The 135,640-nt window shown below is 55.2% G+C and overlaps 6 protein-coding genes across 15 annotated transcripts; 3 read left to right on the top strand and 3 right to left on the bottom strand.

The window, feature by feature from the left end:
* Positions 1-81: 81 nt before the first annotated feature.
* CTNNBL1 (catenin beta like 1) lies at positions 82-43,722 on the top strand. Of its 2 annotated transcripts, none has more exons than XM_030502571.1 (16): positions 82-208; positions 7,163-7,351; positions 9,245-9,351; positions 9,629-9,768; positions 13,050-13,147; positions 15,161-15,302; positions 16,023-16,114; positions 17,943-18,015; positions 18,290-18,348; positions 18,804-18,952; positions 23,398-23,579; positions 31,923-32,020; positions 33,044-33,124; positions 38,522-38,659; positions 39,152-39,224; positions 43,500-43,722. In XM_030502571.1, exons 1-16 carry the CDS (start codon positions 179-181, stop codon positions 43,586-43,588), a joined length of 1,740 nt encoding a protein of 579 aa, XP_030358431.1. In that variant the 5' UTR covers positions 82-178; the 3' UTR covers positions 43,589-43,722. The 2 variants fall into 2 exon arrangements, with proteins under 2 accessions (XP_030358431.1, XP_030358433.1); XM_030502573.1 differs by having other exon boundaries at positions 83-208; positions 15,161-15,254.
* A 6,367-nt stretch (positions 43,723-50,089) lies between these two features.
* Positions 50,090-62,060, top strand: VSTM2L (V-set and transmembrane domain containing 2 like). Of its 4 annotated transcripts, none has more exons than XM_030502570.1 (4): positions 50,090-50,384; positions 57,747-57,916; positions 58,836-58,886; positions 60,722-62,060. In XM_030502570.1, exons 1-4 carry the CDS (start codon positions 50,276-50,278, stop codon positions 61,022-61,024), a joined length of 633 nt encoding a protein of 210 aa, XP_030358430.1. In that variant the 5' UTR covers positions 50,090-50,275; the 3' UTR covers positions 61,025-62,060. The 4 variants fall into 4 exon arrangements, with proteins under 4 accessions (XP_030358430.1, XP_030358429.1, XP_030358428.1 ...); XM_030502569.1 differs by having other exon boundaries at positions 58,833-58,886; XM_030502568.1 differs by having other exon boundaries at positions 50,118-50,384; positions 57,726-57,916.
* Positions 62,061-64,657: 2,597 nt separating this feature from the next.
* TTI1 (TELO2 interacting protein 1) lies at positions 64,658-79,744 on the bottom strand. Of its 2 annotated transcripts, none has more exons than XM_030503530.1 (7): positions 77,342-79,679; positions 76,682-76,867; positions 75,748-75,896; positions 74,828-74,968; positions 73,203-73,407; positions 72,388-72,475; positions 64,658-66,026 (listed from the first exon to the last, which is right to left on the bottom strand). In XM_030503530.1, the coding sequence occupies exons 1-7, from the start codon at positions 79,629-79,631 to the stop codon at positions 65,810-65,812; spliced, it is 3,276 nt and encodes a 1,091-aa protein (XP_030359390.1). In that variant the 5' UTR covers positions 79,632-79,679; the 3' UTR covers positions 64,658-65,809. The 2 variants fall into 2 exon arrangements, with proteins under 2 accessions (XP_030359390.1, XP_030359389.1); XM_030503529.1 differs by lacking the exon at positions 64,658-66,026 and adding an exon at positions 67,006-68,305 and having other exon boundaries at positions 77,342-79,744.
* A 110-nt stretch (positions 79,745-79,854) lies between these two features.
* RPRD1B (regulation of nuclear pre-mRNA domain containing 1B) lies at positions 79,855-98,013 on the top strand. Of its 2 annotated transcripts, none has more exons than XM_030503533.1 (7): positions 79,855-80,121; positions 81,295-81,424; positions 82,487-82,620; positions 84,573-84,685; positions 86,319-86,445; positions 87,002-87,177; positions 94,135-94,876. In XM_030503533.1, exons 1-7 carry the CDS (start codon positions 79,971-79,973, stop codon positions 94,165-94,167), a joined length of 864 nt encoding a protein of 287 aa, XP_030359393.1. In that variant the 5' UTR covers positions 79,855-79,970; the 3' UTR covers positions 94,168-94,876. The 2 variants fall into 2 exon arrangements, with proteins under 2 accessions (XP_030359393.1, XP_030359392.1); XM_030503532.1 differs by lacking the exon at positions 94,135-94,876 and adding an exon at positions 95,553-98,013 and having other exon boundaries at positions 79,858-80,121.
* A 2,094-nt stretch (positions 98,014-100,107) lies between these two features.
* TGM2 (transglutaminase 2) lies at positions 100,108-111,709 on the bottom strand. Its single transcript, XM_030503531.1, has 13 exons — positions 111,456-111,709; positions 109,492-109,671; positions 107,253-107,495; positions 106,059-106,177; positions 105,314-105,442; positions 104,645-104,825; positions 103,609-103,744; positions 103,401-103,504; positions 103,061-103,300; positions 102,667-102,939; positions 101,475-101,635; positions 101,137-101,273; positions 100,108-100,850 (listed from the first exon to the last, which is right to left on the bottom strand). The coding sequence occupies exons 1-13, from the start codon at positions 111,463-111,465 to the stop codon at positions 100,694-100,696; spliced, it is 2,070 nt and encodes a 689-aa protein (XP_030359391.1). The 5' UTR covers positions 111,466-111,709; the 3' UTR covers positions 100,108-100,693.
* A 7,716-nt stretch (positions 111,710-119,425) lies between these two features.
* Positions 119,426-132,146, bottom strand: KIAA1755 (KIAA1755 ortholog). 4 transcript variants are annotated; one of them, XM_030503527.1, is made up of 16 exons: positions 131,756-131,891; positions 128,589-131,030; positions 128,316-128,513; positions 127,202-127,939; positions 126,706-126,826; positions 126,443-126,607; positions 125,782-125,905; positions 125,319-125,412; positions 124,760-124,846; positions 124,027-124,143; positions 123,579-123,677; positions 123,229-123,377; positions 122,259-122,397; positions 121,887-122,009; positions 120,928-121,119; positions 119,426-120,847 (listed from the first exon to the last, which is right to left on the bottom strand). In XM_030503527.1, exons 2-16 carry the CDS (start codon positions 128,628-128,630, stop codon positions 119,906-119,908), a joined length of 3,330 nt encoding a protein of 1,109 aa, XP_030359387.1. In that variant the 5' UTR covers positions 128,631-131,030; positions 131,756-131,891; the 3' UTR covers positions 119,426-119,905. The 4 variants fall into 4 exon arrangements, with proteins under 4 accessions (XP_030359387.1, XP_030359384.1, XP_030359386.1 ...); XM_030503524.1 differs by having other exon boundaries at positions 126,706-127,939; XM_030503526.1 differs by lacking the exon at positions 128,589-131,030 and having other exon boundaries at positions 126,706-127,939; positions 131,756-132,146.
* Between the last annotated feature and the right edge of the window lie 3,494 nt (positions 132,147-135,640).

Raw genomic sequence — 135,640 nt, 5'->3', positions numbered from 1 at the left:
GCCCTCGACCGGCTACAAGTACCCCCGGCTGCTTTGCGGCAGTGTGGCGTTTCTTGCTTTTCGCTTTCCGGCAGAGTGGCGCGCTCTCGGCCCGCCTGCGCTCCCTGCCTTACGGCGCGGTGTCGCGCGGCCCCGGTTGTTGGCGACAGTTCGGCGGTGGCGGGGCCCTGCCGGTGCCATGGACGTGGGGGAGCTGCTCAGCTACCAGGTGAGCGGCGCCGGGCGCGCGGTGCCGGTGGCGGTGCAGGCCCGGCCCCGCCGCAGCTCGGCGCGGGCCGCCGTGCGGAGCTGGCCCCGCCGCTCCCGGCGCGGTGCCGCCGCGGTCCGTGCCCCGCCTGGGGCCCGAGCAGCCCTGCTGGGAGCCGGTTGCCGGGGCTCCGGAGGGCCGCGGCCGCGCTGCTGACGGGTTCTCCCGGCCGGGCGCGGTTCGGTGCCGCCGCCGGGCCCCGTCCCCGGGTGGAGCCCGTGCCGGGCCCCGGCCCTGTGCTCCCGCTCTTCCTTCCCCTCTTTCGTGACAAAACCCGTTCGACTCTCACCGGAGCTCTCTGGGAAAGTTTTCCGTCTTGGAAAAGTTTCCTATTATCCCGGGAGCGTTGCTCTGCCCGCGGGGTGCGAGCGCTGCTTGGTCAGAGCTTGGCTTATAACGTGGGTGGCGTGTTCGCTGTCCCGGGAGCGGGTTCCCGTTCCCCTGTGGCCCGGGGCCGGTGCCGCTGTTCCGTGTGTGGCAGCGTTGGCTGGTACCTCAGTGCCTGGCGTTACCCGAGCGCCGGCGCTCTGTGACTGGATCTAAGTCTTAATTCCAGACATAGGACTCCTTATGGAATCCCTCCCCACGTGCCCCCGGTGTGCGGTGTTCTGTGGGGGCACCGTGCGTGTTTGGAGGTGAAAGGAGCATCCTGCGCAGCACGTGTCTGTGTGCCCGCAGGGTGTCACTGCGAGGCGCAGGGAGGGAGGGGAGCTCCGAGGTTGCCTTTGGGTCTGGGGGATTTCTCACCGTCTTTTCGCAGTGGTATTGAGGTGATCCAGAGCAGGGCTGTGAGAGCTCCACCAGATTCCTCCTTGCTTCAGCCCCGGGATGTGCTGTGCCACGGATCTGCTCTCCTCATGTTTCTCTATCCGCTGTTTCTTCTCTGATTTTCAGTATTAAATCAGAGTGATCGTTTCTCATGTTCCTTTAATTCTTTACTCTCTGCCTCAGTGATGGTGAGTGGTGCTGCCCTTCCCTTGGTGATGCAGTTTATACCTAAGGGATGGAAGGAAAACCTGTGTGGACAGGAGGGAATGGCTTTAAGCTCAAAGCGGTGAGATTGAGGTGAGCTCTGAGGCAGAAGCTCTTCCCTGTGAGGGTGCTGAGGCGCTGGTACAGGATGCCCAGAGAAGCTGTGGCTGCCCCATCCCTGGCAGTGTTCAAGGCCAGGTTGGACACAGGGGCTTGGAGCAACCTGCTCTAGTGGAAGGTGTCCCTGCCCGTGGCAGGGGTTGGAGCTGGAGGAGCTTTAAGGTCCCTTCAGTCCAAACCATTTTGGGATTCTATGATTATTTAACCAGGTTCTAGTTTGGGTCTTTGTTGGTTTTTCCCCTGCTTTGAAAACATGAAACCTGGGATTCCCTCTGCTCCAGTGGAAAGTCTGGATCTGCCTCACTTTGATTGCTTTGATTTTGTGCAGCTTTCTATCAGCTCAGCTCTCTGCAGTGATGGGGGTGACTGCGTGGGACTCTGTGGGGCTGAGGTGAAGAAATGCTGCTTAGCTGCTGGGCATTTAAACCTGAATTTCATTTCTTGCTGCTGAAATCATTCTTATCTGCAGGGAAAAAACATTGTGCAGCTTTCAGCCAACTACTGAGATGGTTCCTGAAGGGTTTTTCCTGGCTCTGGGCTCTCACGTGAACACAGAAGGTTCTTATGTCAGTCAATGGGGTTATGCTCAGGGTGAGTGCTGGAGTTCAGTGTCTCCGAGTTCAGACCTCCCAAATTGTGTGACACGGTGAATACAGGTGAGGGGAGCGGAGGAGCAGGAGGTGGATAAACAGCTCTGGTTCTGAGAAATGGGATTCCCTTCTGCGAGGGCTGAAAGACGGAAACAGGAGTTGGAAGGAGCAGGTTTTGCTGCCTCCAACCCATCAGGTGTCCACCACGGCTCCAAGTCGGGCAGAGCAGAGCCTTTCTGTGTTGTTCTTAGAAATGCACACTCTTGTCCACCAGGTGAATCAAATTCAGAATAGTTCCGTGGTGCCTGTGCCACAGAGAGGATTCCAACCCGTGTGTGCTGAATGTGAATGAAGTGAGCTCCATGTTGTTCCTGGCTGATGGGCTGCTGCTTCTGCGAGGAGGAGGGCTCAGGGGCTGGTGAGGAGGAGGATGGCGTGAGGAGGAGGATGGCTGCTGTCTGGTGCCTTGGGCACAAGCTGGCCCCTTTCCCGCCCTGGGCTGGTTCAGGATCTCCTTCGCTGTTGCTGCAGGGGTGGCACTGGCTGCTGGGGGCGGGTGTTGTGCTCCTCAGCCCTCTGATTTTAATCTCTTGCTGCAGATGAATCTGTCTCCTCAGCTTCCCTCAGCACAACCCACAATAATTGCTTTTCTCTTGCAGTGTTTTGAATTTCTCTCCTCTAAATGCCTGATTTGTGCCCTTGCTTAATCAAGATGATGTTCTCCCTCGCTGCCAAACTTGGCGTGGAAGATTTCGGGCACTGTGCCACCGACTCAGCACCATGTGTGGGGAAAAGAAACCTCTTGCAACAAAAAATACAATTAAACAGCACCTGGCAGTTTATACAAGCTCAGGAATCCATAAACTTTATGTGTTGCTGCAAAACAGTTGCAGATGGTCTGAGCTGATGGTTAAATATCGCTGCTGTTCCACCCGGCTCCTGTGTCTGGTCTCCCATTACAGGGGGTAATGGAGGGGACAGAGCCAACCCCGGCTCTTCCCAGAGATCCCTTCCAGTTGGGAGGAATAAGGGAGATTGCTTTAACTCCCATTCAGTGCAGCTCTCGCTGCTGTGACTGATCATTACAAACTGCTCATTTTTTAATGCACTATTAGTAAACTCAGATAACAGAAGCAGCAGCAGCTAAGGGGTGAGGTCTGACTGGGGCCATCTCCTCACTGTGGGAGTGGGCTGAGCGTTGTTTGCAGTGGGATGAGTCCCTGTGGATCAGCGGAGGCACAATGATTGCTGCTGTAGGTAATTCACTGTAAATCTGCACTGGAATGGGTGCCCTGGTGCAGGGGCCGCTCAGCTGAGCGGGTTGTTGACTCTCCAGCCTTGTTATCCCGGTGCCTCCCATCCTGCTTGTGGGTTCAAACATGGAGCTGTCACCGGCCCTGTGCTGTGGAGCTTGCGTGCGCAGGCTGGCGCGCTGGTGGCTGCAGCTGAGCAGTTTACTTTTTGCTGTGTTATCCCTGGCCACCAAAGCAGGCCAGGGAAGGTCCCTGCCCCGCAGGGTCCCGGTGGCTGCGCTCTGTGGGGAGAGGATGTGGGTTCTTTCTCTCTGAAAGTAATAATCCATATCCATGGAGGTACAGGGCATGACTTGCATTTCGGTTGCCTCAGCTTGTGTGAGCTTGAGCTCTTGGGACTTGCTAAGATTTCTGGATTTTCCTGGTACCAGTTCCCCATTTTTAACACTTGGATCCTGGGCCATCCAGAAGTGTTGTGTTTCAGGAAGAAAAAACAGCCAAAGTAAGATCAGTCAGAGCTTGGTTCATCACAAATGCTGGACACAAAATGAAGAAGTTGGTGAAGGTGCCCCTGGAGAGCAGGGCTTGCTCTGAGGGGTCCTGCCCTGGCGGCTCCTGTGGCGCTGGCTCGGGGCGGGCTGCGGCCGCAGCAGGAGCTGCATCACTTAGGAAGATTTATTTCAGATTTCATTAACAATTTCTGAGCTCACAGTAACAAGGTTACGTACAAAGCGGATGTCTCAGTAATGTGAAACTCCATTACTGAGGCTCCTCTAAACCTGCCTGGTACTCGGAGAAGGCTGGAAGCAATTGGGGGCCTAAACAATGTTCTCGGATCTGATGGAGTGCTTAATCCTGGTATTAATGTGCCGTCAGTGCTCTGAGGGAGACCAGGGCCCTGGGCAGAGCCTGTCCTGTGTTCGGGATGTGGTTGCTCTGACCTTTGGGTGCTGGCGTTCCAGGGGCCAGACCCAGGGGCTGTGACCGGTGGGTGCTTCCAGGGCAGGTCTGTGCCCACCCAGGGTCCATCCTTACCACAAAGCACATACAGCTGGGACTGGGAGAGAAACAAAGATAATTCCCCTTCACCAGTCACCAGCTTCTGTTTACTTGTATTTTATAAATGTCAGCTTTTTTAAGCTCCTTTGTATTTGCTGCTTTTTGTGTGGTGATATCAGTGTTAGATTTAAATGAAAATGTCTTTGGAATAAATTACTGTGGCTGCTCTGCACTCAGTGGAATGGAATTAAGCTTAACTAACAAAACAATTCCACACTGCTCTTCTTGTGCATTTGCTAATGAATCCCAGCTCCTCACCAAATGCAGCTTAGCACAGCTGAGTAAAAACCCCACATTTTATTTATCAATGATGAACTTTTTCTTCCCTACCAGAAAGCAAGACTTGTGTATGAAGCTGTGACACTGTTTAAATGAATGTGTTCACACAGCATCCCTGTGAGGGTGCTGAGACGCTGGCACAGGGTGCCCAGAGAAGCTGTGGCTGCCCCATCCCTGGCAGTGTTCAAGGCCAGGTTGGACACAGGGGCTTGGAGCAACCTGCTCTAGTGGAAGGTGTCCCTGCCCATGGCAGGGGGTTGGAACTGGATGAGCTTTAAGGTTCCTTCCAACCCAAACCATTCCATGATTCTGTGGTTCTATGGACATGCACTGGTGTCAGCACAGCAGTGGATGTGCTTAACTCTTGTTGGTTGGCGACAGTCCTTGAGCAAATGCAAACCTCAGAGGAGAGTCGATGGGCAGAGGCTGATGCTCACTTGAGCCAGCAGCCTCTGCCCATGGGAGCCGGGCTGGCATCAGGTGCTTCCCTCCAGCTTCGGTTCCTTGATTTCAGTAGTGCTGGAGAACTGCAATGTTCTGAGTGAGGTTTTGCATAACATCAATAACAGAAGGAAAAACCTTAATGCCCACTTAATGTGTTTGCTGGGAATTCAATTACTGCCTATTGCCGCTCTGTTGCAGCATTACTAATTGCACACGGGGCAGCTCCATAATTTATCATAATGATTCCTGGGACGTGTGACAGAAGATTCCTCCCCCCAACAATGCATAAATACAAAAAGGATAAAGCAGTTGAGACTGAGGCAGGGTGCAAATGCTGCTGCTGAGGATGTGCTCGGAGGAAATGGGTTGGTGTCATGATGGAGTTTTAATTTAGATTTGTTTGGGTCATGTAGCCCCTGCCCATGGTCCCTCACTGCATCTGACACCCCCTGGTCCCTCAGTACAGCCATGTCTCACTGAGGGGTTTGTTTCTTTTTTAATGCTTAGAAGTGAGCATAAGGAGTGAGATTCTGCCCCCCCTGAACACAGCAGCCAGGGCAGATCTCGTGGGGCCTCTTGCTGGAGGGTTCAGGACTCCCTGTTTCTGTAGCTGTGTGTGTGATGCTGGTCTGTCACGGGTGGGTTGGGATGAGCTGGCTGTTAGTGACGGGGACCTTTGTGTCACTAAGAGCACTAAGGATCATGTGTCTACCACAGGTTTTTCCTTAGATGCTTCCTGTAGAAGAGCACCTTTTCTCTTCCTTTTTTGGGTTGCTGATTGCTTGGGGATGGTTTGAACTACTGGTTGTTGACAATGACACATTTGTTTCTAAATGAATCTGTGTGAAATTAGACTTTAATGTACCTAGAAGAGAAGTAATAGGAATCTGCTTCAAAAAAAGCCCAACAACCCCCAACCCCCCCACCCTCAACCCCTCCTGGCAAATGAATTTTCATTTCAAAGAATCTCTGGGTATGCTTCTACTTCACGGCTATTGAATTATGAGCTGAGTAACTGCTTTAAAAGTGCATGGGAGCACTTTAGAGGAGTTTAAAGTCAGGAATGTTCTGTCCCTAATGGAAGTGGAAATGGCAGAGAGGATGTAGGGATGAAAGAGATGGATAACGGGTCTAGGAACAGGTCTAGCTGGGGGCCAGCACCGAGAGCTTCCATTTGTGCTAATCGGGAGCAGAAACTTGATTCTGCATCTCCTTGAAGTGGTGATAACTTGGTAACCCTGAAAACAACCTGATGGTGGCCAGGCTGGTCCAGCTGGCTTCTGGGTAGAATGGGCACTTTGGGGGGCTTCTGGGTAGAACAAGCGCTTTGGTGCTCTTTGGGTGGAGTCTTTGGATTGGGTTTGGTTTTGTTGTTTTTACATCTCTCCCAAAGCAGGGTTTCCTGGGAGCAGAGCTTTCATTTGCTGGCTTTTCCTTTCCATGGAGGTAAAAATAGCTGCTCAGTGCTCCCTGGGCTGTACAGAGGAGCAGCCGGAGCTGGCCTGCAGCACACATGTTGGGATCGGGACTGCAGCAGGAATGCCTCATGAGCAGTGATGGGAAGTCAAAGTATTTTTTTATTGTCATGGTTCTTAACGCACAGACTGCTTTCAAATAGGAAAGAGCTAAGCTTTGTTTTCTTGTAGGTGTAGAGCGTGGGGTGTGCTGTTCCAGCCTGGCTGTCCTTCAGAAAAATAAGAGATGTCAAATTTAATATCCTTGTAGTGCTCGAGGGGAGAGTTTCTCCTTCTATTGCAAATGCTTCCATCCCTTTTTGCCTAAATTAAACCACAGGATCAGGGTTAATGGACTTTTTCCTTGTCCCTGGCAAATTACCTTTAATTTTGACAATTATGTAGAAATTGTGGAACAAAATCATGGGTCAGTGGCTTGGGCTGGACTCCTGCCTCAGAAGCTGTAGCCCTTGCCTGCAGAGATGTTTTTCTGGGAATGGTGTTCATAGATCAAACAAGGTAGGATGTTGACACAGCTTTTGGCAGAGGCATTCATCTGCCCATGTGATGTTCCACTTCACTAAATTAATTTCCTTTCCTATTTTCAGAGCTGTTGAGCGCTGTGTAAGCAAATGTTTGAAGCAACTTGTAAGAATTTCCTCAGCGTGTCTTGTAAGACCGGAGTTCTGCCCTGCAAGGGTTGCAAAGGACTTGTACTCATTCCTCTTCTTTCCCTGGCTGCAGCCTAACAGAGGGACAAAAAGGCCCCGTGATGAAGAGGAAGAGGAAATCAAAGCCCGTCGGAAGCAGGCGAGCGCGCGGGAGCACAGTCGTCACCGGGAAGAGGAGTCGGCTGTGCTGGAGGAAACTGATGATGAGAAGAAGAAACTCCTTCAGATAATTGAGAGGGATGGTGAGGAGGAAGAGGAGGAGGTAAATCGCCAGTGTCCTGTGGGAAAGGGGAGGCGGGGGAAAGGAGCAAACACTAAATCACTTCTCTGATTTCCGTTTCTTGGCATGCAGATGATGAGACCAACTGGTGATTTCCACATGCCTCGTGCAGCATGAGGTTATGGTTTTACTTCCCTGCCCCACAGGGTGTTCATTAATTCCAGACAGGGCTTCTCACAGATATCCTCTGAGGGCTTAAGGGGGGGCAAGAGGGAGGGGGAAGGGAAAGCTTTCAAGCCTAATCTCTGCTTTAGGCTGGAATCACCTTCTAAAATGTACTTTTAGGAAGCAGTTCGTGTTCTATCCCATTTCCTCACTGCTGTTCATCAGTGCCCCAGCCATGCAGCGCCTCCCCTCTCCCCTCTCTGGAGCTCTGCAGCAGCAAATAACCAAACATTCTGCTGTACAGGAAAGATCTTGGGTCAGGGGCGTGGCAGCTGTCAAGGGTAAATGATTTCAAGCCTTGGAGACAGAAATCCAATGCAGCATTGGCCTTTCTGCCAAGGGCCAGGGAAAAGATCACTTTATAAATGTGACACGTGGGTTGGTATAAATCTAGAAGATATTTGCTTCCTGCTGCTGGTTTGATAAAAACCCAAGTGATATTCACCACTGCAGGATCATGTAGGTTTGTAAAGTATCATTGTTCTCTGTACACAGCGTTGCTGGCATTCCTCTCTGAAAGGCTCCCTGTTTTTTTGATGTCGAGCTATTGCCATGGCAGTGGTTGCTGATAGCGAAGGATAACGCAAGGATTTCTGTATGTGTGAGCTCCTGTGAGATGAATGGGCTCAGACAAGGTCCTCTTGACTGGCTGGAGCCTCATGGATTCCTGCAGTGCACAAGTCCCTTGTCTTTGTCAAGCAGAGTTCACTCATCCAGACATCTTAAGGGCTGACGTCCAAGGTTCTTTTAGACCCAAAGTCTCTCATTTATTGTCTTACATGCAGTTGATGTAAGCGCCATCAAAATGCGCTTTGTACCAGGAAATCTGCTGGAAGGAAGCTAATCTGTGGGACGCTGCAATACTGAATGCAAATTAAATGAAGATACAAATAGAGGAGAGGGGAGAGGTTCCGCAAGAAATCTGTATCAGCAATGTTTTAATAAAAGTGCACTAAAATGATGAAACGGGGAAGATAACCGCAGTGTGTTTGAGGTGTCGGGGAGGGAGCTGGAGTTCTGTCACTGCTGTGCAGTAAATGTGTGTTGCCAACTGAGAAACACCTCAGAAGCACTTAAAAAAATAAAAAAGTACTAGAGTAAAATATTGATTTATTTTTTTTTTTTCTTCTGAAAATAGCAGTGAAAGCTTATCCAAGTGAGGAAAATACAAAGAACATAAACTGGGGGTGGTTAAATGTAGAGCTGAGAAAGGAAACAGCACAATGGGCTTCTGGAAAGAAACTGTCCATGGGCATGAACTGCTGGGGCAGCTTTACTCTGGTACATCAGAAGCAAAAAGCCTCGATAAGTGCTGATGGTGCTGGTAATAATGGGTGTAGAAGAGCAGTGAGAGGAAGATGAGCCACTGCAGGGCTGGTTTGGGGTTTTTCATTGATGCTCAGGGTCAGAAAGGGTCAAGAGCAGTTCTGGTTCTTTTCCAAGATCCTTCCATCGTAAATCCCAGATTTATAACAACCTTACAGGGTTTTGCTCTCAGGAGCTTGCTTAGGTCCGAGCTGGAGTAAATCCACAACTAACAGTAACGGTGGGGGGTTTTGTCAGGTTTCCGCCCTGACACTGCGGGGTGGCCGCTTGCTCCTGAAGGGTCTGGGCACAGCCACAGTCTCACCACATCACTGTGCTCTTGGTTTTGCTGGGTAATTGTTCCAGCCATCCCAAGCTGTTTCATGCCCTCTCTGGTTTGGTTAGGAGGAACCTCTGGATGAAAGTTCAGTGAAGAAGATGATTCTCACCTTCGAGAAGAGATCTTACAAAAACCAGGAGCTGCGGATCAAGTTTCCTGACAATCCAGAGAAGTAAGATTGGGCTCAGTCCCTACTGCCCTTTTCCCTTTGATTTTAGGTTTCAGCCCTGAATCAATTTCTTGACTATACAGACGTTTTCAGTTACACAAGGCTCATGTAACAGCAGTTGTCACCATGTACTTCTAAATTGTATTTGAAACTAAATTTGTTGACATGTCTTACCTGGCATCTCCCAGAGGGTGCTGGGGTCTGCTTTGAGGGGGGCTGTGCACTTAACACACCTCATGCACCTTTTCCCTTGTTATTAATCATGTTTGTGTCTCCCCAGGTTCATGGAGTCCGAGCTGGATTTAAATGACATCATCCAGGAGATGCACGTGATTGCCACGATGCCAGACCTGTATCACCTGCTGGTGGAGCTCAACGCGGTGCAGTCCCTCCTGGGGCTGCTGGGCCACGACAACACAGATATCCTTTGGTTGCTAAAGCAGCTCTCGTGAGAGAGGCTTTCTGCAGGCTTTGCTATGATCTTCTATATCCTGCTCTCACAGGCTCCCGTGTTTTTCCCTTCTCTCCCACCACACTGAATTTATGTCTCTTTTTGTCCAGGTGAAAGCCTTCTCCAAGTAATATTGATTCTGCATTTTTTCAGTGCTGTTATTCTTCTTTCTTGTTTTATGACCCTTTCATCCAGGCGTGAGTGGCTGTGTTAGGGTGTGAGCAGATGAGAGCACAGGAAGAGCTGAGGTGTGGGTTTAGCAGCTCCTTGAACTGTGAGCAACCTTTGTCTGGAACAGCCCAGGTGAGAACAGAACCAGTTTATCCCATTCTCCCGAGGGCTGAGCTGTCACACCATCAGCTGTTTGCTGTGGGCTTCCTCACCGCAGTGCTAAGCCTTGGCTTGTAGGTGTGGTAAATTCTTCATGTGCCCACACCTTCGCTTTGGTGTGCCCAGAGGTTGGGGTTCGAGTGGCCCCTCCAGTTACGTAAGTACCGGAGATGTTTCCGTGCTCAGTTAGTTCTGGTGTTGCTGAACTAATCCCTGTGTGCCCATCCCTTCTGCCTCTGACCATCTGAGGACATTTTGGAGAGAGTTTTGCCTACACTGTTAGAGACTTCAGTAGCTTTGAACAAAAACAGTGTCATGTTTTGGGTATTCTGGTGCCTTGATGCTCAGCCTATAGATTGAACTACGCTTGGCTTACCGCTGGGCAGCCTTCAGGAGCAGAGCCCAGCCTGTATTGCTTGTGATGTATCCTGCAGTAGATGAAGCTGGAAGATTGTGACAAGATTTGGAAGATGGTGTGTCTGTGTCCTGACAGACACAGTGAAGGCCAGCAGAAAGGTTCTGCATGTAGACATGGGACTACAGCAGCTTTTCTTCTTCCTTTTTTATTGATTCATGACCTTAGCAAAGTGATTTATTCTTTATTTTTCTTTGTGTGAAGAAGTAGATAACACTTACCAGCTCTTCTGAGGTGTTTTGAAACGGGCAATGTTAAAAGGACCGTTGGTGCTAAATGTTGTGGTCTGATGCACAGATCTTGGTTTTCTTTTTTAGCCCTTTTCCTTAGTGCCTTGTACTAAGCATCCATCATTCATTCTTTAAGTGGGGGCAGTGATCAGAAGCTAGAACCAAAACATGAATATTTTATTGCATATCGTTTTATATTAGAAAGAGTGCTTATGTGTTTGGGTGTTGTGACTGGTATCTACCTGAGCCTTGGTGTGGTGAATGCTGGTCCCTGCAAAACACTAACCACCACAGCTTCCCTTATCTGTGGTCCGGAATGGGAGTCACTCTCAAGTAAGCATTTGTTAAGGATTCAGTGCTGTCCTGTGGGAAGCTCCCACGTGCATGACCAGCTTCATGGCTGCCAGCATTTCAGATGTACTTTTTGCCAGGCACTGCAGGGTTTTGTGTCTGTGTGTGGTGGGAAAGCTTACCCTGAATTTCTCATTCACAGGGAAGAGAGGAACTCTGGAATAGCAGAGCTGATCCATGGCTGGGGTGCACGGGAATGGAGCTTGCTGTGTCCTATCAGCCATGGAAAGCCATGTCCTTGGGTCACTGCTGCTGTCAAAGACTTGTCACGGTTTCCACTGTGAACTCTTTTTAATTGGTTTGTAGCTTGCCTGTCAGTCAGTGCAGGGGTGGAAATCTGGGCTCTGAATTGCAATTCTGGGAAAAGTGTATTTCTTGTTATAAAACTGCTGAAGTGTTTTCAGATCCGTTGGAAGCGGGACACACGCTGTAGCCATGCCTCTCCCGTGTGCCACTGCTTGTGGTTGGGGTACAAACACTGCGGGTGAAGCATCTAGACAAAACTCAGTGGATTCAGCTCAAGTTTTCTAACCACTTTTTGTTAAAACAAATAGAAAAGGATTTTAAAAATGAGTTCTTCAGGGAGAGAACTAAACAAATGGCTCTTCAGATGTGATTTAAATGTAGTGGCTTGAGGGTCTAACGCGAGGAGACAAAAGCAATGTCCAGGGGGAGCAAATAATCTGCTGAATGATTCATGCAGTTTTGTACAGCACAAGTGAATGAAAGATGATCGCCAGCAAGATTCAGTCATGAAAGACAGGAAAGCTTCAAGTGAGGTTTTGCTTTTCTATCTTCTAAATTTTATAGGACAACAGATACTCTCACTGCAAGCCTTCACAGAAGCTCCCTTCCAGAAGCAGGGTGAGCTCCTCTGCCTGTGAGCTCTTTGCTGAGCTCCCTCGGAAGAGGCTCTGTTGTCCATCCAGGCATGTCCTGCCCGTCAAGAAAATGCCCGGATAGCTTTGGCTTGGTTAAGGAGGGGATAAAAAAACAGTGGTGGTCTTGCTTATGCACATCTTCTGCAGCACCTAGACACAGGTTACTTGGGGCTGGGACAGGCAGCTCTCTGTGAATCTTTCCTGAGATCTGGTAAGTCATGACAGAGACCTTGCTAAGAAAAGATGTATGAAAATGCTTCTCCTACTGCTGCTCGTGTCTGAACAAATGCACAAGCAGGGTGACCAGGAGGCCGGATCCTTGGCCTGGGCCCTCTAAAGACATTCATCACTGAGCTGTGATGAGGATGTGCCGAAAGCTGTGTCTCTGGCTCTGCCCCAGCGGGGCTCGGGCAGGATTGATCAGCGTGTCTGAGAGCACAAGGAAGGTGGGTCTCATGAGGTGCAGAGTGTCTCATACAGCAGAGCTGTGTTATGCAGCCCAGAGTTAATGAGTGGGAATGGGGCTGGCAGGAGCTGTGCTGTTCCATGAGCTTCATGGGGAGAGGAATGTGCCGTCCCCATCGGGCTGGGCAGGGGGATCGCCCCGCTTCTGCAGCTGCTGTGTTGAGTGCATCCTACCAGGTTAGTGGGGAGATTGCTGAGAGCAGGACACCCAAATCAGGTTATCGAACTTGTTTCTCTGCTTATATTCAGTCTCGACAATGCAGGATAGTCCCTTGTTACACCAGTGCTAGCAGTTTTGGTCTGAAAAAATCAGTATCATCAAGAAAGAGTAACGTTGCCTGATGCAGTGAGCAGTCACATTTGGCTTTATCATCTAATTGTTGGGATTCCCTGGCTTCGGTGCTTTCAAGGACTGTGCTGATGCAGTCTCTGTGCTCTTGGCTCTCATGTTCCTGTGCCCACTGCTGCAGTATTACCACTTGTTTTGGATTATGTTGGGAGCATGCTGGACCAAGAGCAATCTGCCTTGGATATTAAATGTGTCTGCTTCTCTGTCAGTTGTCCTTAACGCCTGGCACATGTTTCCATAGCAGTGGTAGACTTGCTTCAAGAGCTGACAGACATTGATACTCTCCATGAGAGTGAAGAAGGAGCTGAAGTCCTCATAGATGCTCTGGTAAGTTGTGAACTCCAGGAATTTCAATGCTTGACATCTGCTGGAGCACTCCTTTTTGGAAGGAACATGCTCGTATTGCAAAACCTGCGTAGGCTGGAGATTGTTTCCTGCGGGGAGGGAGCATGAAGTGATGTTTGTGACTTGGACTGTGTCCTGCTGAGCTTCATTTGCATTTTTCTTCCTTTTTGTGGGAAAGGGGTGACTTGTTCACCCGTGAAAAGCTGAAGTTTGTGGCAGGGCTCTGATGCTTATCTGAAGTGCAGTGGGGCCACTGTGAGCTTTCAGCCTGGCCTCTTGCACAGGAGTCAGTTGTCTTCTACCCAGGAACTCTTGTTTCAAACCCCAAATCTGTGCTTGAGCTGGAACATCTTATTATAGGGAGGGTGTGTGGTTTTCCTACCAAGAAGTACAAATTTTCATGTAACAGGGCTAATGCATTTTGCAGGTGGAGGAGAGCTCAGAGGCCATGATCCTTTTTGGTGTAGAGATTAGACAATCCCATAAAACTACCTTTGTGCAGCAGAGGCTGCATGGCTCAGTCTCCAGCCTGCTTAACCCTCTGGAGTGCCTCTTGGCCTCTGTGGTGAAGGACTTCCCCTTTTCCTGGCGTCTGGGCTGGATGCAGGAGGAGGATGCCCTCTGGAGAAGTGGTGCCCACCAAAACCTGAGATTTGTGGGTCCTGCCTTTGGGCAGCTCCTGCTGGCGAGGGCTGCATGTCTGAGTCACTGTGGCTGTGTCTTGTTCTGTAACTATCATGTTGAAATTGGAAGAGTGGGAATTAGGGGTTTTCCTTTGTTTGCTTTGTTTGGCTGCTCTGTTCTACAATCCTTCGTGTCCAGTCACTGTAGTGTTACCTCCAGAGGTTAATGATGGTGGCCCCGAGCTGTGTTCCTCCAGCTGCCCTCTGGGCTGTTGTAATTACTCTCCTTCGTGGGAAGATTGCTGGATGATGAGATGGAGAGGGGCTGCTGGAGAAGATGTTTTCTGTAAAATGTGCAAAGAGGTAGTAAATCAAGTGAAGTTCCTTCTTTGTTTTCCTTGTCAGTGATAGTAGCCAAGTTCTAGAGGCTTTATTGTCCTCTTTGAAAGAAACAGGCCAGGCGAAATGTTGGAGAAATGTTTAGATATCTGCTTTTGAGATGACTTTTGCTTTCTTTAAAGGAAGTAGGTGTAATGCTGTAGGGATCTGGGAAGATTGCTGCACTCCCTTCCACACCAGCTGATACTTGTACTTCTTCCATGTGTTCACTGGGCCCAAGGCTAGTAGTTAGAATGGGAAATGTTATTTTGTTTAACTCTCCCAAGCTCATATCTGCAATGCAAAGTTAGCCAAAGCCAGGGTGGACTCTGCCTGACTGCAGCTTTAAAAGCACACTTACTTCTCGTGCTGGCTCCCTGGGGAGGAGGCTCCACCTGCAGATGTGGGTTCCTGCTCCTGCTGTTGATCTCCGCGTTTTGTTGGCTTGTTTGGAACATACACCTTGCTTGGATCTAAGTGCAAGGGAGGCTTCACTGGTGACCATTCGGCTTCTGGATTTGAGGCTGTGTGTGTGAGCATTGGTCCTTCAGGTTTTTGTACCCCTTAAGGTGGAATATAGAACAGAAATACAGGCAAACCGGTGGAAATGGAGCTGCTCAGAGAGCTGCCAGCCTGCCCGTGGCGCCTCCCACTCGGCATTGGGAGGGATTATGAATCAATCAGGCTGCTTCAGGAAATAAGACTGTGACAAGGTGCATGTTTTCCTCCAGATGTTTTTCTGTTTAATCTGAAACACAAAAGTTGTTTAATTAATTAGGGCAAACACAGCAGCAGATCTACTCAGTGATTCCTTTGTTTCCTCTGAGATTTTAGAGCAAGACTGTTAATTCCTTCTGCTTGTGCCTGGCAGGATGCTTCAGTACAGCTTATTGATTTTTACTGTTAACACCCCCTTTCCCCCCCCATTCTTTCTGCTTCATCTTCCTCTTTTTTTCAGTCATCTCTTATCTGTTTCTCTTTCCCTGGTGTTTAGGTGGAGGGCCAGGTTGTGGCCTTGTTGGTCCAGAATTTGGAGCGCCTGGATGAAAGTGTGAAGGAGGAAGCTGATGGTGTCCACAACACACTGGGTAAGTGGCTGTTGCCTGTCACTTCTTTCTCTATTTTGTACAAAGGGGGTGGGCTATCCCTCCCCTTCCTTCCCTCCCTCCTTCCCCTTTGAATTGCCCAACACTACCATTGAGGACCCAGTGCAGCTTTTCAAGCACAGCTGCAGCTCATGGCAAATCCTTGCCCCCTGTGCCAGTGTTTGGTGCCTGGCTGCGAGTAAGGGGCTGCATGGCTGAAGCTGCATCAGGAGAGCTCCACGGCCCCTGTATTTACTGTGAGTTCTACTCACTCTGTTACAAGAGCTGTTTATGTCTTAGCAATATATTTAACTTCCAGGTAGTAAAACATTTGCATTTCCTATAAGTACATCATTACCTCTCCCCAGTCTCAGCACAGCACAGTAACTGCTTTGCAGTGTGTGACTGTTATTAGCATTTAGACCATAATTTGGGATTGTCATCTCCCGAGGACTGGAAGAATGAGAGCGACTGGAAACATGAGGTTTGGAAGTTTTACTGCTGTGTTACTGTTAGTTTTGTTCTGAGCAGTGAGAATTGCTGCTGGGGTGAAGGGAAGTGTCTTGGGCTTCTTCCAGCAGGAGCTGGTGTCACACTGAGGATGGGCTGTGTGGGCAGTGTGAAAACAGAGGGTATTGTACACCTGAGCCTAAGTCTCACTCAACACAAAGGTGGTTTGTGAATAAGATGTAACTGTGAGGAGAGCAGCGCAGCCCCGGCAAAGCAGTGTTGGTGCAGTTGGGAACCTGTGTTCTGTGTCCTTCTTCTCAGCCATCGTTGAGAACATGGCAGAGTTCCGGCCGGAGATGTGCACGGAGGCCGCGCAGCAGGGCCTCATGCAGTGGCTGCTCAAGAGGCTGAAGGTGAGTTTCTCTTCCTCTGTTGTTTGGGATATAGCCCAGTAAAAACCGACTGGCTGCTGGTCTGGAAGCTGCTGTGATCCAGACAGTGCTTGGCAGAACATGAAAGGCCCAAGACTGTTTCTTGTGGGCTCTTCTGCTTGTGTAGGTTATCTCTGTGGTAAGTTCTAACACTTGTCAGTACCGTGAATTCAAACCTCGCCTCAAACTGGGACATGTCCCTTTTGACTTACTATGAACCAGCAAAACTGAAGGAGTTGGCTCTGTGTGTAAGTACCACCACATTCCTAGCTCAAGCACCGGTAGTGCCAGAACTGCCAGCGCCCACCTTCCTTCTCCAGACCAGTTAGTATGAGCTTATAACACCGTGTAAAATAAGCCAGTTTCGTGTGTGTGTGTTGCAGAAGCCAAGCTAAGGACAGTAAGGCAAAATTTGGGGTTTGTCCTTTGTGGTTTAGTTTAAATGGACATGACTGTGTCTTGTCTTCATGTCTTACAGCAGAAGGTGTCTTTTTTCTGTTGGTTTGATTCCTGTATGGTGGATTTCTGGTCTGTGGCTGAGATTTGTAGGGATATAAAAGCTAACAACCAGTGAGCAGGGGACTAATACAGAACACTTTATGCCTTTCCTTTGTATGTTTCTAACACTTCTTTAGGTTTCAAGTGGTGTCTTTGTTTAACTGCTGGTGGTGGCTTTTTCTTTCAACTGCTCTAATTGCCTTTTGAATTCAAAATTACTTTTCAATACATTTGCATCCTGTGGCAGTGAGCTGCAAGGTTTAACTCTGTCCTGTGTGAAGAGATGCCTAAACATTCCCTGGAAAATGTTGCAGGAAAGGAATGAACAGTTCAGCTCTCTCTCAGAGCTAGTGAGGGAAACTTAGCAAACATTCTGACCTTTCCTAACTCTGTTAGTAAGGTCTTGGCACTTCTATACTTACATGTCTTTATGATTAAAAGGCCTCTGAGTCACAGAAATACTCCGTCAGCTTTGTAAGTGTGCAGATACCCCTCTGTGCACCTCATGTACTTGCTAGCAGAAGTAACCTATAATTTCTCACTACAGGTAGTAGCATATTTGTATTCCTTTTGCTTAAAACCCTAAAAGTGAAGTTAATTTTAGTCCAGGCAGGTCTGCGCTGCTGCCTGCCTCGTGATTGTGCTGGCAGCTGAAAGACTGAGGAACTATGGACAGCAGAATAACCACAGCTTGGATTCTCCAGTGTGATGCCACCAAAAATGGATGTTTAGGGTGTTCAGGATGTGGTGCTGAAGGTGTCTTTTGCTTCAAATTCGGCAATTTGGTTTCATTATGATTTTTATTAACATATTTGAGTTATGGAGGGAACATATGAAATAGGAGTGCTGTGACCATGCAGGCTAAACCCACCTCGTGTTCAGTGGCTGGGACATTGTGCCCCTTGTCTGGAACTCTGCAGTTTCTATTTTGTGTCACTGTGAGGTATGGTCTGAATTCCAGGTTTTGGTGACAGTGCAGCCTTTCAGAATAGGGGTGAGCCCCAGTGTTCATATAACCTCATGGTTATACTGTGCCTGCAGGGTTTGAGCCAACTTGGTCAAACCTACTCATGTAGGACAGAGGGAGGCATCAGAGCTGCTGTTCCTACCTGTGTGTGTGAGCACACACAGGCACCCCGTCACCCCCGGCCTGGAGGCAGTTACTGCTGCTTTGTCACAGGCATACTGCAAAATTCTCACTGTATTTGGTTGAAGTGCTGCTCAGGCACTTGGTGACTTGATTAATGTGTTCTTGAAATCAGTGAAGCGGTGCTGTGCCCTGATGGGTCTCTTCTTCCTCCTTCACCAACAGGCGAAGATGCCTTTTGATGCCAACAAGCTGTACTGCAGCGAGGTGCTGGCTATTCTGCTCCAGAATAACGATGGTGAGATGTGCCCTGATATCAGTATCCTGGTAGGGTGGGAGCCAGGCTTCTCTCCAACCACAGCAGCACTCCTCTGCCTCTGGCATCCTCTGCTGAGCTCCTCCTGTGCTGTGCTCTCCTGCAGCCTCATGCATCCTCTCCTTCTCTGCGGCTTTTGTACTCTGTCAGGCCGTATCGATTTTGCTCGCTGATGTATCAGTGTTAGATGGCTGTAAAATCTGACAGTTAGCTTCATTTTTCTCTCTCTTTTCCCCTTCCCCCCACCTCCGTCTAGACAACAGAGAATTGCTTGGGGAGCTGGACGGGATCGATGTGCTGCTTCAGCAATTATCTGTGAGTAATTCACACACGTCCTCTCTGCGTCGGAGGCTCCTGGGCTGGGTGGGAGGAGATGGAGCAGGCTCTGGGTGTAGCACTGCCCTGGCAGGCAGGAGATGCTGAAGCACTGCTGTGCTTTCTATTTACTGGTGACATCGTCTGTGAGTGACTTGCCCAGGGGTTCTCTGGTAATGAGCTTATCCATGTGCTTCTGTGAACTGCCAGTGGTGAATTTGCCTTTCCCTTTGAAGGCCTGTGTGGTCTTTAAGTCACACATTGGTCAGTATGGGGTCAGGGCAGTAGAAGGGCAGCAGAGTTACAAGAGGGAATGCATTGATGATGGGTACAATTGCTGGCTTGGGCACATCGGATGCTGAGGTCTTGTGATAGAAGATGTTCATGTGCTCTACAATGGTGTGCACCACACTGGGCCCTCCATTTGAGGTAATTCTTCTTTCTTTGTCATGCAGGTGTTTAAACGACACAACCCTGGTACAGCCGAAGAACAGGAAATGATGGAGAACCTCTTTGACTCCCTTTGCTCCTGCCTAATGCTCAGCTCCAACCGGGATCGCTTCCTGAAGGGCGAGGGTCTACAGCTGATGAACCTGATGCTGAGGTACCCACATAACTGTGGTTTTCTTGCCTGCCTTTGATGTACCAACACGTGTTCTGGCTAGATAGTTGTGGTTTTCTGTCTGTCTTTCCAGCATGTAAGTCGGACCTTCTCAGACATAAGCTCCACTTTGTCTTTAGCCCTGTTTCCTAAGAACAGGGGTTGCTACAAAGCCTCAGGAAAATAACTGTGCAGATCCGTGGGGTAGACACCCAGATGGAAGAATGCCATGGGTCAGGCCACTAATCCCCTGAGGATTTAAGACCCTTGTGAGGGAGAACCTTTGGATGTCTCTAGGGAAAATGTTTTTCCTTTTGTTGCCAGTTCAAGCTTTGCTGTGCTGTGTGTCCTCCGAGTTGGTGAATTTTTGTGGGTATTGATACAAAACCTGGTTTTGTGAAGTGGGCACAAGTATTTTTCTCTTGTGTGTGTTCTGTCACACTCTGAGTCACCAGGGCTTCTCCTCAAACCTTGCCCCATTCTGCCTGGTGTCCTCTGTGCTGTCTGGCTTCCTCCAGACCGTGGGGCTGGTTGGCAGATGCCACCATGAGGTGCTGTGTTCCTGCAGCTCGTGGCTGGCTCACGTGCAGCAGCAGGGAACCGAATAAAGACCAAAATGTGGATTATTCAAACAGGAACACTGGGTTTTTGTGAGGCTAATTAAAGAAAAGCTCCAAAACTAAGACCGAGAGGGAAGACTCCCCCTGCTTGAGTGCTAAGCTGCTAAGCCAGCCTTGCAGAACTAATGACTTGGAGTTCTTTGCCATGTGGGTGGGACCAGCATTTGGTTTTTAATGGCTTTTTCCCCATTTTTGGGCTCTGCTGTTTACTACTCTCTGCACCAGGATTCCAGCTGGAAAATTAGGACAAGAGGAAAATTTCTCCCTGGATGCATTTCTCCCTACCAGTAGTTGCAAAGGGGTTAGGAGGGACAAAGCATGACTGAACTGCCAGCAGCAGCTTGTCTAGTGAAGGAGTGTCCAAGACCTCAATCTTGGGATGCTTTGGGACCTATGGATGGGGTTGGTAAAGTGACAATGGAGGAAAAAAAAGTAACATGGAATATTTTCTAGAAGCTTCTCTCGCTGCTGCCCATACACATGGGCTATACTGACAGCTGATGGTTTTGTTTATTTTAACTCTTCTGCTTGCCTGACCTAGATTAGAAGAGCTGGAGCTCTTGCTGTTTGAGCAAACAGCGCTTTGGTGAGGACACAGCATGTTTCTGGAGCTTTCAAACCACCAAACAAAGCCAAGTGCCTGAGAACTGACTCTGCAAGGGTTTGCTGTGTGTTTGCTTGTGGGGTTTTTACATATTTTAATATCCAGAAGAAATTAGACGGCTACTAATTCTGTTAAGCAGTGTTATCATTGGAGTGTTCTTGGTGGATGCTTAGAAGCTCCTTCAGGTGCTCAGGTTTTCTTGGGCAGTTCTGCTTTGGTAACGGCAGGCTGGTGTCGTACCTGGGGAGTGAGCTGTGGTAGTTGTCGTCTGGAGCTGCACGGGAGTATCGTGCTCCTGTGTCGTCTTGATCCCTCCTGATAACCAAGGCAGACGAGCAGTGCCACGCTGCTGTGATTGACCACCTCACCCACAAACAAGGCACAATTATTTTTCTCTCCTGTCGGTGTCCTCTGAAGGCTGGGGGCAGAGATCTGTTATGTTTTGGTGTTACTTTGAAGGTGGTTAATCATTGTACCGTGGTCTGTGCAGATGAAAGGACAAATAAGCAAAGTTGAAAGTTTATTGACGTGATGGGAGATGGATAAACTGTGTGAGAATAAAGATATCAGGCTGGGATCTCCGTTACTGTCTTCAGGAACACAGCATTCTGTATCTCGTGCTGCCCAATCCATCTGCCCAGCTTGTTCTGTTAATAATGGTCCTGCCCACAGGCCTGCAGGGAAGTTGAGCATCTTCCAGCTGAGCGGGTAGCAGGCTTGAGAGGCTCCTGTGGGCAGTAATGGAAACAGGGCTGTTTGCTGCTATGCTGAGCCTTAGAATGTGTGGCCAACAGCACAAGGGGATGTTGCGTTGTGAGAGCTTCTACTGGTTTATGAGGAGATGGTGGTAACACCTGAAAATGAGCCCAGTGTGGGTGATAGGCTTCACGTGCATGTCCATAGCAAGCAGTGTCCTGACTCGGGGTGCTGGGGGGGACTTGGGGACGGAGAGCAGAGCTTCACCAAGCAGGCACATGGAAGAGACACCAGATTGAGCAGGGATGGAGCGTGTGACAGCAGAAATGAAGTGGGAGGTTTTGGAGGAGGGGGAGAGCATGGGTGTATATCATTATTTGAGCTGCCTCTCTGCAGCAATGGAGACTGGTGTATTTTATGGAGTGTCTTTATAAAACATGAGATGGTTTATCAAGGTGGGAGCCACCAGTGGAAAGTTTATAAATGTCACATGGAATAAAATTCAATTTAATTTTTTTAGGTCAGGAAGCACTTTTTAGATCAAGAGCCCCTCAGCCTTGGTAACCTAACTGCAGTTTACCTTACAGAGCCAAAAGAGAAGCCCAGGCCTGTAGTGTCAGTTCCTCGCACGCTGACAGGAAGTTTATTGCTTTTGCTGTTAAATTGTGTTAAGGTTTGGAGGAGAAGCAGCTGCTTGGTTCCCAGGGGATGTGTCGGGAAGATTCTCTCTTGCACAGGGAAAACGACGTGTGGCTTTCCCAGTTAGTAACTGAGGGCACGAGAGTGTGCACAGGGATGGACGTGGCGGGGGGAGCTCATGGCCGTGTACGCCACTCGGGCAGCACGGTTTGGCTCTGGCTGCTCAGTGGCTTTTCTTGACCCTGGAAAAGCATTTGCTCTGTGCAGCAAAGCCAGGGTGAGGACAGGCAGCTCCATCCAGCTCCCCAGAGCTCAGCTCCAGCTATTTCAGGGTATGGGTTTTTTTGACATTAAAATCCTTTTATGTTTTCTTGTCCTGCTGTTCCTAATGACCCTGTGGAAACTTAGACTGTCTCTTTACTAAATCTTCTGGTTAATTAAACGGAACCATTTTATGCAGCGCTTTTCCAGGAAATCTAATATTTTAGAAAGTGGGAGATGGTGTTATGCTAATGTGGAAAGCCCAAATAATGTTCTTGCCTCTTCTTTTTGAAATAATAAATGCACCAACAGAGTTCTCTTAGATGTAAGGGTATTAAAAGGAGGAAAATAATGGTTAGCAAATAAAGTTGTAACTTGGGGTTTCCTGTGAAGACTGGGGTCACTCCCTGTCGGGTGACACTCACCCGTACTTGCCTTTGAATGAGTGTGCAGCTAAAAGCTATGTCCATAAGCACAGATGAGACCAAGACAAACTGCTTGCCCTCTGGCAGAATAAATATTTCAAATAAAATCAACTCGAGACAGTCCAGTCAAGCAGCTATTGATCTCTAAAAGCCTGAACTTAAACCAATGAATATTCCAGAGATCAGCTCTGTGCAACCTTCCTAAATGCTGATCAATATGCACCTCCTTCCCCTGAAAACATTTCTCATATTGTCTGGCCTCAGAAGTACTTTATTTTTAGCTCTCTGTAGAGGGTAGGAGTGGTGCTGAGCTCCCTCCTGCACCACCCTGGGGTTGAACTGGCTGCTGCGCCGGCTCCCAGCCGCACACAGCGCTTTCGGCCGCGCTCAGTGCCGGCGGGAGCCCCGCGGCTGTGCTGGGCACGGCAGCTCCCCTCTAGGCAGGGTGTTAATACATGGCTTTTCAGTTTGTGTGTTGTGAGGGGTACGTGAAGGGAAGCGGCTGCTTTTCAGTTCGCATTGCACAGGATGTTTTAGTTTGTCCCCTGGATGAATTATGTATTCCTCAGTTTCTGGTTTAAGAGGTACAGGACATCTTGAGATCATTTCCAGACCAGCCAAGTTGCATCAGCATTCTGAACCTGCATTAGACCAGAATAGCCCAGAATCTATCTTCATCCCTCCACACGTGATTTCTGGAGACGGGGTTTTCTTCATTACAGCTGACCACCAAGCTCTGCTTACCAGGCTTACTCCTTTATTGAATTGAGTTATTGCTAGATCTAAATCCTGATCTTCTTGGTGTGTCAGTATGTGCCTTGTGTACCCAACCCAACTCCACTGCTGCTTTGTGCTGCTGTTTGCAGGGTGGTGAGGAAATAACTTCTTCCCTAGCCAGGAAATAAATAAGAAAATAAAACCATAGCGGTGAAGTATAGAAAATGAAATAAAAATAAAATAGAAAATAAAAATAAATAAAAGACATTAAAAAAGAAATAACCAAGAGAATATCCTCAACCACACTTCTGAGAAGAGTATTTGTCAATATAATGGTTTGACGTGAAGAAAATCTTGTGTAGAGCTTGTGCTTGGACTCTTTGTACTTCCCTTGTCATACCCATTTCCCTTTCCATGCTGTCTCATTAACATAGTGTGATCCAAAGCTCCTCATGTCCCTGAAAAGTTCAACCTGCCTCTTTTCAGAGAGAAGAAGATCTCCCGCAGCAGTGCCCTGAAGGTGCTGGACCATGCCATGATCGGACCGGAGGGCACCGACAACTGTCACAAGTTCGTTGACATTCTGGGCCTGAGAACCATCTTTCCTCTCTTCATGAAGTCACCCAAAAAGATAAAGAAAGTTGGAACAACTGAAAAAGAACATGAAGGTGGGTGTGCTTCAGATTCTCCTTATTGCTGTGGTGGAGGTGGATGGATGGTGAGTGTCTGATAAGCGCCTCCAGGGAGGGAGCAGCACATCACCACCTCTTCAGGGCTCCTCCTGCTGCTGGGAACATGCTCACCACCTCCTTCTGGTATCAGTACTTCTGGCAATTCCATTTCATGTGCTGGTAATAAGTTATTTTACTCCTGTAGGGTCTGTTGTTTGAAGCTCTGGCTCTGATGCAAAACTCCTTTGAAAAGAGTAATGAGGCAACTACAAATGTCACCTCAAAAGCAGTGTTTTCATGGCTCTGAGCTCTGAAGTGTGACTCAATGAACATCAAGCATTGCAGAAATAAACTGCATGCTTTTGAAGTTGCTGGGGTTTTTTTTCCCTTTTTCTATTTTTTCCCCCTCTCTCCCTGGAAAACTGCTTTAACAGAAATCTGTGGAGTCTTAACCACAGGACCTTGTGCTGAACTGAATCTAGGGTCAGTCCCTCCTCCTGGTAATGTCATGTTTTCCATTTTGTTGATAATCATAGAATCATCATATAATCCCAGACTGGTTTGGGTTGGAAGGGACCTTAAAGCTCATCCAGCTCCAACCCCTGCCACGGGCAGGGACACCTTCCACTAGAGCAGGTTGCTCCAAGCCCCTGTGTCCAACCTGGCCTTGAACACTGCCAGGGATGGGGCAGCCACAGCTTCTCTGGGAAAAGTCTGTGCCAGCGCCTCAGCACCCTCACAGGGAAGAGCTTCTGCCTCAGAGCTCATCTCAATCTCCCCTCTGGCAGGTTAAAGCCATTCCCCTTGTCCTGTCCCTACAGGCCCTTGTCCAAAGCCTCTCTCCAGGTTTCCTGTAGCCCCTTTAGGCACTGGGAGCTGCTCTAAAGTCTCCCCTTAAGGAGCCTTCTCTTCTCCAGGCTGAACAAGCCCAGCCCTCTCAGCCTGGCTCCAGAGCAGAGTTGCTCCAGCCCTTGCAGCATCTTCCTGGCCTCCTCTGGACTTTCCTGAGCATGTGGCTTGGGATAAACTTGATACACTGCCAGTGATGCTGAGGTTTTGTGTCAGTTCTGTAAAGGGTGAATGTTGTCAGAAGCTGAAGAGGCGTCGGGGGTCTCAGTCTTATCTCGTATCCGCCCTTAACTCTTGCAGCAAACCAAGGGAAAATGGAAGGAAACAGCAACAAAACAGGAGCTCTAACCCCATGTGTCCTGCTCTGGTGCTGTGCTTGCAACTCGGGTAGAACCGATGTTCCCCAGAGGCAGGAGGTGTCCCCTCTTGTGGACCTTGCTGCAGAGCATCTGCTTGTTCTGCACCTCCAAAGGACAGGCTGGTGAGGAAAAGGAGGCGCAAATCCAGCAAATGCCTGTTTTTCTTCTGGAAAACTCTGCCCATGGTGAGCTGGTGCCCTTTGTTCAGAGCACCATGGCTAAGAGCTGGTAACGCCATTACCGATGGCCGCGGCGTGGTGAGGCTGCGGCAGCCGTGAAGGCAGGCCTGCTGCCTCCTCTGTCTTGACCATGTGCGCCTCTGGCTCATGTCATTGACTTCAAATTTTCAGTTTGGGAAAGTGGGTTAAAGTCTGTCTCATCTGCTTCGTTTTGAGACTCCAGATGACACCTCGGTGCAGCCTTGGCTCCTGTGAGGATCAGGCAGCAGCCTGGAAAGCTCTGACAGGCCAGATTCTGCCCGAGCCTGTGATAGGGGAAGAGGCAAATCTGCCCTGGGGGAGACCGGCACGATCCGTGCATCCAATCTCTGTGCTGTGCCTCCATCTCGTTAGTATTCAGAAGAAATGGAGGCCATCAAGATGAGGCCAGAAATTGGCTTTATTAAAATAAACTCTCCCTAAAAGGCTGGGGCAGTAAGTCCAATTTTCTTTGTCTTGCATCGCTGGGCAGGTGAGTCCCTGAATTTCTAAGGAGGGGACTTAATTGAGACGTTTCGCAGGTCCCCAGAGCCTGTCGCAGCCGTTGTCCCGACACGTGTCCAGGCAGCACAGTGTGGTTTTACTTTGCTAAATGTTGCCCAGCAATTCCCTGTTTTTGGGGCAGTGCTGTCAGCTCTGGGAGCCACTGACTGGTTGCGAATAGTGCACCAGCTCTGTGGTGCCCGGAATGGTGTGGGCCTGGTGTGTCTGAGTCGATGGCCTCTGTGCTGTGTTATCCTAGGAATGTGCTTCCTTCTGCAGCTCTCCTTTTTATTTGTTTATCAAAAAGGATGCAGCAGTCAGTCTTGTCACTCTTCACTGTAAAAACTTCATCCTGTGTTCCGAGTGATTAAAAAATACACCTTAAAAATTAATTAGCATGATCCTCTCCCGCTAGGAGAGCGTTCACGTACGTGTCCAATGGAGGCGAGATTCCTTTACAGGATTAACTAGGAGAGCTTTGTAGCAGAGGCCTCGGTATTTATTAAAAGCAGTTCTAAGGAGCTGTGCTGTGAACAGATCCACTGTAAGGCTGGCGGGTCACACACCCGGTCACACTGCAGCTATGGGGTCCTTAATGGGGGCTGGTAACCCTGGAGCCTAATTACAGCTCTTAGAGGACAGCCCTGATGAGAGCTTCAGCGCTGGGTGAGGTACAGGATGGCTCTGCCAGAGGTGTTTGAAACTGGGACTGTCCTCCCACTGCCTCTGGGTGTTCTTTACCTGCAGCAGCAGCAGTGCCACTGGTACGGCACCGCTGGGGCTCAGGGGTGCTTTTGCTGTACTTCACTGCAGGGACACTCTTCTCATCCAGTGCTGTGTCCTTAGAGCACAGAATCTTTCCTGTTCTGGGAAGGTGTCTGGTGGTGGTAGGAAAATACTCCCCTTGTCTGTCTTTATGGTAGTGTTGCTTTTAACACAAGAGTCAGTGTATAAAATACTGTTTCTTTTATTGTCTTGAGGGCGGTGTTCCGGATGTGGCAAAATAATAAATACCCTGGTGGAAAAAAACCTCTCTCACTGTGGCTTGGTGAGCTTTATTTATTAAAGAAATTTATAATCCAAATTAAATTTGATAAAAATATCTCTTCTGTAATGCATTTTTCTCTCTTTAAAAGCTCCTGTAAAGGTGTCAGTGCTGGTTAGCTCCATTTTAAACGCTGTCACTGTTTAAAAATTATTTTCCTCTAGGGAGCCTGGGAACAATTTAAACCCAAACTGCACATATTTATGCTTTATATACACTGCGTAATTAGGAAACAAGAGAGGGAAAAATTCTTAACTATCTTTATGGATGATCTGAGCCTGAGCTCAGGCTGGTGGTGTCTGGCTGCGTACGTGTTATCCGCACCTCAATTTTGCCTGACTTTGTACAGATGATGATCTACGTCTGAGGGGGTTGGGTGTGGGAGAAAAAATCTCATTTGAAGCAATTTCCCTTTTCCTGGGGCAATGAAGCAGCTTAAACCAGAAATATTTTCAGTTGATGGCAGAAATAGGTTAGAGTTTTCCCAGGTCTGTGGCGTCCAAATACCTGAGAGTGTCCCAGGTCCCAGCTCTGGAGGGAGCCAGCCCATCACTGTGGTGAGCAGCATGGCTCGGGCACAGCAGCACTGCGGGGCTCTGGAATGGTGTTGGGAGTCCCTGAGGCTCCTCGGTGCTGTGTGGAGCGGGTGAAGGTGGAGAAATAGCCACAGATATCACTGCAGAAACGTCTTAATTCCACCCGATGCTCAGTGTTGGTTTCTGAGACTGGCTGCTCCCAGCAATCCTTCTGGTGAAGGGTTGTGATCCCTCTGGTTGTGACCCATGGGTGTCGAGCCAGAGGCTGAGCACCGTGCACAGGCGTTGTGCAGCACAGTGTGGCTGAAGCTGCTTCTTGTGGCTTATCTGTGTGGTCAGTAACACATGGTTGTGTAACAGTGCTACCTGTAGTGAGCATCGGTAGAAAGGTAGAGGCCAGACTGTGGAGAAGATGTGCTCTTGGCCAGTGTGAGCCTGGGGGCTGCATCAGGCACATGGAATTATGAGATCTGCCCTGTTCAGGTGTCCTGATGGGGACCCTACGGGGACCCTGTGGTCTAGCTGAGCTGGAGGAGCAGAGAGTGTCTTGTCTGTGACCACAGGGAGTGAACAGAAGCCGGGCTCTGGGTGGTTCCTGGTGTAAATGTGGGGTAAGGTTTGAAATGATGGTTCTGTTGTGACCTCTGAATGCAGGGGATGCTGCGTGAGTGTCTGTGCTGAAAGCTGCTGCTGCAGAGCTAAGGATCAGCTCGTCTGCATGTCCACAGGGCTGCAGCTGCTCTTGGAGCTGGAATCTGAAACTCTGGAACAGTGTCAGTGAGCTAAAGATGGAGAAAACACAAATTCTGTGGCATGTGTACTGCAGTAGTCGTGACCTGCTCCATGGGCTGGAGGTTCTCCTGTGCTTCCTCAGGATGGTTATTTCCAGCCTAGTTTTGCCCACTTGGAGAGTCTAATGAAGTATAAAAGGCTGTTTGTCCAATTCATCTTCATTTAGATGCCTTCTCTTGTCTTAGATGTCAGGTTTACTTAGGAATGCTTAATTTGATAACCTGAGAATTAGTTCAGCCAATTTCCAAATGAGAATTCCTATCGCTGTGATTTCTTGTCTGTTCTCCCTCTCACAACAAGGAGACACTCAGCTGTACAGTTCTGTAAAAAACACCAGCAGAAACCCATTTCTTAGTGGACGTGCTCCTGCTCCTGTGTAGCAGATGCTGACAGGCAGCAAAGCCCCTGGAATGAACCTGCTGCAGAACCAGCTCCCCGGACATGGACCAGTGAGAAGGCAGGCACAGAAAAATGGCTTGATGAAGAGTTATCTCTGAACTGGCCTCTCTGCCAGCCACAGGGAAATGTTGTCATTCAGTGCTCTGCTGAAGTGGATACCTGGGGAAGGCATCAGCCTGTTTAAACAGAACTTTATTATGCCAATTTGTTATTTTACCGTCAAGTCTCCAGAACGCGACAGGAATCTGATGGGAGTGAGCCATGATGCTGAGGGCAGAGTTAGATTTGTCTCAATTAGTGCTCTCTGCTGCAGGAACACCATAAAAATAAACTTTCTCAGTCAATAGAAAGAATTCTGTTCTACATTCAGCATGATGGTGGGATCCAGCTCACCAGGAGCATTGTGCATGGCGCTCTTCTGGCCTTTGCAGGTCCTGCTTTACCCATCAGTAACATCAGTGTTTTACTGTTGTCAGTGTTAAGATTTCTCTTGGCAAAATACTGTGATACTTGAGAAGGTTACTCTTTTAGAATGCAGTTATTGATGCATGTAGAATCAGATAAGCTTGTTAGATACTGCACCACTGCAATAGCATGACCCTGGTTCCACCAACACTAGTGAGGAGCAGGAGCAGTCAGTCTGCTGCAGCTTTACAGGCTGCACTGCAAACCCTGTCGGAATGCGCTGCACATGCATCCCAAAGCTGCGTGGAGGAGTGTCCTGGTTTCAGCTCTGACAGCTATTTTTCTCCTTCCTAGTAGCTCGTGCAGCGCTGTGTGTTGGCTTCAGTCTGAGAACAATGCTGGTAGCACACTGATGGTTTAGTTAGTGAGTGAATGGCTGCGTGGTGCTGGGCTATGAGCTGGGCTTGAACCATGACAAGGAGAAACTCCTGAAGTCACCTCTCGGTATTCCTCTCCTGCTGTGGATTTGGGCTGGGAGGGATGCACACCAGGTCCTGGGGCGTTTGGCAGTGTGGTCTTAGTGTGAGCATCCTCCTTCCTGGCTCTGGTCCTTGGGATGTGCTGGGGCTCCATCCATGTTTCCCAGCAAAAACATGAACTGCAGAGTTTTGCGCTTGGGAAGGGGAGAAGTTTGAGAGAACTGGCTTTTCTGTTTCCCCTGGTACTTCCCTGCTCTGCATTTTATCTGGAAAGTTCTTCACAACACAGAAGGCTCCGGAGTGAATTCTGCTGGGTTCACCAGGATATCCTGCTGTCCCCTGTTTCCAGGAGCATGCTGGCCTCCTCTGCCAGGGGAGTGGGCTAGGTCTCCAATTGTGAGGCAGGTCTCCAATGGAATGAAATGTAAAAAAATAAAGTGGGGGTATAATAAAGGCAGAGGAGGGTAATGTTGTGATGTGACAGGACCTCCTGCTGCTGCAGCTGCCAGTGCCAGCCACGGAACAGATTAATCTGTATTCCACCCCGCCGCTGCCGAAGTCAAGATTGATCTAATTAGGATGGTTTAACCGCTGCTGCATTCTGAAGCCTTTGTGCCTCTCTGGAGAGGGAAAATCTCCCGAGAGGGGGGTGAGCCTGGCCCGGGCAGGATGGGGCGGCTGGGCTGTGGCTGGCACAGGGGAGGCTGTGGTGTTCCTGTGGAGAAGGTTGTTCTTGCTGCATCCCAGCTGCTGTTGCTGTGCGGGTCTCCGTGGCGGTGCTGAGCGCGCTGCCGTGGTGGTGGCTGTTCAGAGCACTTGGATCCGCTCCTTCTGGGAAACGGGGCTGGCAGCAGCTCCTGCTTCTGGCCTTGTCACCTCCCTGCAAACGGCGCTTCCTCTGCAGGCGCTGTGGATGCTGACTGCGAGTGGCGGGATCATGAGGGGCTCCCACAGTGTTCAGGGCGGGCAGGGACCCCGAGGCAGCGCCCCAGCTTGTGGCCTGTGTGCCAGCGGAGATCAGAGCTGGGCAGCCACAAGGTTTGCTTTCAAGGACAAGGAACAGCACTGGCTGCTAATCCTGCTGCAAAGAGGATCCGACCCTGAGCAAGTGCTGTGGTGATGGACTTGTGGTTGTTGGGGTTTGTTGGCCAGGAGCTGCCATAGAGCATAACTGGGATTTGGGGGGCAGCATGGAATGCACCAGAGCGTTTCTTTCAGGAAGCTGATAAAAAGGTTTATATAGTTTAGAAATATTTCTGCAAAATATTTTTGAACATTCTGACCAAGCAGCTGAACGTCTCCTGGGGTTCTGGAGTGACGTGTTGAAAGAATAACCTCGTTCTTAAAAAACCTGTGTCAGCTGCTGCAGGCTTCTCAGTAGCTGTAAAGGTTTTACTGATAACATGGATAAGCACCCGCATGTGTGCGCCAAAGCAAGAATGGTGGCTAGAATACATTTCCTAGTGAAATATAATGTAGAAATATTCCAATGAATATTGAAAAAAGGCAATGAAGGTACATCATTGGTGAGAATATTACTGCTAAAATACTGTGTCAACACTTCTAAACGCTTCCAAAAAAAAGAAAGTTGGGGCGGAAAAATAGTGTGAGATGCAGAGCGCTGGCTTCCTCTTAAAGCAGCAGCTGCTGGGGTGGATTTACAAGTAAAAAGTCTCCATTTTGTTGCATCTTTATTTACCTGAAGCAAACAGGATCTTACAAGGACTTTGGAGGCTTTTATAGTGTTTTTAGTGTAGACGCTGTATTTGGTGGTGGGTTCTGTGGTGTGGCCACTCTTGCATCACCGGCAGACCTGGAGCCATCACCCTTCATCACAAGTCCCTGCCCAGACAGGAGCAGCCGCGGCTCTGACATCCCATAAACCTGTTCTCCACCCGCTCCCCCATCTCTTTGGTGCATGAAAAATCGACACCACCTCAGGCAGAAATCTGTTTCTGGAAGGAAGCCCCATTTGTAAGTGGCTAATGGAATGGGGGTGCCTGTGCGCTCTGTGGCTCAGCGCAGATAAATGCATCCAGGGGAGAGGGGACAGGGAGAAGGACAGGGCCAGGCAGCCCGTGCAGCTTCACCTGCCCGTGGAGCCTCCCTGCAGAGGTGTCTTTGCTGCTCGTCCTTTGTACGTGGTGCCATCGATCACGGCTGCTCCTGGCTCCAGGCAGCGCCATGGAAATGCGTGTTAACGTGGCTCGGCGGCAGGAAGATGATGATCCCTTTCCTCCGCATGTTACGTTTTCCTCTCTGAACAGAACCAGTCTCAAGACCCTTCTCCTCTCCCCACCACCATGGGTGAGGAAATGTTTATGGCCATTATTTTTCATGAGTCTTAACCAGCAAGATTATAGTGAGGACATCTTGGGGAAGCTGCAGTTGTGAATCTGTTGAGGTATCTACAGCATAAGTGTAAAGCCCCGCAGCCTGCGGAGCTGAGTGGGGCAGAACATGGGCTTTATGCGAGGTGCTTTTTCCAGGTCACTGGGGATGAGCAGGACTGTGATCAGCGTGGCAGGAGTAAGTGCACAGAACCAGAGGGGACATCCCTGCCTGGGCTTAGGGGGCGAGGAGCTGCCTGTGCTTCTGACAGACACAGCTTCCTGCTCCTGCTCTGCCTCCTCATGCCAGTGATGGGACGGGACCAGGGTTCTGCTTATCAACAGCTACATGCAGGAATGCTAGTAGTAAATCTAATGACATGTTACAGAGAAAGTAAGCTCCCGTTCCTGATCTCAGCATGCAATTTTCATTTTGTATCTCCAGAACATGTCTGCTCCATCCTGGCCTCCCTTCTGCGAAACCTGAGAGGGCAGCAGAGGACACGGTTACTGAATAAATTCACAGAGAATGACAGTGAGAAGGTGAGTGCTCAGTGCGTGTCTGCAGTCTGGGGCTGCCGGGTTGGGAGGATGCTCGATACCAGCGGGATGCCTCTGTGCACTCAGTAAGCTACTGAAAAGCCTCGTGGTACCTGCTGCAGGGACTCACGCTCTCGTTCATGGTGTTATCCACAAGCTGGAGGACTGGAAGTGCCGTTAGCGCTTGGCCTCCCACATCCCAGGGGCCCTTGTTTCCTGGCTCTTGCACACAGCGGTAGCGATGCTCAGTCCCAGGTCTGTGTCTCTGCTGCAGGCTTATGGTGTAACACGTTACATGGTTTCACATCGTACCAGCTCTGAAACCAGGGCAGTGGGGAAGGCGCTGGTTTTTCTGATGAAGCTCTTTTGCAGGGAGTTGAGGGTTTGCTGTAGTACACATGCAGCATTCCTCGTTCCTCTCCTAGAACGTGTCACTTTAGTGGTGTTTACTCTGGGAAATTCTTTCACAATACTTCCATGGTAGTGGATAGATCAAAGAGTTCTGAGACAGAAACTGCAGCTTTTGCAAACCAGTAATCCCAAGGGGTTTGTAAATTCCACCACTGGGGACATACTGGTTCCTTAGTGCTCCTCACTAGTGTGTTTTAAGGGTGTTCTTCATAACCTGTTCTACCGCTTGCAGACTGTTTCCCATTGCAGTTCAGAGGAGAGCAGCAGAGCTGTAACATGCCTGGTATATCCTGTGTAAGCTTGGCTGAAGGAACTGGGAGAACTGGGAGAGCCACAGCACAGGGGGGCGAGCTGGGGCCCTGTGTCTTTGCTGCCTTCTAGCTGGAGCTGGCGAGTGCACACTGTGATAGGGGATTGGGTTGAGCTGCCTGCAGACTCTGTGCTCATCCGACCACACGTGTACCATCCTTCCAGAAGGTGTTCCTTCCTGTGAGTGACAGTCGCCTGTTACTCTGTGGAGACTGCAGCTGGGAGGAAAACGGAACAGCATGAAGGATTAAAGATGATTGTGGTGTTCTTTTTTCTTGCTTAGGTCTCTCTCTTCTGCCCTTGCAGGTTGATAGGCTGATGGAACTGTATTTTAAGTACCTGGATGCAATGCAGGCAGCTGATAAGAAGATTGATGGAGAGAAACACGTATGTATTGCTTAAGTTTTGCCAGCTCATGCCTAACACCTCTGCACAGAACTCGTGGCTCAGCTGGGGTCACTTTTCCAAGCTGTGCCCTCATACCTGTGCTGTTAGCTCAAATTCTTGTTGCCCTGCTCTCCAGCTTCCAGTTAACCTCAGGTAAAACAGGCTAAGAACTTCTCTACAGCAAATACTCTTGGCCTTTTAGAGTGAATTTTACCAGGAGGGCCTAAGTCTGTGCTGCAATTTGCCTTCATTTTTACTTGGCTGTGATCTTCCTTGGTCTGGCAGATGGAGAGTAAGTGAAATGCAGAGAGACAATTACATGCTCATGTGCGAGGCCTCCTACCCTGGTCTTTAGAGTTCTGATCAGCTGCGAGGAAGCGTCTATTTTGATTAGTCAGAGGAGGCTGCAGGCAGAGGCTGGTGAGCTCCCTGTGCTCCCTGCACACCAGCAGTGAGCCATTTGAATGACACGAGCCGTGGTACCACAGAGCACTTTCTTGGAACCAAAGCTGGAACAGGCTCTGTGAGAGAGCGCGAGCTGCTGGAGTCAGGAAGCAGCTTGCAGAGCTGTTAGCGAACTTGGCCAGCTTCCCACAAGATTATCTGTATCAGCACTGAAGAGGGTGTGAGATTGATTAGCACCGACAGAGAGTAATGGCTGCAGCGGTGTCGCGGCACGCGGTGTGCTCGGTGTGCCACGGGCTGCAGCCCTGCCAGGCTCCGACACGCAGCTCGGTGCCCATGGCCAGGCCCCTGCGCCGGCACTGGGAACACTGTGAGGGCATTGGAGCAATGCTGCTGCTGCTCAGAGAGGCACAGGGTGAGTGATGGATGGAGGTGAGCCTGCTGCCAGCATTCCAGCTCCATATGCACAGCTGCAGCTTCACACATGAACAGTGGCCTGAAGGAAAACAGCATTTACCATTCCCTGCTATCCCTCCATGCTCCATTCATCCTCCTCGGAACAGAGCAAGAAATGAGTTGTTCTTTCCATTGCAGTGTTGGTATGTAGGTTCTAAACTCAAAAACCAGAATGGGTTTTCCTGGCTGAAGTCCTGTGGTGTAATGGCAGCTGCAATATGGAGCCCCTCAATGCAACACGCTGAGCCAGTGCATGTGCCCTGTATCCAGAAAGACCCTGAAGCACTCTGCAAACATTAACTCCTGTAGCAGACAGCCAGTACAAAGCAGGGGTGAAGGAAATTTGAGTGTGAAGAAGCTTCTGTAGAAGCTCTTCAGTTAATAATATGAACCCATTCCTGTCTACTGATGCACAGGAGAAGAGAACCCCAAGAACCTCTAGTTTTCCTCCTGTATCCAGAAGGCCACTGTGCTTTGGCCCTACCGCAGGGCTCTGTGGGTTGGAATGGCTGGAGTTCTTCACTCCTCTCAGAGCTAAGAATAGAATTTGGCAGAAACATGTCATATCTGCAATATATTAGGCACAACGGGTATGACAGACAATGCTGAGGTTTGTTTCTGGCTTGGAAAACTCTTGGAATTACCATTCGCTTTGTTCCATAGTGTCCTCAAATGGACAGTGGGACGTGGTCTCCCGAGATCTGAAGTGGCTTGAGCATTTTCCCCAGAAAGTAGTCAAAAGCCATCATTCTGTCCATCAAATCACGACATTGCCTGGCTGTGGCAGGATTTATGGAGCATTTTAATGTTTCTTGTTGTGGCACATGAATCTTTGAAGTGGATGGGATGAACGCTGGGTCCTTTAGAAACTGCTCTGGCACCTGGGGGCTTTTGACCTTCTGCTTACAGTAGAGGACACAGTAGCCCCAAAATCTGGTCATCCTTCTCTCTGCCCCAAAGAAAATGATACCTGATGAGATTTTACAGGTTCAGCTGCACTGACGAGAATGAGATCCCAGTCTGAGGGCAGAGTATCCTGGTGTAAGTCTGGCATTACAGGAAGTGAAAGCTGATTACACAAAGCAGGACTGAGTGTATCACAGCTACTGTTCCATCTCTGGTCGTGCAGCTGGTGTAAGAAGCTCTTGCAGTTCTCCTCCTTCTGTCTTTGCATGGCTTATTCAGTGCTGTGGATTACAGCCGAGCTCTTCAACTTGTGGCAGTGAAGGTGTGGGGCCAGCTGAAAGTGGAAGGGGAGGAATCATTGAAGCCAGGGTTTCTGAGGAGGAACCTGTAATGAAACCACATCCTTGATACGGCCAGTGGAATGGGATGGGGGCCACAAGTCCCTTCTCAGTGGTACCCCCTTGTTTGCTGCTGTGGAATCTATTCATGTGATCAGAGATTATAATTACCCATTACCCTAATTACCATGTGAAACCCAGGAGCAAAGTCCATGTGAGCATTTGTCTCCAACACCGGTGCCTGTCTTAGTGCTTTTCTTAGAGTTTTTAGTTAACAAAACCCGGGAGACATCTCCTCCACCTCTCAAATTCTTTAATTCTTTCTGTAGGAAGCGGTGGGAAATCCTGTGCTTTCAGCTCCCTCTAGAATGAGGGATAATTGCAGGTGGCAGCAATAGCCTCAGTGATCTCTGAAGATGGCAGGAAAAGACAGGAGATGGTTTCATGTTTTTATAGTTCCGCAGAAAATTATGCTCAGCAGGTTTATTCGATAAAATATTCTCAGCAGACACTTTGCGCTGTAATGACTTACAAATTACATGCTAATTGTGCTACAGTTAAGTCATTCCACCCTTGAAAGGGAGAGGTGGAACTCCTAGCAGGAGAGCAGTGTCCACACACTGGGATAACAGAAACGGGAGTTTGTTTGTTTAGGAGGGTTTCAGTTGCTTTAGGAGGATGGAGCTGCCTGGAGCTGTTCTCCCTGCACAGCCCTGGTGTGAAAGCACCTCCTGAGCACGGCTGCACCACTGGCCCCTCCACATAGTACAGATCCAAAGGAGTAAGGGGACAAGAGCTGCGCTTGGTATAAGAGACAAGTTATAATAGTTGTGTACTCAGTGTTTGGAGCCTTCTCCTCTCTGCTCACGTGGGCTGGCCTCACTATCCCATCTGCTGAGGAAGGAAAACCAGGATCCAGGAGCCTTGCTGTGTGTACTGGGGAAGGTGAAGGTGAAGGATAAGGAAGGAGGAAGATGAGGAGAATCTTCTGGGTCCCACTCCAATGACTGTCTGAGCAAATGTGATCTTTTGTACCTCATTGGCAGGTCCATCGTGTCTTTAGGTTTGAGTCTCTACTTGACACCCTGAGGCTTGTCAGTCCTGCCTCATTAGCGCGAGAGGCTCATTTTAGCTTCACAGAAGCCCATCTTATTGCTGTCTTCTCCCATCAGCAAGGGGCATCTCAGTAGATGTTGTTGGCAGATTAGAAATGGCATCTGAGTGCTCATTTGGAGGTTAGAGCCTTGACAGCTTTGCAAGGGAGACAAAGTGGAAAGGTGACTGGTACTGGACTGGAGGCAGATGAGCATTTACAGGGTGGATGTGGCTTTAAAAAAAAAAAGGCTGTGAAAAGGCACCTTAGAACCATGCTTGTCTTCTAATTCATATCTGCTTAATTTACTGGTACAAAATAATCTCGCTTCTCTGTCGAGAGGGGCTGTTAGAGCTGTCGCCTTCCCACTGTAATCAAGACAGCAGTTGCCTGGATCCGGCTCCTGGGATGGCCATGCTCAGATGGGAATACAGAACAGACACGGCCTTTGTTTCCAGCTCTGGAGGGTCAAATCCTGCCTGCGCAGGTTTTCCTGTTCAGGTATTTGGCACTGCTGAGAGGAGTAGCCAACAAGCCTGAGTGCAGAGGAGGGTAAGCGGTAGTTCAGCAGTGTCAGCCTTGTCTTCTGCCTTGAGTGGGGTTTTTGGTCTTTCGGACAACACTCCAGTCTCTGGCTGGCCAGTCTCAATGTTGTTTAGCTTTAGAGACCAGATTTGATCAGACTCCTGCAATCTGACATGGATGTAGGGTGAGGGAAGTTGCTCCTTGCATAAAACTGGATTTTTCTTTTACTGGGAAGAGCTTGCTTGCAAGGTCGTGCCTGTGCCCATGGTTTTGAGAACCGGGAGTAAACTCCAGTTGTGCAGATGCTGGAATCCACAGGATCTGGTGCTGAAGCATCGTGGAGTAGAGCCACAGCAGTTGACTTTACGGAATTGGTAACTAGGCAATGTTTGTTAAACTTCTCCTTTCACTGCAGACTAGATTTCTAGGAGGAAAGAAGTATTTTATTACCTGGGCTTTCCTCTGTGCCTCGCGGGAGGCAGCTGTACTTGTAAGTCACTTCACCAGCTCTCTGCACAGCGAGCATCCATCGCATTCTCTCCAGTGGGAAGTGCCCAGGGTTAGTTTTCCTTCTTGTGCTCAGAAGACTCTACCTTCAGTTAGATGTGAGGACTTGGCTTGACAAAACAGGGAAATTTGGTGGCCTAGACCCGCTCTGGTGCTAGTGACCTTGTGTGTGTTTGCAGGAGCATGCCCGAGGAGCAGCGCCGAGCATGCGGGTACGGCGCTCTCGGGGCTGATGGCTCTAATGAGAAAATATTGCTCTGCTGGAGTGTGCCCACCTGCCAGACGCTGCATAATAAATCACACGGGCTGTAGGCAGGCAGCAGGGGCTGACAAGCTGCTTCCTTTGTTTAAGAACAAAACCAAAACCAAACCCACAAATAGAGAAGGTCGCCTGTGCAGGCAGTGATTCCTCCTGTCGGGTCCATGAGGGTGCGTGGTGGGTCAGCCGGTGGCAGCCCTGGGCAGGGGGAGGCTGCTTCTGCAGGGTTTGAAGGAGATGCTCTGTCTGAAGCAGACTGATGGAATGGCCTCGTGTGTTCTGCCTCTTGGCCTCCGCTTGGGCAAGTCTCACCAGTGACCCACTGAATGAGCAGAGGAGGAACGGACCCTCGGCATTCCTGTGGGGGTCAGTGGTTGAAGCTGGAAGAGCAGGGCTGGGCACGGTGAAGCTGTGCTTGTGCAGAGCTTTCAGACCTGTTTCTCCTTCATCAGTCGATAACGAAGTTGGAAGCCTGATAGGTCTTTGAGTCGCCCGGAGTCACATTCTGCACTGCTTAACAGCACCCTCAGCTGGCCAGTGGAAGAGCAGGTATCTGCTCCAGCATGCCAAGGGACTTGGAAATGAGACCCAGGCAGGTGTGTTCCATAGTCACAGCCTTTGATCCTCCATTTAGAAATGCAATTTGGGTGTTTAAATTAAAATTTTTAATTTTCAGCTGGACACACTTCAGCAGCAGCAGAGGCAAAACCTGGGTCACAACTGGGTGAAGTATCTGTGAATGGAAATGAATTATTAACAGTGCTACTTTGGCAAGAAATGTCTGGAATGTGTTTGGGGAACAAAGCGTTCCTTAAGAAACCACAACTATCTCCAGCATTTTGCCACCCTGCTGGGAGGTGCCTGGGAAGGCAGTGAGCCTCACACCTTTCCTTTGCGCTGCTTCACAGGACATGGTGCGTCGGGGAGAGATAATAGACGATGACATGGAAGATGAATTCTATCTCCGTCGCCTGGATGCTGGTCTCTTTGTTCTACAGCTCATTTGTTACATCATGGCAGAGATCTGTAATGCCAGTGTTCCCCAGGTAAAGTTATAGACAGGGTTGGCACATCATCTGTGTTTCCATCCATGATACTACAAGACTCTAAATCCTTGCAAATACTGCCTCAGTGAATAATCTTCTCTGTAATTCCTTTTTGGGGAGGGAACTTCCTCCTTATTGTACTTGTGCCCACAGCTTCATCAAGTTGTGGCAGTCAGGAGGGCATTAGTGGGTACACTAATTAGAGGCTAATCATTGTCACTGAATTCATACAATACAATGAGTAAGGTCAGTGCAAAATGCTGCAGCTCTGCTGGTGTGACTGCAGGGGGTTTGTGACACTGTTATGTGGGTACTTGTGCCACACACCTTCCTGCATGTGAGTACGTGCTGGGACTGTGGAGTAGGAAGGGCTGAGTTGGGTGTTGTGGTGCTCGGGGTTTCTGCTCTTCCCTCAGAGTGGTACAGGTGGGGTTGTGCATGGGTTTGTGTTGTACTGGAGACCGATTGCTTCTCTTTCCTGTCCCCCGTCAGATTCGTCAGAGAGTCCATCAGATTCTGAACATGAGAGGCAGCTCCATTAAAATTGTTCGACATATCCTAAAGGGTGAGTTGAGATATTCCTGTGCGTGTGTCTCATCCCTGCCAGCACAGCTTGGTCACCACTGTGTGGGATGAGCCTTCACATGTAATTCTCCTTGACTTCATGAGCATCTTCAGGCAGCATCTGAGTAGTGTGCTGAGGTACAGGCAGGGCTGGAATCACCCTGGTAAGAGCTGTGCTTTACCTTGGAGTTAGGCCACTTGCTGTTGTCTGCTGTCATGGAATTGCACATCACCTCGTGCTGCCATCAGCTGCACACTGGCTGGAACTCGCTGCTGATATTAACACTAGAGTCAATACTTAAGGGAAGGGTTCACGCATGCTGAAGAGAAGAATAGTGGAGTCTCATCTTTCATGAACGTGGCCCTGCACTTCACCATCTGCACCATATTAGTATCCGTGGTGTATTTGTCTTGTTCTTAGTGTCAGATTAATATGGATTATAGCATTAAAGTATCCTCTGTAGCTTTAAAATGTAGCTGTTGTGATTTGCAATCCCAGTTTTAAAGTACTGCTTGTTATTTTTAATGCCTGTGTTGAATTAGAACAATGCTGGTTTGAGCTGTGGCTCTCATCTGTAGCCTGCTGTCCTGCAGCAGACACAGCCGGTTGAGCTGCGGAAGGAGAGGACAGGACTCAGACTCTCTCTGGGGATCTGCTTCCCACAGGAGGTGCCTCCTTGTTTAGCAGAGTCTTGGTTTTGGTCCTGGGGGGCCGTGTTGTTTTGATGAGGGGCGAGGAGTCTCTTTCCCTTCTGGAGAGAAGGGAAGCTCAGCAGTGTCCTCAGGGTGCTGTGCTGTGGGTCATGGTGTTTCAGTGTCTCTTTGGCAGTATCAGTGATGTTCTCCTGGGCCGCCTCTTGCCCCTTCCCTCAACACTGGCAGATACAGGCAGCTTTTCTCTTGCAGATCCTGTTGGTATTCTCCCTTCTCATATGCAGGAAAGAAGGGGATCAGAAGGATGGCTGGTATGACAAAATTAAGAGTGATTTTCTGACAGTGAGAGATTACCTGCAGCTATAGGCAATCTCTTTGGCTTTTATCCTTTGCCAACAAGTGCGAGTTAATGCCTGCTGATGAACAGGGGGACTGGATAGGGTGTCTTTTCTGATTTTAATCATGATACTTGACAATTCCTGCTTCCAAACTGTCCATTTCCAACTTGGAGCATGGCACATGTCTGCTTTCAGATCCCCACACTTGACCAGGGCCACGAGTGCCCACAGGGTTTGTCTGCACACCTCGCTGCACCCACACACATCACGCTCATGTCTCTGCCTTGTTGATTTACATGCTAAGCTGAATTGGAGGGCAGCTGCATTAAAATTTCATCTGGTTCCTCCTTTCACAGACAGTGACTTGCATTGTGAGGCTTTTTCAGGGGTTTGATTGTGTCTCACAGGCTGGGGGTTCTCCTGCAGGGTTGGTGCTCAGCAGTAACGTATTCCCTGCTGAAGAGGCCACATGCGGCTTGTTGATAATACTGGTGATGGACACAGCATTTGAGGCTCTGTCTTCAGCTCTCCCCAGCTCTTACGTTTGGCAGTTCTGGAGACTTTTGCCATCACAGTAGTCAATGACCTTAGAAATAGATTTATGGTGGGTCTTTGTGAAATAGTGCCGTGGGGCCCAGCAGATTCCTGAGGACAGGAGCAGCGCTGAGCTCACCCGCAGCCTGAGCTGGTGGCACGGGAGTGTTTCAGTAGTTACATGCCGATGCCCAAGTACGTGTGGTCAGTGTAAGACTTGCCAGCTTTGGCAGAAGTGACGCTGCAGACACGGACCTGCCCCTCCGGAGGGGTCTGCTGGTGGGATGTGGTTGCCTGTTGGAGCGGTGGGTTTGGCTGTGGAGCTGGCAGCGTGTCCAGGGCTGGGGCAGTGGGGACACCCCAAGTCTAACTGCCAGAACTGTACCACTCTATCCCAAAAGGCTGAGAGAAGGCTGACACCTTGGCTGAACCGTTCCAGGCCACCGCAGCTGCTCCCAGGGCAGATCAGGGCTGCTTTATTTTTACTTTTGGTTCAGTGTGTTGCTGCTGTTCAGTTTTTATTTTCTATTTTTGCATACTAATTAGCTGCTTGGTTTTTAGTTTGATTTTTATGGCCTACATATTCTCCATGTTTCTCTGGCAACCTGACAGCTGATGGATCCCTTGGGGTTGCTCAGAATTACTTGTGATGCAAGGGAGGAAGCCAGACTGTTTTCCTGTGGTAGGGTTTTTGAGGGGGGGGAGTGGGCAGGGGACAACTGAAGGCTCCTTAAATGCATTTCTGCAGCCTGACCAGTCCTCCTGCAGCTCCTTTGCCTGGAAGATCAGACGTTACTTGCAACGGGACAGTTAGTTCATCCTTTGGAAGAGAATGATTGAACGGTGTGTGCTTGGCTGGGGGTGTTTTGGAGACTGGTCTTCATGACAGTAAGTGGTGTCTGTGCTCCTTATGGATCCGGAGACAGCCCCTGGTGCCTGCTCCCCTTGGGGAGCTGCTGTCAGAGGTGCAGAGCTCCCTCCCCAGAAGCACCAAGACGTGGTGCCCAGTTAAACATGTGGTTGCAGTGCAGGCAGTGGGCATGTCAGGCAGCCAGGAAGGTGGAATGCCTCCTGAGCAGTACAACCTAAAGCTGCTAGCACAGGTAATCCAAAAGCAAAGGTAGGAATGTCGTGAGCACTGTGCTGAATCTGCCCTGTGGTCCCTCAGTATGTGCAGGCTTTATAGCTTCCAATATCCATTACCAGCTTCAATATTTCCCTATTGATTTTTACTGTTCCGTAACCATTGTATTTTGTCTAATGAAGCAGAAACCAATCTTCAGGTCCTTTCCCGTTGTGCAGCCCCAGCACGTGTCAGCTCTGGTTAACTGTGGGCACGGGGAGCTTACGTTGGGTTGGTTTTTTTGCTGTCTCACTGAAGAGGTGGAATTTTAAATTAAAAAGTAAATAAAACAGCCTTGGTGGGAGATTTATTTTCTTTTTTAAGCCTGGTGCTGGGGTTTATCTGGTCTCAAATCAGCATCAGCAACTGCTGGAGGTACAAGTGCCCCGTGCTGGTGCCCCTGCTCCAGGGCAGCGAGGAGGTTGGGTTCACCTGCAGCAAACCTCAGCTCTCCCCACCTCCTCTGGTTACAGGTACTGTAGTGGTATATAAATATTAAAAGGATTTCTCCCAGAGGCCCTGGCAAAGAACTCCACTTCTTGTATGGGGAGAGGGAGAGTACACGCAGGAGACTCGCACATCAGCCAACTTCTCCCTGTCCTCGCTCTTTTCAGTGCTCTTATAATAAAGGCTTTGATGGACCTCAGGAGCATGTAGTGGTGCTGAACGCATAAATATTAAAAGCAAACTTTCTACAGCAACTTACCATTCAGAGGCTGAATACAAGCTCTCTGTTTAGGAAGAGGGAGAGAATGCAGGAGGCTGGAAAGCGCTGCCCAAGCAGGCGTCTGCTCTGGTTTGCTTAGATTTGCTGAGCTCCAAACCTGCTTTTCAGTTTTCCTTTTTAAACCCTCGTTGAATATGCAGGTTCTGGTGGCAGGAAGGAGGGAGCTGGTATGGGAATGAGCTACTGGTTTTAAATTAGCACCAGGAAGGAGAGCTGGGGAGAAAGTATTTGGTTCTGTGGTGTTTGGCTGTTTGTGTGGATGGGCAGGACCATGATCAGGGTCTGAGGAGAAGGAGTTTGTTTTGTAGTTAGATCTGAGCTGGTGTTTTCTTCCCTATGGGGTAAAAGCACTTGTAGACTGGGGAATTGGTCTCTACTTGACGCAAACCCTCCTTTGAGATGCTCAGACCACAGTTAACTCGGGGTCAGAAACGTTCAGCAGCTCTGTGACAGCCCTGCCCCAGCGATGCAATGTAAAGGGGACCGGGCAAGCCAGCAGTGGCTGGGGCTGGTGGCAGTTCTTGGGCTGCCAGAGGCCGGTGCTGTTATGTCAGTTCAAACAGTCCCAGCTCCGCTGGGATAACGGAGGGGCCGGGAGGAGCATTGGGCCGTGGCCTTCCCGGTGGGTAGAGGCCGGAACAGTGCTGCTGGCGTGTGCCAGGGCTGGTGCTGCTGCTCGGTGCTGGGAGCAGGACGTTCCTGCTGCCGCCTGTTTGCGACAAAAGCTTTGTGAGGGGCAGGAAGTGTTCATTATGTGACACTTTAACCCTGGGGATGGGGAGAAAAGCAGTGGGTTGGCAGTGGGTGCAGATTTGGGCTCTGCTGTGGCTCTGCACGAGAAGCTGCCGTTGCTCATTGGTATCTCACTCAGCCTGTGCCTGTCTGCTCTGTCCCCTGCAGAGTACGCGGAGAACATCGGGGATGGGAAGAACCAGGAGTTTCGAGAGAGTGAGCAGAAGCGGATCCTGGACCTGCTGGAGAGTTTCTGAGGCCTCAGGGATGCGGTGCCTGGTTCTGCCTCTGCTGCCCCCCTCCAGCCTGATTGCACGATCAAAGTGATGTTTCTGTGAAACTGCTTCTAACTGGGATTTGGGAGATATTAAAGATAGTTTGTTTTTGTTAATTCCTGTTTATTACAAGCAGTTTGTACATGGGGATGCAGCTGTGTATCTCGTGGTGGGGCAGCTCGAGGTTTGTCCTTGTCCTCCGAGTCCAACCACGGCGACTGGTGTGAAGCAATAGGACAGTAGATGTGTTAGGGGAGTGGTAAGAGGAAGCCCAGGTAGCTCAGGAGACTGTTTGCAAGTTATTCCAGCCCCATATGCTAATGAAAATGTAGAACCTGCTGTACTGGCATAAACTGGGGGGACTGAGGTGTTGGTACGTGCCCAGATGAGCGGCTCTTCAGCAGCAAAAGGGACCCAGGAGCCAGCCCTGTTGGACATCCCGGGTAATCAAAGGTAAGTTTTTGCATGGGCCAGGCCATGTCCCTGTTCCCGTGGGGATGCTGGAGTGAGTCTGTTGGGTTATACTCGGAGCTAGGAGGCAGGGTGGGTAATCCATGACATGACCAGACTCCACTGACAGCCTTTCGTGGTCAGCTTCAGGTCTTGGTTGTGCTTGTCCTGTAGGAATTGAGTGTTGGGACTCTCAGCCTGGGGCCTGGCTTGTCAGAGCAGCCCTGAGTTCCCGCAGAGGAGGGGAGCCCCTGGGACAGCCTCTCCCCGCACACTGCGGGAGCTGCAGCAGGGCTGAGGGATGGATCGTGGTGGGACAGAGCCACAGCTCCTCCCGCACCGGCAGCGGCTGCACCGGGACAAGAAGTAGCTGAGGATATTTTCCCGCATCCTCCTTTCTTCTGCTCAAGTTAATGAGTGTCATCAGGAGCCCCGGCGGCTCCGGCAAGCTGGGCCCTGCCTCATTTAGAGAGATTTGCATGCTGGCAGCATTCATTTTTTATCTCCAAGAAAAATGCATTGTCAGGGAAGCTTCAAGGCTCCTTCAGCCGCGGCTGCGTCAGCGCTGCTGGCCTGGGCGCTGTCGAACGCTCCTGTTCAGGGGATCAGCAGGGAAGTCGTGGCTTCAGCAGCCAACAAAAAGCTGCAGAAATACGTTTTTGGTGCAGAACTCGTTTGAATTCCTCATTTCTTCTGTTTTCAACCCACTTCTTTAAAGGTGTTTCTTCCTTTCTCAGCTGTGTTCAGTGTTCTACTTGAGCCTGGGAATTGTTCCCTTCCCAGCACAGCCGATGGATTTGTGGTCAAAGCCGGGCTCTGGTTTTCCTCTTGGAAGAGGCACTGTCCTTCCCTGCCTCACGGTACACATGTGCCTCCAGAGCCAGAGGAGACGTTTGTGGGATACAGGAAGGCAAAATGCCGGTGCCTACCTGAGCCCAACCGTCTGTGGCAGATGAGGATGCTCCAGATGTTGCTGGGGAATTAGAGCAGAGCTTGTTACTGCAAGTCAGGCTTTACAAGATGGGTGATGAATTCTTCTCTCCTCCTCTCTCCGAGGGAGGAACCCCTCTGCACAAATTTGGGATCCTCTGCGTAGTGGTCCCAGTGTGCCGGAGGGACTGGAAGCAGCTCCCGGCCCTGTCTGGGATGCACAAAACGGGCCATCTTGTGCACAAGAGCAGGAAAACCCATTTTGTGTCCCAAGGCAGGCTGGGGGCTGCTGGGCTGGTGGCTGCAGTGGGCTCTGGCTGTCCAGGACCCAGCACAGGCGGGGGGTCGGAGCACCCCAGGGCTATCCATTCCCGCAGGTCGGCCTCTTCAGCAGCTTCATCTGCTGAAAAGCATTAAAGCAATTAAAGCTTTGCAGCTCCTGTGCTTGTGCCCAGAGAAATCCCTGCTCAATTTTTGATGAAATGGGGTGAGGAGAGGGAGGTGCACTGAGAGGGGGTGATGATGGTAAATGGTGATCTGGGTTTGGGCTGGTGGAGCTGAGCTGCACGTTCCAAAGCTGATCCCATTGGTTGCAATGCCTGGGGCAGGGAGGTCACTTTGTCCCTCCTTCAGTACCCGGCTCTGCTGCGCTGCTGGGACACTGGATCCTGGGCTGGGCTGGATGCCCACCTGGGGCTGCTGTCGTTAATGAAGATAATGATTCAGTTAATGTGCTGCTGTGGCTCAGCTCATCCCTGCTGCAGCGTTGAGCAGCCCCCAAAAGCCTCAGAGGTGCAAGGATGGGCCATGAGCAGCCAGGCAGGGTGTCACTGCTCTGACTGGAGGAGGATTCAAGGGTTGAGCTAATAAGGGATGGTCCTAATGAAGCGCCTGTGGGTTGGGGGCAGGGGGTTCGGTGCCTGGGTTCGGGCTGATGCCCCTGCTCTGCCCGTGCTCTGCCTGCACCCAGGGGTCCAGGCCAGCAGTGGCTGAGGGTCATTGGGGTGTGCAGGGAGAGCCCAACCTTCACCGCAGCCCTCGCTGGGTTGTGTCTTGTCTTTGATTGTAAACAGATTTGACTAAAGAGGCAAATGAGAAGTTAATTAGAAGGAACATGATTGATGAGCACTGGGTAATGGAGAGATGGGAAACTTGCACTTGAAGAGAAGGCGGGGTGTTCTGCAGCTGGAGCACTGTGCTGTGCCCCTGCACTGCCCCACTGTCCCCTTCCCTTTGCAGCAGGACCTCAGGACACGGCGTCGGGGTCTCTGCTCCAGCAGGGAATCCCAAAGCTGCCCGGGGCTCAGGCTGGATGTGGGCAGTGGCTGCTGCTGAATGGGGAGAGAAGGGTGAGAATCGTGACTGAGGAATATCTTGACATCCCAGCAGAGAGACCCAGGCTGCACTGAATACACAGACACTGTCAAAACTGGGAAACAAACCTTCAGCAGCACAAATAAGTCACCACAACCATTGATTTTTTGGAGGGTTTTTTAATAATTCTTTTCTTCTAAGACCTGGGTTTTGGGGAAGGCTTTTCTCATCTGCAGTGAATAACGTGGGGGGGAAGCGGCAGCTGCTTTGGCGGTTTTGTTTGTTGGGTTTTTTACATTTAATTTTTTTTTTGGTCCTTAAAACAATGGTTTGGAAAGAGGGAAATGTTCCTGGAATGCAGTGGTGCCAGCGCTTGTCTGCAGCCAGAGCCTGCTGGTGGGCTCTGCAGGGCAGGAGGGAGCTGGTGGTCTGAACCAGGCAGAGGTTGTGCTCGGAAGGAAGAATTCTTTCCATGTGATTTCTCCTGAGGTTTATGCTCTGACTGACCCTCCCTGCCCTGGAACCCCCAAAGCCCTGGTGAGGTTCCCGCTGCCTCCCCCCGGGCCGGGACCCCCAGAATCTCCGGAGCTGCTGTGCTCAGTGCCCCAGGGATGCTGTCCCGATCCTGGGGCCCCAGTGCTCTTCCAGCCGGGGTCCCCCCACCCCGACCCCCCCCCCCCGGGCCTCCCTTCTGCTCCATGTATTAAGATGTTTAATCAGTTTGGTGTTCCAGCGGGGTTGGGTTTTGTTTGCTCACATGAGCCCCCGTGTTCCACACCGGGGATCCCGCTGGGCGCTGTCGTCGTGGCTGTGTTGCACCGGGATGAGCTGTGGAGGAGGCAGCCCTAACGCTGGATGTCAGAGCTGTTGTTTTCCTGCAGCACACACAGACCTTTGCGAATAATCTAATAATGCAGGAATGTCAAACTTCAGCAGTGGAAGGAAATCTTTTTATACAGGGATTGTTGAGTCTCTAAACAAGTCTCAGAAATGAGCTCGGTATCGGTGTGGAGGGTGTTTATTCTGCCCATCACAGAGATGAACAGCCCAACCTGCTCTCCCAGGCAGCTGCCGATCTGAGCGCTGGCTCCTGGACACGGGCGCAGCTCCAGGCCCGGCCCCACGGCTCGTGGGGCTGCAGCACCGGCCACCCCCAGGAATGTCAGGGGCACGAACAGCAGGAACCAGAGAGCGAACACCCTGCTGTGTCAGAGCAGGGGCTGATGAGCCCCGGGGTGCCCCCACAACCCCTTCAGGAGCTGGATTTCAAACTAATGCATGAGGCAACCCCCAGCACTTCAGCAGTGGTGGTGTTTGGGTTGTTTTTCCTTTCCTGTATGCCTTAAGCTGGAGCTGCAGCTGTAGCGTGTCTCCACTGTCTGAAGGGAGCATGGGGTTTGGGTTGTGTCAGAATGAACATGGCAGCACTTCGCTGCCAGCAGGAAGGACCAACCCGACCCGGTTTGTGTCTGAAGGTCCCTGTGGGTGCCACCGGGGTCTCTGTGGTGTTGCTGGAAACAGCCACTGGATTCCCCCATCTCTCAGATTCCCACCCTGAGCAGAGCCACTGGCACGAGCCAAATTACACAGCAGACAGAAACCCTGATTCTACCAGAGATAAGGAACATCTCGTCCTCGAGAGCAAGCCCCTGGGCCCCTTGGGCTGGACCAGGAGCCCTGCAGGGGCAGCGAGGGTGCAGATAAGGGACCTCAGGTGCCTGCTGGGTCTGGAGCCACAGGCTCAGCTCTTGGCTTGAGCGCAGCGATTCCCTCCTCTCCCTGCCAGGCGCACGGGGTCCATCAGGGCTGCATGGCCTTTGCAGACAGCAGCTGCTCTGGGCCTTTCCACTGATGAATTAAATTGAAGAGGAAAATGAAACCTTCCGAGTGCACCCGAGCCGCGCGGGCACTTGGATCTTGCCCGTCTGCAAGGCCCCTGCACAGACCCCGTGTCCATTTGTCATCTCGCTGCAGTGGCAGAAAATCAGCTGGAAATGAGACCTAATTCAGGCTCTGCAGCTGGAGGTGTTCCCAGCTCCGAAAGGGATTTATGCTTTTTGCTTCCTCGTGCCATGATTTAAATGTCCCTGATGAGACACTGGAGGATCCTGGCAGGTTCCTGCCTCTGAGGCGCAATCACACAGCCTCAGCGCCTGCCACCCCTCGGGCTGTGGGACCTGGAACACACAGTCCCCCGTGGGTGATGTCCCCAGCTCCAGCTGCCCCTGCGGGCAGGCGCTTCGCAGGGTGGGGGCACTCACAGGTCTGTGGGGCACTGTTTGTAGGTGCTGTTTCAGGGGGGCTCACCCCATCCCCTCGCTGGCCGGTGGCAGAGGATGGGCCTAGGGCCACGCAGCACCGCGAGGCTGGGCTGCCCCGACCGCGGCTCCTGCTTGGCCTCGGCTGCTTTTTCCTGTTTCACTTGGCCCTGTGCATGGAGCCGGTATTTTGGTGTGTGGGTTTTTGCCTCCACTTGTGACTCTGGGCTCAGTTTCCAGCCCAGAGCCGCTCTGGGAGATTTCCCGTGGGAAGCTGGGGCCCTTTGCTGCTGCTCTCCTGCTGTCCCAGCGCGGGACCCTCTGAATCCAACCAGTTGCGACTGTGGGTGCTGTTACATCTGCTTTCTCCTTCCCCCTGCCTTTAACTGTAGAGGGAGTAACGAACTCGGGCAGAGATTGATGCTCTCCTCTGCTCTGGGCTTTATTCTACATGCAGAAACCCTGCAGCAGGTAGAACTTCTTTGGACCCGAAGGTCTGTACTGCAGGTAAGAGGCAGTGCAGCTCCTGCTGCCGGGCACAGCCAGGCTCCTCCTGCTCCCTGTGCTGGAGCCCGGCTGCAGGAAAGGTGAAGACAGACAGTTTGTATTTTCAAGTCCAATTTAAAGGATCTCTTTGCTGCAAGCATCTGTCATCGCATGGCAGAAAACACCTGAAATAATCTGATTTTTACCGTTTATCTGGAGCTCAGACACCCTTCAGGCTGCCACGCGGCACACAGATAACACTGTATGTGTGTGCGAGGGCTGCTCTGTGCTCCCAGCCCCTGTTTACGGTTTTAGACTTCAAAATAGGTGTGAATGGTGCAGGTTGTGGCGCTGCGGTGCCGGTGTCGTGCAGGTCACGGTGCTGTGGTGCCACCAGCCGTGGGTTTGGGAAAGGCCGGCGCTGGCGTGGGGTCTGGCCTCGAGCTTTGTGTGGCTGAAGGGCAATCGGCACCGTGTCCGTGGCATTAAGCAGCTTTAGGGGCAGGAGCCGGTTTGCCGGTCCTGTCCCGGTGGGGTTACACGGACCAGCCCTTTTTCGCCCCCCCACCCGCTCCGGCCGGGCCGCTGCCGGCTTTGAGCCCCCGTGTGCCCCAACTCCGGGGTTCTCATTCCGAGCCGGATCCCGCTGGGACACGAGCCCTGGTACGTGAGGGGGTTTATAACAAATGCACCCGCGGCCGGTGCCGGGGGTAGCCCCGAGAGGGTCCCCCATCGCCCGAGCGCCTTGTTGCCGGGCACCGCACCCGGGACACCGCACCCGGGACACCCCCGGGCACCGGCTCTCCCGGGGCACCGCTCCCCGCAGGCACCGGCGCCGGGCGCTGTCCCGGGTGCTGAAGCCACCCCCGCCGGGACCGGCGGCGACCGGGACCCGGGGAGAGGCGCGGTGCCGGCGGGGGCACCCATCCCGCGGGCGGGCGGTACCGGAGGGGTCCCGGGGGGGTCCCGGGGGGATCTCGCGGCCCGGCCCCGCCCCGCGCAGGTTAAGAATGAACCGTGGGAAAAACTTCGTGGGTGCGCGCGGGGCCGGGATCCCTCCGCCGGGCGGGGGAGGCTCCGGGCTGAGCCGCGGCACCGCCTCGGCGCGCGGCGCCCTCCGCGCGAGGGAAGAGCTCCGCAGCGCGGCGGCGGCGGGACCGCGGCGCAGCCCCGGGGACACGGCTCGGCCCCGCGGCAGCGCCGGCCCCGGGACGGCCGCGCCCGCGGCACGATGGGCGGCCTGGGCCTGGCCCTGGGGATCCTCCACTACCTGGGGCTCTACCTGCAGCTCGGCGCCGCCTCCCGGCACCCCCCGTGGGACGCCCCGGCGGCGGGCAGCGGTGAGCGCGGGCGGCGGGCCGGGACCGGAGCTCGGGTGCCCGGGGTGGGAGAGTGCGGGAGGGGGTGGCTGCGGCCAGAGCGCTCCCGGGGCTCGGTCTCCCAGTGTCGGTTCCCGGCCGTCTCGGGGGGCGGCGGGACGGGCGGCGGGAGGTGGGGGGGTGAACCCCCTGTCCGCGCTGGGCTCCGCCGCCGCCGGCAGCTCCGCGGCGCGGTCCGCGGCGCCAGCGGCTCCAGGAGCGGGAGGTGGCCCGGGCGAGCCGGGGCTGGGCTCCGCCGCTCCCGTCCCCGGGGCCCGGGGGGCGGCCTCTGCCGCCGCCGCTGCGCTGCCGAGCCCGGGGCTTCGCACGGTCCGTCCCCCTGCACACCCCGTGCACACTCCGTGCATCCCCGTGTAAGTGTGCACCCCTGTGCACCCCCCATGCACCGCCGTGTGCTGCCACACGCCTCTGGCAGCAGGAGCGACTCTCTGGTCTCCCGTTCCTGCTCTGCCATCTCCGGTGCTCGGCGGCCCGGCAGGTCGGTGGGTTCGTGGTGCTGCCAAACCCGGCGGGTCCAGCCGGGGTCTGGGAATGGAGGAGCCGATTTCTGGACCCCCGTGTGAAACACTCTCCCAGAGCAGGGTAATTCCCACCCGTGGGGCACTGAGCAGGAGATGGGAGACAGATCCCCCTCGGGAAGAGCACTGATACCCTCCTTGCTCCCTACAGGTGACACGGGTGGGTTTAAATCTGAGTCCCAGCAGTGAGCACAGTTGGCTGGGTGCTCGGTGCCCCCATTGCAGCCATTCCCCTCACATGGCTCCGGGGCTGCGGCCTGTGGTGGAAGCAGCTCCCTGCCCCAAGGAGTCTCCAGGCACGCCAGGCCCTGGTGCCCACGGGGACACAGTGCATGGTCCAGCGGGTACCTGCCTGCCCTGGCAGGGATGCTCTGCTTTGCGCTGCGGGATGAAGGCAGGAGGGTTTCTGGACCTGTCGGCCTGGCATGCTGGAAGGAGATGTGGGCAAAGAGCCTCCATTAGCCGCTGCTGCTCCCCTCAGAAATTCAGCAATAGGCAAATAAATAGTGAAATGGTCGCTGAGAGGGAGCAGGGAGCCAAGGAGAAGAAATATTCTGGGAGGGTGAGTGCACTTCAGAGCCACATTACAGCTTGCTACTACGAGCAGTTCTGCAGCAACTCACTTAATCACAACAGAAACCTTTATTAACGATACTGAAAAGCAGTGAATAAGTGGGTCATGTATAATAAGCCATTTGTGTTCAGTAGGTGAATACCAATTTGATAAAAGCTGTGTGTGCTGAAAACCTGTATAAATCGCTGTTTAGCCGATCAGAGATTGATCATTTCATTACTCGCTGGTGGAGCCGCTCCTCCGTGCGCGGATGACGGGATGGATTCATCCGTGGCCGGTGGGGCCGGTGGGGCCCTGCCAGGCTCTGCCCGCTGCAGGCAGCACCCGGAGCTCGCCGCCATCTCTGCCCGGTGCAGGCGGCTGGAGCAGCCTCTGCACAGCCCGGCGCCGCCATCGCTGTTACCTCTCTCCAGCCCACAGCAGATGCAACGAGGGAAGGGACTGGGAGCCTTGTGCTTCGCAGGCGGCCGAGGCAGCTGCACGCTGCTGCTGGGCAGGCAGGAGCCATGGGCAGCCAGGCTGCTGCCAAGGGACAAAGTCTCGGTCAGAGGAAGCCCTTTCCCTGCTCACATAGTGAAGGGTCTGCCTCGAGTGAGGATGAAGAGAGGATGGAGTGAGGATGGAGCAAGGATGGACCGAGGATGGGCTCCGTCTGCCCTGCTGCCCTGGAAGAGCGCCTGAGCTGCAGGTTCCTTCCTCGCCATCCCTCCCCTGCCCACAGCGCTGCCTCTGCTCTGCTCTCCCCTCCTTTCTCCTCTCTGCTCTCTGCTCAGGCTGGCGCCTTCAATTATTCATGCCCCCCATTGCAGAGCCTCTGCACGCTGGGCTGGTGCCATCGCCTGCGAACCGGCGCTGGCTGGGAAGCTCCGGCCGGCTCCCGGCGCAGGGCAGGGGCCGCCGCTGGCTGAGCAGCTGGAGCAGCAGCGGCTCCGTCCCCGCATCCTTCACGAGCGCCGGTGTTTCACCGGCTCTACGGCTGCGACTGGGGCTGGGGCTGGAGGGAGCCGAGCCCCAGCTCCCCAGGGCGCTGCCCTTCTCCTTCCTTGCACACCCCGATGATTATTCTATCAATTACTTTCATAAACACTTTGCATTCTGCTGGATTTTTTCATGCTTCCTGATGGGAATTCTCCACCCGATGTGTTTTTCCTGCTGCTGTTCGTGCAGTCATTCAACGCAATTACTTCTGACACCTCTCCTCATCAAATGTCTGTGCTTTCTTTTCCCTTGAAGAGGCTGACAGACGATGGGCCAGACACTGGGAATTATTACGTTAGGACAGTGACAGCTAATTTTAATCATAACGTTCCTGGTGAGTGAGGCAGCAAATCAAACACATGGCCGGGGCAGCTGCACGGGGCTGGAGCCACCAGCAGTACTGGGGCAGAGACGGGGATCCGTCACTGGGTTCTGGTTCATGGAGCAGGAAGGACTCGTGTGCCCCGGGATGAGCAGCCCTTCCCAGCCCACCCGACAACGGCTCTGGCTCTGTCCAGGCTCTGCTCCATGGCCATTTCCCTCGGCTGTGGGTTCATCTCCCGCCTGGCTGCTCCCTCCCCAGGGCTCCGGCTGCGGTGGGTGCATGAACAGGCACTGGGCAATTGGCTGGGATTGGCTGTGCCAGATGCATTGATGCCATGCACCGCGTGCTCCAGATGGAGCTGGACCGGGATGATCCCACCAGTGGTGGGGTGGGCAGAGCCGGGCAGGAGGGCGCTGTGCCCGTGAGCACCGGGGGCTGCTGCCTCTGCAGGACAGGTATGGGCACCATGCACAGCGTGGGCAGCGCTGCCAGTGCTGATGGCTCCTGTCCTGGGTGCTGGGCATGAGACTGAGTGCGCTGATCTGCAGTGGAGCAGAGCTTCTGTCTGCCCCATCCCGGTTCCTGCCTGCTGCCAGGTGCCCTGCCCATTGGGAATCATCCCCTGGCAAAAACCAGCACCAGTGTGAGTGGCGGCTGCACATCGCTGCTGGGGTCCTGCCGGGAGATGCTCTAACAGCCCATTTCAGGGTTTTGCTACTTATACTCTCAAATGGCTGCTCTTCCGCGGTGCCCTCGGGAGGGGATTGTCTGAGCACCAGGGAGCTGGAGCTGGGAGTCCCCTCACCCGGGGAGCTCCTGGCAGCCAGGGCCGGGTCTCCCACTGCTGTTCTCCCGCCTGGGCAGCAGGAGGGCCCCAGGAGCGTGGCCATGACGGTGCGCGGATAGAAACACCCGCGGGTTTCAAGGTGAATTCCAGCTCCCCGCAAGGTGAGCTCCAGCCTCACGCAACCGCTGCAGCAGCTCGGGGGGTTTGGTTTCATTTATGCTGCAAATTTGAGCTAATTCTGCTGCTAATGTGACAGTAAATAGGGACAGAGAAATGGCACTCCCGGCCCCAGCGTGCCGGTGCTCGCAGTGCTCAGCCTCACGCTTCTTTTGTGATGGCAGAATTTTCAGAGGGGACCATGGCTCTCGCGGTGCCGGATGGATGCTGGATCCATCCCTGGCTCCAGCCCTGGTCTCATCCCATCCCTGCCTGCTGCTCGCCGCTGGAGCCGCCTGCCTTGCCCTCACCAGTACCACCAGCTGTCACACCACTGTGTTTATGCGCCGGTTTGTGGCCTTGATGTGATTTTGGTGACCCGGGGTCAGCATCCCTGCTCTAGGCTTGTCAGGAGGAGATGCATTCCCAGATGTTAACGTGCAGATGGGAAGAGGAGGGAGGCACAGCAGACACCAGCAACCCTCGTGTCCAGCCAGCAGCTGGGCTTCTCCCGGATCCATCCAGGGGGATGCCTCCTGCACCTTCCTGGGTGACTCCTGCACAGGCAGCCTGTGCCAGGGAGGATGGTGGAGGGTTTGGGTGCTGGTGAGGACTCAGACCTGGTGCTGGTGGGGACTCAGACCTGGTGCTGGTGGGGACCTGCTTGCCCGGACATGGCTGATGACAACGGTTGGAGCCAGGCTCCGTCAGAGCTGCCTTCTGCTGGGGTTGGGGTGCCCCTCGCCCCAGAGCTGCAGTGGCCACATCCAGAGCTGGTTCCTTCCTGTGGTGCCTCACGGCACCCTCCTGCTTCTGGGTGTAGGAGGGGGCTGCCAGAGTGCGAGGCTGAGCCCACAATTAGTCCACTGAGAGTCCTGACTCTCTGAACCGTAATAAACCAGGAATTATGGTTGGAGCTTTGTGGAGGGGAGAATAAACCACATTCGGTCGCAGCCCATGGCACAACAGCAGCAGCTGGAGGGAGGGACAAGAGGTGGCAGAGGCTGATCCGGTGGCACGGTCCTGCACCCGCCTGCCCAGGGCTGCCTCCTCCTCCTCCTCCTCCCCTGGGGCCGGGGGCTCCCCAGCCTCCCCCACCCCAGCCCGGCCTCCCCTCCAGCCCAGCCATGGGTCTGCCAGGGGCTGCTGCTCCATCAGGCAGAGAAAGAGGCATCTGACTGACCAGTGCTGTGATGGTTCAGTGGGGTTAACAACTCAGAGCAGGCGTGAGCACTAACCAGGTGATTAAGAGGCATTTGCAAATGTCCAATCCATATTTAATCACCCTCCAATACCTATTTACACAAACACTAACCCCAGTGCCTGCCCACGTCCCTGTTTAAGTTGCAGTTGTCGCAGTTGGTGCCCTGGGGAGGCTGAGAAAGGCAGCACGGCCCCTTGCAGGGCTGCACCAAAACTGCGGGCAGTGGGCAGTGAGGGTGGGCAGTGAGCAGTGAGCACTGGGCAGTGGGCAGGGTCCTGGCCAGGCTCCCCAGGGCTGCGTGGCCTCATGTGCTCCAGGGGCTGCAGGGGCACAGGGCAGGGGTCTGGTGGGTCATTTCCAGGTACTGGGGTGCTGAACAGCCTGGCACGGTCTGGGGGGGACACCCCTTCCCTGCCGCCCTCCTGCCCGTGCCGTGCGGGGCCGCGGCAATGAATCCTGCCCGCGTGGGGAGGAGCGCGGCAGCCTCTATATCTCCGGTTTATGAGAGCACCAAGCTGTCCCAGCAGGCGTTTTCAATTCCGTTTATCTGTGTTTCCCCATTGAGTTCATTTTATTTCCCCTGATTTTTGTTTCCTGCAAGATTTATTGATCCTGATTTTCCCAGTTTATGACAGGTAGCAGGCCATAAAGCACGTGGCAGCCAGCCCAGCACCGGCCCCCCTCCCACTGCCAGGATGCGGCACCGATGGCAGCGGCGGGGAGGATGGTGCTGGGCAGCTCCAGCACTAAAAGCCCATCCTGGAAGTGGTGCCGGTGGGAGCCGGGTCTGTGCCCAGCCATGGGGCTGCTCATGGCACCACCACATTTCGCTCTCATGGTGGGGACTGTCCTGATGTGGATCCTGGGCTAGTGGTGGCCCCACTGCCCCTGATCCAGGCGTCCCTTAGCACTGGGGTCCTGGAGCCCATCCCTGCAGAGGGACCATGGTGGGAAGCTGGGATGGAGGGAGCGGGCAGTGAGGCGGAAGGGGAGGATGATGAGCTGGGATGTGCAGGAGTGGAGGGGCCGGCCTCACCTTCCCTGCTGCTGTCAGACCGTGTTGTCTGTCTGTCCATCCCTCGTCACTGAGCGCTTTATGCCCTGTCTGTCCCAAGTTCCCAGCGTGTCACTCACAGCTGCTGCGCTGGGGAGGTGGGGAAGGGCCAGGGGGGTCAATGGGGTCCATGGTCCGGGGGTGCTCCTGGGGGGCTCCGGGGCAGCTCCACCAGTGGGACCTGCCCTGCTTTGGCTGCGCTCTGGAGTGGCCAAGCCCTGGGGTTAATTAATACATGCGCTTCGCAATTAAAACCTGAAAGGAAGGAGGCGCCTGATTCAATCAGGCCTTTTCTCTGCTCAGCCGCCAAATCCCATCCGTGGGAGCAGACTTTAATTGTGCTCAGAGTAGTCTGGGCACGGCGGAAGCCCTCCGGCCATTGCCCCTGTCTCTGCTCTGCATGGACCAGGGGCTGGTGCAGGCTTTGCCGGGATACTCTGGCTTTGTCCATTGCTCCTGCTATTGGGAATCCTGCAGAGGAAAAGCCCCATCCCCGGCCATGGCCAGGGAAGGGCAGATGAGTGCTGGCTAATGGCTGGACATGCCGGGAGTCCTTTGCCATGTGCCAAGGAGCAGCCGGCACCAGGCAGTGCTGGACCCTCCTGCTCTTCCCTCAACCCTCGACCACTGGTGCAGTTCCCGGCTGGACTCCCCCCGGCACAGACCCCCCATGGCTGCGGGTGCCGGCTCCCGGGCAAAGGGGCTGCAGGAGCCGTGCTGGGAACCCGCCGCGAGTCCCGGGCTGGTGGAAGCCTCGTGCTGGGTATTTCCCTCAGTTCCCCAGCTAAGATGGATTAAAGGAAAGTGATAAGTATATGGGATTTCCATGCGTCTGGAGGGACGGGGAGACATTAAAGGTATTAACTTTTCCGTCTGAGCTGATAATAATTCTTTTTCAGAGGGGATCAGGGCTTGGTGAGAAGCTGCACGCTGCTTCCCACGGGCCCATGTCCCGGGGGGCTCTGACGGCACCAGAGGTACCTGCACAGTGGCTGTGAACCAGCAGTGCCGGTGGAACGAGGTGGCTGGTGAAGGTGGGAGGGCAGATCCAGCAGGACCCTGTCCCAGCCCCTGCCCCAGTCCCTGCCTACTTCTGTGGCCAAAACAGCATCAGGGACGTGGGGGAGGCTCTGGCAGCCCCAGCCTGGCTGTGCCGGTGTTGGGGGCTCAGCCCCCGTCCCCATGTCATGCCATGGAGAAGCTGCCACAGGTTGTGGCAATGGCATTTGCCGGTGACTCGCGCGCTGCGTCTGTCGTTACAGAGAAACAACAATCCCTCCAGAGGAGATGAAAAGAATTCTAATTACATCTCTGAACAATATTTGTTTTGAGCAAGGAAAGCAAACCATATGGCATGTGGGAGACTGTTTGGGGGCCGCGTTAAACAAGGATTTGTTTTTCATTTATGCTCTGATCTAAGTGGAGATGCGACCATGCCGTATTTGTTTATGACACCTTGGAGGTGCACTGGGTCCCGTGTCACCCTGGGGCAAGGTCCCAGGGGGTGGTGTCGAGGTGGGGGCTCAGGGGCTCTTGCTCTCTCCATTTCCTCCCGCTGCCCCTGGCAAAGGGCCAGGGCCGGGTGCTGGGTCTGTTTGGCCGGGGCAGGGTCAGGGTGGTCCTGGTGACCCTGCTTGCATGGCCGGTGGCATCATCCTTTGCCGTGGTAGTGGCACATCCCCGCAGCCCTCGCTCTGTCCCCGCAGCCCTCGCTCTGTCTCCTGCAGCCCTCTTCACTGAGACCCCCCACGACATGACGGCGCAGGCGGGCGAGGACGTGGAGATGGCGTGTTCCTTCCGCGGCACCGGCTCCCCCTCCTACTCCCTGGAGATACAGTGGTGGTACGTCCGCAACCACAAGGACTGGGCGGACAAACAGACGTGGGATTCCAACCAGGTAATGCCCCTCGTCCTCCCCATCCAGCTGCAGCATTGAGAGGCAGAGCCCTCATGGGACTTCTCTTGCAGCAGCATTTGGGGCTCATGAGGGTCCCTGTCCTGCAGCAGAAGTCCCAGCACTGACCAGACCTGCAGACACTCCAGAGGGGAGCCGGGGTCCTGGGGTGTAGGACCATGTGTGGGGTGCACAGCATCCCACTGCACACAGGATGCTCCAGCACATGGGGCTGGGCTGTCCTGGCTGCCCTTCCCAGTTATCCCACCCCTGGGGACTGACCCGGGCAGAGGCTTTGCCCTGGTGCTTGTGCCTTCTCCCATCTCATCACAACTGCCCTTGCATCCGACCCATCCCCACATCCTCCCCCCCCAGCCCTCCCTTGTTTTCCCCATTTCCGTGTGTATCGGTCTCAGCAAACAGCTGTCTCTTTATTTCTCTTTCTGTTCACACAGAGATAAGGGCCAAATAATGGGAAGGCAGCTTTAGGTATTTTAATGAGCCTCTATTATTGTGTCTTTGGCAGAGCTGCTGCTGGTATTACCATAAATTGAGCAGCAACAGGGGAGCTGCCGCTGGCTCGGGAGCTGCGGGGCGAGGGGTGGTGGGAGCGGGCATTGAGCCCAGCCCAGGTCATGGGGAGCGCCCACTGATGGAGCTGGATGCAGTGGGGACCCATGGGCGAGCACCCCGTGTCATCCAGCCACTGAGGTGCTCCCTCACCTTCCCACGTGCCCTGTGCAGCTCCCACCTGCCCGAGGTGCCCGGGTTTGCTGGGGCTGAGCAGCCCCTTCTCCCTTCTCCCTCCTCCCTCCTCTCCGGGGCAGCCACCCTGGGCTCCGCTGGGCTCCTGCCTCCTCGCAGCCGAGCTGATGATTTCTCTTCCCTCTCTGGTCTCTCTCCCATCCCGCTCTTCCAGCAGCTGAAAGCTTCACCGCAGGAGGAGCCTGGGAAGGACGCGACTAAAATAAGCGTGAGTTGGGATAACGGCTCCTGCAGGGGCTCCGGCCGTGGGATGGGATGGTTCCTGGTGCTCAGCGCTGCACGGAGCTGGGCGGCAGGAGGGTCCCCAGGGTTGGTGTCTCTGTGTGAGGCTGGTACCCCAGACGAGGCGCTGGGGGGCTGGGAGGTGTCAGGGACCCCCGGCACTGGGGGCTGCAGCCTGGAGCGTGAGCTCCGACCAGCTCCTGTCGGCATCTCAGGGACACACTGATGCTGAGGAGAAGAATAATCTAATTTACCCACAGGATTAGCATCCCAAAACCATTTAGGCTCACATGAGCAGAATGAGATGTTAATCAGTTAAATACAGTAAATGCTCCCAGCCCCCCGCTGCCAGGCATGACCCCCCCCGGCCCTCTCCACCTCGGGGGGCTCTGCGTTTGGGGGTGCCACTGAAACAGAGCAGCGTCAGAAAGTGCTTCCCACCCTCCCTGGCCCCGGCAGCCGCTGCTGGCTCTTCGTTCGCCCTTGCAGGGCAGGCAGGGTCCCCACGGCAGGAGAGGCGAGGTGGGTGCTGGGCTCGGCTCAGCTCCACCGTTGTGTCCGGTGCAGCCAATGCGGGTGCAGCGTAACTGGGGGTATCTGAAGCGCTCGGAGTGCGGCAGCTTTGCTGCCTCCTCCAGACCCAGCGAGAGGCTTGAGTGTCAAACCTGCTTTATTCTGTTATTTTCAATGTCCCTGATTATGAAGTGTTTACAAATGGAGGCGACACATGAACACGGGCGAGGCACCATGAGCCCCTCTGATAAACCCTGTGTTACAGCCATGGCAGCAACAGACTGAGAGCAAACGGCAGCGTCAGGCGGTGCGAGACGATGTAAATCACACAGAAACCGCCGCGTCGGGCAGCCTTGGGCCAGGTTTCCTCTGCCAAAACACACTTGGTGCTGGAGGCGCCGGCGCCGGCTCTACCCAGAGCCACCGCGCTGTGCAGGGATGTGGAGAGGGAAGCAGTAGTAGCAAACACAATGGGTCTAGGTTTATTTCCCACCTCCCTTGAATGCTTTAACCCCTGTTTTGGAGCTGAGCGCAGCACGTTGTGGGGCTGAGCTGGGGCTGGACACCACTGCATACATCCTGACTGGTGTGGGGGTCTCTTGGGGCAGCAGGAAGCCACGAGCATTACAACTGGTCATAAACTCATCCCTGCCATAGCCGAGGCGCGGGCTGAGGCTCGGTGACCTGCAGGGCAGTGGCTCCACCAGCAAATTAGGCTTTTCTTTTATTAGTTCTAAATTTCCCAGCCATTAATTTTGGTGCCTCCTGGCTCTGCCGGCACAAAGTGGGTTTCTGAGGCTCCTTCAGTGCTCAGCTCGCTCACACCAGGGCCCATCAGCTCATCTGCCCCCATGCACAGCCCCTGCCCTGTCCTGGGCGCAGCTCGGAGCCTGCCTTGGCCTGTGCCCCGTTTCTAAACACCATAAAATCTTCAGCTAACAAATGCAGCGGCAAGTAGAAAAATGGCCTTTGCCGTCCAGCGTGATTATAGGGAACAGAGCCAGGGGCCTCGGGGTGGGTCATAAATGTGATTTATTGACCCAGCCCAGCAGCAGCCCCGGCTCTGGCGAGTGAGTGAGTCTTAAATTTCATTGGGTGATAAATACTGAGAGCGAATCAATTTGGTAGAAAAGCTAATTACCGGAGTGGATGCGCATCGATCCCCGACCCCGTGCGCCAGGGACAGCGTCACCCTGGGGTCCAGGGTCCCCCACCGTGCCATGTCCCCGTGCGACCCGCTGAGGGGGCACTGGTCTGGGTGTCTGTGTGGCTCCCCACAGCTGCCTGACCCCCGTGTGCCCGCCGCAGGTGGTGAAGGTGGTCGGCAGCAACATCTCCCACAAGCTGCGCCTGTCGCGGGTGAAGCTGGAGGACGAGGGGACGTACGAGTGCCGGGTGATCGACTCCAGCGACGGCAAGGCGCGGCACCACAAGGTGAAGGCGTACCTGCGGGTGGAGGCGCCGGGGGGCACGGGGCACCCGCAGGACACCCAGCCACAGGGCGCCGCGCTGCCGGAGCCCGGCTCGGCACACACGCACCACCACCACCACCACCACAAGGCCGGGAAGGAGCTGAGGAAGCGCTCGGCAGACGCCTCCTGCGCGCTGTAGGCGGGCGGTGCCGGGGGGACACTGCAGCCCCCGCAGCCCCCCCTGCGCCCCGGACTCAGCGGAGCCCTTGGGGGTGCCGCGCCCCTGCCAGAGACTGGCCCCACCGCCCATCTTGCCCATCGACCCCCCCATCCTCCTCCTCTTCCTCCTCCTCCTCCCACCAGCCAGCATTGGGTCGGTCTCTTCCCCAGCCCCATGGTGCAGCAGTGCTGGGACTCGGTGCAGGAGCAGGACCGCGTCCATGCCAGGGGCATCACCAGGGCCGGTGGTGGTCCCCATCCCACTGGTGCCATGCAGCGGGTGCCCTGTTTGCTGCCACCACTGTGCCACCGGCCACATTGTGCCCCAGCTTTGGGTGCCCGGTGGAACCCCTCAGCCCATGGCACCCTCCCCACCCTCCCTTGTGCTTTGCAGAAACCTCCTCCTGTTCCCGTAGGAGCCCCGGTTTAGTTACTCAGTTCAGTCCCACTGCGTGTATATAAGTTCCAGCATCCACCTTACAGACCGTGTGAATCACCTCTCCCTGCCCCTGCCTGCCCCAGAGCTGCCCCAGCACATCAAGGCCTGAGCTCAGCAGAGAAGGACGGCACGACATGCTCCCGGCACGCTCCCGACATGGCTGTGGTGCCATGGGCTGTGCCGCGGCATTGCCCAGCCAGGCAGCTGCCTGCGGCCCCTGTGTGCCAGGGAGCCGTGGCGTGGGAGCTGGCCCTGTTTTCACACATTGCTCCTCTCGGCCCTTTGCATTCCACAGAGGAAGGGGGGGCTTTGGCCACCAGCCCCATCCACCCTCGCTCTGTCCCCGCTGCCTGTGCCGGTGCCACTTGGCCAAGCATCCCTTCCTCCTGTGCCACAGCACTGCACTGACCCAGGTCATGGGCTCTGCGTGGCTGCAAATGGCCCGTGGGCAAATGCCACTGCTGGGGACGGGGCTGTGGGGAGGGACGGGAGGGTCCCGGGTGTCTCCGTCTGGGTGTTGGGTGCTGCTCTCTGCCGCCACCAGACCTGCTGCAGCTAATAAAGCTCTTTAAACGAAGCCTCTGCAGGTCTGCGGTCTCTGTCCCTGGCACACAGAGGGGACGCAGCTTTGGCGCTGTCTTGGCTAAAAGGGGCACAGTTGGGGCTGCCCCTGGGGCTGCTGGGCTGGGGACGATGGGGATGGGGTTGGGATGGGACTGGGATGTGGGTGGGTGTCAGCATCGTCACCTGCAGCTGAGGGCTCAGAGCATTTAAAAGCTGCAGCTGGGGAGCTCTACACCCTGCTCTGCTCTGCCCTGGCTGGGAGTGGGGTGATGCTGCTCCATGGGTGTGGGACACAGCTGGGTCCCAGGTGAGCCAGGGCTGCCCCACACCATGGCCATGGTGTGCTGGGTGCTGTGGGGAGGCCGGGTGGGCTGGCAGGGTCTGGCCCCTCCGTTCTGCTGGGTGCCAGCTCCAATCCCTGCCGGGGCACCCGGAGCAAAGGCCTCGTCTCCAGCCAGGCAGGAGGTTGGGGTCCCTGCAGCAGGGTGCTGGGGGCTGCCCCTGCGTCAGGCTCTGCCCTGGGTGAGCAGCTCCCGGCACTGGCAGCGCTGGCTTGGCCCATCTGCCGGGAGCCCCCCGGCTGCTGCGCAGTTCATTGCTCCCCGGAGCTCGGCAGCGCTCACCTCACCTCTTGCTTTGCTCATATGAAGCCATTTGTCATGTGTTAGAGTAACAAAAGCACAAGCCGCTGCCCGGGGGCTGAGGACGGGCACGGTGCTGCTGGTGACTGCAGCGAGAGCCACCATCTCCCTTGTGCCCGCCGTGGGTCTCACCCGCAGAGCCCGGTCCCGGGGGAGCAAAGGGCACTGGAGCCGGTGCACCCGCAGGTGCTTTGTCAGGAGGAAGGTGTCACAGAGCTGCAGGGCAAGGGGGCTCCTGTTGGCAATTCTGCTTTGCCACAAGCAGCGACAGGCGCGGGGGCTTGTGCTGCGCTTGGCTTCCTCGTCAGGGACCCGCGTCACGGGGGAAGGAGGGGAGCGGGAGGCATCGTCTGCCTTGGAGGGAAAGGAAGAGCCAGAGCTGCTCTGGGGAGGGTGAGAGGCTGCAAATCACCTCCAATGGAGAGTAAACAAATTGCTGTGTGGTGGAGTAATTTGCAAAACCTAGAGGCGAGCTTTAAAAATAACAGGTTTTATTAGAAGAGATTAATTTTGCCGAGTTTATGTGAAATCTTTGGAGTGGGAGTCAAAGGAGAGGGACCTGCTGGATGTGTGTGCAGGACCCAGCACCGCTGTGGCATCACCCGACCCACGGGCTGCGTGTGGGGCTCTCCCCATGCTCCTGGCTGCGTTTGTGTGTGCAGGAGGTGGCTGGACACGGGTTTCTCTGCCCCTGGTCCCCGGGGAAGGTGCTTGGAGCCACTGGCATCCCACTCGCTGCGCCTGGGGAGGGCTGAGCCCCTGTGCAGCCCCTCCAGCTCTGCATCCTCCGCAGTGCTGAGGGTGCTTAATGGAGCTGGGCACCCTCCGCACCCCGGGGTGCTGCCCCAGCTCAGTCCCTGGTCCTGGCACACTGGGTGCTGCTCAGGTGCCTGCCGGGGGAAGGGGGTGCAGGCAGGGCAGCGGAGGAGCCCCCGGCTCGCTTGTGAACGGGCTGAGCTTAATATGCAAGTCACTGCTGGGGAGGAACCAGCCTCATGAAAATGCCATTTCCACGCAGCCACTCTTCTGGCCATTATCCTGCTTCAGACAAAAGCAATTTACTCTGCGTGTAATAAAGCAAGGGTGATAACGAAGCTGAGGAGAGCCGTGACAGGCGGCTGTGACGGCGGCACCGCGTGGGCCGTGGGGAGGGTGTCTGGGAGAACCGTGACACCGGGCGAGGGCACCGGCAGGAACCGGTGCGGGGGCTCCGGGGGGCTCAGTGCAGCCCCTTGTGCTGGGGCCTGGATGGGGGTGGCTTGTCTCAGTGGGGGTGAATCCAGAAGGATTCTGCTTCCCAGAGTGACCAGCTCAAACCACCAGCAGCATCCACAGACCCATGTGTGTGCCTGCAGCCACTGGAGCCTGGCTGCAGGAAAGTGGTTCTTGTTGTGTTGGTACCAGGCTGCAGGAAGATGCTGCAGGTTTCCCATGTCACTGTTTCACTCATGGGCTCTGCCTCTTGGCAGGGAGCCACAAGGAGCCGGTGCCAGGCCTGCACTGCCGGCTGGGGAGGGCAGGGAGTGACTGGAGCAGATGCCATGGGCAGGAGCACCGGGGCCATGGCCGCTGCCATGTGAGTGCTCCAGCCAGTGCCGAGGGCCAGGCAGAGGGTTGGTGTGAGCAGCACGTGCACCTGAGCGGTTCCATCAAGTGCTACAACAATCCCCAAAACCCTGCACCAACCCCGGCGTGCTTTGGAACCCAAAGGCTTCACCTCCTGCCTCTCCTGCCTTCCCATCAGCTCAGCTCTGCAGGGCACCTGTGTGCAAAATCCAGCCCCATGTTAAACAATCAATGCATATATTTACAAAGCATGCAAGGGCAGAAGCTGAACTGCAGCCCTGTCCTAGGTGGTAAAAAACCACTGGCTTGTGCTTCCTGGAGGAGAGGCCCCCTTAGTCCCAACCACTGAGACATGTTTTGGATGCTCACCCGGGATCCCCAGCAATGATGCTCGGAGCCTACGCCATGTAACAATCAGTTTATTGCTTTGGTTTTGCATTTCAGAGCTTGCTCCCACACTCGCGGTCACGGTCTGTCCCTTTGCTCCCCTAGCACAGAACTCCTGTGGGTGCTGCAGCTGCCAGGAGCTGCTCGGGGTGAAGGAGCTGAATCCAGGAGACGTGGTCTGGGAGCAGCCGGTTGCAGATTGTCTCTGGGATGGAGCCTGGAGGACTCGGAGCTGCAGCAGGTTCCAGTGAGCTGTGAGCCCGTGTGTGTTCTGAGGGGCAGCAGCAGATCCCAGTGACGGGCCGTCCCCTCCGCTCGCTGCATTACAAACCATGGCACTGCCGTGGTGCTGCCGTGCTCACACCTACTGTCACCTCCTCATCTGACCACGTGTGCACCCAACCGGGAGGCTGCACAGGGCACAGGTACATACTTCATCCAATTCTCCTTGCGGTTGGTGTTGGAGAGGTCTTGGAAATGCCCCGTGGGAATGGCAGATGATCGGGGCACCAGGAGGAGCCTTAACTCACGGCAAGCTGTCAGCCAGGGCTGGGTTTCACTGATACATCTGGTCACACTCTAATCCTGCTCTGTGGTGGGACTCGCGGAGCACGATGCAGCTGGCTGGTCTCAGCAGCAGCCTTGATGTTCCTCAGAGGACATTGTTCTTGCCAGGAATACTGGTGAGGATTTACTGGAAATGCATTTTAACTTTTTCTGGTACGAAATGGTTTTACGAAGAAAATGGCTTTAATGCACCCAAACTGGATTCTTCCCCTGGGAAGGGTTAAGGCCAGAGATGGGCTTTTGTTTTGTCAGTCATTGTCCAGCTGAGAACAGGAGACAGGATCCCAGTTGTGAGGAGGTCGGAGGGGTGGGGTGGCTGCTGCAGGGGCACTGCCCAAGGATCCAGAGCTGGGAAGTCATTGCTGGAAAATGACTCCCTTTTGGTACTGAAGACCCTGAAGCGGATGTGCTGTGACCCTCGGAGCCCTCCCCAGCACCAGGCCAGGAGGAATCGGGGCAATGTACCCACCTCGCCTCAAATGCTGCTTAAAACAGGCGACCCCTCCTCTGCCCGCACGACCTGGGCTCCAGATCCCGGCCTCTTCCCGGGTGAGCTCCATCCCGGCGGTTCCTCTCCCGCTCCAGCCGCGGCGCAGCTCAGTCACGGAGGGGATTCCTGCGCTGCGCTCTCCCGCTGCCGCAGCCGCTCCAGCAGCAGCAGCACGTTGTCCGTCAGCTCGTGCCGCTGCCTCCCCATCCCTCCCAGCTTCACCGGGCGCAGGCTGACGTGGGGGGGCTCGTACCCGTGCGGGCAGCAGGTCTCAGTCAGCAGGAGCCACGTCCGGTCAGGGTCCACAGCCATTAAGTGGAGGAAAACACTGGGAAACAGTGGGGAGAAAGGAAAGAGTGAGAAGGGCTTCTGACTGGCACCCAGCAGGGCCCTTAACAGAGCTGTGGGATGCTCTGATGTGCTCTGGCACCTCTGTCAGCTTCAACAGACCTGGAGGCTTATTAGAGAGCACCATTAAAATGGCTCCTGTGCCCAAGAGAAGACAGTGCAGTTGTTTCACAGCTACTGGCAAATGGGAGAAAACCAGTTGTGTTCTGCACCTGCCCCTCTACTCTGCTCTTGTGAGACCCCACTTGGAGTACTGCGTACAGTTCTGGTGTCCTCAACATAAAAAGGACATGGAGCTGTTGGAGCGAGTCCAGAGGAGGGCCATGAGGATGATAAGAGGGCTGGAGCACCTCCCGTATGAAGACAGGCTGAGAAAGTTGGGGCTGTTCAGCCTGGAGAAGAGAAGGCTGCGTGGAGACCTCAGAGCAGCCTTCCAGTATCTGAAGGGGGCCTACAAGGATGCTGGGGAGGGACTCTTCCTTAGGGACTGGAGTGGTAGGACAAGGGGTGATGGCTTCAAACTTCAACAGGGGAAGTTTAGATTAGATATAAGGAAGAAATTCTTTACAGTGAGGGTGGTGAAGCACTGGAATGGGTTGCCCAGGGAGATTGTGGATGCTCCATCCCTGGCGGTGATTCTATGATTCTATGACATCAGCCCAGCAGCTGGTGAGTAACCAACCCAGGCTCTGGTCTGGCAAAAGCCTCTTCAAGCCAGCCTGTCCCAAGCACTGGGAGGTGACTGCAGAGTACACACATGCTGCTTACACCCGGGATGCTCTGGATGCTCCTGCAGAGCTCCTAAAGCAAGGTGTGTATGTTGGTCACCATCCCCTCTCTGGGTTTGGGGAGTGAGCGGTCAGCCCACTGGACTGCTCTCCCTTTTGGGTGGTGAACACCAGGGGATCTCTGGGCAGCTGCCACAGGTAATGTTGAATCTGTATTGAGGGCTTGTTGCGCAGGTGAGGTCTCCCCCCCATCCTAATCCTTATTTGCTGCCTCCAAATTGTCTTCCTTCTGCACAGCACTTTTCACAAAGCAGGATCTTCTTTAACACTAAACCAGCCACACACTCCCTTAACAATGGAATGGAGGAGGAATGGCAGTTCCTCTAATGCTTTACTGCTGTGTTGATGGTTTTCACTTTGAATGTCAATACCCCGGGTAAGATGGGATTGATCTCTGAGCAACCTCTTCACCTTCCTGCCTCCAGCTGTGAGCCCCATAACGAAGCCTCTGGACAGTCCTGCTGGAGAGCAGGAAGCTCCCTGGAGGGAAGGGCTGCTTTGCATGACCTGCACTTGCTCATTTCCCCTGCCAGTTCTCGCTGGGGGTAACCTTTGGGCTCAGCTAGGCCTGTGTCACGGTTTGAGGAGTGGTGCCCACTGAAATCACGGGGCCATGAGGAGAACAGCAGCGGGGTGAGGCAACGGGAGGAGCAGAGGGTGGGTCTGTCTGTTCCCCCAAGCAGCACAGGGCGGAGCTCCCCTCTCTAAAACCAAAGACCACCTGCTACAAAAGCCACACAAAATCCAGACCCCATCGCTGTCCAAACTCTCCCTGAAGAACCTGTACCCCTCAAGTGAGCTCGCTTCCTATCTAAAACAGGCAGAAATCCCATTCAGCAGCTCTCCTGTGAAAGGGAGCACAGTGCCACGGGGAACCCGGGAGAGCACAGAAATGAGATGAAAGCACTAGAAAGCTCCCTCGCCTCATCACAACAATCCCGTGGCTGTGTGACCCTTACACCATGAGCAGCCAAAGCTGTTGCTTTTCCCTGTCTGCCGTTAACCCCTCGCCTGTCTCTCAGCACAGGTCTCTGCACAGCAATGAGCGGAGACGTTGTCCCTGCAAGCTGCTGCCAGCGTCCCCTCCTGTGCCTGCGGTGCTAGTCGGTCTGCTCCAGAGGAACCGGCCTGGACGTGCTCCAAAGCCACCAGCAAAGCCTTCCTGGGAGCGGCCGGATGCAGGTGAGCTCACAGGGCTCCTGCTGCCCTGGCTTGTTCCTGCAGCTCTCTGACCGGACACGGGAGGAGAGGCCTGACCCCAGGGGCAGGGGCTTGCACCTCCTGCCAGCCCCACACCGGCTCTCCAAGCCCCGCTGCTGGTGTGCGCTTGGCCGCGGCAGTGTGAGCGCGCTGCTGCCAGCAAACAGCAGGTCCCAGCGGCTTCCCCAGCTCAGGATGGGCGCTGGGCAGCTGCTCAGGAGCAATCCTCGCTCCGTATGGTGGGGTGGATAGGGCCGGGCAAGATGAATCACTGTGAAGTAAACATGGGAATGGGGAAAGCTGTTCAGCTGGCTGCTGCCTCTCCAGCACATGCACAACCTGAGCTCTTCTATTCTTCCAATACCTAAAGGGGCTACAAGAAACTTGGAGAGAGAGGGGCTCTGGACAAGGGCCTGTAGGGACAGGACAAGGAGAAATGGCTTTAACCTGCCAGAGGGGAGACTGAGATGAGCTCTGAGGCAGAAGCTCTTCCCTGTGAGGGTGCTGAGGCGCTGGCACAGGGTGCCCAGAGAAGCTGTGGCTGCCCCATCCCTGGCAGTGTTCAAGGCCAGGTTGGACACAGGGGCTTGGAGCAACCTGCTCTAGGGGAAGGTGTCCCTGCCCGTGGCAGGGGTTGGAGCTGGATGAGCTTTAAGGTCCCTTCCAACCCAAACCAGCCTGTGGTTCTGATTCCCAGCAAAGACCCTCTGCTCCCCAGCCTCTCCCCATCAGCTGCTCTGCAGAGAGCCACCCCCAAGAGCTTGGTGGTCCCTGCAGAACTCCACAGCCTCTGGTGCCGTAGCGGCCCGAGGTGTGTGATTATCTCCGATAACCCGGAGCGCTGTGCGGCTTAAAGAACAACTTGACTCTCACATTTTCAGACTAACTCTGGGATAGTTTCTAAGCAACCTGTTTCCATGGCAAAGAATCCTGGGGTTAATCCAAGTTTGTTTTCTGGTGTTGCCTTTTTTTTTAAACTTAAATATAATTTTATTGGATTTTGCCTTGTGCAGGTGGCTCTCAGTGTACTTCAGCCCAGCATGAGACTGATGGCTGTTAATCAGTATCCAGTGAACTACACAATCAAACCAAAGGAGGTATGCTGCTTGATCAACTTCGGGATCTAAAAAGGTCCAAAAATAGTTTGTATTTGTTCCTGTTGTGCTAAACCACTTATTCTGCCAGCACAGAGCAGAGCGTGGCTCTTTTCTTGCCTTTTCCCAAGCTCCAAGCAAAGCCAGGGCACAGTGGATGGGCTGGCAAAGGGTAAGTCTGGCTGCTGCATCTCTGCTGAATGTTTAACTATATTCAGTGCACCCCAGGCTTCAGGAGGTACTGGGGAAATTATTTCTGGAGAAAACCAGGAGAAAGCCCCATTTCTACCCAGGCTGTCGATGGAAAGGTCAAATGGTAAAACCTCCAAAGCTGTGAGGGTGCATTAGGAATGGAGTGTAAATTTCCAAACAGCCTGCAAAATGCAGAACGCTGAAGTGTTGGCACAGGCCAGTGACAACTTCTTAAGCTCTTTCCCTTCTTTTTCCCTGGAGTGAAAAGCCTGTCAGGGATGATGCAACTTAATGAACTGATGAGAAGCTCAGATTTACACACGGTGACTTTGCACCATCTCCCCCCATCTTGTTCCAGTGCTTGGGCCCTACACCCTCCCTTAGCTGCTGTAGGGTTCTGGTCATTGTACCTGCAGTGCACTGGGTTATTCCTAATGGACGGGCAGATGCAGGTAGTGCTCCTTGGCTTCCCACGCTCTTCTGCAGCAGGTTTGGGGGATTTTTTAGTGTGTTTGGTTTGGGTTGTTTTGCTGCATTTTTTCTTCAAGCTTTGGATAACACTCCTCTCCTGGAACACTCCCAGCAGTCACCTTACAATAAAGCCCATTGTCCCATTTTCTCTTCCTCAGCCATGCTGGAGTCCTTTTTCTTTTTTTTCCCCAGTGTCTCTTTGCTTGGTGAGCATCGCATGAAGCTGCAGTTACAAAATTCACTTACTCCCACTGGTTCATCTAATAAAACTACAGGGTTCCATAAATGGGATTAAGCAGCCTCCTTGGGGCATGATAACATCCCTAGATGACAGCCAGAACTCCCTTGGTTTTTTCTCTCATGGCTCCAACCCTGGCTAAAATTCCTGCTTAGCCCTTCGCATACCTGCAGGCTCCTCACCCGCTCAGTGCAGGGAGTTATTGGAGCTATGACTGACTTCGTAAGACCTGACCTTGTTCTTGGCAGGTCACAACTCCTGAGTTGAATAAGAATCCAAAAAGCTGAGCAAAGGCCACTTGGTATAAATCAATATGGCAAGCTGGTTCCAAACACCTTTTTACCTTGTGTGATTTCTGCAGTGATAGAGCTGAGTTATGTGACGTATGTTGGCATTCAGGCTGTGGCTAAGATTAGTTCTGGCCCATCTGTTTTTAGAAGCATTTAAAATGCAGAATTCTTCATGTATCAGGTGATGAGTGCCCTTGTCTAGATGGAAAGGGCCTTACATGTGACAGCCCGTGTCAGTTTGCAGGATTGCTTTCAGGCACAGGGAGAGCAAGGAAAAGGGTGGGAGCTTATAGGAATCTGGTGCTCGAGCAGCTGGAGAAGGAAATTGAGGAATGGCTGAGAAGCGATTCTTACCCGGCTGAAACCTTTTTGTGTATTATAGTTAGAAGTGACTGTGATATGTTTAACTCTGATCCCTCCAGGCTCCAAGACCAGGGATCAGACAGGACTAAACTAAAACAAATAGGAATGAAAACTACAAGTACTGCCATAGGCATGGTTAGTATCACGCCAGACATGACGCGTGCCTCAGTGCATGTATGTGTCTGGTCAACAGAGCTACACAGGGAGCTGTTCAAAAAGGCTTTGTTCAGTGAAATATGCAATGTGCAGTGCATCAGAGGCACAGGGAGCAGTGTAACATGTGGCATTTCCCTTAAAATAGAGTAAAAATAATATACAGGAGGAAAACGTTGCTTGCCCTGAACTTTGCTGCCCTTTTCCTCCAACAGCCATGAGCTTCCTTCACAGTACAGCTTCTAATGACCTCATCACATCACAGGGCTCAGGCAGTATTTCCCCCCAGCCCTACTGGGGAGAGAAATTGCACAGCTTTTCAGACTGCTTTGTTAATGATTTAAAAGCTTAAGGTTCCAAATATCTAGGTGGATCCCGGTGTTCTGCTTTCCCTTCCAGCATTGCTTACACAAATGAAGGCTTTATTGTGTTAAGGGTATGCAAGCCTACAGCGACGAGCCCCTCAGCAGAACAGACGCTGCCGGAGCCTGCTGCGATGCAATGAAAGCCACGAAGGTAAAAATAAACCTGCTCTCCCCAGTGCAGGAATACAAACAAAGGCACAGCTACAGCTTCTGAGCACGCTCCCTCTGAGCTGCTGCCCAGCCACACAAAGCCCTTCACCCCATGCACCCCGGAGGTCTGCGCCTGGGAAAGGGAACGGCAGCTCTTCCCTTTGCCCTCTGAAGTCTCCACACCCGCTGAAGCTGCTCCCTGCTGGCTCCCTCCCTGTGGGCAAGGCTGCCCACACAGAGAGGGGGGGCTTCTACCCCGTCCTTCAGCAGGGACAGAGGGGCACAGCTCACCCATTCATGTTCTGTAACTGGGCTCGTTTTGTCAGCTGAAATCTCTGGCTCTGTGTCCAGGTGACAACATATGACAACAGCAATTTCTTATCCTGACAGCAGGAACATGCTGAGCAGGATCTTGTACACCAAGCAGCAAAGTATGTCTGTCAACACTTCATAGAGCTGATGTGTGTTCACCTAAACCGTTTGTGCTTTTCTAACCTCTCCCAAAGCAAGACTGGTGCCAAGACTGACAGCTTCCCAAACAACTCTCATCCACCTGGCAGAGCCCCAGCTGATGTGTTCACAGGAGCCCGGGGAAAATGGAAGGATAACAGAAGTAAATCCCCAGCCTGCAGAAGGTATTAACTGATAAAATGCATGGGAACGTCTGGCACATCCTCTTGCATAGCTGTCTTCTCCTCTGCAGTTTTATGCCACCAGTGGGCCTAGAGCCCCAAGCATTCCCACACAGAAGCAGCTAGAAAGAAGCAAGTAGCTCATCTTCCCCCTTTGTCCCCAAATGCCCTGCAAAGAAATCTGAAAGTGAGCTGTGGCTTGTGGGCACGCTACCCTCTAGCACGTTGTGGGTAGAAGATGGTATTTAACCAGAGAAAGGGGTTAACTTCCATGAGACCCTGTTGTGAAGGACTCCAATGTGCCAGAGAGAGGAGTGGCGAAAGTGCCAAGGGAAAGGGGTGACCTTGCTGCCTCTGTCCCTCATTATTTGTACACCTGATACAAAGGCATTTATGAGACATTACCTCTGGGCAGCTTCTTGCAGTTTCCTGGGTTGCTTGGCGCTGAGGTAAATCAGGCAGGCATCTGCCACTTTATTCAGGTCACTCTCGCCTGCAGAAATGGAAGAGAAGAAGGGTAGGAGGTAACCTACTGCAGCCTGACAGCATCAGCTCTAAATTGGCAGCAAGAGGCTTCTGAGCCTTTGAACTGTCTGACCCAGAGCTCTTCTGACCTTGCCTCTTAAGCACCTTGCTGCCAAGCTAGGAAAGCAATCAAGGGCACTGAGAGAGCAAAAGAGCAACTGTCCAGCAAACCTTCTCCCTCCTCAAAGTCAGCTCCAGAAATTTAACCTAGGAGAATTTCAGAGGGTTTCATGCTGTAGAAGAATGCAATGTGCTGCATTTAAAGGGTCAGCCAGAGAGGTGCCCCAAAATGTAGCCAGCCAGGTTAGCCAGAAGTCTTAGCTGGGCTCCAGTTCTTCAGTTAACTGAGAACAAAGCATGGCCCAACAGTCCTAGCTGCAGCAATGCAGGAGCTCCACTTTGTACCTACTTCTCACGCACAAGTGAGATGAGCGGTCAGATTCTGCAAGGTGCTGGGAATCTTCTCTCCCATTTGCCTCTTGGGGAGTAAAGAGTGACCAGCCCCTCTTTTACAGAGCTCTCAAAGAGGACAGATGAAGGACCTGAATGGGATGAGGCTGGAGAAGATCAGGAAATCAATCCCATGGAGGAGCAGAGGGATAAGACGCAAGTGCAGGCCTGGTCAGTGGAGCCGAAAGGAGAAGAGGTAAGTCTGGCAGAGATCTCGCACAACCTGCACCTCCCCTGGTACTCACCCATGTCCAGCTTCTCACACAGAGAGCCCAGACCCTGCAGCACTGCCAGCTGCAGCTTGAAGGCGAGCGTGTGGTTGTAGACAGGCCCAGCTCTGGCACTCGCTGGGGCCTGGCTGAGGAGGGAGCTGGTCAGCTTGGGCAGGACATCTCTGGAGAATCTCTGCCTCAGGAAGTCCCCACACTTCTGAGCCAGGGTACACAGCACCTAGTGAGGAAGCACCAGTTACTGGAGGGTAAGTGCACAGAGGTCTGGGAGGAGCCCAGCACTCCACACCAGCACGGGGACATGGCATTCCTTCCCCCTGGGGAGCTTTTTGCAGCTGAGGGCAATGTGACCACATCTGACATGGTTTCCCATAGGGAGCAGAAGGTGAATGCTCCATTAAGGGGCTGAGTGACCTGCACCCTGCTCTTGTTTCACACAACCACCTCCTGGGACTGCCCTCCTCCCACCACCACAGTAAAGGGAGGAGTAGCTCGTCAAGTCTTGCTCAGAATTGCTGGAGGAACCTCTGATGGAAGGTGCCATTAAGATATAAATCCCCTTTGCAGTGGAAACAGCCCATCTCTACAAGCATGGCAGAGAGCAGAAAGGCTAACTGGCTACAGCCCAGGCACCCAGCACTACGGGTGTGTGCCCAGGAGAGAAACCAACCTGGTCTAGAGAATGGCCTTAAATACATGTGAAAAGGAAGGAGGGATCCATGGGGCCAACCCATGCAGCCAGAATGCTGCTCCCTCTTAGAACTTCACTAAGCTCATGGTCTTAGTGTGCAGGACAGAGATGCTGGTCATGTTGTGCTTGGCTTACACCAATACTACGCCTCCTGGCTGAGATTTAGGAAGGAAGATACTCCGGGGGGATTCCTTATACAAACCCTGAGCTCAGTGCTAATTGCAATGACCACTCTGACTTTTCCAGAGCTAATTAGTTTTCATGTAGTGATCTCTCCCTCCTTTTAGGGCAGGCAGTGTGAGGTGTGGCTACTCTGAAATGCTAGTGTATGGCTTCTTGAATTTGGGGAGTCAAAACTCTCCTCTTATTCACTTTTATTCACACTGAAGGATTCCAAATGCATCTCATTCTGCACAGCAGAGGAAGCCCTGGGGCTGGCAACCTCTGGAAACATGCTTTATTGTCCAGCTGGTGAGTCAAGAAAGAGAATGCAGTCAGTTGACATAGTCGGGAGCTCTTTAGTAATGTGATTATGAGGCTAAGTCTTGGCTTAACCTCTCCCCTCCCAATGCCTCAATTGTGAAACAATCCCTTCTTTTCAGTCTTAACACTTCCAAAGAGGGGTGCTGAGGCTGGCTCCAGCAAGGGCAAGTTGCACTATACACTGCCTCTGAGAGCTGCTTAGGCTGTAAAAGAACCATTTTCCTCTTCCCTGCAATACTCACTACTATTGCTCTTCCCCCCAGGAACAGCGGCAAGGTTTAATCTGCGGACAAGCTGCAGTGGGAGTGGTACAAGCCTTCCCACTGCAGGGTGGTGACCCTGTGTTCCCAGCCACAGTTAACATCACTCCGCAGGCTTAGCACTCCTCTCACGGGCAGAGCAATGCCCGAGCACTTGGCTTCTAAGCACCAGCTTGAAGGCTCTTGGCAGAGACTCGCTGCTGTACCTTGAAGGCTCTGAGCACTGCCAGAGGGTCATCGCCGATCAGCCGGGTGACGAGAGCTGGCCAGGCACGGTGAGCCATGGGAAGCAGATGGTTTCCATGAGGGTGCAGCACCATTACACAGAGCTCCAGCACGTCCAGGACCTGGGCAGGACGAGCAGGCAACAGACCTTGAACATTGCAGCTTCAGGCACCCAGGTGGATCCCCAATGACATGCCAGAAGAAAGGAGGGTTTAATACAAAAGAGTACAGTTTGGCTCAGCATTAGCTGGGATAATTGAGCAATGCACAGAGCCCAGGCTTGGCTGGAAAGGGACAAGTAGCACAGTGACATAACCTGTACTGGGCTATGGGGCCGGGCTGGAACCAGGGCATGGACCTGGCCTGATCCTGCAGGCTGAGCTGTGCACCAGGACCCTGTTCCTGGGGAATGGGGGCAGGATCACCTGGCAGCAAGAATCTGGGTTATGCCTCACTGCTGCATGTTCTGTCTCACTTTGCAGTTCAAAAGGAGGCCACCTTCAGAGGATTTTCATAATTAAAAAACCCTCACCCCAGGCTTTTAGCCGTGCTTATCATCCCCAGCACCTTCAGAACTGATCCTGCCTGTGCACTGCAGGCTGAGGAGGGGGGATGGGAGAAAGATGCTCCTGCTTCCTGCACCAAGGCTGAGGCATACGATTTGGCTATCACGAGCATCAAGGGAAGGTGCTGATGCGAAGCCACCCTGGCTGCCACTCCTAAACCAGACAGCTCCTGGAAAACTGTCCCCCTTTCCCCTGGCAGACTTGGGGGGTCTGTTCTGAACCAGCCTATGGCAGCACTGATGTCCCTACGGCAGGAACCCCCACGCACATCGTGCTGACGAGTCCCAGCCCCTTCTCGGCCACCACCCGTCCCCTCGGCGCTGGTGCTCACCCACCTTGAGCCGCACGCGGAGGCTCCTGTCGGACAGCAAGTGGATGCACCTCTCCAGCACGTCTTTGGCCAGCTGAGCATGGCTGGGCAGGGGAGCTTCTCCTTCCGTGTCACAGTTGTTTGGCTCTGGCTTACCAAGGTGGGGAACCTCATCTGGAAGGCAAAACCATTACTGGGGCCATGAAAATGACTTGGGAGATCACAACACCCACCCACAACTACTCTGCAGATTCCCCAGCGAGGCCTTTGGTATTTTTAAACACATTTAGGTATAGGCAAGTCCATGCTTGAGGTCTGTGAGCTAAGTGTCAGGTTCAGCTGAGTGTGGGACTAGGGCAGGTTTGCTTTCTTCCCTGGACAATGCAGCTGGTGTGACATTTGCAGGCTCTCCTCACCATGGACTTGTTTGCCATTGATTTTTATGAGAAGTGAAAAGCCTGGGTGTTTAAAGCTGAAGCGTTTAAAGGTCAGGACCGCAGCATAGCCCAGTAGACTAAAAATTCCCTATATTTGTGTCTGCAAGGCCTGTCAAGGCCAAGTGAGATGGGAGTGGTGGCATCATTAGCCAGAGAAAATGGTACAGGTATTCCCAAGGGAGAGCAAGGAAAGTGTAATAGGATCCTGGGAAGAGGAAACTCTGGGTCCTGAACCCAAATAACCTGTTATGAGGTAAGGGAAAAACCATAGCGTGCTTGTGTCTTAGAGCCACGCAAGCCTCGATCTGCAAACATTTCACTCCCCCCTGCACAGAACGCAGCACGAGCGCTCAGCAGCACCGTACGTGAGCCAAGGTCAGCTCAAAGCAGACCTGACGCTGCCAGCAGGGTGCCCGACATTCAGCCTGGGCCCTGGTCCCCCGTGTGACAAAAGGAAACCCCAGAGGTCCCCGTCTTTCTGCAAGTTGAACACCCTCTTCTCCAGCCAGGCCCAGCACTGACCTGCCTCCTCATCCCCCGTGTCGGAAACATCGCCCTCTGCCATCTGCTTCTGCCTGACATAGTCCAGGAAGAACCGCTCCATGCCTTGTGCTGTCACCGCCCGCGGCCCCTGGGACGAGGTCCTGCTCTGGTACTCGGTGCTCTGCTGCTGCTGTTCCTCACTGTAGGATGAGCCAAACCACTGGACTGCAAGAGAGGAGCTGAGATGTCACTGAGCAATCGCGATCCCCTCCTGCAAGCCAGCAAGGTACCGCAGGGTCCTGGGGACAAACAGGACTCTCCAGTCCCATGGGACTGAACTATAGAACCAGGCACCTGGTGTCCACCACCGTGACCTCCCTGATGGCACGAGAATGTTAAAACCCTGATATAAAAGGGAATATAATTCATGTGCTTCTGCAGAACACTTATGGGAGCAGTAAACCCATCCTTTCTCAACCACTAAAAGCCATGTTCCTGCAAGGTCTGCAGGCCAGACACAGACTGGTTGTGGAGAGGGGAAGCTGTTGGCCACCTTTGCTTGAGAGCTGGCCCACCAAGCAAAGCCAAGCTGCACCACCTCAGCTACTTGAAATCTCCCATGGCAAGCCAAAAGGCCAAAGACAAGTCCCCTTAGTTAAAGTAAGACTGAATTATGCAAAGTAAAGGTGGTTTAGATACCTAAAGCTGCCATTACTGAGTGCAGGACCCTGAGGAAGGTGGAAGCCTGGCTGTTATAACACTGATCTAGCGTCGACAGGACATCTTGGATAACGTCTTCTACCAGTGGCAGCAAGCTGGCATCTGAATGCCTCAGCATAGTGTCCAGCACCCGGGAGGCACGTGGCTGCTGTGCCAGCTGGCGCAAGCCCAGGGAGATCCCGTTCACCAGATAGTCAGAGTTGTCATTAATCAGAAGCTGCACAGAGCCGTAGCCACAGGCCTCGCACATGTCTGCCAGCGTCCCCAGCGCTGTCTCGCTGACGAGCAGAGTCTTGTCACCAGCCTTCTCCAGCACCGGGTACAGAGCCGTCAGCAGGAGCAGCCGGAACTCCTTCCCGAGGACAGCAGCAAAGCAGCCGACCCCTTCCAGCTGGATGCACATCTGCCAGATGTTGCTGTTCATGGTGCGGGTCGTTGCGTGCGGCTCCGGGGATGGCAGCAGAACGGTGCTGCACACCCCCCCTGCACGGGCAGGGAGCCCCGTGTGGTGCACAGCGCGCTGCTCGTGGCTGACTTCTTCCGTATCAATGCTCGTGATCAAGTACCAGTTCGCCTGGTCTGTGTACTCATCCAGAATGGATGTTACGGACCCTTTGAGGTCGTCCACGTTCGGTGACACTTCCCTTTCCTGGAGGACATCCACTCCCACTCCAGCAGCTCCTGCAATCAGCTCGTTGAGGACCATCGCCGCCTGCTTTCGGTACGTGGCGGATTCGCTGTACAGCCCCATGAAATGATCCACAAGCAAATAGAGGTTCCCGTAGTACCCAAGAACACGACACACTTGCTGAAGGAGCTGGAAAACCTTCTCCTCTGTGAAGAAGCGGAAGTATTTCTTCTGGCACCTGCCTTTCTGCACACCAGGCTGCAGGGCGCCCTCGCAGCCCCACCGTCTGTCCTCCACTATCTTCACATCCGTCACGTCCAGCTCCAGAACCTGCATCAGTGCCTTGGACAGGCGGTGGAGGTGGGATGCGGAGTTGAGGACAACATTAATCTTGGGGCCCAGCAGCTTCAGGTAGCCGAGCAGCAAGCTCAAAGTGGAAACCTTGCCCGTGTCATCCTGAGAGCTCATCAGGCGAGGAAGCGCTGTGGCGAGGGAGTGGAGGTTCTCGGAGAGGACATCAGCCAGAGCCCTGCTCTGTGCTATGATCCTCTGCTCCGCGATGCCCCGCAGAACCTCGTTACATCTGCTCTGAACTTCGCTGCTTTCGTCATTAACCAGCCCCACCAAGGCCTTCAAGAGGTGAGTGAAGGAGTCCCCCAGTGAATGGCTGCAGTTCCTCAGCAAGTGGTGGACCAGCTCCACCAGCTCCAGTCTCACTTTCCAGTGGGGGTGGACTGAGGAGAATTCAACCATTTTATGCAGGAGCAGAGACAGTTTTTCGGCCGTACTTTTGCTCCAGTCAGGTCCTCTATGGACCATTAGTTCTGATATTCTGCTCTGCTTCTCTGGCAGCTTTTCTTTGCTCTTTGGGACTCTGGCTAGCTGTGCATCGGCCATCACCAGGCCAACAACCAGGTAAAAGAGTCTGATGGCAGACACGGTGGGTTTGTGCCCTTGCTTGATGTCTCCGGTAACGACCCGAGACAGGGAAATGGAAATCCCAGGCAGAAAAGAGGCAAACAAATCCCCGCACTGCTGCGCCTCGTCGTCGCCGAGGGGCTGGTGCTCCGGGCAGTCGCACTGCAGGACCAGGACCTGCAAACACTTCAGAGCAGAGACCTTGAGCTGCTTCGCTCGTTCTTGCTCCGCCAGGCCCAGCAGCAACGACACGGCGAAGCCGAGGAGAGGGAGGGTGGACGGCTGGTACAGGGACAGGACCACATCGCCCGAGGCCGAGTGCAGCAGCGTGTGGAGCGCCTCGGTCACCGCCAGCTTCACGTCCTCGGCCGGCGGGGCCGGCGCGCCGGGGCCGGGGCCGGGGCCGGGGCCGAGGCAGGCGCAGAGCTCCGAGAGCAGCTCCCGCAGGAGCTCCGGCCTCCGCACGGCGGTGGCTGCGAGCACTGAGGCGATGCAGCGCACCGCGCTCTGCACCAGCCGCTCCCGCCGCGGCCCCGGCGCCCGCAGGGCGAAGCGCAGCGGGAAGAGGACGTACTCCTGCAGCTCCTGCAGCGCCGGGCCGCTCACCGCCGCCAGCCGCGCCGCCAGCCGCCACACGTTCTCCGCCGTCTGCGCCCGCGTCAGCCGCACGCAGGCGGGGCGCAGCGCCCCGAACGCCTCCCGCGGCGTGTCGAACACGGCCATGGCCGCGGCCTGCCCCGCCACCGCGGCCCCCGGCACCCCGGCGCCGGACGCGACGTCAGGAAACCGGCGCTGTCACCGCGCCAAAAACATCCCGCGGGGCCCGACGGCGGGACGCGCCGTGAGAAAAGTCGCGGCCGCCCTCAGTGCGCATGCGCCTAGTCCGGCGGCGCGGCTGTGCATGCGCCGTACACATAACCCCCCCCTCCGCCGCTCGCGCGGGCCGCGCCGCTCCCCTCCGGCGATCCGTAGGATGCTGCCCTTCGACCCGCCGTCGGCGGGGTGAGGGGCCGGGCCGCCATCTTGTGCGGACGGGCGGCGGGCGGGCGGCCGGGGCCGGCCATGTCCTCGTTCTCGGAGTCGGCGCTGGAGAAGAAGCTGTCGGAGCTCAGCAACTCGCAGCAGAGCGTGCAGACGCTCTCGCTGTGGCTCATCCACCACCGCAAGCACGCGGCGCCCATCGTCTCCGTCTGGCACCGGGAGCTCCGCAAAGGTGCGCGCGGGCCCGGCGCCGGTTCTGCCCGCGGGGCGGGGGGGGGGGGTGCGGGGCCGGGGCCCGGTTCGAGCCCGGTGCGGCTGCTCATGGCGCCGAGTTGGAAGAGCCGCGGGGCCGGGAGCGCGGGTTCCGCAGCGGCGGAGCGGAGCGGGGCCGGGCCCCGCCGTGCCGAGGGGCCGTGCTCCGCGGGGCCGTGCTCCGCGGGCAGCGCCGCTTGCTTTGCGTGGGGCCTTTGGGCTCGTGTTACCCGTTATAGCGCTGCGGGATCCGGGGTAAGGCAAGGCAGGGGTGATGCGGGAATGTGGGAAGCCCGTGTAGCAGCATCGCCCAGCAGCGTTTTGTGCTCTGTCCCTGGCAGACTCACTTAACTAGCGGTAACCGCTGGTGACCTCTCAGTGTGTTCCCCAGCGGGGGCACGGGGTGGTCGGGGCCCGTGCTGGAGCCAGGGCCCAGGGGCAGGCGCCGTCCCCACCCGGGCGGCAGCAGCGGCAGCCCCCGGGGCAGCTCCTTCCCTGTAGGAAGCCCTGGAGCAGCCTCTGCGCGATCGTCACCAGCTACAGCACATTGAGCGAGCTGCTGCGAGCGCGGAGCTCGGGCCGCAGCGCAGGCGAGCCTTTTGTTCTCTGCCTCGCGGGTGGCTGGTGCGCTCCGGAGAACGGCTTCTCCCACCGGTTCTGGCCGCAGGAAGCACAAACCGCTGCCAGGGTGGGAAAAGTTCTGGGACATGGAGGAAACGTCGCATTGCCTTAGCGCACCCTTGCCTGGAAAATAGCTGAGTCTCCACAACAGCTTTCTCCGACAGTCGCACTCTGCTCTGAATTAAGTGCTTCTATACCGAGATTTTTCCCCTGAAGTTAATTAATGAAAAAGTCCATTGTTCTGTGAACTCGCTGGTGGGTTAAAGCAGCTCGTTTTAATTATGTGTGAAAGTTATTTCTTACACAGCTTTCCTCAGAAAAAACCCCAGGCAGAAATAAGGGGATCAAGAACCACTTGACTTCAAGGCCTGGGATTTGCTTTGGGAACGTGGAGATATTTTGAACTTTGGTTTTAGGCTGAAAAGCTTTCAGCAACTTTGCAAGCCCTGTCAATGAGTCTGGTTGAAAGAGTGAAAAACGAACACAAACTCTCTCTTCCCCGCCCCCTTCCTTCTTTTTTTCCCTTTCCCAGCAAAATCGAGTAGGAAACTCACTTTCCTGTACTTGGCAAACGATGTCATCCAGAACAGTAAGAGGAAAGGCCCTGAATTTACCAGGGAATTCGAGTCTGTTCTTGTGGATGCTTTTTCTCACGTTGCCAGGTATGTTGCTGGATTCTGTGTTTCTTCATCTGTCCTTTCCAGAGATAATGCTTTCCTGTTAATCAGAGTTTATTTCAGTCGGATTTTGCTGTCCTGTTGCTGTGTTTCAGTCTCAGGGCTGCGGGTGCCCTCTGTAGTGGAGGTTGGATTCTCACTGCTCCATGGCTAGGAGCTGTTTAGTGTTAATGTTGCTCTTGGGGCAAACTCTGGGTGTGAGTCAGCCCCTGAGAGCTTCCCCGCTGGCCCCCGCGTGCAGCTCAGTGTGCTTCGTCACCACAGGCTCCTGCAGGCCTGCTCTGGGCACCCAACCTCAGCAGCTGCAGGTGTGTGTTGAAGCCACGTAGCGAATGGCTCTCCCCGCTGTCAGGAGGCTCGGAAGGAGCCGGGGTTTTGGGTCACTGGATTCTCCTCAGTCATCTGGTTTGAGCAGTTTCTTTTTGTACTGTTGTGTGTTATCTGCTCATTGGTCTCCTCGCTAGAGGAAGGAAGAAGTTGATGCCTAAAAGGGAAGCAGCGATGCGGCATCCATCCTGTCAGAAATGGACTGTGCTGTAGCTAAGATGGTCTCTAAATGGCACAATAATTCCCATTATCTCAGCTAAACAGCCCCGTGTTGGGGTGTTTAGTGGTGTGCTTTCTGGGTGAGTGTGCTGTATGGCTGCATTTAAGTGCCTAATGAGCCAAACAACCTGCTTTTAATTGGGATGTTAGTGACTGAAACAACTGTTTAAAGTTAATACTCTGGATTGTAAACGTGTCAACTTGGGGGTGGTTTTTAACCCTTTGTGCGAATTCTGAATGATGGCAAGTTCTTCCTTCAATACTTTCCGTGCCCTTGCTCTGGGTGGGAATGTGGGGCGCCCTCAGGCAATCTTTGGTTCCAGGGAAAGGGGAAAATCAGCCACGAATGTGTTTTGCGCAGGTTGTCTCAGACAATATGGGAGATTCTCTCCAAACGTGCAGCTATTGCAGCGGGCGCAGCTGCTGCTTTAGAAGATGCTCTCCTCAAACATAAAGAATGTTTTTCAGTTGAATTATAATTATTTTCTAATCTTTGAACAGGGAAGCAGATGAGGGCTGCAAAAAGCCCTTGGAACGATTGCTTAACATCTGGCAGGAGAGGAGTGTGTATGGCAGTGAGTTCATACAGCAGCTGAAGCTGTCGATGGAAGACTCCAATAGCCCCCAGACGAAAGGTAAATGTGTGTTGCTTTTGTTGTGCGCTCTGGTTTTACACTGGTGCATGCTCACTGGATGTCCTGCGAGGAATGGAGCTCAGGGCTCCTGCAGCTGAGCTGCTGCCAGAGCTGCCCATGGGGAATGCTCAGGATTGGCTTCAGAGGAGGCTGATTTTCCTTAAACCCGCAGTTCCAGTTTGCAGATGTGTTGCTTGTGACGTGTGGCTGGCAGGAGGTTGAGCTGCAGGTGATCCTGCTGCTGCTCCTGCAGCCACGCTGCTCCAGGGCTGCCCTTTGGTGTGAGCACAGGTAAGGGGGGTGCAGGGAACTGCTGCGTCCGCCTCGAGGGTTGGAAGTGTCCCACTCTGCCTCTGGCAGTGGTCGGCTGGGACGTTATAATGGGTTATTCAGTATTGTTGGTGCTTTCATTCTCATCCTGGTTTATTTTGTGCAGTTACTATATTTTGATTCGTCAAGGACTTTTTAATAACTGAAGGCTGGAATGTATGCCCAGGAGCTGGGCTGCTCGCTGACGTCAGCTGGGGAAGACAAGACCTTTGCATCATTTAGCATCGTTATAAATTGTGGTTGGAACCTTATTGCTGCATGAGACAGATGGGAGGGACTGAGCAGAAGCTTCTTGCATTTACTGTACTTTTATATGGCTGTGGCAGATCCTGCTTCTTGTCTGAAAGGGTTTAACTGGCAGGGCTGTAGTGAAGAGAGGGAGGGGTAGGATGAATAACCTATGGGAGGGTCACTGAAAATCGAGTGTTCTGCTCAAGGGGGTGTTTGGCTACTCTGCAGCTGAAGGAAGTGTCAGTGTCTTCAGATTAGCCGGAACCACATTGCTGCTTTGACCACGTTTTGCTGTGCTCCCCGTGGAGGTGTGATACCTTGTGAGAGTTGGCTCAGGCACCACTGAAGTGCCCTTGGGCTGTTCTGATGCGGTCAAAAAGGCAGATGTGTCCACTGGAGATGGTAATTAATACAGAATGAATGTGAAGGTGAGCATTAGCATGAGACGTGCGTGTGAAGACATACACCTATGGCTGCAGCTTTGCGGGTTTTCACATGCTGCTTCAGGCAGCTACTGGTGGGTGCTGCTTCAGCAGCCCACAGCTGAGGCCTTCGGCTTGAGCTGGAGACCAGCGGACCTGGCCAGCGGGTTGCCTGCTCTGTACCAGCACTGGGGGGGTCTCTGCTCCGAGAGAGGGAAGTTGTTCTTGTCTGCACCCGGTAGCTGGTGCTGGGGTTTCCCTGTGGCCGGGCTGCAGTGCACAGGAGCCTGCTTGTCATGAACGGGCAGGGTTTACCTGCCTGAATTCCTGTTGAACTGAGTAACTGAGGATTTGAAACTGTTAATTTAAGGTACCCACATACGTGTTTCACAAGTGTTTAAGGTGTAATCTAAACAAATGATACTGTGTGTCCAAGCAGCAGGCAGGGATTTCCTGGGGAATTGACAGCCTCCCCTTGCTCCATGTTCTCTTCCCTTTGGCATCAACCAGCACTGCTACTGTTACCTTTGCAACTTAAAAACATTTACACAGAATCAAACCCTTCTGAGGGTAACAGACCTTTCCCTGTGGAAAACAGAATGAAGAGGTACAAATGTTTTAAGAACTGCTGTGTGCAGGACTTCACTTGGTGAGAAACTTAAGTTCTTGTCTGGGTAATCGGAGATCCTGATGTGGTATCCCTTACATGAGAAAACAGCTCAGACCTTTCCATGAGTGTGACTGTTGATGCCTCCTTGTCAGTTCAGTGTGTGTGTGTCAAAATCAACCTTTATTGCTGTTTTGCATTTGAGTGTTTGGAATACAATGCCAATGTTAGAGGCCACCTGTGGCCATCCCTCTCTGTAGAGAGGATTAACCATCAGAGCATCTCCTACCATGGTTTTGGAGCAGAGACGGTTGAGGTGGGTAGGTCCAGCATCCAAATGAGTTGCTTGTGTGTGTCTTTAGTTGCAGAGGAGAAGAAGTCTTTGAAACGGACTTTTCAGCAAATACAGGAGGAGGAAGATGATGATTACCCCGGGAGCTACTCGCCCCAAGACCCCAGCGCTGGGCCGCTGCTGGTACGTGGCCGGGTTGTGGGTGGGCGCAGTTCCCAAAGCCACCTCCTGTGGTGCAGCCACAAGGTGGGGCTGCCACCAAGGGCCCTGCTCCTGCGAGCTTCAGCCGGGGTTGAAGTCCGTGGGAAATGGAACAGACTCTTCTCCGTGTTGGAGTGTGGTGCTGCTCTGGGTGCGTTCAGGAGGCTGAAGCAAGCTCTGGGTCACTGCCAGTAAAGAGTCCCAGAGGACTGCTGGAAGATCAGACTGTCTTTTAAGTTCTTTATAAGATCAGCGTGTGATCTCTCAAACCCAGAGTTGTACCAGGGCTAAAACTTGATTATTTTTTGTAGGACATCTCTTTCCATGAGCTAGTAAAAAGCCCAACTGTTAATAGATTAGGAAAAGCAGTTCCGAGGAATTTGGTTTGAGGCTGATGTCAGTGGTGTGGAAAGAATCAGAATGAAATAGAGGGTCATTCTGACCCCACTTGGGGCTAAAAAATAAGCATATGTTAAAGCTTTGTGTATTTGAACAGGCTGAGAAAACACACCATCCATCTGGCAACTAAACACTGGAAAATAACAATAAATAACAGTTGTCAAGGAAATAAGTGAGGGGGTTTGTTGTTTTTACCTCCACAAGCCTCACAGCGTATGGTTTCTCTTGATGATAAGCATTGTCTTTGTTGCTGTTGGAAACCATCAGCAATTTGCAAAGAAGCAGTAAATGTTAGCTATGGACTTCCATGTTTTTCAGATAAAAAGTATCTATTGTTTTTGGGGTTTTTATTAGTTTCAAACTGTTGAGATCTGCTTTAAACATCAGTGGGGGTGTTCGCAGGGCTGGGGGTCCCGTTTCAAGGACAAGGGCACTTCGTTCTCCTGCTCAGGGAGTCTCTTTCCTCCCTTGTTTTGTTTTCCGAGCAGGGAGGAGGTGTGGTGAGTCAGGAGCTCTCCCGAGGCTGTGCTCATCCACATCAGGTTATGTTCTGAGTATGTTCATTGAAGGTGACACATTTTTCCTCAGTGCACTAAACCCGCCTGAGGGGTGACGTGGAGGGGTCCAGTGGGGTCCAGGGTAGCTGCAGTCAGGGCAAGACAGAGTTTGCTTCAGAGATAGCTGTTGTGGCATCAGAGCTCATGGCAGGTGAGCAGGCACTAAATGCTAAATCTTCTGAGCATGGAAACCTGACGCAGTTTGGGCTGATACGAGTTTGGGTTAGTTTGGGTTGGTTTTGCTGTGTCAGAATGCACCTTTGGAGCAGAACAAAACAGTGATGTAGCTCCTGCTGGTCTGAGAGAAAGCATCAGGTTGCTCAGCCGGGAGCTCCAGCTGGTGCAGCACACAAGGCTGATGTGTGGCCAGGTACTTCAGCTTTGACTTCAGTGACCACTTTGTTGGAATGAGAGATTTCTCACTCAGAGTCTTGAAAAAGATGATCCTACTGTAATTCCACGTAAGTTCCTAAGCACTGGGATGTTGTGAACTTGGCGAATACTCCCTGTGTTTGGAAGCAACAGTTTCGAAGTTACTTGAAGTAAATATTCCCAAAGTGGTTGCTCCCGGAGGTGGGTGACCTGGGATGCAGTGGCCACATCCCCAGGGCGCGGCGTTAGCGGCTCCTGGTTTTCATGTTGGCCAACTTGTCCCCTAGACCGAGGACTTGATCAAAGCCCTGCAAGACCTGGAAAACGCAGCGTCAGGAGATGCCACCGTGCGGCAGAAAATTGCCTCCCTGCCTCAGGAAGTTCAGGATGTTTCGTTACTGGAGAAGATAACAGGTATGAAACTGGCAGGTGAATGATTCCGGGTGCAAGAACTTAGAAATCAAAGTGGTTTTTTGTTTATATAAGGAGCTGTCACTTATTCAGTCCTTTATCATATACTCTTGCAGTGTCCAGCTGTGCAGAGCAGTGTGCAGTTCATGTTTGCTTGTACCAATGCATCAGGAGTTCCTCAGAGAAAAGAGGAATTTCAAAGTGCCTGCTATGACGAAATGTGAGCCCCACCTGGTGTGGTTAGCCCAAAGTACAGCCTGATGGTGTAGTGTAATTAACCTGGTCAGAGGGGCTGAATTCATAGATCTGCTCCCCTCCCTGTGCCCTGTTAGTAACATCTCTGCAAGGATAAATGTGGTCAGTCAGGTTGCTGTCTACATCCACTGCTCTCGGGCTGTTGGTCCTGCCTGTTTCCTGTGTATCCCCTGTGATAAGAACTCCTATTTCCCTGCCAAGCCCGCAGGGTGTTTATAAACGAGACGTGTCTGTGCGTGTGGCAGTGTCCAAGCCAGAAGGTTTTACACTTTGTCTCTAACTGCCCTGGCGCTTGTGCCTGCAGACAAGGAGGCAGCTGAGCGCCTGTCGAAGACGGTGGACGAGGCGTGTCTGCTGCTGGCCGAGTACAACGGCCGCCTGGCTGCCGAGCTGGAGGACCGGCGCCAGCTCGCCCGCATGCTCATCGAGTACACCCAGAACCAGAAGGATGTCCTCACGGAGAAGGAGAAGAAGCTGGAAGTGAGTACTGATGGCACCAGTGCCAACAGGCCGATGCTCCCACTTGACTCCTGATCTGGGTGTTTCTCATCTCAAGGGAGATGATTCTGGGTGTTATCTTTCCATGTGGAGTGAAACAGGGCTGAGAAAGGGGTGAAACGAATCTGGAGAAGGCAAATCTGTTCTGACATTCAGTCTAGTAGGTTTAATACAGGTGGACATGGAAGGTCCAGAACTCCGTTCTTGTTAAAGATAGGCTCACCTAACAGTTTCTTCAGACTTACCCCATCCTTTTTATGAAATCCCCATTTCCAAAAAATCAACCTCTCTTTGCCATAATTATCTTTTTATTATTATTATTATTGGTTGTTGTCTTGGTGGGTGCCCCTCATCTGCCTTCCCAGCCCCTACTTGATAAGGGGATGGAGTTCAAACAAGACCTGGTATCCATCCTTTAACAGCAGCTTGTGATGGACTGTGGGCTGATGCAGAAAGGGGGTGACTCGTGTTTCCAGCCGTGGCTCCCTCGAACAGGGTGCTGTGAATGGGCACACGCTGCGGGGGCCTGAGCCCCAGCTGCACCCCCCAGCACCAGCCATTTGTCTGCTTTTCTTTGTCGGTGAAGTTCTCTGAGCACCTTGGGACTGGCGTGGAGGCTGAGCTATTGCCCGTGGCTGTGTCACTGCCATCTGCTGAACTGCCCCTTGGGGGCACATTGGGGGCTTCCTCGGCGCTGTCGGTGGCTGGTTCCCGGGAGCAGCTGGTGCTGGCTGGGACGGGAGCTGCTGCAGGGGACAGCCTCGCTGTGGCAGGCGCAGGCTGTTTGCTGCCATGACAGACCTCGTCCCCTGGCAGCCCCGCAGCTTGTTCTGGGGCAGGTTTCGTTCTGAGTGTTTTCCTCGCTGTGTGTGTTTGTACTGGAGTTCCTCAGTGTCTTGTGACTGTGAACATGCTGCTTTTCCAGAGCCATGGATTTTCCAAATCAGGCAGGCAGGTGCTGACTCCGCATTCGGGATTGGAGTGGGTAGTTAGTGACTCTCTTGGCTGGTTTAGCCTGAATTTCCTTGGGCGGAGCATCTGTGCAGTGACTGAGTCATTAAAGGCACTTTCAGACATGGGTATGGAAGATGTCTGAACCCAAATCTTGTTTGGCACCTGGTTTATTAGCAGAATATAGAGTGTGGTGTTAGGTCAGGGTTTTTCTCCTTGCTGAAAGGAGGGCACATGTCTAGTAGAAACATGAATATATGTATAAATCTATAAATAGCAGATATATTGCTGTTTACTCTTTCAAAAAGGCAGGAATAGGCAGCAGAGAGCTGCAGAGCAGTGTTTGAAAAGCCCAGAGCAAGCCATAAATTTGAGTCAGTTTGAGAGTGTGAAATTTAGACATTCATCATGACAATGCTGAATTAAAATTTCTAATGCACTTGCTGAAATGTTGTGACAATTGTGTTGGGGTTTGTTTTGGAAAATGTCCTTTTGGGAAGGAGTGTTATTTGAAAATTGTAAGTGGCAGAGGCAGGAATGTCATCCCGAAAAGGCTGAGCTACTTTGTCAACAGGAATAACCCGCTGATGGCAGCAGGACAGGCTGCTGGCGCGCTGTTTGGTGTGAACACGTGCTTTACCAGGTTGAGAACTAAAGAATGATCTGATTAACTATCTGGATCTGATTAAATACCCGTTTAGGCTGGCATCTTTGTCAAGCTGCCAAACCAAGGTGGCCTTAGTGCTGTAGAAATCTCAAATGAGTCACAGGAAGTGCCACTCTCCTGCTTGACATAAAGGCATAATTCATGTTCCTGTCAAATCCCGGCTGAGGGCTGTTGCCTGGTGAAAGCATTGCCTTGTTCTTGGCTTGTAGAGGGTTAATAAATGGAGGAAGATGTGGGTTACAGATATGACAGGCTCTATCTGCTTATCAGTTTTGTTTGGGTCTTTGATGTGCTGGCAGCACATACCGTTATTGATAAGCCCAACTTGTCCTTTGTAGCGCTGAGAAGTGTTTTATGAGAAGGAGCTGGAATTCTTGTGGCAATTAAGAACGTGTTAAAAAACAAACCATTTACTCAGGCAAAGACTGAAATAAGGAAACAGCTTAAGCCAACGTAATTTTGCACATCTTCTCAGTGTGTGCTTCGCTCTCCTGAGGGATCTCTTCAGAATCTCTGCTGCTCCTGACTGTGAGTTTTCCTCTTGTGCAGTAAGTTCCCTGGCTCCGAGCTGAGGTGGCTTTTCTGGGTAGCAGGTGGCTTGTTCACTCGGCTGTCCTAGTCCAGCCAAGGCTCTGCCTAGGGAGAGAGGTTTCTGTCAGTAACGTGGCTCAGGGCTTTATTTTAAGATATGGAAATGTCTCATTTGGAGATCCCTGGGTATTTTTTGTACTTTATTTACTCACAAAGCAGTCTTTCATTGTGATAACAATGGAAGTAGCTAATCTGTGTCTTTTGAAAAGCAGCTTTTGCAGTCTAAAGAGCTGCAGTTGTTTACTAATCCTGTTAATGCTGTCCCTCGACACAGCAGATTCTCAAAACACATAAACTCAGTGTCTGTGTGTCTAGTGGGATAATGCTGCAACCCCGGGACACAGAGAAAAGCTCTTCAGTTGAGGGATGCTGCTGAGAAAGGTGCTGTTGGACAGTGAGCTGCACTTCAGCATGGATACAGATGGGTGTGAGTAAGGGTTGAAACAGCATAGTGCTGGGAAGCCCTGGAAACCTGAAGGGAGAGAGGTGGCACATGCCTGAAGATCATGACATGGACAAACTCTGCTTTTAGGGCAGCAATGGAAAGTGTAATAACTGGGATTGCTTTATCTGGGGGCCAGGGGTGAGACTGGGAGAATGTGGTTGTAGTCTAAAAGGAGAAGGCAGAATTCCTTTAATTCTGGCAGTCAGCAAAAGCAGCAGGACCAAAGCTGATGCTGAACCTGTGACAGGGCATATTTTTAAGGGTAACTATTCCTTAGGCTAACTCACTGAAGGGTCTGGTGGGGCCTGTTCAGAACACTGATTTCTGTTCAAATGGTGCTTCATCTCGGGCAGCTGCTGCGTGATCTTCCATGGCCTGGGCAGCGTCAGAGGCTCCTATAATAGCAGGTGTTGGGAAATAAAATCCCTTTGCAGGCCGGCGTAGGAACTAGGAGTGGTGTTCATAAGGATGAGGAGAGGTGGCCTCCCATCCCACACGGGTATCTACCTGCCAGTGGCAATTCTCTGATTTGGGCTATTTTTGGCCATGGCTGCCCCTGTTTCAGGGTACAACCAGCCGGGGAGGGTTTTGTCCTTCAGCACTGGGTCTGCAGAGCTTCCAGGGGAAGGACTGTCTATCGAAGCCCTCTGTGTGCTCTTCCTGAATGCACGGCAGGCAAGAGGAAAAACCCAGGAAATGCAGGGGGAGACCCCCGGGAGAGCATTCCCATGTCCGTGTACCAGGTGACTGCAAAAGGAAGTCAGTGAAATAGATGGGACCAGAACCACCATGTGAAAGTAGAGCTGGAAAAGGGCAAATGGTGTGGAAGCTCTATCTGAAACAACCAGTGATGACAGAAAATCTGGGGAGGGTTATTTTCATCTGGTGGCGAGAAGAGGAAAAAAGTAAAATAGAGAGGAATGTGCTTTTGGTTTGCAGTCAGTGCTGGAGAGATCTTCCCCGTGTCCCCCAAATACCTTCTGGATCTGCCTTTGTAAAAGGTGAGATGAGGAACACACTGCAGTGTGTACAGTTTGCTCTGTGTAGTGCAGTGTGTCGGGGGGTGTGTACACAGCTGTGCCGTGTGTGTGCAGATGTGGACAGACATGGAGAACATGCTGTATCCGAGATCCAGGTTAGGGGACATGTTCTGATTGTTGGCTGCACCTTACAGGTTGTGACTTGGAATCCTGCTGGGAGCCTTCACATCTTGGGGCCTTTTAATATTCCTGGCTTCAGGGCACCTTTACTAAGGTGTTAAAGCCGTGCCCATAGGAATTTGCGAGGCCTCTGAGGGTGCATCTCTGCAGGATGAAGTGCAGTCTCACTGAGCTGCCTTTGCTGGGCCCCGCACGTCTTCTTGAAATACGGTGTAGTTCAGGGGGTTAATGTGCAATTTATTGCTGGGTTGCTTCCACCGCTTCAGTTTTTGGTGCATGTCACTGTTGGATGCCTTTGTGGCTGCTGCTTTCCTCTCAAGAATTCTTGGGCTCTGGTATGTTCATTTCAGTGGTTTATGCAGGGATCAAGAGGTGAAGTTTTAGTTTTTCTGCCAGGAAAGGAAACTGATGGTATTTCACATGCATGTGGGTAGCAGGAGGGAGCTGTGGGAGCCAGGCAGCAGTTCATGCTCTCACTGAGCGGGTCGTGGCTCTGCTTTACACAGCTTCTCATTTTTGGTAATCGTTTCCCAACTCTCTTCACATTGGTCATTTCTTATAAATACCCTGTCACTGGGACGTTCTTATTTGACATGTTTTAATGAGTGCCTATGAGAAGTACTTCAGGCTGAGGCAAGCAGCGAAAGCTGAGGAGTAGCCAAGCCAGCTGCTGTAGCAGAGCTGTGTATTTCATGGTTTTAAATAGAAATTTTACATGAGCAGATATCCCTCTTTACGCTCTAACTTCACTCTCTTCTCTTTTCCCATCTCTGTTGAGCCTCTGGTGTGTGTTTTCCCTAGCTTGTGAGGTCTTTTCCCGTTCATACATCCGGCTCATTTACAGCACAGGAAAGCAGACGGACCGGCTGCTCTTCCTCTTCACTTTCTAGATCCTCATTAACACCCAACCAGCTGGTTTTCAGTTGATGTGGTTCCTGTGATGAGTTATGACATGTTGCTGCCTGACCTGGCACAGGAATGGAAGTGTCCAGGGCAAATTCTAAGCTAAAATAAGATGAAGTCTGTGCTGTGTAACTGGACAAGGTGAGCCGAGTCATGCGGAAGGAATTCCCTGTCATGTCCATTAGTCAGTTTTACAAGGTTCAAGCAAAGCTTCCTGTGAATGAAACGCTGTCAGATTCGTTCAGTGGGGTTTAATTCTGATTTTGCATTTGTTTCGAGGACTCAGGGTCTGTCACTTGGCCGCTATGGATGTAGGATGCTGCATACGGGAAGGGAATGTTGATTAGCAAAAGCATTCATGTGGCACAGTGCCAGAGTATTTCTGTATCATCCTCGAACTCCTGCTTACAGCAAAGAGCTTGTTATTTTGTCTAATAGAAGCAAATAGCATCCAAATACTATTAATCTGAATGAAAGCCTACCTTCAGCAAGGCCATCAGCTGGAGACAGGGCGCAGACAGGATCACGGGAGGCAGCCGCTTCTTTCAAGTGCACTTCATATTCTTTCAGCTTTATACAACAGAGGGGCCTTACGCAGGGATCTGCAATCTGCAGTTTCAGAGCATGTCATGGGCTACGTGAAGAACGTGGATTCCCATGAAAAACCTGCTTCCAGAGTCCGTGGTGGCAGAATATGACCACAGCTGGAAAAAGGAAAGCCCTTGAGCCTGGGAGAGGGTTATGTGTCTCTTCTTCTGCCTGTTCCTGAGAGGAGCTGAGGTGTGTTAGTGAGTAGTGCAGATGGCAAATACAAACGAACAGGCCTTGTACAAAGGGTTGCACCTCCTGGTAGGTGCTGCTTCTGTGTTGCAGCGGAACTTCAGGATTCCCTGCTGGTAGGAGCAGCTGCCCAGAAGGGTCGGGTGGTCTGCAGGCTCTGCCCTGATGCCCAATGTTCAGACCCTTCCCTTGCTGCGTGCTGTGTGGTGGGGCTCCAGCACGGTCGGTGCTGCCTGGCCCTGGCAGTGGGCTCTGGTGTCCTCAAGAGCTCTGCCACAAATCACACAACGTTTCAGTACCAGAGCAGATGGAAAGTGTTAAGCATGCAGAGCTGTCTGTGTTGTGTATCCAAGCTGTCCAGTAAGGACTCATCTCTTCTAGGAAATCTTAGTTCCTGGGTTACTCCCTTAGAACATCATTCCCATTCCTGAATTCAGTGACATTTTCTGAGCCAGACGCTTTAGTGGTTTGGGGGTTGTTGCTCCTTTTCCAGTTCTTCTGCAGCAAAACCAATCTGCAGCTACTCACTCCTGACACTGGCATTCTTGAGGAAGTGCTGCCCTTTCTTTCCTGGCTTGATATTCATCACTCCCTGACAGTCCTGAACTACGGCTTGTTAATTTACTGCCTTCTTCTGAGACAGTCTTCTGGGGTCTCTGATCCAGCCTCTTCCACCTCCTCTCTGTGAGCACTTGGAATACAATAATACAATAAATATTTTTGCTGTCTCTATCCCATGCGTGCAGGAGCTGGTGCTCTGCTGTCTCCCTGCCCCACATCGAGCAGAGCACCCCTGTTACCAGCCTGCTTTTTCCCCACCGCTGGCTTCCCCATTCTCCTGGAAGGTGTCGGAATGCAGCTCTGCCCTGGCTTGCCTCTTTACCTGCTCTCACCCTCTATTCATGCTTAAAAATGTGGGGTGATTTCCTGTTTTCGTTCTGTCTTCATAATGTGACTTTCGTGACTTCTCTCCCTGTTGAAGTATTTCCCAAAATGGTGCGGTCGGGCGTCGTTAGTTTGATTCTGGTTCTTTGTCTTCCATTAAATCAAATCCTCACAGTCCTAAATGAAGGGGTGCGCCTTCTCCTGAGCTGGTTTTGTTGTTGCCCTCCTCCAGCCTCAGAACAGTGCACTTGGGTTTGCAAAGCTGGTAGAGCTTTGTTTGAACTTGACCATATCCTGTGCACATCACAGAAGTGTTTGGTTGTGATGGTGAGTTAACTCACTGAGCCTCATAAAAGGATTTAAGTTCGAAACAGGCTGTTACAGGACATCCCTACTTGGTGCTGGCAGGGAATTTACAGACTATTTCTGTAGCTGTTGTGGGTATGTGAGTTGTGGTGTAGGGGTATGTGAGTTGTGGAGGCTGCCTGTGCTCTCACTGTTCTAATTCAAAGTCATGAAACACAGCGAGTGTAAACTCCTTACTTGTAACCCTGCAGGAACTGCTGCGCTTTGATATTTGGAGAAGGTGAAGAGACTTTTCCGTCACCGCGAAGGTCAGAAAGGCTGGATTAAAGCTGTAAATGCTTCAGAAAGATGTTGTGATTAAATGTGTGCCTTGTTTTGTTTGATCTTCAAAGATAAACTGCTCTTCTCTTTGTCAAGTAATTAAGAAATGAAAAGTGAGTGAATATTACAGCAGACTCTATGGAAGCCTCTTTTGTCTGGGATTTTTAAGCTCATTCTTTCCTGCATTCTGGAGGTGCTGTAGGAAATAGGCCATGGGTAGAGATGGGAGCATTCCAAAATACATGGTGTGATACTGGGGTTTTATTACTTAAACAGCTGTCTTTTAATTAAAAACTGTCTTTTGTGACCGTTACATAAATGCTTAGAATCACAAAACTTTCAAAGTTACCTAAAAATCAATCTTTAATTGAGCTTCTGCATCAGGTAACATGGATCTGCTCTGAAATGGCCTTAGCCAGAACTCACCAAGGTACAATTCATTCCTTCAGTTTCAGGGTTCAAACTCTTCCTCTGTCTCCTCATTACAAGATACTAGTCACTGTTAGCTGTGTCTCTTGGATCACAGGGGTTTCTGAAGCTGCACAGACATTTCTTGCTGGATTTTTAATGCTCAGTCCAGGCCTCATTTGTGGAAAACCCACTTGCAGGTTTCCTCTTCAGGGGTTTTAACTTACTGGTTTTCCTCTTTATAATAAAATTCTGAAAACTTTGGTCTCTGCATTTTGCTTGGTTTCAGTCCAGTGTGGATGAGTCTTTCTGGTTTACATGTAGTGATCATACATGTGTTTCAGTATTTGCTGACATGCCAGTGTCATGGTAAGCTGCTGGGGTTGCTAATATGAGTTGTCTGACAACTTATAGGGGAGACCCCATTTCACAACCAAACTTGGGCTTGATTTAATGACCGGAAAGGGAAAATTGGGTTATCTAAATAGTCAAAATAGATGAGGCTTGGCAGAAAAAGAGCATTCGAGCAGCACGGTAACAGCAGTATGTGGTGTACCTGAGCCTGCTGCCCGTGGCAGCCGGGCTGTACCTGAGGAGCACCCCGTCAGTGTCCCAGGAGCCTGGGGAGGGATCCAGAGCAGAGCAGCTCTGCAGTGACCCTTCCAGTACCGTACCAGGGTGTGGGTGAGGTGTGGGGGTGGTTTACACAGCTGCTGTTCCGGTGACACTGGATCTGTGGTTTGGGGGTGCCAAAGCCTGTGGGCAGGCTGTGGATCTGGCTGCCGATGGCAGGGTCTGTGGTCATGCCAGTGGTTGCTCTGAGAGCCAATGCCCCACCACCTTCCCTCGGAATCCTGACCTGGAAAATACTGGTGGCGTAGCTAGAAGCACTGTTAATGGGCCTGTGCTTAATCTCCATTCTCTTGTCTCTCTCCCTCAGGAATATAAACAGAAGCTTGCTCGGGTGACCCAGGTCCGCAAGGAGCTGAAATCCCACATCCAGAGCCTTCCCGATCTGTCACTGCTGCCCAATGTCACGGGGGGGCTGGCACCTCTGCCGTCTGCTGGTGACCTGTTCTCAACAGACTAGAACAAACGGTGTCCCCAGTTTCCAATAGTACCAGCAGAAGTGAGAAGACTGGTGTAGACTGGAAATCCAGCCCGCCGAGATCTCCAGTGGGAAGGAACCTGCAGACCCTGCTTTGCCCCCTGGCTGCTCGTGCTCCCCCCCCTCTCTGTGTACACTGGCCCACGCTGAGGGGAGGACGAAGAGCGAGGCTTTGTGAGCTCCCCAGCGAGTGGGGACAGTCCCATCTAGGCAAACTTTTCCCATATTTTTCCATACTCCTTAGTTGCTGTTTGCTCTTAGCACTCGTTACCCCCCAAAAGTCATGTGAATCATGTACATATGTACCTGGGATGTTTGCAAGGAAAGTTGACCCCATCACACTTCTCCTCTGTAGAGGTATCCTATTGTTTCTGGAGGAGTCTGGCCTGGTTTTGCTGGGTTTGAGCCTGGTCTCTGGAGCAGGAGTGGCTGATGGGCTGCCAGGGACGGGTGCACGTGCTGCACCACGGGAAGAGGCGGCTTCTGCCGAGCAGTGGTACAGAGAAATGTTATTAAACCTGCAGTTCCTCGCGGTGTTGTGGGACTGAGGTGAAGATCCTTCCTGTTTGGCTTGTACATAAATTGAAGCTCACCACAGGCAACAAAAATGAGCAGCTTTTCTTTGTGAATTAGAGATAGCTTCAAAACTTACACTGCTGAGCAGCGCAGAGCTGGGTATTGCCTCAGTGAGAGGGGAAGGAAGTTCTGTTCTAGCTGCCCTAGATTTATACCACATTTTTCCTCTTCATTACACAAAATGTGATGGTCCCAAAGCTTTGGTTTAACCAGCGGAGAGGCTGGAAGGGTGTATTGTGGCTGCTGGTGTCCCTGTGACCAGCAGCTGATCGACTCTTGGGGTGGCTGCGTTGAAAATACTATTCTATGAATTCTCTCCATAGCTTTAGTGAAGTTGTTTGATGCACAGAAGTTAAATGTGGTATAAATATTTATTTATATAGAACATAGACCCATATATATGCACATACCCTGTATGCACATGTACCATGTCCCTGCGTGTAGATATTAGAAGGATGTACTTAAAGGATGTACTTAATTTTGTGTCACAGATTATCGTGGGTTGAGTTTTATAATCAGGAGAAGTAAAAAAGAAAAAAAAAAGAGAAGAGAAGAGGCAAATTTAAAACACTTAATTCCATTCTGTTGCTGGCTGATGGCTTCGTGCCGTGGCTGGCGTTCCAGTTCAGCTTGTGCGTTAGGCCTGACAAGGTGGACTCTGATCACTGAAAACCATTCCAATCTGGATAACCATTCTCTTCCAGTCTGGATAACGCTTCTGTTGCAGTTTAGCACCTCTCACTAGGGAACCTCTATAAAACCTTCTGAGTTTCTGGCGACGCTGGACCTGGGAGCACAGGTTTGGTGGCAGAGGCTGAGGTGAGGCTGCGTCTGCACCTCCCTGTCCTCAAAGAGGGGAGAGGAACCCTGTGGAAATGCAAAGCTGTCCTGCATCCTCCTTAGTTTCTTTCACAGGGTGTTCGTAGCCCACTCGGCGCTCAGTTAAACGAGTGCTGCAGCGTTTGCTGGTCAGGAAGCTGTTCAGAAGCTCACGTCCTTTCCCTCCTGACCCTTTGTCCTTCAGTCTCCTTGTCCCGCGTGGCCCAGCCCAGAAATGTGGTTTTTCTCTTCAGTTTACAGGGAGTTCTCCAGTGACAGGACTGTTCCCTCGGTGAGTCCGTGTGATTGTGTAGCCCCCGTGGCCCAAACTGATGTAGATAAAGCACAGGGCATCCTCTGCTCTTGCCAAAAAGGAAGAAACAAACGCGCAAACCTCAAGAGCCCTGCCCAGCGCCTCAGCCCGGCTCCCGGCGCTGCCCCGGGGCTGTTTGATCCAAGAATTACTTTGGCTGTTGATTGAATGTGTATCAGTGACGACAAAAAAGCTGTCATCAAACAATGGCAGAGGCGCTGGCACCGCGGGCTCCTTCTGGGCAGGTCTGTGGGAGCTGGGTGGCTCTTGGGTTTCATCGAAATGTTTTGCTTTCTTTCCCCCAATACATGTGTGTGGTTTATTTTGCTTAATTTAAATGAAGTCTCGTGGGTTTTAATTTTATTTTACTTTTTGGGCAAAGGGCCTCTGGTGAGCTGGTGACAGCCTCAAGGTTAAACAGATTCCCCCAAGGCGTGTCTTGTTTTTGTTTTTTAACAAAAGCTTAAATCTGTATATGAATCGATTTAGGAATTAATTTAGACGTATAGGCTGCCCTTCGTGGCGGCAGTATATTCTGAAATGTCTCATAGATATCTATTTTTGAATAAAGAGGGTGTCCTTGAAGAGTGGTGCTTTGACTTTTTCCACCCACAGGCGTTGCTCGGGGTTTGCCCTCGGATCTGGGGCGGTTGGAGACGTGGAGGGTCCCTGGAGCTGCCATGGACAGTCCCATCGCCGGCGGAGCGGCTGCTGAGTTCAGGAGTAATGAATTTAGGTTATATGGGGCACATGTGAATAATGACTCCTGGCAAAAGTACAAAAGCCGAACTGAGCAGGCTGCTGGGAGGCAACGGGAGGTGGAAGGTTGTTTCTTTACGTGTGTGCTCCGCAGGGGCTCCACATGGTGCCATTAGCAGGAGGTTTACCAAAGGCTGCTGAAATGGATCAGTGCAGGCACTGGTAACACATCGTGAGGTTTAGGGTCTTGTCTCTTTGTGGGAAGGGACAAGCACCGGCCAAAAGCTGCCCTGTCTGCTGCCGGTGCCTGGCTGGCTCTCACCGCTCCTCTCACTGGTCTGTGTGTAAGGCCAGCCCTGGCAGGATGGGGACCTGCAGAGCAGCAAGAGCCAGGACCGAAACCAGCGGCTGCGCTGGTCCCTCCCGGGGCTGTGTGGGGGTTTGGGCAGGCACGGGCAGGATGTTTGAGCTGTAGCTGCTGGATGGCCATGCTGAAAGGTGCGTCTCTCCGTGGTGTCTTCTGTGGTCCTGGAAAAGGGAGATGGCTTCCCGTGGGAGCTCTGCCATCTGGGTGTTACTGTGTGCTTTGTCTCCTGGTGCCTCAGGTGTCCCGTTGGTTCAGTGGGTGTAAAATATGTCCGTGTTCTCGGAGGAGCTGTGCAGAGGCGATGGGATGTCAAACTCCCACTGCATTGTGCCTGTGTGTGCTCTGATTTATGGGAGTTTGTTCCAGTCTTGATCCGTCAGAGAAGGTAAGTTAAAGGTCTTCAAGTCTGAAATGAGCTCACAGTCACTTCCTGAAGTCAGCATCTCCAGTGAGCTGATGTGTGTTAATAACCTCTCCCTGACACGTAAACACTCACATCGCTTTGGCGCTTGGGCTAATGCTGGATTGCAAATTCTCCCGTACAATGGGTGCTGTAAATGTTTAGTTTATAATTTATCTCTGATATGGCAAAAGAGTCAGCGAGCCTCGGGTAGTGCAGAGCAGCGCTGGGCGATGCAGGATGTACGCAGGGAAGATGTCTCTGGGATGGTGCCTGTTCTGTAGGACCGGTCACACTGTTCTCACAGTCCTTAGAGGACAATGGAGAAGGTGTGTGGGGCAAACACCCGTGGGCTTGTTAGAGGGGCGTGAAGTAGTTCATTAGACTCTGCAAACAGCGTGGAAGGGGTGGTGGATGCTGGATAATGGGGGAGAAACCAGCCCCAGAGAGCCAGACCCCAGAGCCAACCCACAACAGCAGCATTTGGAGGCTGCGAGGAGCCGGTTCCTCGCCGAGGCAGCCTTGGTGTGCTGAGCTCAGATGGATGGGAGTGACCTTCAGAAACAGCAGTGCTAATGTTTATTTTATCAGGGCCCAGCTTCGAGCTGCAGGAGCTGAGAGTTATTTTTAACCAGGCGTTGAGCAGCTTGAAGCCTGGCTCAGCAGAGCTGGGTAACAAATGCTCTGCACCGTGGGGCTGTGCATCACGGCCCAGTGCTGCGTCCGTGCTATTAACTCCTTCAGGCCCCGCTGCTCCTTGGGGCTCTCTGTGCACTGGGGCTGCCAGAGGGGAGATTGAGATGAGCTCTGAGGCAGAAGCTCTTCCCTGTGAGGGTGCTGAGGCGCTGGCACAGGGTGCCCAGAGAAGCTGTGGCTGCCCCATCCCTGGCAGTGTTCAAGGCCAGGTTGGACACAGGGGCTTGGAGCAACCTGCTCTAGTGGAAGGTGTCCCTGCCCGGGGCAGGGGTTGGAGCTGGATGAGCTTTAAGGTCCCTTCAACACAACCCACTGTGTGTTTCTGTGACAGCAGGAGGGTTGAGTTCTGGTGCATCTTCAGCGGTGCCCTGAGCCCTGTTCCAGGCTTCAGACCCAGCAATAACCCCCTGATGTCAGTGCGGGGCTGGGGGTCAATCGCCCCCCACCCACTTGGGTGTTGCTGAGGAGCTGCCGGTGCCTCTGCTCGAGGGGGTGCTCAGGAAGAGCCGCGTCAGGCTTTAAAAGTGAAAAATAGACGTTTTATTCAGTGCTTGCACAGTTAACTCATGTCAAGGTAACGTCCCACTCCTCACTGCACGATGGCTGCAGCGACAGGAATGGTTATTGAAGCCAATACCTTGCTTTACCTATGCAGTAGGTTATATGCAGTATATATTTATAGAGCTATAAATAGATCTGTTACGTACATATATAGCATATAAACAGCTTTGTGCTCACAGTGTACAATCTTTCTGTACCGATTGCATTCGGAGGGTTGCAATGGCAAGTGTGAGCACACAGAGGTGCCGTCAGTGCTGGAGAGGGTTGTTCTGCTCTTTGGTTTATGAGATCTGCTCAGCGGCCGGGGCTGTCGGTGCTGCAGGAGGAGGAGGAAGGGGGGGTCCCTGCTGCGCCCAGGCTGGTGCCTCCGATCCCCCTCTCCTGTCCCTGCTCCCACAGCACCCAGAGCCGTGGCGTCGGGCTGGGCTTTGACCATCGTCCGTCCTTCCACCGCCGGGACCGGCTTGAGCTAAAGCAAGCTGGGAGCCAGCAAGCCCCGAGCTGGGGGCACAGGGTCTCTGCAGTGGGGGCCCCAGGACTGCTCACTTTGGCTGGGGTGCGATGATGACATTGCGGTAGCCCTTGACCCCCGTCAGCTTGTCGCTCTCGAAGTCCACCATCAGCTTGTGCAGCCCCGCCTGGGGCGGCACGAAATCCACCCGGAACTTGGCCTCTGCCTGCGGCTCCACGGGCTCCTCCCTGGGGAGGGCAGCGGGTCAGTGGGGCGGGCAGGGGGTCAGTGGGGTGCCCCATCACCCTTCCTCTGCCTTCAGCACTGAGAAGCCGGGACCCCCATGGCATGGCCAAGCCCCCTCCTCACCAGAGCTGCTCTGAGCCCCCACATCCCTCAGGGACCAGTGAGCTGCAGCTCCTGCTGTGCCCACAGCAGAGCCAGGCCCCAGGGCTGCCCTCCTGAGCCCCTCCTGGGGCTCTGGGTACAAAAATCCACCCGTCCCCTTTCCCAATGGGAAGGAGAAGCTCTTACAGCTCCTTGATCCGCTGCCCGTTGGTGAGGCCGGCGCCCTCCACCACGAACACGCAGTTGTGCAGGGGGGCTGCGAGGGGGTTCACCAGGCTGACCTCGGCCACCAGCTTCCTGTTCTGCATCGGCTCCCCTAAGATCTGCAAGCGGGAGGGGTTGGAGCCAGCACCGCCATGGCCAGGGCTGCGGGGCTCCCCCTGCCCTGAGCCTGGTGGGGCTGAGCTGGGTCCCTGCGGATGCAGGTCCTTGGGGATGCAGAACTGCTGCCCCAGCCCCAGGGTTGATGGGACCAACCCCCATCAATAGGAAATGTCCCCCCCAAAACCCGCCTGTGTCCTTACCCTGATCTTGATCTCCGGATTCTGGATGTAGACATCCCTGACGGCCACGATGATGTCGCCGGTCTGGTACTCGGTCAGGAGAGCCACCACCTTGATGAGGTTGTCCTGGGTCAGACTCTCCCCGTACTTCTCGTACAGGATGCGCAGGGGCACGCTCTTCTCTGGAGGGGGAAGCAGAGCGGGGTCAGGGCTCACCCATGGCCCTGCACAGGCTGCTGTGGGATGCTCGGGGCTCCTCAGAAGCTTCTCCAGGCGCCTCACAAGGACAGGAAGGTCATCGGGGAGCTGGGTCTCTGCAGAACTGTGGGGCAGGGGCACCATGGGGTGGGCACCGGGGTCCCCAGAGGCTTCTCCAGCACTTTGCAGCCGGGGTTGGAAGCAGCTCTGGGTGTTGTTTATCTCAAAGGCCTTTGGGGACGGGGCTGTTGGATGCGGAGGGAAGGCAGCTGGAGGCAGCTGCAGAGGCTGGGGCAGGACCCTGGGGATGCTGTGACCGCTGGCGTTCCCAGAGCAGGATGTGAAGTGCTGCAGCATCAACTGAGGCTGCAGGGAGAGGGATGGTCCAGCACTGCTCCGGCTGGGCACAGGAGTTCCCTAAGGGCTGCAGTTTGGGGGCCCTGGGGTCCATATTCCAAGGCAGGAGCTGGGGGGAGAAGCCTCAGGAGCTTGGATTAAAGCTTCAGGGAAAGTGATGTTGGATTCAGTTGAGCAGGCACGTTTGTTATTCCCTTAATCCAGCTCAGTGAACAGGGAGTGCCGAGCGCTGCATTTGTCACGGGCCTGGCTAAGAGGATCTTGGCACCGCGTTGAACTGGGGCTGATCCCGGGCAGCAGATGTGTCCCGCTTCCAAGCCCTGATGGATCAGTGGAAAACTAACATAAACCAGATTATGAGGCGGTTACACCGATTTGTAACCAAGGCAAAGGAAGCGCCGGGGCCACCCAGGGAGGAGACATCAAGAGCCCCAGCGTGGCTGCGACCAGCCTGGCCGCTGAAACCAGCGCCCGCGGCCCCCCCAGCTGGGACTGGGCTGACCTGGGGTCATTCCCGCTCTTCCTGCCTCTGGGAAACCCCTGTGGAGGTGCAGCCCGTGGGGTCCCTGCCCCGTGGCCTCACTGCAGACCCCGGGGCTGCAGCTGAACACGGAACACCACTGAGCCGGCCCCAGCCCTGCCCTCGCGCGTGTCTCACCTGCGCGGGGCTCCAGGGTGACGTTGAGCAGGTCCTTCATGCCGCACTGGGGCCCAACGGTGCCGTTGTAGCTGGCGGTGCGCGCGCACAGCATGAGCCGGCAGGCGCGCTCCGTGTCCGTGTTGTTGGTCATCACGGCGAAGACATCAAAGTCGCAGCCGTTGTTCGCACCCTCCGACAGCTTGATCTTGAGGTGCAGCCCCTCGTCCTCCTCCCTGAGGGAGCTCGTCTCGTGCTCTGCCTTCGCAAACACTTCTCGCTCCTTTTCAGACCCTGCAGTGCATGGAAAACCATGGTTCCGGGGAGGGAATGGTCTGGGCCACTCTGCCCTGATCCCTCCTCAGGCAGCTGCATTAAGGAATCATTTCCCCACATCCCCCAGTGCTGCCCATACCCTCGGGGTACTTGTAGGTGTGGGTGATGTCCTCCCTGCTGTCCCTGCCCACGCTCTTGGTGCTGATGTTCTTCCCCACGACCGAGGAGTGGATGCTCTTCTTCTGCGACCCGTCGCGCTGCACCACCCAGTACACCACATCAGCGTTCACCTCCGCGAAGATGAAGGGGATGTCGTACTTCAGGCGCAGGTCGCCCTCCTTGATGGCTCTGACAGGGGCCGGCCCACAGCAGAAAACCCCTGCGGGGACCGGGGCCTCTGTCACCACTGGACGTGGTTGTGCCAGGGGGAGACCCGTGGCACGGGCCTGGCCGGAGCGCCGGCGCGGTGCATGCCGTACCTTCACTCTTCTCCTGCGGTGTCGGGTCCAGCGCCTGCCACCCATCATAGCCGGGTGCCAGGTCTGGACGGGCCATCCAGGACTCCACCCAGCAGTGGAAGTTCCTGCAAGAGAAGCCAGGACAAAGGGGTCTCAGCCTCCCCCATCACCCACCAGGCTCTGGGTAAGGGGCAAACGCTGCCCAGGGGATGGGCAGGGGGGGACCCACCAGATCATGTCCCTGGAGCGCCGGTCCTCCTCCCCTGTCTCGTTGAGGTAGCGGTCGATGACCAGGTTGCCGTTGGTGTCATGGGCTGAGTTGTAGTTGGTCACCACCCGGCTGGGGACCCCCAGGCACCGCATGACTGCGGGAGCAGGGCAGGGTGAGACAGAGCCCTGGGTTTGTGCAGCTCCTGCCTTTCCCTTTCCCCCTCAGTGGGGTTTCCCGGGACAGACCCGGGATGGGGCCCAGTGTACTGCGGGTGGCACATGGCACCGACAGTGCAACGGGTTCTGATATTCCAGCAGAAAAAAGGTGCGGAAGCGGCCGCTGTGGAGGGCGTGTGGGCAGCAGTGCGGGCAGCAGCGCGGGCAGCAGCGCGGGCAGCAGCATGGGCAGCAGCGCGGGCAGCAGCGCGGGCAGCAGCGTGCTCCAGCCTCTGATTGCATCTCGCAGCTGCCTCGTGCTGCAAGCAGTGCTCCTGGGGGAGCAGGGGGTGGTTGTAACGCTCCAAAGGACACTGCAGACCGCTGCAAGCCCAGCAAACCTGCTTTAGATTTCTGCTCTTTCTCTCCCCAAGAAGGATCTCGTGTATCTGTGATGTTTAAACGCTCACACACAAGAGCAGCCCTTGAGTGCAGCATTTTTCTCAGGGTGGAACTGTGCAACTCTATGTGCTCGGCTTGGCAGAAGCAGCCCTGGGATTTTTCTTCCTTTTTGCCCCAGCCTGGCAGTGAAATCCCATTGTCTCGGTGGATTCCTGACTATTGCAACTTGACCTTCAAGCTACTTCCCTTCCCCGCGCCGAGCCTCCAGCCCTTCCCCTCCACAGGCAGCGCTAATTGCAGAGCCAGAGCCCTTTTTATCATGTTTTCCCTCCGTTTCCTGACAGCTCAGAATAACAGAGCGCTGAACTGCAAAGCATCACTGCAGGCTGATGGCAACCAGCACCAGCTCCTGCTACGGTGCAGGGGAGGGCAGGGGCTGGGGGAACATGATGACCCCCTCCTGTGGGGAAGGGGAGGTGGATAACATCTGCTCTCACCGGTACATGCCACGGCAGCGAAGACCCAGCACTGGCCGTACTTGACCGGCTGGCACCCAAAGTTGTTCCACCTCTTGAGAATATCCACGCTCCCGATCCAGGCCATTGGGCTCATCCCATCTTCATAATGGTTGTCCCAGCGTCCTGCCAGCACCCCCCGGTCCTCGTCGTTACAGTTCACCTGCAGCAGGGCAAGAGGGGCTGCAGTGGATGGTGCTGGATGGTGACGGATGGGTGCTGCATGGGTGCTGGGCACAGAGGAGCAGGAGCCGGCTGGTGAGGGGGAATTGTGCCTCCCCCACCTCACACGTGCTCTCACCCCATCCTGCAGCCCTGCAAGAGCTCACTGGGATGCAGGCAGCTGCGGTGCAAGAGCGTGCAGCGATGCATTCACCTGCAGCCGCCTGCGTCCCGGTATGCTGGGGATGCGTGGCGGGGAGAACGGGTGGATGGAGAGGCCGGAACTGGGATGCACTGACTGGGGATGGATTTTACAGACACATCCTCCTGCCTGGGAGTTTGGCTGTGACCGTCACGTGCAGCCGCCAGTGCGGAGCAGAGGCTGCTCCCAGGATGGTGTGTGCCCACCTCTGCTGATTCTCTCCTTGCAAAAGGCTTTACACACTTATGAGATGTAAGAGCAAGGGGAGAGGCTGTGGCAGGACTCACCATGGCGCTCACCACCCTGCCGATGTACGCAGGGTCATTGCGGCGGGAGCAATCCTTGTTCTGGTCCCTCAGGAATTTGGGGTTTGTGTCTAGCAGCTTGAGGCAGATGGACAAGATCTCATCCTCGAACTGGTGCACATGGGGGAGAAAAAGTGTGTGAGGTCCCCATGGCACCCAGGGCCTCTCCCTCCCTGGCTCAGCACCATGGCAGTGGAGGCTCCACTGCAAAGCCCAAGGACTGGGGCCGGATCCTGCTTCCTGCAGCCACTGCGCAGGGATCTGGCATGGACCTGACCTCCAGGAAAACCACCGACTTCCCGCAGCAGTGACTCATGAACTGGGGCATGGATCCCATGGGCACCACGGGCACCCCCAGCTCCCGCCGGGACAGCCGGAGCTCCGGGAGGTGTCCGGGGCCCCTTGCGCTGGGGCCTGGCAATGGGGGCTGCAGTCAGGGCGCGGGCGCTGCCTTATCAGCGCAGCCGGCAACGCGCCGGGAGCACGTCATCGGGCGCCAGCTCCTGGCACTGCTCCGATAGGAGCCACAGGGATGCTGCCTCGCGCTGCCTGCTCTGAACTCAGCGTGTCCCCTCTTGGAAATGAGATCTTGGTTTGCTTGTCCCCTGGATGGGCTGAATCCTTCCCAGGGTGCTGCCTTTGGGGTGCTCCAGCCCCCATGTCGTGCAGTGCCAGGGATGGTGCTGGGCTTGTCCAGGGGGGCACCAGGGGGCCACGTCCTGCTCACCTGGCCGAAGTTCCAGGGCGTGGAGGTGATGTAGTCGCGGGTGCCCTGGTAGATGAGCCCCTGCTGGGACAGGACGTACTCGCGCCGCTCGTCCTCATCCCGCAGGAAAACCGTGTCCTCTGTGGGGGAGCGAGAGATGAGGACAGGGCCCTGCCCTGCACCCCCGGCCCCGTGCAGGGTGCCCCTGCCCCAGGGACATGCTGGGCAGTGACTGGGGATGGAGCTGGTGGGAAATGAGGCTACAGGGGCTGGAAATGCTTCTGGAGAAATTCAGTCCAGTTTGATTTGAGCCGATGGGAAATTTTCAGCGGGCCTGTGGTTTCCTTTCCCATTCTTTTGCTTTCTTTCCTCACTTTTGTTTTATGGGTCGGGTCTTTTCCCAGGCAGGGAAACCTCCCTGGTGGGAGAAGTGAGCAATGGGAACCAGGAGCACTGTTTGGGATCACAGCACAGCCGTTACTGCTGGGAAACCTCCCCATTTACTGGAAATGCTTTCAGAACAAAGCCCAACACCTGCATCCCAGCACCAGCCCTGGGCAAGCGAAGCTTCCTAAAGCCCCTTATCTCTGCGGAGCCAGCACGGAGCATTTGGGATGCAGGAAACTGGCCCGGTGAGGTGGGAGCACCGGGCGGCTCCTCGGGACACAGGAAGGATGTGGACAGATGGAAACCCCGCTGGTGCTTGCCCACAGCCGTTAAACCTGCAGCTCTGAGCCCTTCTGTCAGGCTGCCCCTATTCCACCGGGCCACTGACACTCTGGGGAACACCCAGTGCCAGTCCCTGAGCACACAGCAGATTCCCAGCCCCGGGGTGGTGGGGCCAGGCCAAGTGGGGGCAATTAGGAGCAATTAGGGCAATTAGAGGCTTTTCCTCCACCCACCCCCCCAGGAGCTGCTGCTGGGGGTTGCACAGGGCTTGGCACCAGCACTGCAGAGGTGAGCTCCCACGGGGTGCTGGGGCAGCTTGGATGGGGTGTTGGGTGTTTAGGTGCTGGCAAAGGGGCTGCACGTGTCCTGGGGTGGGGGATGGTGCTTGAGGTCCCCGACCTGCTGTGGGGACCATATGGAGGTGGAACCAAAGTTTGAGTTTCTGCTTGGACCTGAGCTCAGAGCAGGGCTTGGGGTGCCTGCAGCAGTGGGAGGCACAGAGGGATGCTCACGTGGGACCCCCCAGCATTGGAGCTGACGCCTCACCTGGGTGCCAGGGGTTAAAGAGCAGCACGAAGTCCCCGAGCAGGTAGCTGGAGCCCTCGTACCCGGTGGAGGTCTCCAGCGTCAGGCTGTAGCGGCCGACACGGGCACTGGTGGGGGAGCATAGCGAGACCGAGAGGGAGTCCTCGTCCTGCTGCTGCACCACGGCGCTCCAGCCTGATTCCTCCGGGAAGTCGGTCATGGCAAAGTGGGACCTGGTTCCCGATGTCTCAATGGGGCAGGGGCCTGCCAAGAGAGCACAATGTTGGCTCTCCCAGTGCTCCAGGGGCCCTGGGAGCCCTGCACCATGGGTGCTGCACAAGGGGACCCACCCCACAAGCACCCCATGGTGATCCCGTGCCCTCCACCCTGTGGTGGCTGCCCTGATGGTGGCTCTTGCAACTGGGAATGTTTGCTCTTTGGTTTGTCAGGAATTAGGGCATGGGCAGCCCGGCCATGGGAAACTCTTGTGTGGCTCTTGCTGTTTGGGAAGGGGCAGGAGCAGGGGACTCGCTCCACGGATGCCCCAGGGCCAGAGAGCAGAGAGCCTGGTGCTCAGAGGGGAGCTGCCAGGCCCCTGTGCCCGCGCATCCCGGTCAGCCCCGGCTCCAAACCCCGAGCCCCGTCCATGGGATGCTCTCAGCAGGGGCCCCACTGCGTGCGCACCGCCCCAGGCGTTGCTGCAGACATGGGGATTACATCAGCGTCCAGCGCTGGAGCCGAGGACAGCGCGATCCCTGCGCCCGTCCAAGCCACCTGCGCCCCGCCGGCTCCAACCGCTGCTCCGGGGGTGACTCCGGCCTCGGCCAAGCGCGGCTCCCGGCGGTGCCGGCGCGCGGGCAGGGCCGGCCGGGGCCGCGGTGCTGCTGCTCCCCTCGCCGGAGCACGCCCCCCCCGCGGCTGGTCCCTTGCCAGCCGTGGCCGCAGCGTGGGCCGGGCGCCAGCGAGGCACCAAAAATACTCATGAACTCATGAGAGTGACAGAGTTTCTCCTTTTGGGGAGGGTGGGTTGAGCAAACCGTGTCCTTTCAGCAAGGGCCAGCCTGGCGCAGTCATGGGGATGGGCAGCCATGGCGACCTGCCGCCTCCTCCTCCTCCTCCTCCTCCTGCTCCTCCTCTCCCCTGCCTGCAAAGCCAGCAGCATCCCCCCAGGGCCCCAGGTGCCTGAGCAGGGCTCTCAAACGCAGCTTTAGAAATACAGGCTCTATTTTTGCATGGAGCCGTTCTTCTCTTTGCTGCGGGAGGTGGCACGTGGCCTCGGTGGTGTCACTGTCCCGGGGGGAAGGTCTGGCAGCCCCTACCCCAGTGGGGCTGTGGGTCTGGCCCTGGATGGGATGTGCTGGGGTCACCTCTGGTGTGGCGCTGCAGCCACATGCCTGTGCGAGAGCCAAAGCACCTTTGTCCTGTTGTACCAGGGGGCTTCTCGCTTGCAAAACCAGCCTGGGACTGCCCGGGATGCAGCACAATCTTGACACAGAGCCCTGCACGGCTGCCCTGGCACTGGGGGCAATGGGGAGCTGCTGGTTTAGGTTCAGGTTCATGTCTGTCACCCCATGGTGGGACTGGAGGTCTTTGTCTGTGAGGAAACCTGGGAGCAGTTTTACTTTGTGTTCTGGCCAGGCTGTGCTCCCAGAATAACTCTTGCCTAAGGAAGAGTTGCCTTTCCCTTTGCTCTGAGCTGACAGGGGCCAAGCCCCTACCCAGCAGCTGTGCCCAGCTCTGGCCGCAGGAGCAATGCCCCCAAATGTCACTGCTGTCAGTGGGGCTGCAGCAGGAGAAACCCCTGGAGTGGGGCCATAGGGACCTGCTGGATGCTGCTCCTGGGTACCAGCTCTGGCAGTGCTCGGGGCTGCAGTGGGGCTGGGTGCTGGGGGGCTCAGTGGGAACATTTCCTTTCTCCAGGGTTTGTGTTTCTGGGGATGTCTGAGTGATGGGATCCGGGTGGCTGTGTCAAGAGACCCTCAGCAAAAATCCTGTGCCCGAAAAGATTCAATTTGCTGGTGTTTCTCAGAAGGGTAAGAGACTTGGTGCAGCCCCACGCCTGGCTTGGCCACGGGAGGAGGAGGCTTTTTGGTTTGCATATTGCTTCCCTTCAGCTCTCTGTCTTGGTACAAAAGCTGTGCTCAGCACCAGGCTGGGATGGGGGGGACGGGGGCTGTGAGATGGGGCAGGTGCCCTCATGCAGTTGCTGCGAGCACGGGGTGATCCCGGGGCAGCTCACTCGGGGCACGGTGCCACTCACCTGTCTCCACGTTGAAGGCGAGTTTGTCCACCCCGTCCTCGTAGGCCCTGCCCGAGAAGCGCAGGGTGATGGTGAAGGGCTGCCCGCGCCGCACCACCAGCTGCTGCCCGCCCATCTCCGCCGTGCGGTGCTCCCGCCCGTTGCGCTCGCACTGCAGGTCCCATGTCTCCAGCACCAGATCTGCAAAGGCGGCAGCAGGTTCAGTCTCCCCCCTGTGCCCCGAGTGCCGGCAGACAGGATCGCTATTGCCCACCCAGCCCTGGGGTTTGGACCTTGGTGCTGGGGTTTGGAGCTGCCCTCCTGACCGAGCTCTGGCCTCTATTTCTTGCTCCATGGTGCTGCCCTCCACAGCATCACCCCGGAGGACGGGCACTGTGTGGTGCCTGGGCTGTTCCAGCTCTGTGGCTCCCAGCATCCTGCACTGGAGTGAAGCCCGGGGCTCATCTCTGCTTTCTGGGAGGCAAGGGGCCCATCAGCTGGGGCTGTTCTCTGTGCCCCCACCCCAAAGAGAGCTGCTGAGCCCAGACAACACCAGGAATGCTTCTGGCAGCTCTCTGGCAGTGTTACTGCTCTGTTACTGCCCACAAATTGGTGAGACCGGCTGTAATTCGGTGACAATAAGGGTGTCTGATTGCCGGCCCTGGCACTCTGCCCTCCTCTGCCTCCCAGGCCCGTGTGCCGAGCGGCTGCCAGCCGCATCCTGCCACCCCAGACGCTGTGCCAGAGCGATGTGATGTTGTTCATTGTCACTCAGGGCTGGTGATCCTGGGAGGCTCTGCTGGCAGATGGGTTTGCTGCCAGGATAAGCAGAAGCGTTCAGTGCAGAGCACACCGGGAGCTCTGCGCCAGTCGTGGGGCACATGGGGCGATGCTCAGCTCATCACCCTGTGCCACGGCTCTTCCTGGCTGAGCCATTCCCTGGCTGAGCAGTGGTCCCCAAGCCCTCCTCGGGCTGCTGCCAGATGGAAACAGCTGACCCTGGGCTTGCTGTTCCAGAGCTAAACGGAAGCCCTGCTCCCGGCTCTCTGCGCATGGGGACCTTGCAGTGTGCATCCAGGGAGGCAGCTGGGCTCATCACTGGTCCCCACTGCACTGTGAGAGCTGTTGTGACAGTGGGACTGGCCATAAATAAGGGCAAGGTCCCTCCAGCCGGTCCATTGGGACGCTGGAGCAGAGACAGGGCACAGAGAGTTCCCTTCCCTTGGTAGGCAGAAGCAGGACTCTGTGCTACTGCACACGAACCGTGTGAGCACAAACCTCACTGACATTGAGCCAAGTGTGCTGCAATGAGCGTGGTCAGACAAGTGGGACTGGGGCTCCTCCTTGTCCCTGCGTTATCGTCCCCAGTGGATTTAGCAAAGAGCAGATTCCAAAGCACAGGTGGCTCTTCCAAAACTGATCCATGCCGGGATACACGACTGCAGGCAGCAGCAGGGACCCGAACCCAGGGCGGGGCACCAGGGCAGGGTGATGCTGTCTCGCCCAGAGGCTGCGTGCCCATCGGTGTCACTCAGCCCCATGTCGTGGGACTTCGGAGACAGCTCTGGGAGGCCAGGGGATGCCTCTGCCCCTCGCACCCTGTTCTGCAAAACCACCCGCCTGGAGACATTTCTGAAGGGCAGCAGCGTTACTTCTGACTGAGCCTCCAGAAATCCTCCTTAAACCAGGGTGGGACGTAGGCACATGTCCCTGCTCCCACTGCCAGCGCTCCGCTCCATTCGCACAGAAAGCTTTAAATAGCACCAAACTTCATTGTGCAAATACCGCCGGCGCCCTGGAGCTGCGGAGGGGAGGGAGGGACTGGAGCAGACGCTGCACAAACCCGCGCTTGTCTGGTGGTTTGAGCCTTTCCCGTCCCCTCTCCCCTTTCGCTCCCGTTGGGAGTTCAGTGGCTCATGGCTGAAGGTGCCACCGGGCTTGGCTGTGGGGAAACCTGCGAGGAGGAGGGAGAGCGTCCGTCTCACCTTCGGCCATGGTGTCCCGCTGCTGGTAGCGGTGCTGGTCCTGGTCTCAGTGCTAGTCCCGGTCCTGATGCGGGTGCTGGTCCCGGTGCCCCTCCGCGTCCTGCCCGGCGCTCGCTCCCTTTATACGGCGGCCGCAGCGCACACCCCCGCGGCCGGGGCCGGCGGAGGGAAGAAAGGGAAAACAAAGTTTCCAGGAAACGCCGTGGTTGGGTCCCACCTATTCAAACCATCCAGCGCGCGGTTCCTGGGGGCCCCCCCAGTGCGCAGCCCCCCGCCGCCGGCCCCCGGAGCCGCCCCCGGGCCGGGCTGGACACGCTGCCGGTGGAGAGGAGGGGAAAAGGAGCGGAGGGAGGAGGGGGGCTGCGCCGTTCACACCGAGGTGCCAGAGCTTGGAGAATGTTTTCTCCTTATAAAGTTTCCTTCCCTCCGTGCCTTATCTCCATACCCGGCCATTTCTGGCACGGATACGGCTGCTCAGGATTGCAGCAGCTAGTCCCCCTTCCCGTAAATGCATCCCTAAGAGAGACAGTGGCCAGAGGGAAATGTGCTGGAAACTTTGCTGTTTGATGGAAAAATGTGCTGGAAATCTTGCTGTTTGCTCCGGGCATGGTGCTGTGAGGAGATGAGCAGGAAGCAGGGGCTGATGCTTTCCCCAGCTGCTCTCACCCCACCCATGGGGTGAGACCACCAGTGGTACCCCCTGGGGCTGCCTGCGTTGGCCTGGACCTCCCTGTGCCCCCAAGGTGACCTGACATCCTTGGGACTGCCTAGCAGGGGCAGAGACCCCACACCTCTGTGGGTGCAGAGTCACAGCAAGGTCTGAGCAGAAAGCAGACACCCAGGAGAAGCCCCATGAGCCGGGCACTCCAGGGGTGGGTCATGCCGTGGGGGCACATGGCTGATTTTGCAGCAGTGCTGCCCCGTGTTATGCCCCTCTCTTGGAAGGGCAGCATCTCTTGGGAAGGAGCTGATCTGGTGCCGGTGCTGCAGCCATGGCCAGGAGCTGCTCCTGCATCACCACCTCTGGGGGAGGCTGGAGCCAGTGCAGCAAAACCCTGCTGGGGGCAAGCTCAGGGCAGCTGGTGTAATGCAGCAGCCATCCATGCACCGCTCCACCACGCCATGCACTGGCTGCCGGCTCCCCAGGCACCAGGGACACAGGCATCCCCTGCCCTGCTGAGGCTGAGGAAGGGCTGGTGGCCGTGGAGCCCCCAGCCCCACCAGCAGCCAGTTCTGCCAGCCCCGAGCTGGCCCCACTCTCAGTGCTGCTTCCCAGGCTCAAGAGCCTTTGTGTTGACATGTCCTGGTGCATTTGTGCTCCCACTGGAGAGTGCAGGGTCCGGCTCTGCCTGTACAAGCCCGTGCTTCCTCCCTTATCCTGTGTGAACTTTGGATGCACTCGGTGACCTTGGGTCCTACGTGGGATGTGTTTAATCTGCTCCAGGTAAGGTGCAGCAAACAGCCCATCATGGCACCGGCTGCTGCAGGGCCACCGGGAGGAGGCTCTTCCCGCTCGGATCAGCAGCAGGAGCAGTTTGTTGCTGTGAGGGGTGTCGAGGTGCCCGGGGCCAGGTAAGTCGGGTGCTGGTGCTGCTCAGGCTGCAGGGACTCGTTTCTGTCCTGTTTTCTGGCCAAGCACAGATCGAGAACAACTGACAATGTCTGTCCCTGCTCCAGCATCCTGTCAGGAGGGGCAGGGGCCGAGTGCCCGCTGTCCCCGGGGGTGTCCCAGCACATCAGTGAGGGGAAACCTCCCTTGTTTCCAGTTTTAGTATCCACTTCACATATCCAGAGGCATCCGTCTGCCCAGGCACTGGAAAATGCTGCACATGGATGGCCAACCACACTGCTGGTGTTATTTTTACTCTCCTTAGTAAGACAAGGTTGCATTAAGAGGGTGTTTGCACTGCTGGATGCCCAAAATACCTCATTTGCTCAAGGTGTTGGGCAGGGGACTGTGCCTCCCCTCGCACCCACCCCGTCCTGGAGCTGCTTCAAAGCGCTGGCTTTGCCCTCCCTGCCCCGCGCGGCAGAGCCTGTGTTTGCTTTCCTGGGTGTGTGCCGGGAGCCGGCAGCGCCCGCACGTCCTGACTCAGGCTCTTGTGCCGGCAGATAAACAACCCCTCAACAGGGACAGTGTCTTCTCTGCCACCCTCTTGTCAACCGACATTCGAGCTGCCCATTGCCAGCGCTGCTCCTGCCCCTGCGTGTTCCCAGAGCGTGGCTGCGGTGACCCGTCTGCTCCTCCCCTTGCACAGCCCTCGGCAGCCAGAGCCCTCGGTGGGGACCCCAGAGTTATCCCATCCCTGTCCCGCTTCATGCTGGGCTCTGGAAAGGGATCAGCAGGGCTGGGATGGGACCTCAGGAAAAGGTTAAAGGGTGAGAAAATGATTTATGCTCATGATGACGGGGCCGGTGGGGGCGTTAGTGGCTGACCACAGGGATCCTGCAGGTGGGATGCGGCAGTGACCCCTCACACACCGGAGCTTGGAGGAGCTCTGATCTGTGAGCATGGAAAAACACTGCAAAACCTTGGGGGGGAACCTGCAGCTGCTCATACCTGGAGGGACTGACCCAGGGCTGGGCAGTGGTGGCAGACAGGGTCTGTGAGGACACTGCACATGGAGCGAGGAGCTTTTCCTATGGGAGGAATGGCTTTCCCAAGAAGCAGATCGCTTTTCCAGCTGGCCCCGCAGCCAGGTCCGGGCAGCCCAGCATGCTCTGGTGTTGCAGTCTGGTGGATGTGTCCTGGCAGGGTTGGAGTATCCTCTGCTCACAAGGAGGGAGGAAAGATGTGCTGGTGGTGGCAGATGCCGGCCTGGCCCTGGCTCATGGCACTCGGCATGCACTGAGCCAGGGGCTGTTCCTGAGTAGCGCCCAGAGCCAGAGTCGAATCAGCATTGCCCAGAGGGGCAGCGGCTGATAACCAGCTTCTGGGGACAGCCCTGGGGCAAGGCGCTTCTAGAGCAGGTTGAGGAGGAATTTGTTATGTCCCATCCTTGGTTTTAGGCCAAGTCTGTGCTTTTATTTAAGAGAAAGGAGAACGACAAGCCCCTCACATGTCTCCTTATTTATCTGGTTCCGGAGCTTGGCTGGGGCAGGGTTTTCCCACTGCCCTGATCTGGGCCTGGGGCAGCCCCATCCCGCAGCCCCAGGGCAACGGTACCTGCAGGCAGCAGCAGTGGTGTGACCAGGGGAGATGGGTGCTGGTGGGCACGAGGCCAGTCCCGCTGCGCCGGTGTCCCGTGGTGCAGGAGGGTGCTGCCAGGGGTGCCGTGAGCAGAGATACGGTGCTTGGCAGCCTGAGCGGGTTGAACCTGGTGCGAGCTGAATTCCAGTCTCCCGGTGTCATTTCCCAGCAGCTTGCTGGACCCCACCCAGCTCTCCTGCTCCCGTGGTGCCAGTTCCCCAGCGATCCTCCACTGCCCGGCTGCAGGCGGGCTCCGGGGGGTGTTGAGGGAGGGAAACCAGAGGGATCTGGGCTCCCCAGCACGGTGTGTCGCGTGCGCAGGTTCCCCTCTGAGTGCGCGTGCCCGGATGTGAATGCCTGAAGCTGATTCCTGCAGGACTCACACGCGAGTGATGCACTTCCCTGCGCAGGGGGTCATCCCCGCCCGTCTGTCCTGTCAGCACCGTCACACTCGTGTTTTCCAGCAGTCCCTCGGGATGGGGCAGAGCTGGGATTCAGAGAGCAGCCGGGCTGGCCGTGCCCAGCTCAGACCACCCTGCAGTTACGTTCCGCCCTCGGAGCTCGACCCTTTGGCACTACTTTTCACCCTTCCTGTTTTCCCAAAGCATTGCTCTTTTCTTTGGGTTTTTGTTTTTTATGGCCACCCCGCAGTTCCCCGGGAGATTGATGATGGGTGAGCCCCAAGTTTGCTGGGTTGGAGCAGGAGCTTGGAGATAAGGAAGATGCTTTGGGGCACCTCTGCCCGCAGCCGCTTCCAGACCCCTGGCGAAGGCGAGGATGTTGCTGCCTGGCTCTGTGTTGCAGTTCAGTCTCCTCTTGCACCGAGGGCTCCCTCTGTGTTTACCTGCTGGAACCTGGTGTCCCAGTCACCACCCGGGAGGGCAGATCCAGGCACGACGGCATTTCCTCTGCACCGGGGCCAAGTCCCCATCCTGCGCTTTGAAGCGCGCGTGGCTGTTTGCAGCTGAGCCCCACTTCAGGAGCTGCCATCACAAGAATGGGCCCGTGGCAGCTCCTCTGGCGCCAGAGCTGATGGGAGCCCGGGCGGGGGGTTCATGTCCTGTTTGTTGTTGTTCCTGTGCCACCCATCATCTGTGCTTGCTTCCTTACCCAGGATGAGGGTACGGCCATGGCTCTGGCTGGGAGTGTGGCAGCCCCAGTACCTCTTGTCCAGCCCATTTCTTCCTTCCGCTTCCCTTCGTGTCACTGTGGTTGATAACTCAGTGGCCCTCCTGCACCCACAGTCTGCAGCGCAGGGCTTGACGGGAACCTGGCAATGAGGAGGAGGATGAAGTGGAAGAAGAAGAGCATAGTCTTCCAGTACCTAAAGGGGCTACGAGAAACCAGGAGAGGGACTTTGGACAAGGGCAGGTAAGGACAGGCCAAGAGGGAATGGCTTTAACCTGCCAGAGGGGAGGCTGAGATGAGCTCTGAGGCAGAAGCTCTTCCCTGTGAGGGTGCTGAGGCCCTGGCACAGGGTGCCCAGAGAAGCTGTGGCTGCCCCATCCCTGGCAGTGTTCAAGGCCAGGTTGGACACAGGGGCTTGGAGCAACCTGCTCTAGGGGAAGGTGTCCCTGCCCATGGCAGGGGTTGGAGCTGGATGAGCTTTAAGGCCCCTTCCAGCCCAAACCATTCCATGATTCTATGAGTTGCCAACGTTGGCTGAAGCTGCCTGCTCAGCGCTGCAGGGGGACGGCTGCCCCTAAGAAGAGGGAGGCAGTGCCCAGGGCTGGGGTTCTTGCCAGACCCACGGCCCATCCCTGTCTCCAGGCAGCTTTTGGCATCTTCTGCATCGATCATTTATTGCCTCTTTTCCTTTGGAAGAAAGTCTTTCCCAAGCCCCTTGAGGGGCTGGACTGGCCACGGTGCCCCCGCCCCGGCACTGCTGGACCCCCCACCAGCCATGACAAATGATTTTGCCATTTCATGGGTGGGAAGGAGACATTGATTAACTCCTGCACTTGCCTTTCTGGAAAGGTTACAGCTTAATTGGGCAGACTCGGAGCCATAAATCATGCGCTGAAGGACAAGCAGAGATAAGAAAATTATTGTGTAATAATATTGTTGCAAAAACCCTTTTTGGTGGGAGGCATCAGCCGGGGGCTGGGGCAGCCAAGGGCTCCTCCAGGAAATGCTTCACTCTCCAGCGAGGTGCCGGAAATTCTCCTTCTGTTATCAGATAATCTCAGGATTTGCAAAATATCCTTTTCTTTTTCTTTTGGAAGAAGAAAAACAACAGGAAAGCCATTGTTTGCTTTAGTCAGAAAATCTGAATTCCATCTGGTTTGGAAGACGATTCTGTTTCTCCATGGCAAGTGCTGTTCCTTCTTTGCTAGAAACTGAAGAAGTCCCAACTTTTTCCTTTCCAAAGGGCTCCCGGGACACTGGCTATTTAAACACAGGTAAAATAAAGGGTGGTGATCACCTCCTTCATTTCAGTGTGGAAGCTAAAGCAGACATTGCTTGCCCCAGTGAAGAGGCAGCTTCCCAACACAAGGCTGTCAAGCCAAGGCTCAGTCCCGGCCACTTTTACCCTTCAGAGGTTTGGGTCATTTCAGCCTCTGACCTTGTAACACCACTGGAAGCGGTGCAGGAGAATGGAAAAGCATAAACCATCCTCTGGGGCACTGGAGGTGTTATTCCTATAAACAGGTAAAGCATTTTGGAATCAATAAGACATTTTACTTGCAGCCACTGGAGAGATTTCATCTCCTGAATGATAGGATGGGATAAATGTGATCCCGATCAGGCTGGCACCCCATGGACCAGCAGCTCTCTGTTCCCAGCCTGGCTGAATGGCTTCAGAAGTAATTAGAATAATCAATGCCCCAAATGACAAAAGCATTGATTAGCACTTTAGCCTCTTCCCAGCCTGGCAGTGCTGTGACTCCAGGAGCATCGCAAAGCGGTGAAAGGCAGCCTTGGCTGTGGATGGGGGATGCCTATCCAGTGACAGCACAGCCAGGGGTTTATATGCAATGATGGCAATAACATTCTCATCCCTCTTCCTTCCTCTTGTTCAATTTGCATAGCGGTTCATTTTGGATACCTGTCTATTTAGAATCATAGAATCATGGATGGTTTGTGTTGGAAGGGACCTTAAAGCTCATCCAGTTCCAAGCCCCTGCCAGGGGCAGGAACACCTTCCACTAGAGCAGGTTGCTCCAAGCCCCTGTGTCCAGCCTGGCCTTGAGCACCTTTGCTACCTCCCTGGACATGGCAGGAGCAGCGGGAGGGATGCTCCGTGCCGCCGGTGCCGGGTGAGGCGATGCAGCTCCTCACCAGCACGGTCAGCCCTTCCCAGGGAGATGAGTAACGTGGACGGCATGTCCAGCCCAGTACAGCACCATCACGGGCCCCGAGTGGGACGTGTGTGCTGTGCTGGTCGCAGGGGCTGAGCTCAGCCCCTAACAAGGACTTCCAAAGTCATGGGCTTCTGTGAAATGCCAGGTGAGAATCAGTGTCCAAAGAGGAATTTGGAGGTGTGCTGCTGCTCCAGTGTGCTGCAGAGGTGAGTGTATAATGGGATGATAGAGCACATCAGCTGCTGGTAGAGCAGAAAATTGACTGAGGGAAGTGCCAGGCTCTGATTTAAATGCTTTTGGAGGTAGAACAGATATTTGGCTCTCACAGTGAGCTGCGTGCCATCCAGGTGGGCATGGCTATCACCAGTGTGTGTGGGGATAGGGAGCAGGAACATGCGGGTGGTTGGATGGATGGAGTGGGGATAGGGAGCAGAGATGCTCGGGTGGATGGCACAGGACTCAGCCATCGGGATTTCAGTCAAGCAGAGATAGAAGTGCTGCCAGGGAGACTAGTGCTTGAGCTGGAGAAGATGGAGCTTAAAAGAACTGTAAGAAGTAAAGAGCAGAGAGCGAGTAGGACTGGGAGAAGTGAGGGGCAGGAGGTCCCAGGGCAGTGCCTGGGGAGCAGCTGGGATCAGCCTTCATTAACACTGTGCTAATGACCTGGGCAGGAGCACAGGCTGTGGGGTGCTGGGACCGCAGCCTCCGAGGGGAGCTCAGCGGGGCTCGGCCCAGAGATTTGGCACAAACAAGGCTGAGGGGGGTATAAGTGACGCTCATGAACACTGGGATGGGCAAGTGCCCTTTGCCGAGGCGCAGCACCACGCAGGGCCGCAAGCCATGACCGTGCCGTGGCTGGGAGGAGAAGAGTGTTTTTCTGGAGTGGCCTTTACAGGAGGTGCTGCTTTTTCTGCAGTGTCCCTCGATTAGCTCATGATGTGCTGCTGGGGGGCAGTGGCGCCGTGCCCTGGCCTGCACAGCCTGTCCTCATCCCAGCTTCTCCTGAGTGCCCAAACAGGCGGGATGTGCTGCGGGGCCGGGATCCCCGGGGACCCGGGGCTGGGTTGGATGGTGATGGATCAGTGAGGTCGCTCCCAGATCAGCCAGATCCCCCGAGGCTTTGGGACAGCGCATTCCCAGCGAGTGGGGAGGCTGGGCAGGATGACACCACCCTCGCCATGTACTGGGGAGGAGGTAGGATTGGAGTGACAATGAGCAATGGAGGCATTTAAGCCTCATAAAAGGGAGAGGGACTCATTCTGCCAATGGGTGCAGCCTGGCAGGGACAAGCCAGCAGTGGTGTGAGCAGGAGCACCCAGCTGGCAGCAGGATGCTGGCGGCAGAGCCAGGCTGTGGGCAGAGCTGCGCGGTGGCACCGGGAGGCTTTGCTGTGGCACTGGCTGCTGTTGGTGCTGTGGCAGGAGCCCGGGCAAGCAGCCCAGTGCCTGGCTCTCGGCAGGACACAAGGACCATGCTGGGTGCTTCTCTTCAGGTTTATTAATATCGTTAGTCCCACGTTAACGAGAGCACATGCACAAAATTCCTGTTGCTATCAGCTGGCCAGGGCTGTAGCAGCAGTGCAGGGACAGGCAAATCGCCCGGCGGAGTGTGGTGGGGTTGGTGGGCAGAAGCACCCCAGCACACGTCTGTGCTCCCCATGGATGCTCCAAGCCTGGCTCCTGCCTGTGGGGAACCACCGTCCCAGGAACCGCTTGTAGGGATAAGTGCACTTTAGGTGAAGGTTACTACACACTAGTAGATTATTAACAGACCTCGTAGCCATGGAGTCAGTGCTGTACCACGGTGGGGTGAGGGGAAAAGTACAGGAAACGGAAGGATTCTGGAACTGATGGTTGAGCAGCAGACCCCACCTCCGAGCATGGGATGTCCCATCCAGCTGGTGATCGGTACCTCAACCACTGGGCAGAAAGAGCCCCGACTGGAAGGGACTGGTTTCACTTGGCGTTTGCTTTAGCTGGACTCTCGGTGTGATGGTTCTCCAGGTAAACAATCTGGGGGGTCTTTTTGGAGGGGCAACGTGGTCTGGGACTCTGGAGGTCCTGGGGCAAGGCCAGGCTCGCTGCTGGGGCATCCTCGGTGGAGTTCTGCGAGTCGGAGTCTTCAGAGGAGAAGCTGCTCTGGCTGGAAACCTGGAAGTACTGGGTGGCTTCTGCCCACTTATGGGCTGGTGGACCGTGTGTGACAGCCCCGTGGGGCACAGCGGTGGGACATGGTGGGTCAGTGCCTGGAAGATGCGCCCGGGCAGGCAGCGTGAAGGGATGTCTCTGGAGGGTCTGGCTGTTGTGGGCAAGGCGTCTCGCAGCGCCCAGGCAGGCTCCACTCTCTGGTTTGGGGAGGGAGGTGCTGGCAGAGGCATGGCGGTGAGAGGCACGGTCACCCTCTAGCCCCTGATGGCAGCGGGGCTGTGGGGAGCTCGGCTCCACACCCAGTGAGGGGCTGGGAGCGCTGCTGGCCCGGGGCTGTGCTGGTCCTTGGGGCTGTCCTGTCCCAGCACTGGGCTCCGGTTGCTCCCCTGGCACCGCTGGCTCAGGGCTGGTGCCTGGAGCTCCTTTGCAAGGGGCAGCGGACCCTGAGCCAGGGCGGCTGAAGGAGTCTCGGTGCCCCTCAGCTTGTGCTCCCCAGGCCTCCTGCAGCTCTGCCAGCATCTCCTCCAGGACCTGCCGCGTCTCCTGGTAGCGGTGCCGTGCCTCGGCCCAGGCTGGCAGCCCTGAGCTGCTCCGCATCCTGCGCACCTGAGCCTTCATCTCCTGCAGCTTCTCCAGGGCAAACTCCACCAACAGCTTCTGGAAGGAGCTCTGCAGGCCCTGCAGCGCCCGGCCCTCCTCGCGCTTGCCCCGCACCGGGCACTGCCCGCGGCCCAGCTTCAGCCCCGCGATCTGGAACAGAAGGGAAATGTGGCTGTTCCATGGCTGCGCCGCTGCACCGGGTCCCGCCGGAGCAGATCCCAAACTCCCACCTTGCTGGAGAAGCGTCCGAGGTCCCGCAGCAGCTCCCGCTCCGCCTGGCGCCGTTCCACTTGCCTGTGGAAGCTTGTCAGCTTCGTGCGGAAAAGGGCCACGGCTGCCTGGAAGAGGTCTGCCTCTGGGAAAGCTGCGTCTTGGACCTCAGCTGCCTCCTGACACAGCACCAGGCCATGCCGGTACTGAGCCTGCAGGGACAGTAGGAAGGAGCAAGCTCCATGTTTGGGAATGGCACTGACCTGACACTGGGATGGGCGAGCAGGATATGATGAAAATCATTTGGTGTCACTACCGGGGCCACACCGCAAATGTTTCTGGGCAAGTGAGAAGAAGCAAAGAGAACCAGGTTCTCCAAAGCTCTGCTCTGTCCTGAGCGGAGCTCTGAGCTCTGTCCTTGCGCCTGAGCTCTGCTCGCCTTAGAATGCGTAAAGTGCATCGCCCTGTCGTGCACCATCCCGTCCTGAGTGGAGTCACTTTGCCTCATCCTCCCTGCGGTGTGTGCAGCCAGCGGGCTATGGGATGAACAAATGATTGTCACCATGTTATTTGCTGTCAGATGGACATCCAGGCTCTGCAGCCTGGCCCTGGAAGAGGAAGGGGGCTGCGAAGGATGGGGCACAGGAGGGGTTGGGGACAGCAGCCCCAGCCCAAAGTGCACTGAGGAGCCACACAGCTCCTCCGTCACTGGAACAAGGCTGCTCAAAGAGCCTGGCAAAGCGGGGCCTGCAAACTGCAGCTTGACCTTTACCCAGCCATCCTGGGGACAGCCAGGATTGCCAGGGAGCCTCATGCCAGACCTGGGGGATTTGGGCTGATCATATCAAGCTTTGTAATGGCATTCGAATGTTTCTAATTTGGTGGTTTAAGTGTCTGCTCAGCGCCAGGCAGGGCCCGGAGCCGCCCAGCAGCACTGCCCCAGGGACATGTGTTACAGAATAGCTCCCTCCGAACATACTGTTGCCTGGATGAGGAACTCGTTGAACCGCTCATCGGATCCCAGAAAGCTCTCGGGGCTCCACTCCTCGGCACCCATCTCCTGCAGCCGCGCCGCTGCCTCCCCATCCAGCCACAGCCCCAGCTGCAAGAGAGAGCGAGGTCAGGCAGCACCTCCCCTTCCTTCCCGGCTGGAGCATCCCACCCCGGTCACCCCTAATGAAAATCAAAGCTGTCCTTGGTTCAGCTATAGCAGGCTGTCCTGTTGTTCTCCAGGCTTCCTTCACCATCAAAACCCAGGGAAACGTGCCCAAAGTGCTCAGCTGTGGGAACACCGCAGAGGACAACGCAGCTTGCTGCACCCCGAGCAGCACTGCAGGGACGCCCACCTCACCTTGCTGAACTCAGCCTCCAGCTCCCGCACCTTCCGGAGGAACTCCAGGCGCTCCAGGGAGCTGTTGGACTGGAACACCAGGTCGTGAAGCTCTTCCTCCAGCTGGTTGTACAGTGCCTCAGCCGACTCCATACTGGTCCTGGTGGTTGGGGAGGAGAGGGGCCATCAGTGCCGGGTGCTGCTGGGCGAGCTGAGGCAGCTCTTGGTGGGCAGGACTCTGGATGGGACAGCTCCTGGCAGCAGCATGTGGCCATGTGGAAAGCCAGGATCAGATGTGCAACGACCCAGCATGGGCAGATGGAGAGATCCCAGCAGGTACCTGGGTTGGGAGCCAACCATGGACCTCCTGCCACCCGCATCTCTAGAGCCCACCCAGGACATGAGGACACTCCTGGGGATGCGCTGGGCAGCAGGCTCCAGTCCTGCACACCAGGACCACCATGGTTCTGCACGTGCCCGGACATCTCCCCATCCCACGGAGCAAGACGGACGTCGGGGAACATGGGATGGGAAAGTGTTGGCTGTCCGTGCAGCCCAGCTGAGAGAAGGGAGCAGACGGGAGCATGGGATTAATGCTGTCTGCACGCACGGACTGCCGGAGGAGTCCGGCATCGCTGGACAATCGCGGCATCGCCGAGGCTTGGCCCCATCTAGTGGCTTTGCCTGAGACCAGCCTGCAGGAACCGCTGCGGGCGCCGCTGAGCAGCCCCAGAGCCTGGCCCCGGGGCAGGAGACCCTCGCAGGGACCCGGGCACCTTCCCCAGCCGGGATGACGGGAGATCCCGCAAAGAGCTGTCCCAGACACGAGCTCGTTGGGAGCTTGCAGGGCAGGAGGGAGCACAGGCGCGCTGGGAAGAAGCTGGAGCTCCTGGGGACATGGGGCTCCCTGTGGTGGTGGCTCTGCAGCCAGGAGGCGGCCGGGGGTCCCTGGTGCCAGCCCCTCTCCACCGGTGAATCCATGCTGTCCTACCTGACGTGGGCCAAGGCATGGAGCCGGGTGGCCTCCCTGCGCAGCCTGGCCAGCATAGCCCCCGCCTCGCGCTGCACCCACACCAGCGGCGCGGCGCTCAGCACCCTCCGCATCAGCTCCCGGTGCCTCTGGATGCAAGCACCTGCATCCTGTGAGGGAAGGTTGGACACGCTCTCACCTGGGGCACAGCAGCTCCTGCCCTGTGCAGGGACCAGCAAAGTGGACAAGGGACACCCACGCAGCCAGTCTGGGAGCGGTTGCACCGAGTTTTGGGCAACTGGAGTGAAATGTGGCTCTGTGCTGGACTGCAGATGGGCACTACAACCTGCAGTGCTGCATCTCGCCGTTACCTGTGTCCCCGCCAGCGCGTCGGCGCTTGGCAGCTCCTGGATGCAGCTCTGCAGCAGCTCCGATGCCCGCCGGAGGCTGGCTGTGAAGGGATGCAGTTTCTGCGGGTGGATGCACAGCAGGTCAGTGGGGCAAGCAGTGGGGCAGGAGGGCAGCCTGCCTGCGAGGAGGAAGAGGAGCAGTGCCAGGCCAGAGCAGGGAATACTGTGGGACACCAAGTTAAATCTGAGGAAGAAGGGAGTGTGGAGGTGGATGGGCAGTTGTAGGCAGGAGCAAGCAGGAGGGGGCTGCCCTGCTGCGCTCAGAGCTCTCCTTTTCCTTCCCCTCTCCTGGGCTTTCCCGTCGCTTTTCCAGGGATGTGAGACGTGGAAGCAGTGGCGGGGATGAGGGGTGGGGATGAGGGGCACTGTGGGAAGGTGAGGCCGTGGCTCACAGCGTGGTAACAGACACCTGGAAGAACTGCACCCACTCGCCGTGGCTGTAGGGGAAGGCACCGTCCAGCTCCGGTGTCAGCTGGGAGCTGTCGACGAAGCGGCCCAGAGCCTTCAGCGATGGCAGCGACTCCACCTGCGGGTATGGGGCTGGTGAGCGCTGCGGGACCGACACAGGGACACCCCCAGGGACAGCCTGGAGCAAGGGCACAGCCCCTCCTGCTCTGAGCACCCTGCCCCAGTAACCAGCATGTTGGCCCTGGGAGCACCACATGTGGCAGCTCCACTCAGAGCATCTCCCCGCATCTCCATAGTGTTTGAATGCATGGGAGATCACTGGGACTGCAATAACCTGCCACGACAGTGCAGCTAGGTGATCACACTCATTAATATTTCACATTACATTAATTAACCTGAGCTGCACTAAAAGAATAATAAACGCTTCCAAGTTTAGATTTATTATCCCAGTGCCTGTGTCTGGCCCCTGGAGGTAACAGGGAAGGCGCTGGCTGCCCTGGAGCAGCTTTTGCCTGCTGCGAGCCCAGTGAGCCCCAGCTGCCTGTTCCAGCGTGGGGGAACCTGCCCCACTGAGGTGCTGCTCTGCCTGGGGTGCCCCAGCTAGGAACTGGGGTCTCCAGGTAAAGGGACAGAGGGTCCCCTGTGGCAGGAGGCTCTGCTCACCCTCGCTCTGCTCTTCCCACAGGAGACAATGCGGGGACATGAGGAGGGGACAGGGACAGGGACAGGCTCACCTGCACCCCGGGCAGCCTCTCGCGGTGTGTGACCAGCTCCTTCTCAGCCAGCAGCAGCACGGTGTGGATGCAGCCCGGTGAGACGCTCTGTGGGAGGCAGGAGAGAGTCACCACCTCAAATGACAAACCCCACAGTGCAGCCCTTGGGGCTGCCCAAGTCGGTTGAGGCTGGTGAGTCAATTACAAAGGAAAAGGCTCCTGAGCTCACTGGTTTGGGAAACAGAAACAGGTCGCTCAGGCCATAACCCCGTCCCAGCCACCAGCTCCCTGGCAGAAAGGACCCACAGAAAGAGCCTCGTGAGCAAAGCCCTTTGCTCGCACCAGTGATGCTTCTCCGCACAGGGAGCACTGGGGCTGGTACAGGGTTTATCAGACAGGCTGCAGGCAAGAACTGAGCACACAGAGGCAAAGAGTGCCGTGACAGGGAGGACCCACAGCCCCAAGACAGCACAGGGCCTCCCAGCAGCATTGGGGACCTCCAAAGGGCAGCAGCACTGGCTCCGGGCACAGACCCCCAACCCCAGCACATCCGTGCATGGACATGTGGAGCCCTGAGTACCTGGACAGAGCGGAGGGCAGAGAACAGGACAGGAGCAGGCGGCTGCTTCCTGGCATCCACCACGATGGTCAGCCCGACGTCCTTCATGTCTTGCCTGGCAACGGGAGACAAAGCAGGAGGCAGATCATGCTGGTTAGAAGCAGCACATGAAGTGGGGGTCCCTCCCCTTGGGTAGGACCTGCTCTAAGTGTGGTTCCATGGCTCCGGACAGGCAGGAACTGGCAGCCACAGGTAATGGCCTTGTCCCTGCGAGATGCCTGAGCTGAGGGCAGGGCGAGACCTGTTAGGGGCACGGCACTGGGCTCCCGAGCGTGGCTGCAGGAGGGACTGTGTGGACATGAAGGATGTGCCCAAAACAGCATGTGCGGGATGCTGGGTGTCCATCCCTGTTTGGCAGGGGCTGCCCGGGGCCCGGAGCTGGGCAGCAGCTGGGGGGTCCCTAGCAGCTGCCCCTGGCCCTTACCTGGCGATGGAGCAGAGGTAGAGGATGAGCCTCGCCAGCTCTGTGGCCGAGCACCACGCGGCCCCCCAGGCGCTGCCGCCGGTGGTCACCCGGAGCAGGGCCCTGCCCTGCCTGTCCGAGCTGCCTGCGGGGAAAGGGGCGAGTGACACCCCCGGGAGCCGCTGCGGGCTCCAGCCCGAGCCACCCCCAGGGGCCGGGGCTGCCGATGGCCATGGGAGCGGGCTCTGCCCCGGCTGGGCTCGGGGGGCTCAGCAGCAGCCCCCCCCCAGCCCTCCGGAGGGCTCTCGGTAGGAACGCCAGCCTTGGAAACGCCAGGGCAGAGCTGCCGGGGGCGTTCCTCCTGAAGCAAACATGGTTTGTCACTGTTTTCCAGCTCTTGGGAAGAGGGAGAAGCCAAATGTTTAGTGCTTGGCAGCTAAAGCTGAGCAGCTTCACTGGTGAGGAATGGTGTGGGAGGGCTCGGTGCAGCTGAGGATGGGGCAGCTGCTCTGAGCAGGCTGCTTGTTTTTATGGCTCTCATTCTTTTTGCCCAGCTGAAAGGAAATTTTTCTCCTGGGGGCTCTCTGGCCTCCAGCAAAGCCCTGAGACCTCCCTCCAGCAGCTCCGCGCTCTCCCTCCAGAGCCCGATCCCAACATCCACGGGTCACGGTGCCTGCAGTACCTGGCAGGCACACGATGCCCGAGTGCAGCAGCCCCGTGTGCAGGTCCTGCCAGGCCGGTGGCTCCCGGCCTGTGGTGCTGATGCTGGGCATGGAGGGACCATTCCTGCAGCCAGAGCTTTCCATGGGCTGTTCCTCTGCAGGGGCAGCGGCTGCTGCATCCGAACCTGCCCATGGGGACAGAGGAGAGGAGCTGGTGATGCGCAACAGGGCAGGGAAATGCAAAAGCCCCTGCACAGGCACCACAGCCCCGCTCGGATGGTACCTTTCCCGGCTGCCTTGGCTCTGCCCATCCTGGGCGAGTAGATAGCAGACATCTTCTTCCAGGCCCCTTCATGCTGGCTGGTGGCTCTTTCATCCCCGTGCGCCGCCCCGAGCCGGGGACCCTTCAGGAAGGAGAACTTGTGGCCAGAGCCCTGGGGCAGCCGGGGGCTGCTCTGCCGCGCCACTGCCTGGGTTCGGTGGGTGAGGAGCGTGGGGCTGCCGGACCCCGTCCCGCGCTGCGCGGGGGTCTCACGGGGAGCAGTGGGGGGCGGCTCAGGGCCAGGGCCGTCCGGCTCCTCCAGGATGGCTGCCATCGGTCCGGCGCCGAAGCTCACCGGGTTCTGCAGCGCGGCCAGGTACGAGTCACGGTGGCGGCACCGTGGCCCGTGTGGCCCCGGCTCCCGGCTCAGCTCCTGCCCCAGGCATGGGGTGCAGGGACCCTCCTCTGAGCTCGGTGCCGCCCCACAGGGACCCCCGTTCACACAGGTGAGTGTCACCTTGTCCCCGGTGCCTGCCGGCAGGGACCTGGCCAGGAGGTCCATCTGCTCCAGGGACAGCTCCAGCAGGTCCACGTACTCCCCCTCCAGGTTCTGGCTGATGATCTCGCAGAGGCTGGGCATGGCCAGCATGGTCGGCTTCTTCCACAGCGCAGCCTGGTCCACCTTGATCAGTCCTGGGTATTTTCCCTGACTCGCCTTCCGAGAGGTGACTTTGCAGCCTGGGATGGTTCCCACAACGTTGCTATAGGGCACTGGGATGCCTGCTGTGCTGTGGGGCATGGGTGCGCTGGGTGCTGCTGGCTCAGCTGCAGCTTCAGAAGCAGGGTCATGTTGGGTGCCCACAGACATCCCATCAGCTCCAGCCTTGGGCTTGTCGATGAACTCCGGCGTGGCAATCCTGCTCCACAGCAGCGGGGCGACACCGTTCTCGGTGGCCACCAGGCAGGTTTGTAAGGGGGCTCCGGCCCGGGCGCTGTTGATCTCCTCCAGCCACTCGTTGGTGAAAAGCAGCGTGTAGGCAGCCTCAGGGACCGGCGTCTCCTCCACCGTGCACAGGTCCTGGGAGAGGTGTTTGACGGTGATGCGTGCCGAGTGCTCCTCGCACGGCTCCGCTTGCAGGTAGAAGTCCCCAGGGCGCAGCAGGAGCGGGTTGAGCGGCGCGAGGTGCACCACCACCTTCTCGTGCAGACACAAGGGCCAGCCTTCATGGAGAAAGATGCAGTTAAAGTAGGGAGCCTGGGAGGGAGGAAGAACACAGCATGTGAGCGAGAGCCCCCACCAGCTCCAGACCCTCCCATTCGGCCCCACGCGCTCTTGCTGCCCGGCTCTGTGCTTCCCACAATGAGGACTGACTGGTGACCCGATGGGATGTCCCTGGGCTGAGCCACAGCAGAGCCCTGCAAGCCCACCCTGTGCTAACAGAGGGGAAACCCCTGCCGGAGCCTCTCCAGTGGCAAGACAAGGTGACCCTGGAGTCTCTCTGCCCCTATTGCATGGACTGCATGTGCCAGGCTTGGTGCCAGTGCAGTCCCAGGGAGCTGGGTGCACCATGGTCCCCTCTGTGGGAGGGGATGGGGACAGGAGGGGACATGCAGAGGGTGCACAGGCTTACGCAGGCTGCCTGCCGGACGTGCTCGAAGAGGCGCTTGGCCGGGATGAGGAACTGGAGCAGGCAGCAGAGCCCATCACCCTGGTAGCTGGTCTCCAGCAGCCGAAAGACCTGCCCCAGCACCGTGGGGGCCGTGGCATCGAAGGGCGGGTAGAGGGCCTGGAGAGCACCCTGCACTGCTGCATCCAGCGAGCCGGCATCCTGCGGGAGGAAAGTGCCACTGGTGGGGAGAGCGGCCCCGCAACGGGACACTGACCCCATGGAGCCCGTGCCCACCATCCCACGTGCTGCGCTTCGGCCGGGTCCCTCTGTGCCCATGCTGGCAAGGCGCCGAGCTCCAGGGCTCCAAACCTTCCTGCACTGGAAGCTGGAAAGGATCCGGGTGCGGAGCACCCCAAGCACTGCGCAGACAGGGAGCAGGAGCACGGCTGGGTCCGGTTCCCAGCGCCGGGCTGTGGTTTAAGGAGCCTGAGAAAGGAGCTTGGGAACGGAGCCATGCGGAGGCGGAGGAGCCACAGCAGCCAAGGGGTTAAGCTGAGCCAGACGTGGAGCAGAGCCTGGGGATGTGCTGGGCTCAGCAGCTCGCTGCAGGAATGCAGCAGATGGGAGGAAGGACAAACATGGGAAGATGGATTGGGTGTTTTGGTTCAGTCTCATCACTGAATTTGCTGAAGTCCACATCAGTCCTCCAAGCGTTTTCTGGGAATCGCTCTGCTGGGTCACAGCCCCCTCCCTGCACTTCCAGAGCAAGACGAGGATGAGGATTCTGGTTTGTGCCATGTGTAAACTGGGGGCTCCAAGTTGGCTCTCCCAGCCCTGCAGGAGACATTGGCCGCGCAGACCCAGCTGGCGCAGCCAGTACATGGAGGAGCCATCAGCCGGCTCCTGTTAAACCCCAGCATCGCCGCACGCAGTGCTGGGTGACTGCAGACAGATCTGGCTGCTGAAACCAGCCATGAGACAGGCAGGGGGTCCTCCAACTCCTTGGCCAGTATTTCTGCAGGAGAGGCTCCAACACACAACAAATCCACTGTGCCGGTGCTGGGGGGACTGGAAGCGGTGCTGCGGCATGAGAGGTGCAGGTCCACCAGGTCCAGGAGCAGGGTCAGGCCCAGCCTGGCTGGATTGGGATCTGCCACTCTGCAGTGAGACATCTCTCCTCCTCCTCCTCCTGCAGAACGTGGCATGTGGTACCTCTGTCCACTGCCAGGTACTGAGGCGCCACCAGCTCTGCCACTGGCTGCAGCACCGCCGAGCCCATCTCCTGGGACTGAGCTCTGGATTTAACAGTGGAGGGACCCTGGGGAGCCACCGCAGGGATAAGCATCCTCCCGGCAGGCAGGTCCTGTGCCTCGGGCAGCCACAGCTCACTGTCACCCCTGTGCTCCGGCGCAGGAAGGTGGGATGAGCTGAAGGTGGGATGAGCCGAAGGTGGGATGAGCTGAAAGTGGCATTAACTGTAGGTGGGATGAGCTGAAGGTGGGCATTAGTCTCAGGCAGCTAATCCCTGGCCTGTGAGCCCATACAGAGACAGTGGCCTTGGTTAATTCAGCTTAATTAGCTTTAATGCGCTTTAGCTAAAGCACTTTGCAGTCATGCTCTGCTTAATTCTTCTTGACTTTTGCCCCATGTCTCCACACAGGAATCTCCTGTCCTTGGGCCTGGTGGGAGAGCAGGAGGAGAGCAAGCCCCTTCTCAGGGCCATGAGCTGCAAGTGTACTCCCCTGCCAGGCTGGTGGCTGTTGGACCATTTGTCTTCTCATGCTTGGTCTTGCCTTGCACAGCTCCCAGAAGGGACCGGAGGCCTGGCTCTGGAAAAGCCCCACTGCAGGGTAAAGTCCAGCTCCCGGCTCTGCCTCTGCAGGGCCACCATCCGCAGCAGCACGGGGGCATCCGTCCAGCTCCTAATGCTGCCAGGAGAGATGAGCCAGCCCTGCCTGTGCTGCCTGCCCTGCCTGCACTTGCCTCCACGAGGGCCCTCTGCCCAGGGTCACCCATGCACAGCCCTGGCACATCCCAAAACCAGCTCTCTTGAAACCAAACTCCAGTGGCACCGATAAAAAAGCAAATGAAAACAGAAGGAGAAGCCAGGTCCCCTGAGATCGGGGCTCTGCTCAGGGCAGGCGGCATCACGGGGTGATGGGCAGCCCCAAACCCGCCGTTCCCTGGCTCAGCCATGGTACAACGGGGCAAAGGAACATGCTTCCCGCTGCCCCAACCCATTCCCATCATCTTTTGTGACACCATCCCCTCGAATCCTCAGCAGCCTCCCTGCTACAGCACGTGCATCCCAGCTCCCTGGTCCCCTGCCTTGGGGTGTCTGGCGAGGTGACAGCACCACTGCAAGGGAAAAAGGATCTTCCAAACCACCACCAGAACCCCACACCATGTGAAGGATGGATCCACTGAGTCAACAAAGCCACTTCCCTGTCCATGGAACAAAACCGCCCAGGACTTCATCCAGCAGCGGGGACCATGTGAGCCAGCGTCGGGAGGGAGCTGCGGGCTGATGGAGGCTCCAGACACAGCCTGGGTTGTGCTGGGGAATGGTTTGGCCTGGAATGACTAGGAATGTTCTCATGGAGCGTCACAAAGCACTTCATTGCAGGGGGAGGTTTGTGGGGTAACCATGGTGGGAGATGCCGGGGCCCGGCTGGCCGGAGAGTGCTGGAAATCCAGAACAACCAGAACAACCACCAGCTCAGGTCCCTCCACCAGCTGCGAGCAAGTGCGGAACCGAAACAAAAGGCATTAGGGAGCATAAGGAGATTTACATTTGCAAAGCTATTTCCATTTTAATAAGCCAAAGTGCTGTTAAATAGAGATTGATATTTCTCCCCAAATACCCATATTTTTAAAGAGGCTTACACCAACAAGGCCAGCCTGGCTTTGGTGTTTTGGTGCCGGAAAGTTGCTTAACTCATACATGGGGTGACTCAGCTCCATCCCCCTTCTCCCTCCCCTCAGGAAGGAGCGAGGTTCGAGTGTTGAGACCAGCTCTGAATAACAATTCCTCTGGCTCTCCCACAGCTCTCGCTGGCAGCAACTTTGGCAGGGCATGATGCAGACGGTGAATGCTATCGACCCGCCGAGCCCAGCACAGCATCACCCGTGAGCCCACGGCAACAGGGACAAACAAGCCCTGGAACCCACTGAGCATCCTGTACCTGCACACGGGGCACGGTTCACGTGGTAGCACCCACTTGTTGCACCCCATTCCCCAGCCAAACTTCAGAGGGATGCTCAAGCATCCCGGGATGCCGCCCTGCTCGCGCCTGCCCCAGCGGCCAGTGGCCACCTCCACTTTCATGCCCAATGCCTGCCCTGTGCTCAGGAGGCCCATGGCCTCTGGGATGCCCGTGGGTGCCCATGGATGCTCATGGGGTCCCGTGGGTGCTCGTGGGGCAGGGCAAGGGGTAGGATAGGAAAAGAGAAGGAATTACCATGTTGAGTGGGAAGTGGCGGAGGGGCCGGGCACCAACCGTCCCCTCCCTGGTCTTCGCCGGGGCCGAGCGCTGCCCTCAGCCCGGTGTCCCCCGGCCCGGTGCTGCCGCTCGCCGCTCCCGCGGCGGCTCCTCCCGCGCTGCGGGCGGGGACGGGCAGCCCCGGTCCCCCCTCCCCGGCCCCCCCGGCCCGGGCCGGCTCCGGCGGGCGCCGCGCCCCTTCTGGGGGAAAAAAGAAGGGAAAAAAAGAAGGAAAAAGAAAGAAAAGGCGCAGAAAGCGCGAGCGCGGCGGGGCGGAGCGGGGGAGGGGCTGCCCCGGGCCGGCGGGAGCGGCGGGACCCGCCGAGCACAACCGAGGCGGCCGCTCCTCCCGGGATTCCCCCCGGACCCCGCCGGTGCCCCCGGGCGGGATGGGGCGGGAGCGGCGCCGGCTCCGTCCCCCGGTCGGATCGCGGGGGGGGATGTGTAGGACGCCGTGGGGGCAGCTCCGGCTCCCGGGATCCTTCCCAGCACCGGGAACAACACAGGGCTGCGTGTGCGTGAGTGCGCGCACACGAGCGGGCGTGCAGGGCTCGGCGGGTCCCTCTCGTTAAACAAACACAGGCCGGTGCTGATGGGAACCATCGGGGCTGGTCTGTGTTCAAATCACAGCTCCCAGCTCGCGTTTCGGAGCTGGCCCAAAGCGCAGCAGAGGAAAAGTGGCTCCGACGGCTTTTTGGGCTGTTCCAGCAATGGAAAGTACCTACTTGAAGGCAGATTCGTGTGATTTAGCAGCCAGAAGTTGTACAAAAACAACCAGCACAAGAGCCAAAGCCATAGATTTGGTCTATCCCAATGCAAAGCACTGCTGCTTGCACAGCTTGGGCCGCACGTTCCCACTGTCATGACTGGGGCTGGGATGGGACCAGGGACAGGACGGGGGATGGGTGGGATGGCTGCAGCGTGGGCCGCCGGGGCAGTCTGGATAAGGAACATTTGTCCAGGGAGCAGCGAGCAGCCAAAGGACACGCTGTGCAAACATGGCGAGACGGGAGGAGGTCCAGCTGCGCTGCTGGCTCGGCCGGACCCAGCACGGCGCCAGCGCTGTGCGATTGCTTCCCATTTCCTTGGGAGCCAGTGGAGCCCTGTGCTCGCCCCCCAGGTCACGAGTGCTCCAGGGCTCAGGCACATGGGAGCAGGGCTGCAGCCCACCACCAGCTCCGGGCCGACAGGCACTGCACAGCCCCTCGACTCAAACCCAGCCCAAGCCGCCTGCCTGGGACCCCTAATGCAAACTGGGGCCGGCTGGGCCAGCTCCTCCCTCCCCACCAGTGGCCAATTGCTGCTTTAATTGTGCTAATTCACTTACTCTGCCTCAGCCTTTATGTTCCCTGAGTGTGAGGGGAGGCTGGGTTTATGTGGCTCTTTTTTATTTGTGTGGTTATTGGAGAAAGGAGTCCAAGAACTTGCTGTGGGTTGTGCCCCTCTCATGGGCACTGGGGCTGGCAGAGGAGGCTATGGGCAGGGCAGAAGGCAGCGTGACTGACTGGGTCCAGCACTAGCAGGTAGGATCCCTCTGCAGCACTGGTGAGTAGGAGGGGAAGGATGTGAAGCTGAGCCCCAGGGAATCCCAGCACTGTGGGCGCTTGAGGGCAGCAGGTCCCTGCCTGGACCGTGGGGTGCCTTGTATGAGCTGTGCTTGACTGGGGCACCCTGCAAATGCACCCACTGTGCCTGGGTCCTGCTCTGCATCCCTGCAGCACCCCAAAGCAGCTCCTCCTGCCACCCAGACACAGCAAGGCTTAGAGGTTGATTGGGGTGCTGGGAACCGAGCCTGCCCAGCAAAAGCCAAAGCTCCTGAGGGCCTCTGGGGCCCTGACCCCATGAGCTCACCCTCCTCTTCTGCTCTCTTTCTCCATGTCCTGTTTGTCCCGAGCAGCTGCAGGGACAGGCTGCATGTGGCCTCATGCCCTGCCCCTCTGCCGGCACAGAGCTGCCATTCAGATCCCCCGGCTCTGCCCGAGGTCACCATTCCTGCATCTTTATTTTTACTTTTCTGCAAAATCACCCCCCTGCTCTCTGCATCCCCTTTTGTCTCCCACGGGTCTCCCAGACCAGACCTCGTGTCACGAGCTGCGTGAGGAGCCCGCCTGTCTGGGCTTGGTGGCAGCCTTCGGCGGGGGGACAAGACACAGTGGCTGTGGCGCCGGTCCCGAGGGGCCCCGGGATGTTGGGGTGGAGGGAGGGTGTTGAGCCTAGCATCAGGGGTGAACTCTGGGGCTGGGCTCCTGCTGGTACCTCGTGGTTGCACCCTCGTCTGCCTGTGCCCCGCAGTGCTCCCGCTTGCTGAGCTCTCGGGTCCGGGGTGTTCCTGGCTGTCTGGTCCCGATGCAGGGGTCAGCACTGGCGTCAGCAGCGACCTCACGCTGGCACAGAGCCCTCGAGGCCAGGTCACGCTGATCCTGCAGCTGGGAAAACATCAGCGGCGGAGCCTCAGCGCGGCCCTGGCTGTGCTCGGATGCTGCTGGATCAAAGGGTGCCGGGGACGTGGCAGCGCAGGGCTGGCGGCGATCCTGATGCTGATGGGATTTCACCGAGCTCTGGGTGAAGTCCCTGCGGGTCTGGGGACAACCGCGGTGGCCGCCAGTCCTGGTTCTGTGGGTGGCACTGAACTTGTCGTGGCTGGCAATGGGCGGGGAAGGTTTTATCTCTGGCTGTGGACTTCTCTTTTTCAGGGTCCTCCATATCCAGCTGGGTCGCTCTCGCTTTCCTTTCCCAGTCCCCAGGTTTTCCCCTGTGGGGTTTGCCAGCTCCGCAGCTGTGCCCCGTGGCTGCAGCGATGGCACGAGCACATCCTGTCCAGTCCCTGGGGAATTCCCGGGATACTTGTGGCACCACAGAAAGCGGATGTGACTGGTTTCCTTGCCGAAGGCAAATATGCCCATCGCTGGCTGCCGCTGGGTGCTCGCATGGGCAGGGGCTTGGAGCAGCGAGAGCATGCGACCCACACTGGTGGCTGCTGGGGATGGGGCTGAGCCACAGCACAGCCCCCCTGGAGCCCCAGCACATGGGTACAGTGTGGTTTGGGGCCATTGCATCACACCAGGGATGTGGAAAGAGCTGTGGGCAGGATTGGGAACTGCCTACATGTGCCAAGGAGCGTGTGAGGCCAGAGCAAGCCCTGACCTGGGGACAAGAGGTGACCTGGGGACAGCAGCGAGCGGGTCCTGACCTGCAGCCCTGGCTGGGGACAGTGTGACTAGGGACAGCTGGTGGCACATGAGAGGAACATCCTGCAACTCCCAGCCCTTGCTCCCACCTGATGGTCCTTTCCTGCACACACAGCCCAGCAGACCCCAGCCCAGTTCATGCTCCGTTCCCTGCTCACAAAGCACTCTTGGGTCCAGCCTGTGCAGTGAGCATTAGATGTGGCTTTGGCTGCTCCTGGCCAAACACGGGAGCGTTTGCTTGGGGTCTGTGCTCTTTGAAGGGGTTTTTGGTTCAAGTTAAAAGTCTGCTCAAACCCAGAAGGAAACTTTCAGGTTTTGCTTTGTCTCTGTGCTGCTCCCTATGAAATTTCATTTCTCCTCATGGAAGAGGCTCTAGTTCCTCAGTGCTCATCCTGAATGTCTTAATATTGGTTTGAAACAGCCCTGCTGAGATGTGGTGCCATGGACAGGATGGTTTGTCCCCTTCTCCGATTGAGCAAGACCCAGCAAAGCACTGACAATGGGCAGCAGCAAGGTCACAGCACCAGGAGGCTGCATGTGGGGATTTGGGCTTTTAACCCTCTCCTCTGCTCTTGGCTGCTTCTTTCTGTGCTAAGTGAGCTCTGCCAGTGGGCTCCTGTCCCCAGGGAGGGGTTGGGGCTGGTGCTGATGGGCTGATCACAGCCTGTGGGTGCTG

This window comes from Strigops habroptila, chromosome 13 (assembly GCF_004027225.2).
Source record: "Strigops habroptila isolate Jane chromosome 13, bStrHab1.2.pri, whole genome shotgun sequence".
NCBI lineage: Eukaryota > Metazoa > Chordata > Aves > Psittaciformes > Psittacidae > Strigops > Strigops habroptila.
This window is presented reverse-complemented; position numbering and strand designations above follow the sequence as displayed.

Excerpts from the sequence above, each read along its gene's own strand:
- RPRD1B (XM_030503532.1), top strand. The coding sequence starts at position 79,971 with ATGTCCTCGTTCTCGGAGTCGGCGCTGGAGAAGAAGCTGTCGGAGCTC. Across the intron at positions 80,122-81,294 it reads GCACCGGGAGCTCCGCAAAG|CAAAATCGAGTAGGAAACTC; the intron begins GTGCGCGCGGGC and ends TCCCTTTCCCAG. Across the intron at positions 84,686-86,318 it reads CCAGCGCTGGGCCGCTGCTG|ACCGAGGACTTGATCAAAGC; the intron begins GTACGTGGCCGG and ends CTTGTCCCCTAG.
- TTI1 (XM_030503529.1), bottom strand. The coding sequence starts at position 79,631 with ATGGCCGTGTTCGACACGCCGCGGGAGGCGTTCGGGGCGCTGCGCCCC. Across the intron at positions 75,897-76,681 it reads CACGGGGGATGAGGAGGCAG|ATGAGGTTCCCCACCTTGGT; the intron begins GTCAGTGCTGGG and ends TTTGCCTTCCAG. Across the intron at positions 68,306-72,387 it reads CTGCAAGAAGCTGCCCAGAG|TGATTCATCTTGCCCGGCCC; the intron begins GTAATGTCTCAT and ends TTTACTTCACAG.
- TGM2 (XM_030503531.1), bottom strand. Across the intron at positions 103,505-103,608 it reads CGCTCCAGGGACATGATCTG|GAACTTCCACTGCTGGGTGG; the intron begins GTGGGTCCCCCC and ends CTTCTCTTGCAG. Across the intron at positions 100,851-101,136 it reads GGGCAGCGGATCAAGGAGCT|GGAGGAGCCCGTGGAGCCGC; the intron begins GTAAGAGCTTCT and ends TGCCCTCCCCAG.
- CTNNBL1 (XM_030502571.1), top strand. The coding sequence starts at position 179 with ATGGACGTGGGGGAGCTGCTCAGCTACCAG. Across the intron at positions 209-7,162 it reads GGGAGCTGCTCAGCTACCAG|CCTAACAGAGGGACAAAAAG; the intron begins GTGAGCGGCGCC and ends CCCTGGCTGCAG. Across the intron at positions 33,125-38,521 it reads AGATTGATGGAGAGAAACAC|GACATGGTGCGTCGGGGAGA; the intron begins GTATGTATTGCT and ends GCTGCTTCACAG.
- VSTM2L (XM_030502567.1), top strand. The coding sequence starts at position 50,276 with ATGGGCGGCCTGGGCCTGGCCCTGGGGATCCTCCACTACCTGGGGCTC. Across the intron at positions 50,385-57,725 it reads CGCCCCGGCGGCGGGCAGCG|CCCTCGCTCTGTCTCCTGCA; the intron begins GTGAGCGCGGGC and ends CTGTCCCCGCAG. Across the intron at positions 58,887-60,721 it reads AGGACGCGACTAAAATAAGC|GTGGTGAAGGTGGTCGGCAG; the intron begins GTGAGTTGGGAT and ends TGCCCGCCGCAG.
- KIAA1755 (XM_030503524.1), bottom strand. The coding sequence starts at position 128,630 with ATGGGCACAGAGGGACCCGGCCGAAGCGCAGCACGTGGGATG. Across the intron at positions 128,514-128,588 it reads GAAGCGCAGCACGTGGGATG|GATGCCGGCTCGCTGGATGC; the intron begins GTGGGCACGGGC and ends TTCCTCCCGCAG. Across the intron at positions 127,940-128,315 it reads ACGTCCGGCAGGCAGCCTGC|GCTCCCTACTTTAACTGCAT; the intron begins GTAAGCCTGTGC and ends CCTCCCTCCCAG.